Source organism: Melanerpes formicivorus, unplaced genomic scaffold (assembly GCF_026170545.1).
Source record: "Melanerpes formicivorus ecotype bairdi unplaced genomic scaffold, bMelFor1.0.p_v2 SCAF_17, whole genome shotgun sequence".
NCBI classification, from domain to species: Eukaryota; Metazoa; Chordata; class Aves; order Piciformes; family Picidae; genus Melanerpes; species Melanerpes formicivorus.
The window spans coordinates 6,096,303-6,201,323 of record NW_027142369.1 but is presented as its reverse complement, the minus strand read 5'-3'; the positions used below and the strand labels follow the sequence as shown (position 1 = coordinate 6,201,323).

The following is a 105,021-nucleotide window of genomic DNA, read 5'->3' as shown; positions in this document are numbered from 1 at the left end:
AGTGCCACATCCAGTCCTCTTCTGAACGCCTCCAGGGACAATGACTCCACCACCTCCCTGGGCAGCACATTCCAATGGCAAATAACTCTTTCTGTGAAGAACTTTCTCCTCACTTCGACCCTAAATTTCCCCTGGCACAGCTTGAGACTGTGTCCTCTTGTGCTGGTGCTGGTTGCCTGGGAGAAGAGGCCAACTGCCACTTGTCTACAACCTCCTTAAGACGATTGCCTTTGTAAGTATTTCATCTTACTGCATACCTCAAGTAAGCTTTGCAATGTTAAGCCTTGATGTCTTGCTGCCAGTTTTAATGACTTTATTGCCATGTTATCATAGGAAAGTTCAAGAATAATTTTCTCAGCTCATTTAGTCAAACATGCTTGTAAACTTGTCACATCCTCCAAAACACTCCATGTGGGAGCACTAGCTAGAATAAAATTAAATGTTTCTTTTGTCACCTATGTGAAGAAAAAATACAAACATCTGTTTACTATGGAGAGATATTACTGTACTGTGAAAATGGCTGGCAGAGATAACAGGTCCATGCATCCTTTGAACCAGAAGTCTGATTTATCTAGACAGTAAAACCAAAGTAGTCTTCATACACACACATATGACAGTTGTAAGCAATTAGGTTTGAGAAATCACAAACTTTGCATATACTTGTTTTGCTTTGGCTCTTTTCCCCCCCTTCCAGTCAACTTCATAGTTTGTTACCTTGAGTTGTTTGTAGAATCATAGTCTTCTCATTGGAGAAGTCCTTAAGGAGAGGGAGCCCAACCATGACGTGACATCTCCTTGTACACAGGTGGAAATCTTGTCAGTAATCTTCTTAGAGAAAATTCATAAGCATTACTAGCCTGCAGTGTTTGTTCTATTGTGTTGTGCCATTTATGCTGCTGATTTTATTTGCAGCTCCATAGAGCTTAAAGCCGGAAGCCAATCTTCAATAAAGAAATAAAGGAATAGGCAGCTGCTCACATTTTGTTTAAAGGAAAGGATAATTTGTACATGGCATGTTGTTTACAGCAGTAGCTACACTCAGTCTTGGACTATTGTGTTTGTCTCAAGCTTATAGAGGAAACAGCATTCTGAATTTCAGCATCTGAAAGCATCACCTTTCTAACCCAAATACATTTTGTAGCAAGTACTCATTAAAATGTGTTCTCAGCACAAGTGTGCACGAAACAGGCCTGTTGTTTGCTGCTTGTGTTAAATCTGTTGAAAGGCTAATTCAGACAAATGTATTACAAGTTGAGATTTTGGCTATACCAAAACATTTTGCCAAGCAAAAGAAAATTGTATCAACTTATTAAAGGCTTGTTTTTCTTGTAGGAAATTAGAATTGCAAGATAGCTGCTAATCTTTTCATACATAAAAAGGAGCATTTATCACAGTAAGTAATTATGGGATCATTCCATGCATCCTTAGTGAACTTGTAGTATTGCTGTTAAATCTAATAATCTAATTTGTTTTTAAATGTTCACAGATGCTGTACAATCCTCCTTGAGCGCTGACAGTTAACTAATCTTTCCCTAATCTTGTGTTAAGATAGCCACAGATCAGATTTCTAAATTCTTATTGCTTGCACTTGAGTTTCTGGCAGTCTGTGACAAACTGCCTTTGAAAAGGTTAACTTTTTTGGTCTGTGATGGTCAGCTAATAAATACTACTGTAAGTATCCATAGTAACACTAAAAACATCTCCCAAGCCTCTTAAGCAGACTGAAAACAGCCCATTTGCTCTGTGTAGCCACTTCAATTTGAGTTCTTTTACACCTTGGGTTTTGTGGGGCTCTTTTTATCTCATTGGGAACAACACACAAATGTTCCTGCTTTGGGGAAACATAATGCAGCTCCCTTGCTGGTCCTTGTTCTCGTTATGTGAAATGTTTCATCCAGAAAATAAGTGACTCTTCTTGAAGGATGGCAGCAGTTTGATGCTGGCAAAACCCATCTTGTTCTTCTGGACATGTTTCAGGAGGAAAGCATCCTTGGCCAGATTTTCTTTGGAGAGGTAGAACTCTACTTGGAACATAATCTTCAGTGTACTGTCCACTCAGTTTCATTTCTTCTAGCACTGCACATAATTGAGTTCACAGATAAAAAAATGGAGTGACATCTCTGATTATTAAAAGAGAGGTGCAGATTCACATCAAGTTGAAAGCCTAAGGTAAAAAAAAAGAGGGGATGGGATATCACAGATGACAATTGCGTTATTTCTGTTGGCATTTATTAGGTGGACTAGAACAATACAACAGTCAAGAAAAACATGAATGTAATAGGGTGGCCCCAGAAGGCTAGCTTTTGAGTGAAGTGAAAATAACATAATGAGGTAAAGGCACTTACATGTTGATCAGATTTTACACTCATTACCCTGACAAATTCAAAACTGTTCATTGTGTGCATAGGATGCAAGAATAATTTCTATTTTAAAGATACAGTGCCTGTTGCTAGGGATTGGAGTTTTGCCACTTAGTACCTCAAGCTTGAAGGAACTTCACTGAAATCTCCCTCAATCTAAAGGAAACCTAACTTGAGAGACCCATCTGGATATACTTGGAGTATCAGCCAGTATCATCAAGGTTAATACTGGATCCCAAACACTTTCAGCTGCAGGTACCTGGGAAACTACATATAGGAAAGGAAGGACTAGAGGTAATGAATCTGAGATAGAGGAGTGTAGATTTAGATGAGATGTTAGGAAGAAGTTCTTCATAAGGGTGTCGAGATGCTGAAACAGGTTGCCCAAAGAGGCAGTGGAAACCCCATCCCTGGATGTTTTTAAAGCCAGGCTGGATGTGGCTCTGCGCAACATGATCTAGTGGAAAGTGTCCCTGCCCATGGCAGGGAGTTTGGAAGTAGATGATCCTGGAGGTCCCTTCCAACCCTTCACAATTCTGTGATTCTGTGAAATAAAGGCATCAGCATTCAGGTAGTCACGGAGAAGTCAACTACATGAAATGTTGGTTGTAAAACTAACCTTTCTGTAAAAATGTTTTCTATCTTCTGCAACAATTTTCTCTATTGTAGGTATTAAAATCAGTACTTGAGTGACACTTTTGTTTGCAGTAAAAGGATATTTTCAGAAATACAAGCAAATCCCTGAGTTGATTCTGCTTGATCCGTATGTGTCAGTTTACATGCCATACCATGGATTCAATACTAAATTGTACCAGGACTGAAAGTTTAGTAGAGACAGTGATTTGAATGGTAGACTGGAGAATTGAAAAACAGTCATCAAAACTGAAACTTTTTCTGGAAATGGAAGTGGAAAATATTTAGACTGCACTTTTCTCTGTGTGCTTAAGTTGTGGGTGCCAATAAAAATGAAGGTGAACAGAAGACTGCCTTATTTTTGACAATAGGAGCAAGAACAGATGTGTTTAACAGTCTTCAGCTAACTTAAAGGAGGCTTATTATGAAACTAAAAAATTTGAGGAGTACAGGATTCTAAAGAAAACGAATGAGTCATAACTAAGCTTGCCAGATCTGTCTGGACCCAAACTCAGACTCTGAATAGTACACTGCCTGTGGGGTTCTCAGGATTAAGGACCTGCAAAGTGCCACCTGCAGGCAAAAATCTTGTTGGGGTTACCTGTGTCTTTACTGGACTCTTGGCAGAATGGTTGTGCTGTGCTGCCCAGAACCTGCCCATTTGTACTGGGGATTCAGGAAGCCTTCATCACTCGGCTGTGATAGTCTTCTGAACTCAATTGGTGGCTCCAGCTTCCTTGTACTGGTACTGCTTTGCAGGCAACCTGAAACCTGCAGTACCCTGGCCAAGTGTAACTAGTAAATCTAGTTATTTAAAAGAAACATCTTAATCAGAAACTAAAATGGAATAGGGAATCATCAGAAGTCATTGCAGTTGATCAGACCTGAAGGGCCAAACTCCCAGTTCTGGCAGCATAAACAAAAATCTGGTGAGAGGCCAAATTAAGACTGAGCTGAGCCTGTAACTCACAGTGAGGTTACATAATTCTGGCACAGTGGCATGGTCTTGACTTTGTGGTTGGTACTGAATAGCCACAGTTGCCCAGGGTACTGATGCCTCTATCACTGCTACCAAAAACAGTGTGGAGGAGGGGGACTTAGTGCTGAGATGTTCTACTTCAAAAAGCAGTTGGACTTGCCACCTTCTATCCTTTTCTTTTTCTCCTCTCCCTGGTTCTCGATTAGCATCTCAGCAGATCTCCTCATGAAATGTTCCAGTGCCAAGATACCTGGGAGTTAGCCACAGCCAACTCAGCTCCAGTGCCCATTCCATGGCCACTTGTTTGTTGCATGTGAATGTTGTAGACTCAGAAACAAGCAACAGCTATTATACACAAATTCCTACCTTTTTGCTGGAAAAATGTTACATTTGCTATCTATAGGTGCTAGTTGGGAGCTGGCTAGAGCTGTTTTCTGTTGCATGGAATAACAGAGTAAGTTCAAAACAGAAAAAGTTTTCTCAGGTAAGTTAAGGGTAATGTCCAAGAAAATCTACTCCTAAAAGATCAACACTGTGCTGTACTACTGATTTGCCTGACATAGTGGATTTACTGTTCTGTTTTTTATTAAGCATTATATGGAAACCTATTAAATACATTACCTTATTTGGTAGCTTCTAGCACTAAGGAAAAATTGTGAGAGGTTATGCTTATGATAAATAATTCAGCTGTTACATATCTTCACACTTAATTTGGTTACAACACTTGAATTCTAAATGTCAAGTGAGTTCTGATTAATTGTTATTCTTAATTTCTTTGATTTGTTCTACAACCTCTTCTGCTTGTACTTCACTTTCAGGTTCTTACTTCTTTCTTTTTCTGATTCCACTATGGGAACCTCTTGAAGTTTCTCTAGTAAATGCAGATGAAGAAGTATCACTTAACTTTCTACTGTGATTCTATCTTTTCTAAGGGCTATTTTTATACCTTGTTCATCTGTTGGCTTTGCAGACTCTTTGGCAGTTTTCCTGCTTTTGATGTGTCTGAAAAAAATAATTTATTATTAGATTTTATGGCTCTTACAAATTGTTTTTCAAAATTTTTTGGCCTGCTTTTCTGGTTTTTTACATTTAACCTGTCAGAGGTTTTGTTCTTGTCAATTTTCTTCATCTGGCACACCTTCAGCTTCCTGAGTTTTGCTCTGAACAGTGGACAAAATGGGGACTGATTGATTTATCAGGCTCCAGCTATGCACTCTGTTAGCAGTAAAAGTGCCTTGCTAGGGAGGAGTTGTACCAATTTTTCACATGCCTGCTTGAGATTCTGGTCTCCTCACAGCACCAAAACAGACTGGAGCCCCTGGGAACAGCCAACCTGCTTCTGCAGGGTGAACTTGTGGCACAGGTCCTTCTGCTGTGATAGTCAGCACAAGTCAAAGAAAAAGACAGCAGATTAAACAAACAACAACAACAACAAAAAAGGCACAAAGAAACAATCTGTTCTGTAAACAGCATCCTTTTGCATGACTCTGTGAGCACTGCAATGTGTGTATGGCAGAACTAACAAACAGGAGCAGCATCCCCCTCCCGCTCAGTGGAATTGTTGCCTATAGCATTCGGAATCACTTCCTTATAGCAGCCCTCATTGCTACAGAGCAGTGAATGGTGAGTCTGAAAACAAGTAGGAAACACAGCATTTTTATCACCCAGTTTCAGAGCCAATTTATTTCCAAACAGCATGGTTAACTTACAAAGTCCCAAAAGTAAACAGACAAATTGTGAAATGGTGTAATCCCTGCTATGGGAATAAGTAAATTAAGTGTAGCATTTTTTAAATTGAAGAAAAGTTTAAAAAATGTCTTCTGGGGTTAGGAAAGCAGTTGAGTAAGTACAAAACAGTCAAAATTATTCTTCTCCTCATATGGAAACTTTTTGCCACGCCTGTATTTGTCTAATGTATAACCCTGAAATTCATAAGATAGGGAAAAGATCCAATCTTTGCTGATTGTTTTATTGGAAAAAGAAACCAGAAGTCTTTGCTTCTATCACCTCTAAGAGTGAAACATGTTTTAAAAGGGAATGTTTTCCACCACTTGGAAAGAGAGGAACTCTGGAAAAGAGGGCTGTTGTCAAATATTTTTCTACTCTGGACTCATCAGCAGGGTTCTGGCAGGTGCCCTTACAAAAATAGTGCTCATACTGTTGAACTTTTAAACATCCCCATTGAGAGATGGCATTTCCACAGACTTGTTTGGGTTTACTCAGAACCTGAAGCATTTTAATGGAAAACGCAGAATATGTTTGATGCTACAGAGGGTAATCTTTTGCACTGGATAACAACAAAGTGAATTGCCTAAGCAGACTGAAAGAAATGCGTGTGTGTATGTGTGTATATACATACATATACCCACACTTATGTATAAAGGGGAGGTTGAGAAAGGATGCTCAACTAAATTAGGGAGGGGGGAAAAAAAGGGAAGAAGAAAGAAAAGCCACCCAAAATGTAAGTTCCATGTGATGTACTGGGGAGAAAAGGAATCACAGGTACAGGTACCCTATGATATAATATAGCAGGTGCTATACTAACACACATGCTCCAGCAGATAGGGAACACTGCTAAGTTAACTTTGAAGGGTGAACTAAGGTCTCCAGTCAGTCTAATGCTGTTGTGCCAGATGTGCCTAGTCTGTACAGAGTGGTGCACAGGTTTGTGAAGAACTTGAGAAAGCAAAAGATGCTTCAGTGACAGGAGAGAAGGAAGGGATGCTGTATTTGCTCTTTTCTTCCATGGATATCTCACACAGGTGGTAACTGTACTAAGGTGAGGCAACAGAGCCCCCAGAGACAGCAGCAGTGTGAGCTGCAGATCAGTGTGATGTAACATCCAAACAAATATATATTCCCAGTGTGTTTTAGTTAGTACTAGTGATGTTTTCACAATTACATGCTATGTTAATTTTCACTGATAATTCTTGCTTGTGTTATGTTTGGCTAGGAAAGGAAAATATGTGTGGCACTGCTTTTGTGCTTCTGGCCTGAGCCATCTGGAACAGGTTATTGCATCATTCATGTTGTGAGATGGCAGTTAGAATTCAGCCACTGAATGAAGCCGACCTCAGCTCCTAATGTAAGGTAGTCCATCCTTGAAAAAGGAAAGGGAACCCTCCCCAAACACCAAGAGTTTGCAATTGAGATTCTTTTCTTGGGATAGAATAAACAAGGCTTACTCTTTTTTTTAGGCAGAATTAGGGATTGAGACCAAGTTTCCCATGTGCTTAATGCAGTACAGTAAGATGTGTGTATTTCACATCATTGCCTGTCATGTGCTATACCAATGTGTGACAATATTGAAAGCTTGCTTCTTTAGCAGTCTCCAAGAACACTTAAATCAATCTCCAGGGTTAGGCAAAAGCCCAACTTCAGAATCTCTTGGAGCTTTGGAGCTTTCAAAATGCAGCTGTTCCTGCAAATGCCCAGCAGTTTTGCTCTAAGTGGTTTACCAGTTTTGCTGGTAGAAAATTATGTTCTATAATGTTTGGTAGAAGCAAAATGGATGGTTTAAGTATCTAAAATTTGGACGTGCAGGGCCTTAAGGTGTCAGTTATTGCCAAATTCCTTTAGTGAATTCAGGTCTGCATGGTTGTGGAAAAGATGTCTAAGACCTGTCACTTAGAATGACTGGGTTTGCAGACTACAGCTGTGCAGATCTGTGTGATTTGATTCTACTCCCAGTTTGATAATGTTCTTGAGAATATTCAGAGAGGCTGAACTTTAAGAAATGCTAAGAACATCTAAGGTGCTTGATAGATGTAGTTCTGGAGAAGTGTAAGTATAATATGTAAGAATTAAAAAGGGAACTGAAGTGCTGAAAAATGTTAGTAGATGTGGATTTGCTTTTTGTGAGGCAGATGTTTTATTCAGGAGTGCTAAGTGTAATTAACTCATTGAGTTACCTGACCGCTATACAGCTTTTGTCATAGCATTAAGAAACCATTAAGTTGTGTTCTCCAGTGCTGAGGATCCCTGTTAACTCAACATGGTGCATTATCTGCAGGAGCATGCAGCAATTTATATATTGGGTCATCTCATCCAAGAAGGATAGAGTAAAGGTTGTATGACGTAGTTTATGTGCCCCTTATGATTAAGTATTACACAATTTTCAAAATCCGGGTCTTAAACATAATTAGAGATATATTTTCAATCCTAGCTATGCACAAAGCCAACTTTTAAATGGGCTGCCCAGGGAGGTGGTGAAGTCACCATCACTGGTGGTATTTAGGAAGAGACTTGATGGGGTGCTTGGTGCCATGGTGTAGTTGATTAGATAGTGTTGGATGATAGGTTGGACTTGATCTCAAAGGTCTTTTCCAACCTGGTTTATTCCTATTCCTATTCCTTTCTCCTTAACATTTCATACTGGTGACTGTTCTGCACCTCCTCATGATGGCAAAGAAAATGTCAAGGTAATCTAAATAAAGTAGTGGATTTTATAATATGGGGGGTATAATTGAGACCATTGAAGTGAGAGTGCTGCTAGAGCTGAAGTTTAGCCACCACCTTAAGGACAAATGATGGTATTGGCACATGGTGTTGAAAGATACATTGAATTGGTTTTAGGGGGAGAAAAAAGGGGTACCACAAAAGTCTTCCTTTATGGATCTCTCCATTTCAAAGAGAGTTGCGAGAATGCTGTGGCTGCATCTCCTTATTTTGTTGCTGATAGTAGTTACAGAAAGGTAGTGCAGAAATTCCACTTTGCCATAGCATCAAATCCTTTTATTTAGGAAAATAACACACCACACTATAAACTAGCCCAAGCTGTGGTTTGATACACTTTTTATATTCTGGGTTTTATCCACTCCAGCTGTCAGATGGAGCCAGGAAAAATCAAAACATTTGTACAGTATTCCTTCATAAGAGAGCCTCTTAGGAGTTTAGGTCTTGATTCACCTCCTGTCTCCAGTGCTGGAGTGTCTGCCAGTTGGCTGATGAATCAGAATTCTTTAGTCCCAAAGACAATTCTTTGGGGAAAGACTGGTGGTGTAGTCATAAGGTGATTCTGGGGTGCAAACACTGATTTTTGCCATGAGATAGTGAAAAGAATTCAATGGATCAGCAAATGAGGTATCAGCAAGTATATGAAGCAAGTTCTCCATCCACATCAAGTAGATGCTCAGAACATCTGTTCTGCTGTAGAACTGTTTCTCTTAGTTTAAGCAGATCTGCAGACACCTAGCATACAGTGTTCACTGCCAGTTTTAGACTTGTTAGCTCTCCACATCATGGAGTGTATTGAGAAACACTGGATTATGGAGTAATAAGAATACTCACTGGTAACCTTTTGCTACAATGAAAATTTGCCTAGTCTTTATATATCTTTTGCCTGTTTTCTGACTCGTAACAAACTTTTCCTCTCAAAACATCCCCAGTGAACTTCTTCAGAAGTCCCTTGTGTGAGTTTTTATTAAGCTTTAGGGAAGTCTCAAATAAACTAATTGGTTCTTGTTTATCTGCAAATACCTGGACATTGTTTGAATAAATCTAGGACAGTATTTAATTTTTCATGCAACTGATGTAGGCAAGAAACAGAGAGACAAACTGTTGGAAATGGCACTGAGCATTTGGTGCTGTCATTTTTGAAAAGTAATTTGGATAATGACAGCCACTTAGTGGCAGAGGGGCAGAGATCTTGCAATTCCCATTGGCACTGATATGACTTGTAGGTGCTCAGGAGCCTTGATGAAGGTCCATCTTTGTATCTCAAGATGGGTATCCATTCTAAGAGGCCAGTTTTATGAATATCTGTTGTAACAACTCTGTTTACCTGTTTCTCAACCTGTTACAGAGAGATGTATGATAGAGTTTTATTTTGTTGGACATTTCACTTTCCTTGGGAGAGAAGTGTTTCCTGAGAAGAAGGACAACAGAAATTCAAAGTAGTCATTTAATGTCTATTCTGTATTTATTTTCAGGAATCTTTGCAACACCTGATTGTTTCCTCTCACCTCTCATAATTGTTCTGCTTGACCTGCTAAAGCTCTGCCTGTGGCAAAGTTGCAAAACACCTGAAAAAGTATTTTATTTCCTTTTCAATTGTAACTGGAGACCTGCAAGATATGTTTTTCCTGGGAAATATTTCATTTCACAAAGCGCTCCCTTAAGTGCAGGGCCAGTTTAAAAAGTGTTTGTAGACAAGCCATTTGTTTTCCTTTGAACATCTAATTTGTTTATTCCCGTTTTCAAACAGTCCCCAAGCAATATAGTTCCTGTAGCTACTATCATCATGTGTTGGAGTTATTCACCTCCCAGAGGCTCAGACCTTTCATCAATATGCCATTGGCACAAAGCAGCAACTGTTGCATATTCATTGTCCGTGACACCAGCTAGAGGGCCTCCAAAAAGCCTGACTCTTTTTTTTTTTTTTTTTCTTTTTCTTTTTCTTTTTTTTTTCCTCAGAGCAAGGAAAACAATCCCTTCCCTTCTCCAGTCCCTTGATAAGGGTTTCTGTCCAATAACGGTGCTTTCTGCTCTGAGGCATATTTAACTGTGAAGTCTGCAGCGGGAGAGGCTTTCCTTCAAGCTGTTAGTGTTTTATCCTGGCAGGCTCCTCGAGGTTGTTGTGAGGAGTCTAGCCAGTTGGTGAGCTTTGTAATCTAAACCAGCTGTCCCAGGCTGAGGCCCCCATTTGCATTGTTTAACATACTTAGAAAATGAAGTGTTCATTTTTAACATTCCTCCTCCAATTGGTTTAATGCTGAATTACAGAAGAGAACTAAGCAAAACCAGGTGCTTTCTCTGTATTCTCTCCAGTGTCTGAGGAGGTACAGACGGCTTCCGATCTTCTCCATTACTTGCTATTTCATTCTTTGGACTATAAATGACTAAGGAACCAAAGTGCTAGCAGAGGGTAATGTTTGGAAAAACTTTCTAGTTGTTCATCAGTACAGACTCTGGGTTTTTTCCACCTTTCACGAACAGTTTTGGACATGCAACGAGTAAAAAGGTAAGTGGTATGCATGAACTTCTTTACTTACCAAAGGGAAACCTACTGTGGAAAATGTCTGTGGCAGGGATTTGGTATGCCAATCCACTTGCTAAAGCTATTTGCAAAGAGACAGGATCTCAGTGGTCAGAGGTGGGGAAAGACAATCTGTCTGTTATTAAAGCTGTGATGACTCTGACGAGTTCCTTCTTGATCTATGCTTATACTCTGCACTTCAGGAACCCTGGTATCCCTGGGAGTGCTGAACTCTGACAGCAGATGATCCCACTGGCTACAGTGATTGATTCAAAGCTAATTAGTAACTATTGCAGAAGTTAATTACTAGTTTAAAATATTTTTCCCTGCTGGGCAAGCTACTGTGACCAGCTACATATAGTGCTGATAGGTTGTGCTTCATGTCTGTTAATAATTCTTGAGGGGATTTGAGATCTAAAGTAACTGACAAATTGAGAGGGTGGTTGCTGGCAGAACACATATGAGGCAGTAAGGTCACCTCCTCTCAAGAGGAAAGAATATATCATCTTGTAACAATGAAAACTAAAGACTGTCTAGGAATGTATGAGTTTTTTTCTCACCAGTTTTACAGGGCATTTTGTGAGCATGCACTGCTCTGCAATATTGTAGCCCAGTCACTAGCTACTTTAATGGTCAGCCACAGCCTGTTTTATTTCATTCCAGTGCTATTGTTGATACATACAAAGTGAGTATGCAGTCTTTACATCAGTGCATGATCTAAAATCTCTTCAAAGAGATTTGTAGAATCAGAAAATGAAGTGCAAGCCTAAACAAATAACACTGGATTATGAATGATCTGCATCACACTCTAAGGAAAAGCCTGTGCAGAATTTGCATTTCTCTGTCGTTCAAACCTGCCAGCAAGCACAATCTGTCTCTGCAGCAGTATAAGCAACCTTTTTACTGTTTAGGTTGACTTTTAAGAACTTGTGTCTGTCTCTTAATTTAAAACAAATTTTCTCTAATGTGTTGGTCACTATTTTCTTGTGGCTTTGTCTGACGCTTTTGTAGGTCTGGTTCAGCAGCTCAGTTTGCAGTAGAAATCAGCGACAGCTCTAAGAAAGTTGGCAGGTTGCTTGGGTAGCAAAATTAAGGCTACCTAAAATATCCCATGCTTCCTGTCCTAGTTTTGTGGGAATGTATTGTATGCTAGTTGCCATTTAGAACTAGAATCCAAGATAAGAAAGATGCAAGTCTAATTCTATTGAGAAGTAGTAACCTATAAGGCAGTAGCAAAACTACTGTCCTTCGCTGGTTTTTTTTTTGTCTGTTAGTAAAAACTTGGGGATGGGAGCTTAGCCAACCAGAATTTTTATACTGCAGGTAAGGAGTTCCAAAAATAGCCATAGTGCTCTGTTAGTGTGGAATCCTCTTCTGCAAGCTGCATTGAAGAGATCCAGTAGGTCTCACTAGATGCTAAGATGATATAACTGGGGAAGGCTCCATTGAAGGTAGCAAATTCTAGCAGCTGATGACCCGGCAGTGTGTGCTTGCTTGCAGAGCAACATATTACTCAAGATTGAGTAAAGGGACAGAATCTGGCCCTAAGAAAATGGATTAATCTCAGATAGAGTCTCTTGGGGATGAAATGCGGTTTAGCGGTTAGAGCAACTGGCTTGGATTCAGGACCTCCTGCATGACATGTCTGCAGCCCCTGCCAACGCATTTGCACTGGGAGCTTAGGCACGGCCTGTACTCTGGTTTACCCATCTGTAAAATGTGCACAAACCCCTTCTATATTCTCAAAAGAAAGGTGTCAGATTGGGGCAAAAATAGTCTAATGAATATTGTACACCTGTTCACTAAACAGTTGCTATATGGGGTGTGATGAAAAATAGAACCATTATTAGACGCGTGTGCGGTCTGGTTCTGATTCCAGCTGCATAAAACCATAGTAAAATTAGTGAGACTGAGATATGAATCTGGCCCACAGTTGTACTACTCCTTCTTCAGAGGCCAAATCATGTTAGCAAAACTGTGCCAGAGACTGAAGTGCCACTAGGAACTAATTTGTACATGTGTGTTTAATTCTGGATATCAGAAAGTTTTCAGCCTATTTTCTATGCACATTACAGGATACTGACTGCTTTCACACTGACCATCTGCCTTTCAAGCCCTGGAAAAGCACAGGTGAGAGGTGAACACAGAGATCTATATACTGTTTTGTACTGAAGCGCTATATGGCATGGGACTTAACTGGCTAACAGGTGGATAGGAAGCTCTGTGGTCTGGAGTTTACATGAAAAGGAAGCTGTGTGGTCCAAGGGTTTAGACGGGGAACTTGGAGCCAGCAGGATCCTGCAGTTGAACATGGACTGAACTTATTGACTCATCCTTGCCAGTTCAGTAAAATGTCTCTGTAGAAACCTGAAATTCACTGAAAGAAACGATTCTGCCTCTGAACTGAATACTTCTGAAAAAGGAAATAAGAAAAGCCATCCCAGGAGATCAGGGACAGCTCAGTTCTGGGTGGGGAACATCCACTCTTGGAAAAGTTAATAATATAAACAGGCCTTTTCTGTGTATAGCAGGATCTTGCCTTAAGACTGTTTAATTTTGAACTGTGACCCTGAATAACTGTACCCAAGTTTTCATTTTAATTTATGCCCAAACCCATTTTTGTTCAAGAGGCAGGAATTTTGAGGGTAGGTGGAACTAAAGTAGTCCAGTTTTGAAATAGCAGAAGCATTAGTTCTTTGTGTTCTTGGACTCCATGTGGACTTTAAATTAGGAAAAACAGTTCCCAAAGGCATGTTAGGTTTGGATTCCTAGTTGATAATCCAGATATATTCAGTGTCCAGAGCTGTTTCTGAATGCCAAAAGACTCTCAAATTTAGTTGTTTGGGGTTTTTTTTTAGCTTTTTTCTTTCTTTCTTTTTTCCCCCTATTACATTGAAAATTTCCTGCAGGTGATGTGCTTCTTAATATTTTTCTGAACATTGGATCTTTTTGGGAAATGCTTTTCACAGAATCACAAAAATCTTAAGAGCTGGAAGGGATCATCTAGTCCAATCCCCCTGCCAGAACAGGATCACATCTACCAGATCACACAGGAAATCGTCCAGACAGGTCTTGAATATCTCCAGAGAAGGAGACTTTTCATGCCCCTGGAGAATTTTTGAGATGTATTTCAGGGTTTATTTTTATTTTTTATAGTATAAAAAATATTGCTTCCATTGTGATATTTATGAAAACATATTGAACCACAAATTGATTTTTGAAGTCTAAGCAAAGAGAAACTTGGTATCAAAATGATAACGACAAATTCTTTCTGAAGATGTTGAAACTGGACATTTCAACAATATTGGATTTTTATCTAGAATAAAGCTCTACAAAGTTGTTGAAACCAGTTCTACCAGTAGTTTCAGTGCTTCTGAATCATCATCTGTTATCCAAAAGAAAATGTTGTTAAAAACTATCTTACTTCTCCTCCCAACTTAGGTGTAGTGTATAGACCACAACACAGAGAAGGTAACAAAAGGTAGACTGTGTACATTCTTTAAAATGTGAGGCTGATTATACGTGCTCCCACCAGAGCACATCTTGGCTTTCCAGGACACGATACCAAAATATCTTAGAATGGCAAAAAAATGAAGACAGAATCCCTTCATAGTTGTTTGGCAATTTTAGCAGAGTTATATGTATTCATCTGTGCAGGTGAGAGGTGCAGTCCAAACAGTGCCATGTGCCCCTTCCCTAATTCCTGCAATGGTCTCCTTCCACTGACCTATCCTTCTAACCATTTTTCTTCGATCCACAACTTCCTACTTCTCCAAATGTGAACCAAGTACTTTTCTATTCCACTGATTTACTATGATTTCTTCCACAAAGTCAAAAAATAAGTGTATTTATCAATTAGCAGCAACAATAAATGGAAGAATTTTGAGCGTACTCTGTCCTTTGCCTTTTGGTTACTTCAGTAGTTCCTGTTTTCTATATATCTTTTACTTACATTCTTTAGTACAGCCTCTTTACTATGAATATCCTGTGCTTGTGTCAATTGCTTGGCCCAGTCAAAAACTGGAGAGAGCAGGGAGGTGTTTTAATAGGCAATGACACAATCAGTACCAGGACTCTCATTGGTTTAGAAATGCTGAGATCAGCTGCTGAAGACTCAAGGTTGTAGCCCTGATAAAGATCAGCACCACTGGACAGGAAAGGACAAGGCTTCCAGTAATCTTGCATGCCTAGAAAAAGTATCTCCTACAGATTTATCCCCTATAAATCAAAATATTTAATGTAAACAAAAAGCCTTACTTGTATTAAGCTTCTTATGTTTTAACTGTGACTCCAGTCAGATGGCTAACTTGATGAGACTACTGAATGTACTGTATGGTTTATTTGTAGAGTTTTAGACCCTGTTAGAAAGTTTATCTAGTACCTTTTAACTGAACCCCTCTGTTCTGGCAAAAATAAGACCCCAAACCAGAAAAGCCTGACTTCTGTGTTAACAGCTGGTATGGCACCTAATTTTGTGTTGGTTACCCCCAGACAGAGGAATATCCTGACACTCATCATCTGAGCGAACTACCTTCTGAGTTAAGGGGCTGGTATGTGAGCTGAAGCCTCAGATACATGTCTTGCTGACTGTCCTTTGGGGAAATTATTTAATTTTGGTGTAATGTATAGTGTGAATTATGGCACTAAACATGATAATCCAGATGAACATTTGACTCTGCAACCCTCTCATTTCACAGTCACTGAGCATCCTTTGTTTTCTCATTATAGCAACAATGCACTAATGGGTTTGACCTGGACCGTGCCTCTGGGCAGTGCTTAGGTAGGACTTGATTCAAATCAATATATAATTGCAAGTTCAGAAATCCTGACTTTATTGAGTTAACATTTTACTGCTGTTAGTATGTTTTTTCTGGAAAAATCCTTGCTGTGTGACAAATATGCGCTTGTGTATATGTGCATACAAAAATATATGTGTGTATGTATATATAAATATGTGTGTGTTTACATAACAGAAGTCTGTACATTATAGAGATACTAACTGTCTGACAGTACTTCTCAAATGGCACTGATGCATTTTGATGGGAGTTCAGTGTAGCTGTCAAATGACAAGTGGTGTTTGCCCTCTATCACTTCCTCCTCCAAACTCAGTATTTGCTATCTCTATTGACAGCCTCCACCTGGAGGCTTGGATAAAGTCTACCACTGATCAGTGTTGCAACTCCAAGTAAATTATTGAGGCAATATAAGGAAGGATGTAGTTTGCCCTATAGCATCTTTTTATCACCATTATTAATTCTCCAGGGCAGCACCTTCTGCTTGCACTGAAGTTATTCAAACTGTAAGGGAAAAAGCAGCAACTGGTTGCTTGCCCTGTCATAACAGCACACTTTCTGTGCCTAGGGAACCACACAAATGCTCAGATTGGCTAAACCATTTGTATCTTTCCTAACTTAAGCAAGCTGTGATCTCAATCACAGCAAGAAAGAGGCCTGAACTGTATCCTCAAATTTGAACATCCCTATTTTTTTCTGTGGGAGGGATCTTAGGAGCTCCAAATCAAGATCCAAGTTTCACAGCTGGGCAAACCAAACGACCAATGTTTGAAATCCTGATCTGCATGTTGTGGTTTGGACAGACCCTCTAGCAGGAGCAAGCAGTAGCATGCTGTAGCCATGTGTAAATCAGTGCTCAAACTGAACATTTATGGAACAACAGAACAGGCTTCCCCTCTCTCTCTAACCTCTAATAGTGACGTAAAACAAGTAGAACACAGGACATGTTGAACATATGGGACGTTTCCTGGTTTGGTATAATGCGACTTCAAAGTCAGGCTCCACAAAGAAAGATTAGGTTTTCCATTCAAGGAGAATATAACATTTTTTAGCAAAGTCTTGAGGAAAATATTAACTTTTGGGGTTGTTTTTTTTAATAGGTCCCATTAAGAGCATTTATCTTTTGCAATTTCCCTTCAGATATTGATGAATGCCGGACTATTCCTGAGGCCTGCAGAGGAGATATGGTGTGTGTCAACCAGAACGGTGGCTATTTATGCGTACCCCGAACAAACCCAGTGTATCGATCACCATATCTGAATCCTTATTCAAATATTTATCCACCACCCCCAGCACCAGGCCCCGTTTCTAACTACCCTACTGTTACAAGACCTCTGATGTGTCGGTTTGGTTACCAGTTAGATGAAAACAATCAGTGTGCTGGTAAGTTGTAGAATTCTTTATTCTGTATTTTTATGTATATTAAAGCTTGTCTGACATTTCAGAGAGAAGTGGCCTGCAATTTTCCTCTAGAAATTGAATCACTTAAGCCCAGTATTTTGAAATTTAGCCACTTAAAAAAAAAAAAAAGCTGTACATTCCTATAGTCATCATTCAATGCAAGCCAACATAAGATTTAGTGCTATTGGTTAATCAGGAAACCAATTTCTGTGAAAGACCTGGTGTTTTCATGAGGTGTACAATCATCTGATCACAGGTAATTTGCCAGTGCATACAAAGCATGCCTTTGATGCCTATGATTCTGTCCTTGAGAGGGAAGAAGTCCCTCCATTTGAAGAGTTAAATGGGAACAGAGAAAACCTTTGTTCAGTTCTTGGCCATGTAGTGACCTTGTTCAGATTCCTGGATCTGGATCTTCCTCCTGTAAATGGGGTAAGAGAGAACTGTTTCCTCCCACACCCTGCATTTCACAGAGAATATAAGCCCTCTGCAGCATATAGCACACTCTTATCTAGAGGGTGGGATACAAGTGTTAGTGCTACCACTGCTGCAATGACTACAGACTTCAGCTGAGAATGGAACTCCCTTGTTTGAGGCACTGTACAAACACATGAGGAAAGAATTACTGCCCCAGCAGAGTGTTGACATTGCCTCAGCACTTTGATATTCCCCAATCTCCAATACAAAAACCAAATAACCCTATGAAAAACTTCTAGTGTTGGTAGCTTTTTCTACTTCAGTATCTTTTGCTAGATTCTGGTGCCACTTACTCAGTTTTGTACTGTTTAACCTACATATAAACTACTCCTGTGTTACTCAGATTTAAGGGAGATTTAGATTATAACCCTTTGGTTTGCTTGGTTTTGATAATGTCATGTTGTGAAAGAAAGGAGAAAAAATTATAAATTAATGGAATAAAATTCCAAAGGCCAAAATTTTGATGGCAAACATGGAATCAAGAGATCAGACTGATGATTGGTAAATGCTCAGGGTAAATGACGATGCAGATGTAGCCCACAAGTCTACCGCAAAGTTGATCTGTAAGCACTACTCATTTCTGTACCTCAGTTGTCCTAATGATAAGGTGAGTTCTTTAGCTGTTACTGCATGTAGCTAATTGCCAGAAGGGTTTTATTAAAAATTCTTTTCTGAAGTCTTTGACAAGAAAAAAGAAAACAGCCCTAACCTCAGAAGATGTTAGAATTTTGCCTGTCTTTAGACTGAGGAACTGGATTTAACTTAGAACATTTCTTTTTGGAATGCTGCTGCAGAACAACACAAGAGCTAAAACTGACTTTTGGGGGGGGGGCTGATTCTGCCCTATTGTCCTAAATTTCTGTCAGGACTTGATTTCAGATGTACTTTGCTTCTGTAGTGAAGAGACCATGATGCTTCATAGAAGCCATGAGTGTAGATTTAAATACAGCTACTCTGGGGCACATTTTCCTGTATCTGAATCATTGCCCTCTTCATGTTCCAAGGTGGGAAGAACATAGTTACCAACCAGAGCTAGTAGTAATACCTGCCTGAAAGTTTAAAAGTCTGGTTTTTAATGGCAAGTTTTGAAACACTGGGATAACTGATGGATTTGCTGTAAAAAAATAATGTATAGCATCCAGTCCTTTGAAATTTGCCACTAGTCATCTTAGCAAACTGATCAACCTTAGTTGTTTTATCCAGTGATTTGTAGATTTTTCCATGAGTGTTTTCATTTTGCTGACTGATGAACCAAGGAACAGGGCAGTTAGTGGAAAAAAAGTGGGGAAATCAAAGGGGAAATGAGACCTCTATATTTTACTGTGTCTGACCTCCTGCATGTGAACCATACTAATCAAAACAGCTGGATTTGGAAAACTTTTACAGTGGGCCTTCTAGCCTGCAAAAGATATATAAGTTTGTATCTGCTCTGGCAGAAATGTGGGGGCTAGTGCTTTCTTCAGTCAGGGCTGTTCACTTCAGTCACTTTATCTTTCCAATATGGGAATTTAATTGTGAGGGAAAGTTTGGTGAATAGAGATATTAACAAGAAGAGACGAGATAGGGCAGACTGCTCTTTGAGTACACTGCTGGGAGCAGTTTTTGAAAGTCTACATCAGCTTTAAATTTAGGCAGATAGTGGAACATGTTTGTGTTAAAGGAAGAGAAAAAAAAAAAAAACCAAACTTAAAGAAAAGACTTGTGGGAATGAAGGGCGCTCTGCTGGGGTTGGATTTAATTTTTCATTTAATGAAATCCTCTGGAGACACTCACTGTCTTGATGTAGTATTTAGTTTTGCATCTTTGTGACTTAGGATGGAACGTGTGGATTCCAAGTTATATGAATATATGTCCCACTACAGTGGTAGTAGAAAGGTCTGATACTCTATTTCCAGGACTTCTGGTGTGGTTTACAGGGTGATGCACAATTTCATGCTTGGAGGCTTTGAAGACAAGATACCAGAGAACCTTGAGAGGGTCCTCAGACATAACCAAAATTTTACTCAGGTCATTCAAGAAAGTCTGAATCACATGAATCATGTCTCCATCCTAATACAAGTTAATTATAAGCATTGTTGATGTTCATAGCATTTCAGTTGCTCTATGCTTCCCTGCTTGACAGCATTACCACGCCCTTAAGGATATGAAGGACTTCAAGGGTTAATTTTGTGGAATGGTTGAAAAGAGTAAACTGGAGTAAAGAGTAAACTGGAAGCTATTTTGCCCAGTAGCAGAGCCACTGTATAACTTACAGGTTCGTTAGCTGGTGTTCTGGCACCACTTTCCAGCACTTTTTTTCCAAATAAAATTATTCTAAAGTATATCCATCAGAGATGATGAGACTTTTTGCTATTGGCTTCAGGGGAACCAGAGCTGTTCTAATGCCTATGTTTCTGAGAAATGTCCAGTTTTTAACAGAGTACACATTTTTGTCTGGTCAGATATGGGTTATAGGTCTGGGTCACATTTTCTCTTGCTAAGCCAACAGAAATCTTTACTTTCTCTTTGAATTCCAGTCAAAACAGCTTATTAAACCCAGGAACCTTCCCTGGGAGATTTGCAGCCTCAACTTTGAAGCACTGAGCATATTCAAGGGAGTTCCAAAGTGAAACAGGATAAAAATTTGATCTGAAAGCTGTATGAGATTTAACAAGCTCATTGTGGTTTTGTTGGGGTTTTTTTTGCTTTGTTTGTTTTGTTTTGTTTTTAATCTGCCCAACCCCCTTTGCTAAATCTGACAGAAACAAAGGACGGCTGTGAGAGTGTCACTCTGTCCCAGCCTGGCACCTGGCTGGCCTGACTGCCAAGGCTCTATGTTCCCTGGCTCTTGGAGGAATGTGCACCCTGGGTGGTTCAAATAACATTCCCTGTCATGGGGCTGAAGAAAAAAAAAGAAAAAAGAAAAGGAAAGAAATATAAGCCATTCTCCCTTTCAAGCTTTTTTGGCCTCATCCTTTTTGGCCTGCATGGTAATAGACAGGGGTTAAGTGTCCTTCCCCACCCAGTTCACCACTGTCTTAGCAAAAAAGTCTTTCTCTCCACGTTTTGACTTTTGTGAAAGCAAAACCTTTTCTAACACAAACGTATCTTAAAGCCACCTGCTGGTGACCATTTTTTCCCACTTCAGTGTCCTGTGTGTGATGCAGAAATAGCCATAGCCAGTTTTGGCCACAGGCAGAGAAATATTTTAATGATAATTCCTTCTTAAATCTGTGGGTTTGATTCTGATATGTGGTATTTTTACCCCCAGAGTTACTGAATGTATAATATCTTTTATGTATAAATGTACTGTGTTTTCAACAGCATGAAGTCTGTGTAAACTCCTTCTAACATAGGTTGGGAATGATTTATAACCACAATTAACGCTAGAATAAAAGACCACATACTGGAAAAAAGCAAAGAACATATAGTGCAAGAGCTCTGCTTGAACTGTTTGTCTTCTAACACTACTTCTCCATAAATACAGAATGGTTAGTCATAATAATGATTTCTTCTTCAGGAACTTGGTCTAGTAACTGTTGGCAAGATGAAACTGGAGTGAATGCCCATGTTCTTGCATTATACATTCATAAGCTGAGAGCTCTTTCCAATTTCCCTTCACTCCACCTTGCTGTTTCCTGATTTACAATGATCTTTAAAACATGCCTCTAACACAGATCCTTCTGGGCATTGTGAAAAAAAAAGGGAATGGGTGGGTTCTTAGTTCTGCTTTCTCTCTCATTAACGCACATGCACAATGCAAGGAGATGATGGGAGTGGGAAGGCATCTAGGGGGGTTGAATAGAGAGATTGGAGGGAATCCACAAAACCAGAGAAATAGATGTTAGGAAAGGTATCTGCTTAAGGCAAGATGAATATAGCCTAGAGACAGAAAGAAGGGAAGAGGCCAGAGAAGTGAAAATAATTTTTTAAAGCATCATCTTTATTTTTTAAATAAAACTAAAAGGAAGAAGCACAAAATCAGGGAAATGGAAAGGTGTTCTTCCCAAGTGTGAAGGAGTACTGTTCTTCCAGGCCTCATCTGTGGAGCAGTATTGCTTCATCTTTCCTCATTTCTCAAAGGCGGCCAAAACAGACTGCCAGAATTGCCAGGATATTCCCTACAAGTCCCCAGTTCTACATTTGAGAAGTAAAATTCCTTCCTTCAAAACATTACCTTTGCACATATGGGGTTTAAATCATTATCATTTATATTGCAAGCATACTTGAAACCCATGTCCAAAGCCTGCAATCGTACTGACCTGCCCTGTGTGCAACCAGGCTATTCTGAGGTGGGTTTTCAATCAAAATAAAGGAGCTAGATATGCATGTCTGGGGAAAGGGGACAGAAATGAAGATACAGGGAACTGAAAGGAGGTGCCTAGGTCTTGTGATAGGCCCATGGCTGTGCTGGGGATGGAGCCCAGAATTCCATATTCAATGGTCTACCCACTAAGCCTCCTAATAGTAACTTTTCTAGTGAACTTTCCAGTCATGTACAAACAGGATGAAGAAAAGGAAAGGGAAGCAAGCTGCCTCTGAAGCATCTCAAGAAGAAGCTGTAGTTGGTGGCTATGGTTTTGGTTGAAGGATTTTGAATTCAGTTCCTAACTGTCTGTAGATAACCATGCTGAGTAATTTGGGGCTTCAGGTCATTCTGTATAATCTGAAATAAGAATACCTATTCAGTATTGTACCAAGCATAATTTCACAAGTAGATGATTGGTACTGAGAAAACTCCCTGACAAGTATCATGTAATGTAAACAGGAGAAAAAAGGCTCAGTTTAATAACCCTACAAAAGCAAAGATCAAAGTGAGACATGTGGAAGCTATTTAATTCTCTGGTGTACTAAACTTGTTGGAAAGTACTTGGCACTTTATCTATGTTCCTGCACAGATCAGAGAGGGGAAGTCCCAGAACTTTATCAGTATCTCCCATTTACTTCAGGAACACCTGTGCTATGGAAGCTTTCAGTAGCTACTATATCCTGGATTTTTTCAGTCACTATCTGTTTATGCTGTGCTTTTTACTGTTTTAGCACTATTCAAGGTGGTTGACCCTTGATTATCTAATGTAATGAGACTAGACAAGCCAGGTAAAATGAAGACACAGAAAATATAAACTGTGTATGTTAAGACAGAAGACTATAGCCAAGAGACTAATGTAAGAGATTATTAATGTCATAGAATACAGACCTAACTTAACATAGTCCTGTTGCATTGGAGAAACTCACATTGTACATTAATTCTTCTCGGCCCAGCCTCAGTGCTTCTGATCTAGTGGCCTGAGTGATTCACAACTTCAACAGTCATCATAAAGGTAAACGTGAGTTGAACATAAAATATTCACGGGTAGCAAGGTACATCTGAAAACACTCAGAGCTCTTTCCTCCCTCAGGAAACCATTGCACCGGCACAAATGATGGACCAGGGCTGAAGAAAGGTAAGATTCAGCAGGGTCCATCAGTCTGGTCATTCCTACAGAAATTTGACCATCAATAATTGTATCTTTCCAGAGCAGATTTTACCAATCCATGACAGTGGAAATGCTGCTATTCAGTGAATTGAATCCACTTGTAGTGGAGGAGTTGGCTTGACAGAATAAGTTGCTGTACATATCTGTCTGTAGCAGGGTAAACTGAGCCATCTGTGGCTTGGAATATTCCTTCCTTCATTCCTGGCTAAGTGCGGTGTGGGAGGAGTATGGTCTGGTGGTTAAAACACAGGCAAGTGCTTCATTTATTTGTGAAGCTTCTACAACTCACAAAGAAATTAATAAAGTTGAACCAAGAAATATAACATGCAAGCCAAGAAGGCTTACGTGTTATTAAGAAAACTGTAACCTCTGTGTACTGGAATGAAAACTAGCAGGCTCCTGAGTGCGGCAAAAGGTAACAATAAGTGCAAGTCTGTCATTCTACATGTCAGTGCCTTTCAAGCACCACTGACTGACTGTATTTACATGTGATGATGTGAGAAGAGAAAATAAACACAACTACAGTATAGCCACAACTGAACTTGCATGAACTGTAGTTGTATTGGGTAGGTAGAAGGATAGTCAGCTGGAGACCAAAGACTCTTAGACCTCTAATTATGGGCCACATTCATTGACTTTGGTGAAGATTTTCAGATCTTGGGGCAGAAGTCCTTCCAGTGAATTTATCAGGTTGAAGTTAAGCTGCCTTGCACTTAAGCCTCCAACCATAAAAGGCTTATGGTCAGGGAGTTTGGTTACATTTTGTTTCTGCTAGACTTACACTATAATTATTTCCTAGACATTGTGTGGGAATAATACACAACTGGTCAGAAGATCACCTTATGGTTAAAATCTGTGGTCACCAGGAGTGTTTGAATTTGCTTTCAACTTTAGCTTGAGCTAAACTGATACTGTCTGTGGAAGTGTCTTCTGTTTATCAGGGGCATACAGACAGTGGGGGGGAGTGGGCAGCTGAATGAGAGTGTATCATGTTACAAACATAACTGGCTATAACTGTCTTGTATGCAGAGAAAGGGCATAAGCACAGGAAGGTCAATGTCCGTGTCTTATCAGATGTGCAGGCCACAGTCCAGACACAGGAAGGTTAAAATCCCTTTAGACTGTGACCTTTCTGTTTCATGATGCATTTTATTTTTCTCATTTTCCTGGAATTGTATGATACTTTAGTATATGAGATTGCAAGAAACCAAGGATCCCACCACTTTTGCACTTTTTGATTGCAGAGGGCAAGGATATACAAGACAGATTTAACTGATTCTATGGGGCTTGGTGGGTCTCTGAATTGGGAATTAATGGTCAGCAGGCTCTGAGCCAGGTAATGATAAACTTCACTTATCACCAAGAACTAGTTGGCAGAAGGCTATAACAAACTAAATTCAGACAAACAGTAATCATACCTAGTCTGCCACATCCTCAGAAATGTGCTAGCCAGGGTAGGGCTCTCATCCTGCTCTGCTGAATGATTCCTTAGACTCACTGTTAACAGTAGTTTGATACAAGGGGCTTTGTGTCTGCCTTGCCTTGTGTCTTACTTCCAGGGATTTCAGCAGCTCCAAATCCGTTAAAGGCACTATGTGCCAATTAGTTCTCCCTGCTCTAGAACAGATTTCATGAGCTTTTATTTGTTTGAGATAGCTGTCACACAAGATAGTCCCACCAACTAGACAATTACAGGGCTTTAAAAAAAGAAAAAGAGTCACCTAATGGTGCTGGAAGATTGACAAACTTCATGAGTACTCTTCTCATGCACTGGCTCTGTGTCTTGTCCTTCTCTCACTTCCCTCTGGGTGGCCGTTTTAGTTACGGATGACGATCCACGCCTAGCTTTCTGCTGGGACCCTCCGGGACCTTGATTGCATGAGTGGCACCTTCTCTACCTCTCTGTGACATAATGTGCAGAGTTCAGTATGTGACAGAGTGTCTCTCCTTACCTGGAAGACTTGTTTATTTTCAGTGGCCTTCATAGCACCAGTGCTCTGTTCAGGCCTGTGTTTATTTCTGCATGTATTTGCAGCACCCACAGTACGTAGAGATGGAAGTATTCTCAATGACTTGAAAATCATTGGTTTTTATTGGCCTCTCCCTGAAATTTTTTGGGTCAGCTTTGTTTCTTTTTGCTTCATTCCAGACTGAAATTGGCCATGGTTATATGTCACAATCAAGATGTTAAGCCAAAATATATAGAAAGGATGAACTGGCTCCTTTGCCAGTATGAATCAGCCAGATGGGCTGTAAGTTTTGCCAGACTCTATAGGCAGAGTTAATGCCTGGCACTGGTGCTTAGCCTTGTCCCTAAGATAGCAGACCCATGGCGGAGCTGCCACACAGAAACGGAAGAGCCATGTGATGCAAGTTTAAAGTGCTCTGACCCCTTTGTCTGCCAACTCACTGGCTTCCCATTTCAGTACTTCAACGAGATGAGAGAATTTTTCAAAGAAAACAAAGCTGCCAGAAGATGAATGGGAATCATACATCAGCAGCCCAGTTCAGGCAAGTAGTTTCAGGGTTCTGCCTCTTGGATGGGACATGCCGCCACCTAAGGAAAACAAGAAGGGTTGAAGTCCATCTTCAGTTTTAACACCCACAAACCCTTCTCTGCTTTTAGTTCTTTTCAACCATAACTTGTGGTTGCATCTGTATTGTGGTATAAGGCTATGCTGCACTGTGAGAAGGATGGTCCAGATGATAGAACAGGAGTAGGAAAAATAGGACGGTTGAAATGGAAGCCTTTGTTCTTGCTGACCTTCACCCTCAGCAGACGTTTAGCACGTACATGCTCATTGTCTGGCCTGTGATCTTTGCCACAGAATGCTGGTATGACCTACAACTCTTTGGTCAATATTGTTTTTCAGAATTGACCAATTATCTGAGGAATCTTTGAGCAACTAGATGAAAAACTTTGAGGGATGTAGGTTTTCAGGCAGAGGCCTTCACCACTCTCTGAAAGTCAGGCTGTGTATGGTATCTTCATCTGGGCACCTGTAATTGTTTCTGTACAAACTCCTAATCCCTTCTGGAAAATTCCTAGTAGCAACTCTACATCAATGATATGTCACACACTATGAGAATGAATCTGTTCGTTTTTATGAAGCATTCAATACTGAAATTACAAGAAGTGCTTCAGATAAGTAGGGAGAGCCTAGGAGAAGGGGGAGAACAGTGCATCATAAACTCTCAAGGGCTGAATGACTTCATCTCTACAACTACCTGAAGGGAGGTTGTAGCCAGGAAGGGGTTGGTCTCTTCTCCCAGGCAACCAGCACCAGCACAAGAGGACACAGTCTCAAACTGCACCAGGGGAAGTTTAGGCTCAAGGTAAGGAGAAAGTTCTTCACAGAGAGAGTTGTTAGCCATTGGAATGGGCTGCCCAGGGAGGTGGTGGTGTCACCATCCCTGGAGGTGTTCAAAAAAGGATTGGATGTGGTATTTGGTGCCATGGCTTAATAGTCATGAGGTGTTGGGTGACAGCTTGGACTCAATGATCTTTGAGGTCTTTTCCAACCTTGTTGATTCTATGGTCTACTGCTTGGTCTGACACTAACAGTATTGTTTGTTTGGGGTCTTGCTTTTGTTTTCCACCCCCCAAAAAAATTGTAATGCCTGCTTTGTTCTAATGTTTTGAGCTTATTTCCTTTGGGTTTGGTTGGGTTTTTTTTCCCTTGTTTTCCATCCAACCCCCTGAGTAAATGAAGCATTAGCTGGTGAGCTGGTAAATTGCTGGTTGGATTAAAGGCATTAACTGGTTTTGTGGTATAACCTCAACACAGGTGACACTGAAAGGGAAGATTGTTCAAACAGTAATACACAGATATCTAGAAAACATACAGTTGTGGTCAGGAAATAAAGGGACTGGAAACCCATCAGTAGATGAAAATGTAACCTAACACATAGCCATCTGATGGAATAGGAACCATAGAAGGCAGTCATGTCAAAAGGAGTATAGCATGGGACAGTTTCTGGCAGTGTTATTAAGACTTCTGAATCCCAGAACAGAGATAGTCCTTCAATATGTTCTGCTGAGAATGGATCCAACTTACTGATACTAAGTGTAAGTAATTTACCACCAGATAAATGTAGATAAATTTATGGTAAACTCAGGAAAGAGCAACAGCATATTTGGGGCATTATTGAGTGTGACTTTAATTAATTTAACTAAACATATTGTAAAGCTTAGGCTAAAACGACAGCAATTTGAACTGTAAATGTCAGAGAAGTAGAAGTTGTATATGGTGGGTGGTACAAAAGAATATTATTCCTAAATAGGGTATAATTTGCTGAAATGAAGGAAAATTGCTTTCAGACCAAACATAGTAAAGCCCTTTATGACAGTAGAAGCATATCAGGTTACACAAGAATGCACTAGGTGTGTTGCAGTGGAGGAACAGTACAAAACGTATCAGCAGAAGCATTTAAAAATGCCCGGAACAATTGTTAGCAAGAGGTCATCTTGCAAAAGTTGGGGGTGGGGTAGGTGCTATCAGGTATCTTTAAGTTCTTTAAGTTCCTGTACTTTTGCATCCTTTGATGTATTTCCAGCTTCTAGGGTGCACAGAGGCACAGAAGAAAACAGTTTGCTTTATTTAATGCTGCAGATAAAAGTTCATAGCATGGGTAAGAGCTCCCACCCATTAAATAACAGTTTTTGTTCCTGTAGTGGAGCAAGGCAAAGCTGACATAGCTTCAACAGGTAGCCTGACATCCCCTTTCTGAAGGAAGAATCTTGGATCAGTGCAGTCAATTTGCCAGACTACCACTCCTTGCTGGAGCAGGAACCGGGCCAGGGAGAGGGGATGTGGTCTGAGAGCAATAGCAGGGGCTGCTAATTTCCTGGTATTGCAACCCCCGTGGGGAATCCCAATCCTGGCATAGGCTGGAGAAGCCTTGGATTATGTTCACGCATTTCAAAGACAGACTGCAGCAATACGTACACCACTTCTTGCCAGCAAATCACTAAGCACTGCATCTGGAGCTTTAATTCAGAAGCAGATTGAAATTATTTTAATTAAAAGCAGAGCTGATTTTGTGACAGAATAGCCCAGAACTGTGCACTGACAGCTATCTGTTGCTTTGATGCAGTCATTCGAAAAGCTTGCCAGCTTTAGGAAGGAGATGATCCTCTCCACTAAATCAGTGCTATTTGAAGAAATAGGCTTGTAAAACCTGTAGTATGTTATTCATTGCATTTTAAGACAAACTTCTCCATTAAATAAGTGATTTTTTGAATCATTTTTTTTCTTGACTCATTGGTATTTTCAAGAGGTTTAACTAGTCATAGATGAAAAATGGCATTAGAGAATAAGGCTTTTTTCTACAGCTTACACATAAGACTTCTGACAATGCTTATGAATTTAATTGAAAAAATGTGAACATTTTATCTGCATATTCATCAAGCAATTTCTCAAACCTAAATGTAGATTTGAACCCAGAGAGCTATGGCATAGGTGTGTCCTATATGGACCAGAGAATGCCTCTAAATGTAACTAGCAGCTAAAAATTTGTGGTATATCTATCAATGGCCCAGCAGGTCATGTGCTTTCTGAAGCTGACTAGGGGTGTATATCATCACAAAATACAAAATACCATCACACCCTGCTCCAACAAAATGTCAAGCTGACACCTAGAATCTTGGGACATTAAACCATTCCAGAAATACATGATCCATCCATAGGCCATTCGTTCTGACCTGAGGAGGGATGTGAAATGCTGAATTAAACAGTCTGAAGTCTTTGGAGACTCGTAAAGTACAAAGGAAAGTTACTAAAGGAAAAGGAAAAAACAAACTAGTAATTTAGATTTTCCCTAGAGTAGGCCCACATGATGGAAAATTCACTGGGACATGCCTTCTGGAGCATAAGGGCCAGAGTTTGCTCCAGGAATAACCACAGACATGAAATGTTCCTGCTGGTTGTGAACATTGCCGGTTTGTTTATTCATTTACTACTACTTTGGTTTTTTAGTCACCTAAACAGAACATGTTCTTTTCAGGCAAGATTGCTTGGAATTGAATGATTTGGCTTGGAAATGCTCAGTGTGAACGTGGTTTCTATAAGCAGAGATACAAAATATTGCTGCCGTGATGAACTGCACTAGTAACAAGGTTTACAACTAATCTGCAGTACAAACATTTTTTCCAGTGTGTAGCAGATTCCTGTTGTCTTCACAAGCAGTTCTCCCAGTCATATTGGTTCAGGAGCTGTCTTGGCTGTGGCCCTTCCCAGCCCCTTGTGAGGGAAAAAAAAAAGCAAATATCAAGCCCTTAACCCTATCCTAGCTAAACCCAGGACAACCACACAGACTTTTAAGTTTTACCACTAATTTTAAAGTGCTGTAAGATCTTTAGAGTAGTACAGAAGATCTGCCTTTATCTTAATTGATTTATTGATTGACAGGCAGGTGTCAGGACTCCTACAAGTGTTAGATAACTTTTATTAGAAATTTTGTTTGCTGCAGTTTCTGCCTCACATCTGGTGCTGCCTGAGAGTTTCACAACCATCCAGAACTTGTAATGGTCCTGCTCAAAACTGGCAGTTTTTAGGTTTAAACAAAACATAACCTTCTGCCTCTAAAGGCTCAGTGCATTTGCTTTGAGGGCTTATCATCTTGTTATTCCACAAATCTTGAAAGTTTCTTTCTTAGTTTATGCATTAAAGGTAACTGAATGAGGTTTAAAATGATGAAGGAGAAAGAAAAAGAAAAGGCTCTTTGAGAGGAAACACCTATTTTTCCAGGGAGCTATGAACTGAGAGTAAGGAGAGCAGGAGAACTGCCAGTAGACATCCACATCACACACTAATTGGAACAAAGTAAAACTCCCATAGCCACACAATTTTCATTTATCCAGGAAGGTTTGCAACCCAGCTGGCTGGTGGCAATTTTTGGAACATTGCAAGCAAATGTGGCTCAGTCATTATAAAACAGTGAATGCCAAATCTGAGTTAAAGCCAGTTTTTTGAGGAGGGATTATAGGCATTTTCCAATGATCACCACCACAGAAATAAAGAGATGGCTTGTGTTGTATACACTCAAAAAGGAATGTTGTCCAACGTGCATAGCTCTTTTCTATTAACAGTAATGAGGACACAGCTGTCTGAGCCTGGAAGCCAGTATCTGCAGAAGGTAATTCTCAAAGATTTTTCTTCTCCACTGGATTTTGTCCACTACCCATTCTCTGCTTACCAAAGAGACCAAAAGGTCCAAACATTTTTATCTTGGCTTTATGGTGTTTTTGAGATTGTTATAAGGCATTCTGTCAGATGGACAGATTTGAAACTCACACAAAATATGAAAAACATTTTTATCCTCTGATAAGCTCCCCGATACCCTTAGTGCAAGCAAAGTGCTCTCTTTGTGGTCAGTCATGACAGTTTCTAGAACAGCTGGCAATGGTTGCTGCCATGAGCAGAGAAGTGAAACTCTCCCTTCTCAAGAAGGACTTCTAACTCCCACTCCCTGCAGAGTTTGTGGCTTCACCCAGGCAGACTAGTGACATGGGTGTTGAGTCTAGAGGCTCTGCACAGCATGCCTGAGCAATGGTTAAAGCTTTTGTCATGTTCCACATCTGAAGTGGCTGCATTTTAATGGAAGAAGCAGCCCTTCCAATAATAGTTTCTGTTATATCCTGCAGGTGGATATTTGCATTCCTTTGTTTTCATTGAAGTTTTAATTTCTGGATCCATTTGGGTCAGTTTCTTTTGCTGTATTAAAAGCAGAGCTCTTCTCCTCTTCACTAGTTACCGTGGTCTATTCACCGTCTCAGACCTCTTTAGCCTGCCAAAAGAATTGGAAAATGAGTCCTTAATGACTCAGTTAAAATGTATGGTCAAGAAGTTCACTTATTAGAGGAAATGTAAACTGACCACCAGTTGGCTAAACCAGTTGGCTGGACTATTTGTGCTAGTGATTTCTCAAAGCTCTTCAGGGTGTGAAAGTGCAAATAGCAGTTCTCTTATTTTAGTTCTCTCATGCTCTGTACCCTTACAGAAAAGTCTTTAAAAGAATTTTTTTGGAGGAGAAGCCAATAAGATATCACAGATGTGTTTAAAAGCTTTATAAATAGTGCTTTAAACTTCTATATTTTAAATATATTCCTTCTCACAGAGTCTTTTTAAACTACCACATAGAATTGCAGGGAAAATATACAATTCAGCCATGGAAAACTCACTGTCTCTGTGTTAATGGTTCTGCTCCCCTTCTGTGAAATTTTATAAGCCCCTCTAGAGGTTCTTGCATGAGACTATTTCATATCACGCAGCAAAGGGAGGACTGCAAGGACTTTTTGCTAGAAATAGGCTTTAATTTCTTAGTGTGCATTTCCTGGCTCTGACTGCACATCTTTTTCATGTCCACTGCAATAAAAAGTGTCACTTGCATAACCTCCCAGCAGCTGGGAGTCTTCTCAGTTAAATTCTCACCACCCTTCCAGGAGATCTCAGTGTAGCATACAAAATAGGTACTTTTGCAAAAGTACAACAGTAACATCCCAGCTGAAAAATGTTTCCTGCTGATGATGCTGTGAACAGCAACTGTTTGGTGCCTCCTAAGTCATCAGGTTCAGTGTCATCAGTGGGATCCTAATACATCTCTATCCAGCTCCAGCAGGCTAGTTGGGTCATTCTTGTTTTTGCTGTACTACAGCTACTTGAAATTGTGGAGAGATAACTGAGATTCCCAAATCATAGATTTCATAAAGTGTGCAGAACCTGCAACAGGAAATCATGGATCCGGAGAGTACAATTACACTCCAGTCCATGAATTTCCATGTTTAAGCAAAGCCTTTAGATGAAATCAGTAATTTGCCTCATTTATGATCCCTGGATTAACGTGCAGATTGTGCAAAAGCTCTCAGGGGACACCAGGAATAGTCCACACAATCAGGTGTGATTTTGTACCAATAGGGAGCCCCAGGAATTGGTGGAAGTGAGGATCTGTGGTCATACAAGTGATGCCAAATGTATAAACCTTGCATAGGGCTATTCTGAGTAGAAGAGGATGAGACAGCTGCCCCTTTTGTCCCCTTTCTCTGCACATATCTGCATGGCCATTGTACAAACCTCAGTCACAAAATCAGGACTAGTACTGTGCTCAAAAAGCAACATCTTTCCACAGTTTAGCTGTTGTTTATCATCTCTGAGTAATGTTAGTGTGCTAGCTAAGAAAATACTCAGATAGCTGGCAGGAGATCTAGAACCTGTGACACATGTTGAGCAATTTTCATACCAGGCAGAAGCAGCAGCATTACAGATCCATGCCTCACACTTCCAGGCTGACCATCTATGTGAAAGAAAAAAGAATAAAAGAGAGAGAAAAAGAAATGAACAAACACTTTCATCCTTGTTTATCAATCAATCAATCAATCACATAATGCATATGGGATGCAGATAAAAAATTGATTCAACAATGAACAAACCATGCTCAGACACTGAAATATGCAATTAAACAGGTGTTTAGAGAGTTGATCTTGGATTATGTTCAAGCTCAGCAGGGTCAGTCATCCCTGGAAAAGAAACACTGACCCCACACAGCAGCAGTTTGAATTTGGCTCCAATCTGCACTTTAGGAATGTGGCATTGTTATTTCTTCCCTTGTCTTATCAAATGTCATTATCTTGAGAAAAAAAGTTTTGAGAAAACATGTGATTTCACTGAGTAAAAATCTACTACTGAGGAAATTATTTCTCAGTGTCCAAATAAGGAATGGGGAGAAGTTTAGGGAAAGTGCTCTGTTCCAAGTAATCTTGGAACTGATACTCATGTTACTGAGCTCGGATGTTTAGTCCTGGCCTGCAATTATTCCTATAAAAGACAGACATCTAATCTTGCTATTATTTTAAAATGGAGCCCCAAGGGTTATAAACGACTGAGTGAGCTTCAGTGTTTGAGCAGAGATCCTGGGATAAGCTTGCAGCCTTGAGCCTCTCTGCGAGAACTTTGTATTTTGAGAATGGATTGAGCTCCTGAGATTGTGGTGGTACAAAAGCTGGACTAAAATAGAGGCAGAGTAAAATAAATAAGTAGGACTCCAAAACTACCCACACCTCCTTGTAAAATGGGGAAGAAGACTTTCCATGGCAAACTTTTTTCAGCCTGCAGGAACTATGCTCTCACAGTTGTCAAATTAATCTTCAGCCTTACTGTGTTGAATCCCACAGTGGTAATGACTCTCACATAAAAAACATACCCACTTTTGTCAATGGTTGATCAAAAGAAGGAAACACAAACGTATCTACTACTGTGACCCACAGAAATATGTGGCATGATTATCAGAGTTCATTACTTAAGAAAGGAAGTAATGCATGCTAAATATGTTCCAAATAGAACAAAATGTAACAGTCCATCTGTGAAGCAGCACACATTGCCAACAGCATATTGTCTTGGAAATCTGCTGTCCACATTGGCTTCCCTCTGAGTACAGAGTCCAAGCAAAGTTTCTCTTCTAAAAGCCAAGGTCTTCTAGAATGTGGTTCTAGCTCAGATGGTAAGTCCATGTCCTTGCATGATACCTCTCTGCTAGGGGCATTGTCAAGCTGACAGCTAGCATGACAATGGAGGGAGTGGAACAATCACAACACCCTGACCATGGACCACACTTGTGGACTCATAGATCCAACCATTTTCAGCATCATTGGATGGATTTAAGGCAATAGTCTCCCTTGTTCCTGAAGTGACAGGTGCAAATCATCTCCTTGAGAAGGAATTTCTTAAGTAATCTCTCCACATGTACTTACTTTGTCATGTGATACGTAATCACAGCTCACAAAAAGCAAAGTAAACCTCATCAATGTATTCATTTAACTTTTATTTAAAGAAGTAGCTTCTTATCAAGAAGGACTCTGATATTGCTTCTGCACTGATGAGCTGATCTTAAGGACTGTACAGTTTCCTGATGTATTCTTTAAGGCATGAAGTCCTGTTTTTGCACAAAGACCTTTTGGGTTTTTTTCTGAGCAGAAGAAAGACAGTGTCTTTGCTTAGTTTTTGAACATCACCTTCCAGTGGTCAGATGCTTCCAGTTCTTAAGTACTTCTGCTCTGATGGCTTTATCTGATGAGTTTCCATCTCTTAAAGTCACTTAGCTTACCAACAACCTCCTTCTTCCTGCATGTCCACTTCCCCTAACATGCAGTTTAGTCCTATCTAGGCTCTTTGACTCAATAGATTGTCTTGAATGCTTCCTCTTTATCTTGCTTCATGCTTCATGAAGATGCAATCATTCTTTGTGTCTTGAAAGAAAGGTGGTTGGCATGCCTAACATCTTTAGGCTGAATCATCTTCTAGGATAAGAATGTTATCCACATTTTCTAAGTTTTCCATACTTTTATTGAAGTTACAACAAACATTATTTATTGATAAATCACACATGTACATTTAAATCTTTGCAAAGGAGAAATCACTTGGAGTAACTTCACACATTCCTAGCCCCATTTTCAGTAGTTTCACTGGCCAAGATAGACGTCCTAGTGGCCTAGGAAATGAAAACAAAAAAGATGTAAGGTAAGCAGAAAACCTCAAGTGTGATGGTTGTGGATATAGATAAATGTGACTAAATGTTGAATAATGTTAAATAATTCAATAAAGACTTTAAGACACCAGTTTGACCACATAATCTATAATTTTTGTGTGTGTGTAACAGAGGCCACAGAACTTTACTGAGCAATTAGTGTTTCAAGCACACATCTTTTTGCTATAGTGTACTTCAAAGAAGAAATACTGTTCAGGTATAAGGCCCTAAAGTAAGGGAGCATCTACCATGTATTTTATTATGTTTTTTCATGGTTAGTTGGTGGTAATACTGACATTTGTACCTTATTTTTATTTTAAACTTTTAAACACTGACTTTTTTCCCATTGTTTTTTGCTAGCTCTACTAACCATCTTCAGCTAGCAAAAGTTTGTCTCTGTGAAGATGTTTATAGATCATAGGCAAATATACCTTGAAACTTCTCTAAAATAGTCTATTAAATGGAGCATTATCTTGTTCCGAGACAAATTTATCGTGACTCGGAGTTGTTCTGTGGAGTTTTGCTGATCTCTTTGCAATAAAACTTTTTGAAGTGTTGACACTAGAAATGTATTTCAGTAATTATTTTACTTATGCAATATACAGTGGTAAGAGCAATTTCCTGTGTGTACTCTGCTCTCATGTTTATGCTTATCCTTTCAGCAATACTATGTCAGGAAAAGTTCATGTTCAAGTGGCTATCTTTATCATTCCAGACTCATTTTCATGACCAACATTTTTCATTCCTGACATATGACCTTGTGTTTGTCTGCCTTGAAATGCACTTCCAAATGAGCCCTCCATACCTAGCAAATTCCTTTAAAATAAGAGTTCTGTTCAATTTTTAGTTTTTAACTTCATCAGCTTGTGATCCTCTGCATTTTATTTCAAATGTGGGAAACAGCAGACCAAAACACAGTCCTCAGGGTCTTGTAGACACTCAGAGAATGACCCAACATAAACTATTCTCTTTTGAGAATTCTGATCTCCTAGTTTTAGCCTCTTCTGTTTGAGCAGTATTGAATATGTCTAGTCCTAATTTAATGGATTAGAGTGTTGGTTTTCTTCTTGTGCCGTGGTTTATTGATGCAAATGAGAGTGACCTTATTCCTGCGTTCTTTGTGGACATGAGACATCATAAAAGATCACTCTTCTAATAAGAATTAGCCTACCTGGTGAGATGCATTGTTGTGTTGCAGTTTGACATCTAAGTTTTTATGCTGACTATATTAATATGCTTGGTTTTGTTTTAATGCATAGCTTTTAAATTATCTAATTTCTTTTAAGTTTAAGGGCTATGAATTAACAATTTTGTTCATTGTTCTACCATGTGGCTAAATGCTAAAGAACCCATGGAGGTTTCTGCTAGCTTTTACAGATAATAAAACTCAAAGCCAGTAATTTGCATGCTAAACACAATTAGTTCATTTATTTATTTTGACATTGTAAATGATATTTATCCAGTCACCAGGCATCCTGCCATCCATTAAAAATACAAGCTGTACCAATAAAAACAAATCATCAGCACATCAGATCCCATAAAAGTCAACTAGAAATATAAACCCCCACTTTCTCCACCCTTCCAATCCCCAAATGAAACACCATTGCCTCAGCCACCTCACCTCTGTCCAAATGTCAAGTAAACAGAATATCACACACCAGGTTTCCTAGATCAAACCTTCATAGCTATATTTTTTAAGGCAGACACACTGAGCTCAGAGAGAGGGATGTGGTTAATTTTGTAGCATTTGTGCTCAGACTCTTGCAGCAAGGGCTTCCTGACATGTGTATGGAGATACCACCTACCTATTCTCTCATTTGCTCAGTAAACCAAGGATCTTTAATACATAAGGCTTCTAGTCACAAGGTTCTGTGTATGTTCTAGATGGTATTTCTTAGGAGGCAGAGAACAGTGGTCTGCATGGGCCATGCCATTGCTCTCTGATGGGAAGTAATAAAGCTAATTGTTTTTAATTCAGGTAAAATTTTAGTTTTGGTTTGGATTTCTAACTTCTGCCAGTGAGACATTGCAAGGCTTCATAGTACAGTTTGATTTGTATTGGAATTGGAAGACTTCAAATAAAAATGGACTAATTTCAAACTGGCTCTGTATACAAGAGGACAGGTCCAGCTAAACAGTGAGGGAGGCTGGACTATGACAGAGATTTTATCCCCATTTTTCAAGTAGGAAGCAGGGCAGTGGAAGATGAAGAGCAAAGAGGAGTCCCCACTGGTTCAATTCTCAGCACAGGAGTTACAGTGTGATCACTGAATCTGTGGCAGTTTCCATCCTGCATAGTAATTGACATGCACCTTTTTCTGCTTTCATTGACAACGGATCCAGTCTGTACTTGCTTCCTAGTTCACCTCATGGCAGTTCTTCATGTAGCCATAGCCTGAGTAATCTTGCCAAAATCAAGCAATCTAGCAGAGGCATTCAATAACATTAGCAATTAGTAAAACCTGTAATTGCTTTTGGGATTCAGGTAATCTTTTCTAAGGATCTTGGCACTGAAAGTTTCTAAAAGCAGGTTAAGCATGGTGAAAACTATCCTTGGATGTAAGTGATGGATGGCATCATCTGATATTTTTATGGTACTGAGGCTGAAATCATCAGATATCATGATCTGTTAACACCCTGAATGGTGGCAATGGTGTTTCTAGTGTTTCTTGCTAGCTTGCTTCACTTTAGTAACTCTTCAGTTCTGATTAGACTTTATTTTGGGGCTCAGACAACACATTGTGGTATTTCTTTCCATGGTGAAGACTACAACACAAGTTATTCTGAATATGAGGCACTCTTCTAGTCCCTAGAAAACTGCATCTCAGGGACCTCTTGATCACATGCGTTATCCTTCTATTGAGTAGTCCTGTTGGTTGCACAGAACTTCATTAATAATGTTAGTCAGGTATTATTTGGTGTAAAATGCAGGGAGACGGGGTGGTCTGCAGAGGTTTTCTAAGGACAGCAGAAACGCCACAGGTAGCCTTTGTAAAAATTTTGTGTTCAAATGGAAATATGTCTCAAATGCTACCACAAAAGTTGAAGACTGGGAATAAGCAAAAAATTCTGCTTGGTAGTTAGCAAAGAAAAGAGAATCAACATCTCACTTTTCTGGAGTACTGGTGCTCATGCAACTTCTACAAAGGTGATTCAGGAACAAAGCTGATCTTGTAGCCACCTTTGGTGTTGCTTTTGGTGAAGGACGCATGTTATACCCCTGCAAGAAAGATGCAGAAGATACAGAAGATTGGAGAGCATATAACCTTTAAACAGCATTTCTACCATACGTGGTGGTAAGACCCTGACCTGCACTATGTCTACACTGTCCTTCATCTATTAATATTCCTGGAAGCATGGAGCATGGAAAATTAAAATGTCCTTCTTTAAGCTCATGATAAGCTAGAAACAGCAGAACTGGCCAGATCCCAAGGTCTCACTCCTAAAGCAATACACAGACATGACAAATTGAAAGCTTTTTCATCTAGAAAATATTAATGCTATTCTTATTAAATTTATGGTTAGATAAAATCTGTGTTGAAATACTACTAATTATGTGTGATATGCTATATGAAGGGAGGATCCAGAATTTGTATCCTGCCTGCAGAAGCAATAGCTGAACTGAACAACGTGTTTATGTACTTACATAGTCTAGACTTGTTATCTTACCATTTTCCCACTTCCTTGACCGTTTTGCCAATAAATATGTGGGAACCAATTTCAGACAGACTTAATTACCTCTAATTGTGCTATTCTTGTTACCTTACCAGCTTTGGCTCACCATAAATTGTTCTGATATGGATGTTGGCAAGAACTCTAGACTCTCTCCATATATATATATAATATGTATTGAATTATTTATTTATATATATGAAAATGTTAAATACGCTGCTGTGGCAGACTAGATCAGTTATTTTGTGACTATTGGGATTTTACAGCTGCCTGGCTGTACAAGGTGCCTCATGGACAGATACTGACCCATAATTCCTGCCCTCTGCTGTCTGCTCCAGCCCAGTGCATTTGTGAGATACTTCACTCATGACCCAACATAGTCTGGGTTAATAAGAATCAGGAGGGGATCAAGGGAGTTGACATATTGCTTCAGCAAAGGCCAGTGCACAGCATGCTGGAATAAAAAATAATTTTGGTATCAATAAATAAAACAGAGATATCTGAGTTGGCTGAAAAAAATGACACAATTTATCTTTTGAGATTTCCATTTCTGACATCTAGAGGCAAACTCAATGCCAGAAACATCAGGGAAGAGATTGAGCAAGGAGGGATTCAAAATGAACTTCTGACTCTGAAAGGCATTTTTAATCAGTTAGGTTCCAGGGTCCTGGCTTACATAAATGTAGGAATGCTATTCACCTTCTTTGCAATAAATAAGAAATAAAATAAAAAAATTAAGCCCACAACAAGAACACCCTAAGGGGTTGTAATAAAAACCCAAATACACTGAAAACAATATGGATGGTTAAAAAAAAAAAAAAAGAAAAAGCTTTATTGTCAGGAAATTGATTCCAGGAAAGCATACATAGATATATTTTTTTTTTGTCAGGTAAAGGTGTGGGCTTATATTGCCCTTTCAGCAACCTTTCCTTGGGGCTGAACACTGCCCTGTAGCATGGAAATCCCAGTTAAGTGACAAAGCAAACCTGGAAATAATAAAATTCTTGAGGTAATGTGACCCCTTTCTTGAGGAGATCTGAGAAACACCAGATCATCTGCAAAAAGGAGCTATCTCATGAGCACTCTCAGTTCTCACTGTCCCCAGACATTTAGTGTTATGAATTTTGCTTCAGGTTCTACTCCACTAGGCTTTGGCTCCTCACACAGAGTTGGTGTACTCTTTGTGAATGGAAGTCCCTGAAGGTGGGAACAATCTTTTGTTGTTGCCATTTCTAATATTTTCTTTCTGTGATTCTGTTTTACAGATGTGGACGAATGCGCTTCAGATTCTCACCAGTGTAATCCCACCCAGATCTGCATAAATACTGAAGGGGGCTATACCTGTTCCTGCACTGAAGGCTACTGGCTGTTAGAAGGCCAGTGTTTAGGTAAAAACCTCATGTGATGGGGTATTTGGGCATCTGTGTATGTGTGTATGTGAATAGCTGAAATAATGTCACTGAGCATCTCTGTCAAGTACGTGGTTAAACCTTTGGCTACATGGAAACTGACTTTCATCTTTGTAAGTGTCAGTGGCAGGTCTGGCAGAGACATGCCTCAGAACAAAAATGTAGCTGTAAATGCTACATGACTCACAGCCATTTAACACATGGGATTTTTATATTCCCAGTCCAAAGGATTCCCTTTCATGTAAGAACAATCACAAGCAAATATACAAAAAGATCCATTCCCAAACAGACCTGTCTTTTGCACTCTGTGAGTGTGGATGCAAAGGAATCAGTACTTGATACCATGAAACAGGCCAGTAAATCCCTAGATCCAAATGACCCTTTTGCTTGGGGATGACAAAAACCAAAAAAATCTCTGAACTGGGTACCATTTCATCAACTTCCAAGCAGCCTCATTTCAATGTTATTGTTTTTCTTGCAGCATGCCCCTTTCTTCTTTTAGCTCAGCCCTGGTGAAAAAAAAACAACAAACAACCAACAAAAACTGACCAAACATCCCTCAATAAATAGCACAGGAAAACTCTCCAGCTCCCCTGTTCTCCAGCACATTCCCCTCACTTGATATGATGAAGCAGACATTAATTTTAGGTATGCAGATAGGACCTAGGAGATAGGATACACATTTTTTAGTATTCTTTTCCAGAGTTTGACGATTACTATTTTTGTCCCTTTGGTGAAGGCTGTTTGATGCCAGCTCTGCAGAGCTGGACCATCATTCATCCCTGAAGCCTCTCTAGTTATTTTCCAGCTTTCTTCTCCCCAGAACCAACTGCGGTGAAGTGCTGACCACAGCTGCTTTCCCAGCTACTGCAAACAGCTACTGTGAACGCACCTGGCAGGCACAGAGCTGAAGCTCGCACAAGCTGGGTCTACATATCCATAGTAATTTTGGGGAGTTACTGTCTTGTAGTTCCCCAAGGATATGAAGCCTCCAGTCTCTATGAGACTTCTTTAATCTCTGAGAATCCTCTTCTTTGGAAAAAAAAATCTTGTGCTGGGATTTGTAGAGGCATACGTGATAGGATGGAGATGAGGGAGGGCAGTGAGTAGAAATTTGCTCTGCATCATCTGTTTTATTACCCATCTACTTCTCCCAGTTATGGCCCCAGTGAAAGGGTTGCATGCAGCATTCAGAACTTGGATGTGAATCTAAAGTATTTTACTACTTGATGGATATACCAGAGAACTAAAGTTTCTGCATTCTGAATGGATTCAAGTATCTGCTTAGGCTCTTTAAAAGAGGCAATAACATCCCAGTGTTGCTCAATTAAGCGAGATTATTATTACAGGGGGAATCAAAGACAAAAAGCAAATTATGTTTAGAGTTGCTATATTTTTACCTAAGTGTCAAAAAAGTCTCTGTTCTCCATACTTTCCACCAGTCTTGGACAAATCATTTTCGCTGGCATAAAGCAGTGAAAGACTACTTGCTGTAATCAGAGGGCTGGCTGGGCTGGGTTTTAGAGACAGACTCTTTTGATGCACTGCTAGTAAACCACAATTAGAAAGCTACACTTCTATCTGTTGTAATTATCCCAGTAGAGTTTATACAGGAGGAGCCAGTACAGCAGTATCCACACAACCCACCCACAAGAAGCCCTGTAAAAGTCCTTATCCTCAAAGTGTAGCACTCCTGAGATAACAGTCCTGCAAAAAGCAAAGCATCTGTTTAGAGTAACATATTGTGTTAGTAAAATGAGGTATTCATTTACTTACAACCCATGCCACTTTTATTCAGGATCTGGCCCAGGCCTGCTGCTGATGTGCCTACCATAGCTGACTCTGGACATTAGGTTATCTTGATATTTAGAATACAGTGGGGAATAAAAGCTTACAAGGGTTAAAATGAGTGTCAGTTTCCTTGCTATTTTACAGAGGGAGGATTTCCAAGACTTTTGACATTTTCAGAATGGTTTCCTGAGACTTAATATGATAAAACTTCCCCAATGGGGCCAAGAATATCAATTTGAATTGCAGGATGTAGCCACTTCCACAGCAGATCCACAACATTATTGTTTTTATGGTATTACCACACCATGGAAACGTTCAAGCATTCAGTTTTTCAACACGTTCTTAATATTTAATACTAAACCAGGAAGCAGTCGATTTGGCTAACCAATACTGAACTGCTGAGATTCGTGCCAACATGTGAACCATAGGGAGAATGCTGTCATTTTGATTTTCACCTGTTTTGGAACCTATGGTGGGGGTCATTTCACAAAACCTGTGCCTTCCTGCCTTGCTCTTTGTGGCAAACTGACTGGAGATAATACTCTCGGTTTTCTACTGCACAAACTTAACTTTAAAGCTTTGAGCATAGACATTATAAAATGTCCCTAAGTCAAAAGCCAGTGAGTACCAGAGGAAATGTAAAGACTTGGAATGGATAACTGCTCCAGATCTTTCATTCCAGTTCTTAGTACAGAAGCAAAATTCTTCTAGACATCATACATGTCTTACAGCATTTTCTTGTGCTTACAACAGTCAGGTGCAAGTCAGCCCAAAATGCTATTTTAGCACTAATTTACTGTTTACCTTTTTTAATCTATCACTTGTCAGTTAAAAATTGATACAAAATCTGAATGTTAATATTTGGGGGGGGGGGGGAGGGAGGAATACTTTATAGTAAAAGTCTACAGAAGAAGAAGAAAGAAAAAAGTATTTAGTAACAAATGATGGTTTTCTAGTGAGTAGCTTTGGTATGTGTGGAGGTCAGAAAAGTTTCCATCTTGATTCTGACGAAACTTTGCTGCAGCATTGGCTGTGCTTGTGCTGATGGGCTGGGCAGCTATGAGGTATCCTTCAAGGTAGCTGCTTAAAGGAATTGACTTTGGGCTTCTTTGTGACATCACATTAAGATGAAGAATGAAGCAATGACAATCAGTTTGTAGGACATTGATAGATGTCAGCTATGGGCAAAATTGTTTTGTTCTACTGGGTAGAGAGATGTATTATAACCTATAACTTCAGATCTGAACACCTTAAAGTCTGGCTGTTAGATCCAAGCAGGCTGAATCATTTCCATGTTACTGGTACTGTTTGCTGCTTTGTACCTGCATTTGAAAATTCAGACCCCACTACTTTCCATCTTTCTCACCTATAGATATAGATGAATGTCGTTACGGCTACTGCCAGCAGCTGTGTGCCAACGTGCCCGGTTCCTATTCCTGCACATGCAACCCAGGCTTTACCCTTAATGATGATGGAAGATCATGCCAAGGTACTGATGTATGGTAAATCATGGTCTCAACACACTAACACCCTTAAAACTTGCTTATTTCATGGAATACAAGTGACTTTCCTAACACTGTTTTTGAAAATGCTCATATGTTTTTCTGCCTGAGGTGTTTCTGTGGTTTCATAGTACTTCAGAGGGATATGAATGCAACATGACCAGTGCATCATGCCCAAACCCCCTAAAATGTAGAGTTGCTCAATTCACTGATACTCCCAAAAGTTTAGGCTCTGAATTTACTGTTCAAGTCTGAAGGTGTGTGACCCGCCCGAGAAAGGAAAATTCTGTCAGATCAGCAAATAAGATCTGCAGCTCCCAAGTTCCAGACTAGGGTCCTAAGCATTAGACCACCTTTTGCTATAATGTTCTACCTCAGACAAAGCCAACCCAATCTCTTCATAAAGCTTCTCCCTAGCTAAGCGGGGAGCATCTTCCCACATGTTGCAGGAAATGGTCTTTGTTAATGATGTCTAGGAACTGCTAATAACCTAATGAATAAATAAATAAAGGTTTTAGCTTAGCTCTAGTTTTCCAGGAGGACTGCTCCTTATTGCATTGTCTTTCTCAGGAATATCCTGCGACATTTTTTCTCAGGTCTGTTATGATAGTATCAGTTCAATGGTTTTAAAATTGCAGGATAAAGACAGATGTATTTGTAATAATATTTCATTCCTATCTTCCATGTTATTTGTCTGATTAAAGACATTCCCAAAATGCTTCATTTCCATGCACGTTATGTTTCCAACATGCTATATCCAGGCATCTGCCTGAATCCCAATAAACAATACTGCCTCGGTTACATTTTCTCAGAACAAATCATTCAGACTGTACAGCTAATCTCTTTGAAATGCTTTAGAGTAATGAATTGCAAATAGAGTTTGGGAAGAACTCACTGATGCATTGGACATTGGTTTCCCATAGATGTGAATGAATGTACAAGTGAAAACCCTTGCACTCAGACCTGCGTCAATACCTACGGCTCTTTCCTCTGCCGCTGTGAACCTGGCTATGAACTGGAAGCTGATGGAGTTAATTGCAGTGGTAACTGTCTTTAGTTATTTCCTGATTTGGTTTCTTTCATTCTATTAAGTTTTCTTTTTTTCAATGTATTGTTTTGTACATGCTTTTTTTTTAAGGCTTTTTTTCTTTTTGGTCTTGGATCATAGCTAGCAGCAGGATAGCTGCAACTCATATGATCTTCTTTCCAATTAAAGCACACAGGAAATACTCAGAAAAGCACAATGGAGGAGGGCTGTAAATGGTTTTAAAGAAATAAGCTAAATATGAAAAAGATCAAAAATAACAGCAAAACATGAGAAAATCTTTGTAATGCTGAACAGGAAGCTTTATTAGTGCAAGTAAAGTAGGGATAGTCCTAGAACATTCTTTCATGATGAAAGTAGTATTTTATATAAAGCACTTTTCCATTTGTCTGTTGAATGCATATATTCCTCATGCTCTTACAACTGCACACTTCTGCCTGAAACTTTCCCTAGTTCTCCCTGTATGGCTCTTAGTACAACCATAACTAATGTGTTCAGCACACAGCAGAGGAAACAGTGCTTCTGTCACTGTAGTTTTTCCTCTCTTGTTTTTGTTTTTATTTTACTGCTTTACTTTAGTTGAAGGCAAAACTTCTGTGCTTAATGTTCCCACAGCCTGATAACATTAGAGAATCTGGCCAATATTTTTTGGAAGGAAAAATGCACTGGGAAATAGTTATTTTTTAATTTACAGTAAACAGGTGTAACATACTGTTTCTGAAAGAGAAGATAGGTGATATGCAGTATGAGTAGCACGGCACGGCACGGCACGGCACGGCACGGCACGGCATAGAATAGAATAGAATAGAATAGAATAGAATAGAATAGAATAGAATAGAATAGAATAGAATAGAATAGAATAGAATAGAATAGGTGTTGCCAAAACTGTTTCCCCTGTAAAGTTCTTTATTAGAAGGGAAAGAACCAAGACTTAAACCTCTAAAGGGTCTTACACATTTAAAATTTAGAGCTGCAACATCTAACATAAATTTTCTGCTTTCTAATAGAGTTTCTGCTTCCAGGTTAGACTCCTGCACCTTTTTATGTGCAGCTGGGGGCCTGAACCAGTTATGCAATGCCACATAAACATCAACAGTAGAAGACGGCAACAGAAGGGGTGGTGCTTTAGCTTCATTCATGTCTAAGAGTTAAGACAGCAAAAGAGAACTTCCACCACCCAGATGTAGATCAGAAAACCTTTTCTTGACAGTTCTGTGCAAGAAAATGCTTGTCAAGGTAGACAAAATTTCTCTGGATGAGTGTTCTTCTCTATATAAGCAATCACTAGACATTGCTGAGGCACACAGTGGGAATTCCCAGTTAGGAGGACTCTCCTATAAGTCAACCAGGATTCATATGTGCTTCTACAACTGGCGGATTATTTCACAGAATCCCTGCCCCAATTCAGGGAAAAAGACAGAGATTTCAACCTGGCTTCCCTGGCATCAGCATTGTTTTTAAATTTCAGAGGTCTTTCACATACACTAGACATGCTCTGAAATGCCTATCATCTTGTTCTCTGCAGATAGTCAGCAGAATGACAGAACTGTTCAGAAACAGTAAAGGTGTGTCTGTCCTGTGGGGGCTCAGCAGTAGAAATGTAGGATACTTGGGGGTTTAAGTCCCTTCAGCACTTGACAGCAGCTAAGCACAGGTTATATGAATCCAATGTGCTGGATTCCAGGCTAGGACATCTCAAGGGTGTGGGTAATATCTCAGTCCGTTTATGGAATCATCTTTCAGTCCTTGTTTTGTCAGGAGAGTGGGTTTTTTCAGTGAACTCGCTGGGACAAGTCACACAATAACAGGATGATGTAGATGAAGATTTAATTTCATCTCCCTTTTGATAATGTGGTTGTAGACAGAAAGCCACTTTAACTTATTTGGATTTCTAATACTTTCCAATCCATCTGCACAAAACACCAGAAGTGGATAAATGGACTGAGCCCAATTTAGAAGAAAGGGAAATTCAGTCTGAAGAGTAAAAGGGCTTTGCCTAGGAGAGTCAACATGTCAGAGCTGGGAATAAGAACTTGGGAGTTCCTTGCCAGGGCTCTGGCCTTTGTTTCTTTCTTCCCCCGAACAGGAAAATAAGGAAATGATTAAATGCAGCCTCACTGAGTCCAGTGCCTTTGCATGGCTCAGTCAGCCATGCCTCTGTGTACAGCTCTGAAGTTCATCTCTCTTGCTTGGGCATAGTTCTGCAGAATACAATAACTGATCAATTCATGAGTACAAGCAGAAAAGAGCACACTTTCTGCTTTCAATCACAGATCTGACAGTTTAGCTTCCTGGGTATCTTGGAGATGGCTGGGCCTTCCAGTAGGTCTGATCCAAGCTGAGATGAGCTCTGTAGTCTTGCTGGAATGCCTTGGAAGTAACTAGCTAGAGACTAAGAAACATAAAACAGCTGGAGCTGGCTGCTGGAGTTCTGTTGGGACCCATGTGGGCCTGGGAAAGGGAAGTTTTCTCTCCAGAAAAAAAAGGGGGAAAAAAATGAAAAGAAAAGCAAAGCACTGCCAAGTCTCCCCTTTCAAATTACAGTTGTTGCTTTGTTGTTGGAGTAGCTCTATCTCTGACGTAAAACAGAATTGCAAATATGGCCAGCTGGTGATAGGTATTTAAAAATAAATATAAATAAATAAAAGCCAAGCATTGTGTTCAGGAGGAGCTTTGATTTTCTTAGAAGAAAAATGTTTAACCAAGAACATTTTGCCAGGTTGCTTCAGAGCTCTAGGGAGCTGGAGGTTGTCAGCTTCCAGCTGGGGTGATGGGCACGTGGTCTGGATGGCCACCTGCCTCTAGGGCTGATCTTTTGACTACAAAGCCAAAGACACTAAAATTTATTTTACCATTGTAGACATGGATGAATGCAGCTTCTCAGAGTTCCTCTGCCAGCATGAATGTGTGAACGGGCCCGGCTCTTACTACTGTATCTGTCCTTCAGGCTATAACTTGCTTGATGATAACAGAAGCTGCCAAGGTAAGAACATTCCTGCACTGCTTAAAGCAAAAAGGGACCAAAAAATACATCCAGTGTTTAGAAAGAGGTTTACAAGAATTGAGGTGCTCGATCTTGGCATTGCACAGTGAAATATTCATAGGGGCTAATGATGTTATTCTGGCAAGAATGTCCTCACATGAACAGTTCCACTGAGATAAACTGCTGTGCTGGTGTAAGGCTATTACTGATAAAGAAACAGCTACAGAGGAAAGACCTCAGATGTTCTCTCTTATGCACATCTCTCTTTAAGTCTCCTATTCTCTATGGTTAGAAAGCTTGAGCAGCCACTTTCTTCTCTATTTTTGCAGCACTTAGCATATGGTGACACTTCAATAAGCAGAAATGAATGGAGGAAAAAAACCTTAAAAGAGGGGCCTGTTATCAAAAGGTCACAACTCACAGTGGAAGAGTGTTATGAATTTTGGGGCAATTCTTTAAAATGGAAAGCAGTTTGAAAGAGTGGTGTCTTGCACATATTTCCCTACTTTAGCCTGTCTTTTCTTTTTCTTGTGTTTAAGATATCAACGAATGTGAAACCAGAAACTTCACCTGCACCCCACAGCAAACGTGTTTCAATATCCCAGGAGAATACAAGTGTTTAGACCCAGTAAGATGTGAGGATCCTTATATACAGATTAATGAGAAGTGAGTAACATACCTACATCCACTAAACCAAATTCTGTCTGTGTGAAGTATATCTAGGGTGATCTAAATAAGCTGCGTTTTCACAACACAGCCATGAAGCGTGCATGCTGTTGCTGTATTTAGCACTGGTAAGCTTTATAAACATAATAAAAGGAAATCCCTTACCAGGTTACTTGATATGATATGACATATGGTATAGTATAATATGGTATAATACAATATGGTATAATATGATATATTATATTATATGATGTCATGTGATATATAATATGATACCACATGATATGATGATATTTGGGAAAGTAGACTGGGAAAACTTTTACAAGTGAGTAGAGAAACCAGCAAAGTTTGTAATATAATGAGAGAGACTTGCTTGTGTTACTCATTAACTTCATACACGCTCAAATGCAGCCTGTTCATTAGTTTGAGTATTTCCTTTAAAAACTATCTAGCTTATGTCTGGGGAGTACTTTAAAAGATTAGATGATAGTTATAGCAGTATGCGAGTAGTTTCCCACTGCTTAAAGCTTAAAAGGGCTGAAAAGTCCACAGACTGAATTGCCTTGTCCAGAAACTAGTTATGTTTGGATCAGGCCATTAGCATTGTTACTCTCTAAATTTGGAATTACTTGAGCAAGTACAAAAAATTAATGCCACATTTCTAGAAACCTGCCTGTCTCTTACATTTCTGTATGTATTTCCCTGGGACTCAAAACATTTCAGTTTCAGACAGCCCATAGTGTTCCATCCATAGTGTGTACATTAAACCCAATTACTTCAGATAGCTTGGTATCCTAATGTATTTTACAGAAAGGCAAGGGATGAAGAATCAGCTTCTTTTGATGCCTTTACAATGCATTCTGAACTAGGGCAGTTGAGGATTGGACACATTCTGTTCATTCAGTCATCGGTTTACCTAACTTCAGAGGTGGTATAGTCTTAAACTGGAATTTGAAGCCTCTGTATCTAAAGCCTCCAGAGCCCAATTATTGAGTCCTCGCAAATCAGCTTGCACCAGAACTCTTGATTTCTGATCTTTCTTTGGTGGATTTGGCTTGTGTCTAGATTTGACTGCATTTAATTTATGACATATGTCTAGAAGTGGTCAGTATAAATGCCAAGTGAATTCCTTGCATCTGTGCTCTCTGTGAAAGGAATTGGGTGTTTGTAATACCAGGAGCCTTTTTACGGGGGACATGTCAGATGAGCTGTCTGAAACTGGTATCAGTACTGGAGGTTATAGAAAAGACAGACAAAAAGACCCAACTCTTTTCCAGTAAATTCCTTAACATAGCTTTTATAAAGGGACATCCTGCCTCACAACTTCAGTGGCGCTGTCTGAAGAAAGCAACAGCATGTGGCTAAGGCACATGGGCTGATGCAGTCCAAAAGCTTCTGAAATGAACCTCACATAAGGGTTATTACAGAAATTAAGCAGTCATAAGTAAGAGAAAAGTCCCCGGCACAGAAGAGTAAGAAGCTGGCAGATGAAAAACAGAGTGTAGTGTTAAATTATCAACTTTCACAGTGAAGTTTTGCAGAAGCCTGAACTGGATCTGCCATATTCATAATCAATTTGGAAAAAAGGATAAACCATGAAATGGACATACTCTGTAATAGTATCTCAGGATAGTAGAGAAAATGATGGTTAGGAAAGAATTGTAGGACCCTCAATGACTGTGCAGTAAAAATGGCAGATGACATTCATTGTAGATGAAGAGTAAAAAGACAATTCACAAATTCACAAATTAAATAAAGAGCACTGATATGAACTGAAAAGGGGTAGACTTAGATTAGATATTAGGAAGAATTTACTGTGTGGGTGGTGAAACACTGGAATAGGTTGCCCTGAGAAGGTGTACATGTCCTCTCCCCGGAAGTGTCAAGGCTAGTTTAGACAGGGCTTCAAGAAACATGAAGGTGTCCTTGCCCATGGCAGAGGGGTTTGAGCTAGATGATCTTTAAGGTCCCTTCCAAATCAAAGTATTCTATGATCTCATTATTCTATTATCTGATCATAATCCATCCAAACTGAAATTTGAAGGTTGCTATAGATGGTTCCATGACCTGTACTACTCATTGGGGTCACAAAAGCAATCTGAATTTGAGGTATTAATAGGTAGAGAATAATATTAGAGCACATGCCATTGTGTACCCATGTCTTCAAGACTGTGCAGTTCCTTATCCTCCTCTCAAAAGACATATAATTGGACAAAAGTTTATCAAGAGCAATGAAGATGATCAAAAGAATGGAATAGCTTCCTTATGAGACATGATTAAGACTTAGTGGGTCAAATATGAAACAGTGAGTGAGCAGGATGAGCAGTGATTGGTCACTCTCCTTTCAATTGCAAAACCTTGTGCATCAGACACAGTCAGCAAGGGGGCTATGGAGCTCCTGACCACAGGGGGTTGTGTATATCAAATATTCATGTGACTAAGGAGAAGCTGGACAAGCCAAATGGTAAGAAATATATTAAGGGCTAATGAATACACAGAGGACATCTCTGTTTCAAAAATTTCCTGAATCACAAACAACTGGAGGCTGTTGGTAGAAGTGCCATATGCTTGGCTTGCTATCCTGCTCTTCCTTAGGGTTCTGCGTCTGATGCTAAAGCTTTGGTTTGATCCAGGATGTCTCACTGTGTGCTTTCATGTAGTGTATAAAAGATTGCTGAAAAAAGAATACAACATTTATGTGAAACAATTAACTGGTTAATTTTGGGGTCAGTTCAGTTTAAATTGCTACTACTGGTGTTCTACACCTGAAAAGCTACATTTAAGAAAGTACAGATCTTTGAGTGGGCTCAGGAGACAAAGGATGACAAAATATTTTGGCCTAAAAGACAAGAAAAAGAAGACAAAAATATAGGTAGGCCAGAATATCAACACAGAGAATATTAAAAGTAAGGGGGAAAAAAATCATAACAAGTTTGGTTCTTTCAAGCTGGTCAGCAATGTTATTTATTTATTTATTTGTGCAGCTGTATTTGCATGCAAAGAATCAAATATTACATCAGTTTGTAACCCCTGATGCCATTCCTGTCTCTGACAACTAGCCGCTGCATGTGCCCAGCCGAGAACGCCGGCTGCAGAGACCAGCCTTTCACCATCCTGTACCGAGTGATGGACATGGTGTCCGGCCGCTCCGTTCCCTCAGACATCTTTCAGATGCAAGCAACAACTCGCTACCCTGGAGCCTATTACATCTTCCAAATCAAATCAGGGAACGAGGGCAGGGAATTCTACATGAGGGTGAGTCTGGTGCTCGCTGACAGAAATCATGGAGTATCTTCTCCTTAGCTGAATATCCTTCTGAGAGCAGAACTCAGGTTTTAGTGACTATCCTTTAAATCTGCAGTATGAGACATTTTTACATGCAGGCATGCAAAGCACTGTGCTGATCTGGAGGAGCTGCTGGCTCTTTCAGGAAGGTAACCTACCCAAAACAAACACACTTGCTTTATGAGACATTAGCTTCAGGAAAGTCCAGGGCCATACCCACATCTAAGAATAGCTCAGGTCTTCCACGCTTAAGGGAAATGATTGTGCCAACCCGTTTTTTATTTGGTGGCTAACCAGTAACTGTCACTGGAAGAGTCAATATTTCTCACTGACTGTTTCATTATACTATTCATTGGCAACTGAAAAACCTGAAAACCAAAGAAAGTAACCAATCCCCCCCAGCTTTATTCCAAGAATTGGCTTTGTGGGACATTGTTAGAGACATTGTTAGAGAAAGCACAACTCCTCTTTTGTTCTTCTTTTTTAATTTGAATTTTCCTTAGAAGACTTCTCTATTCTCCAGCCATCTTTACTGCAGCCATCTTCACTTGCAGGAGTCACAGGGAGTGTCTGCACAGAATGAGGCACATCCACCAGGGATTGTGGCATTCAGAAGGGTGATTTTTAACCCTAGGCAAGAGCTGGCTTTGATATTAATTTTAAGTGATGTTTAGTGGCTATTTATGGCTCCCACACCTCACAGAAACCGGCAATGTGACAGATTCTGATGCACATATCTCACGAGATCCTCAGATTCTTACTGCAAAAAGAAAAAACGTTTCAAAACCCTGAAATGGCAAGTGTCCAGGAATGATCACTTACATCTCACACAAGCTTTCCTACTCCACCATAATTACTGATCCCAGCAACCTTTTCCCTTCATCTGGGCCAATCCACCAGATGTTAAGGCCCCAGTAACCAGTACTGCCGGTCAAGTCTGCTAGTTTTACTTATCTATCACAGATAGACTCATTTGTTCTCTAAAGCACTTCACTTGCCCTAGCTTCTGTTCCCTGCACTGGCAACAGCACCACCACCCTGGCAGGTTAGCAGCCAGACAGTGGTGCCTCTCCCTTGCCTTGGGGGAAGGGAAGGGAAGGGAAGGGAAGGGAAGGGAAGGGAAGGGAAGGGAAGGGAAGGGAAGGGAAGGGAAGGGAAGGGAAGGGAAGGGAAGGGAAGGGAAGGGAAGGGAAGGGAAGGGAAGGGAAGGGAAGGGAAGGGAAGGGAAGGGAAGGGAAGGGAAGGGAAGGGAAGGGAAGGGAAAGGAAGGGAAGGGAAGGGAAGGGAAGGGAAGGGAGAAAGGCAGGGCATGGGGGGTGTGAGGATACTTGGCCTCCCAAGCTCTCCTCCCAGATTTGTGCAACTTCTCTGTTCAAGAACAACACAACTGCTCCATTTGGTGGTAAAACATAAAACCATACAATCATTTGGGTTAGAAAAGACATGTCCCACTTTGTGTATGCAGGTTTCTGCTGGAAAACAAACTGCACTTGGTTTTAATGTCAAAAGCTCTGGTTTTTAAATGCTCATAATCCACTGTTCTGACCAGGTATTTCAAAGATCTGCTTCCACTTTACTAAAAGACAGATTTTCTGAAGTGCCTTCACATATTAAAAGCTCTCTTCAGAGAGCAAAGTTTTGTGAAGGTAACATATGCAATTATCCAACAAACTCTGATCCCATTCACATGGGAACATCTGTTCTCCCATCCCCATTAACATATCCCTTCTTGGTGTTCACTGCTTCAGAGTAAAACAACATTCTTTAGATCAAACAAAATAAACTCTCACCAAAAGAAAAAAAAATTCTCACTGCTTGTTAAGACCTTAAATCCATGTTTTCATCTTTTTCCATTTGGACAACAGCACATTTCTGTGTTCAATAGCTCCTCTTATGTCCAGGGCTCCTAAAGGCTTTACAAACTGTAAAAGGTGATAGTTAATACAAAAACACTGGATCCAAATGCCACAATGAAGCCATCTCCCCTGTAAACTGCAGTGGTTTCAAACAATGCAGTAGAAAACAGTTATTTTGGCAGCTCAAAGAGCTTAGTGAGACAATAGTTTCCAAGAGCTGGTTTTGAAAATCTCACCTGCTTTCTCTTGTTTTGCACACAGCAAACAGGACCAATCAGTGCTACCCTGGTGATGACCCGCCCCGTGAAGGGGCCCCGTACAATTCAGTTGGACTTGGAAATGATCACTGTAAACACTGTCATCAACTTCAGAGGAAGCTCTGTCATCCGGCTGACGATATACGTATCACAGTACTCCTTCTAAACCTTGAGTCTGTGCCCTGCAAACATTCAAAGAAAAGAGACAGTTCCTCCTCCGCAGAACTCTCTCCTCAGAAGCCAGTACATATAGCAGCTCCCAACCAAATCAGTGCTTCCACAGACCCGGTGACCTATGCTTTTCTGAGGAGAGAGGCTTCCTCATGTGCAATCCCTACCAGGATGCAGACATCTGAAGGTGTATTGTCAGCAGATCCCATATGATTCTCTGTGTGATCATATACTTTAGGGACGCTTCTTTCCATTGTAAACACTTCTAGGGCATAAGTCTGTGTTTGAAAGACTGTGAACCTTTGTAGCTCCAAGGCTGCCTAGCAAAAAGCACCAAAGAAACTGAGGAAAAAGCTGGCTTTTGCAATCTTGCCTTTTTTTTTTTTTTCCCCCACTATAAGTGGAAAGCAGAGAAATGAGCAGAAAGAGAAATAAAAAGCCACCTCTTGAAAGAAGGGATCTCAGAAGTGCTAACTTATGTTCCAAATTATCTCTGGAATTATCGGTTGGGCGCTTTGTCTCCATTCACCCTGCATTTGTCTTAGTTTCATCTGTTTTATTCTTTGTTGCTATTTTTTTAGTTAAAACTCATTGTAAATTCATTCCAAAATACATGTTGTACTATGTAATCTTCTACTTTCTAACCAAGTGTCACATGTTTGGGTTCCTTCCTGCATTAAATCTTTCTATATAACAGATTTCATAGAAATTATCACTGGATGGTATGGTTTGCAATATTTAGGATGTTTAGGAGGCTTATTTCCACCCAGGCTCTTTGGCACAGGCCCTCCACTGCCAGAATAACGTCCAGGGACTTCAGAGCAGATAGGAATCAGAACTTTACTGTTCCTTGTTTTACTGGGTGTGGTAGTTGCAAACAGTTCGGAATGGTTAGAAGGTAGCAATACTAACTGTAGTTAACTTTGCAACTAATCTTCCATTCAAAGATCACTCAGCTCAGACCCATGCAAATTCCTCCAGAAAAAAATAAATTCTGTTCATGTGCAGTCTCTTTCCTACATTTGTAATACTGGAAAAAATAAGTCAAAAAGGACTTGGACCAGTCTTATTTACATCTCCACTGCAAAGCAGACCCCATCATTCTAGCACTCAGAACTCAAAACAACAGGATCCCAGTTCCTATAAGCCAAGTCTTCTCAGGTATAACTGCTGCAACCAATAGGAAGCTTTTCCTAAAGTCTAATTTGAATCTCCACTGTTGTAATTTAAATCCATTGTTTTTTAGCCTACTTCCAGTAGAAATAGAGAACCGTCTATCTTCCCCTTTGCAGCAGTCTTTAACATGTCTGAAGCCTGTTGACACGTCTCCCCTCAGACTGTTCCTCTCTAGTCTAAACAAACCCAGTTCTTTTGGTCTTTCCTCATACATCACATTTTCTGGACCTTTGATCATTCTTGTTGCTCTCATTGGATTCTCTCCAGTTGGTTCACATCTTTCTTGAAGTGTAGTGCCCAAAACTGTGCAAAGTATTCCAGCTGAGGCCTTGCAGTGCTAAGCTAAATCTACATATATGTTTAGGGGTTTGAAAAAAGAAATAAAACTTGTAGAGTTTGGAGGTATAATGCTTACCTTGTTGAATCCACTGGCAGTTTGGTCTTTCTTTTATTTTAGAGGCTTCATATACCTTGTTCTTTTTCTCTCAAGCAAGGACCCCTCCCCTCACTTTTTGTTTCACTTCCTCTCCAGCATTGCTAGGGCAGGAAACATAACCTTTGTGTTGTCTTTTTGAGGACTAGAAGTGGGAAAGGAGTTTACAAAGATTATAATGTAAGCAGGCTGGAGCAGAGTAGAAACATTATGTGAGGTCTATGTTAAAGTGGAGTACTAAATGGGAGAATACAGACTCAAAACATTATCATAACACAAACTGCATGACACAATCAGAAAATTGACTCTCTTGTTCTTAATAAGCTTTGTGAGTTAGTGTGGAGTAGTCTTCCTCAGGCTTCAGTAGAGATCTGCTCTTTTTTGTTGTAATCAGCTTGAAGGAAGCCCTGATACAGTGGCTCATTAAATGCTGAGTTGAATGTGCTTCAGCAGCTTCCATTTCTCAATGGTTTGAAGTTTCCTCAATGCTGCTACAACATCCTGGTGTCCTGTGGCTCAGAGCTCCGTACACAGCCTGGCCTTCAGTGTAAAAACAAAAAGGCTGAAGTCTGACTCCAGGGTTTAGCGAACCAAGCTGAGAACAGGAAGCCAATGAGTTTTGTGAGTAGCCAGCTTGGAGGAGACAAATGTAAAGGAAATATGCAGAGAAGTCTCAGAAACAAGAATGTGTTTCCAGAGTGTATCATGGGTCTTTTGTATACTGAGTCTTGGAGGGCAAAATAGACATAACCAGGAAGGATGATGGAAATGAGGTGCGAGAAACAAGCAGGTTCTTGTGGCACAGAGAGCAGAGTAGGGGCAAGCAGGGTCTTTCATTAAAGATATTAAACTCTTAGTATGCTGAAAGTTTTCCTAGTGTTTAAAAGATCCTTTTCCCTGCTTTTGTTTCCCTGTGCTATGGCTTCTTCATACCCAGTTGAGGAGTTCTTTCTCTCTCACATCCTGGAGAGGAGGCTCACCCTGTCAGACATCAGACGGTTTCTCACTTCTGGGCTGTTCTCCAATGGCCCCCACATACCAACCTGATTTAACCCTAATTTAGAAACATCAAACCCCATAGGAATTCCATAACAGAACACTTTGTTAAAAGAGCAAAGCCTGAATGCTTGGTTTTAGCACAGTCCAGCAAATACTCATAAAACAATATTACACTTTCTATATAAACATTCTGCGCCTCAAAAAAAAAGTGAAAAGTCTGGAACAAAGGAATTCAGCCACTTCTCAACCGCCATAACATCTTTCATCACTCACCATCACTCCAGCCAACTTTGCCAAAATGTATGTGCCAATCTCAAAATAATAAATTACTAGCAGTTTATAACATCTAAATTCTCCATTTCCTGGTTAGGGGTCTGTTTCCAATAGACCATTGCAGGCTTGTATATCACAAATCCAAAAAAAAAAACCCGACTGTGCATGTCAGGTTTTTACAGCATGGAAGTGAAAAATGCAGACTCACAACTGCTGTACACATTCATGTTTGCCTTTGAGGCCCAGCCTCCTCAAAAGCAGGCAGAATTCTGGGTCTGCTCAGAAAATTATGTTTTTTTTCGAACTTGAGCACAAGCCCTATGAGGAGAGGCTGAGGGAGCTGGGATTGTTTAGCCTGGAGAAGAGGAGGCTCAGGGGAGACCTCATTGCTCTCTACAACTACCTGAAAGGTGGTTGTAGCCAGGAAGGGGTTGGTCTCTTCTCTCTAGCAACCAGCACCAGAACAAGGGGACACAGTCTCAAGCTGTGCCAGGGGAAGTTTAGGCTCGAGGTGAGGAGAAAGTTCTTCACCGAGTGAGTCATTCGTCATTGGAATGTGCTGCCCAGGGAGGTGGTGGAGTCACCATCCCTTGAGGTGTTCAAGAGGGGATTGGATATGGCACTTGGTGCCATGGTCTAGTCATGAGGTCTGTGGTGACAGGTTGGACTCGATGACCTTTGAGGTCTCTTCCAACCTTAGTGATACTGTGATACTGTGAACTTATTGCAGAGGATTTTCTAACACAAAGGGGTTCAGTGTATGGTTAATAGACAGTACTCTGGCCAGCACCAGGTGAGGGCACTGATCCAGGTCTGGGTATGTGCAAGCAGCTTCCCTTTGGCTGCCACTCAGTGCTCCTCACTCAGCATGGAAGAGCCTTTCCATGGCCTTGCTGGGGAGGGACAGCTTTGTGCCTCTCCCGTCTGTGAGCTGTCTCTTTAAATGAAGGTACTCAGGAGAAAGACTGCCTCACTATGTGTTTATGTAGCACCTATTGCCAGTGCAAGAAAAAGAATCAAAGCTAATAAAAGCAGAAATGGCAGTGATCCTTGATACAGACCATAGTGATTTGGCAGGAGAATCTATTCAAATAAATGAACCAATTCATGCTAGTCAAGAGTCAGAGGGAGAAGAATGTCAAGAGAGCAATGATCCAGTGCTGTAGAGCTGAATGGGTCCTATCACCTGGCTTATCTGACTTTGCAATATTTTTAGAGGGTTCATTTTTTTTAACAAAGTTATTTCACCTAAGACTTTGCAGAATTCCACAGAATTGTTTTTTTAACCTGTGCTCCTCTGATAACAATAACTGTTAATAACTAAGCACCATCACTGACTGTAGTGTCCAGAGCCATTCATGTAGAACTTTCTCCTTTGCAAGTACTCATATTCACCCTTTTTTTGGCTCAGCTTTTAGATGAGTCAACTTTCATTGTCTCACAAACATGGTATCAGCATCAGCAGAACTTATGTATTAATTTTTGTCTGTCTAGAGCAAGCAGACCAATGGAGCTTGGTTTGTTTAGCCTGGAGAAGAGGAGGCTCAGGGGAGACCTTATTGCTCTCTACAACTACCTGAAAGGAGGCTGTAGACAGGTGAGGTTTGGTCTCTTCACTCAGGCAACCAGCACCAGAACAAGAGGACACAGTCTCAAGCTGTGCCAGGGGAAGTTTAGGCTCAAGGTGAGGAGAAAGTTCTTCACAGAAAGAGTAATTGGCTATTGGAATGTGCTGCCCAGGGAGGTGGTGGAGTCGCCATCCCTGGAGGTGTTCAAAAAGGATTAGATGTGGCCCTTGAAGCCATGGTTTAGTTAGTCATGAGGTGTTGGGTGACAGGCTGGACTTGATGATATTTGACATCTTTTCCAACCTTATTGATTCTATGATTCTGTGACTTAATACAGTTTGCAGTCACTCAGTTCTCCAGTCTGCATTATTCATAGAAGATGCTACTGAACATCTTCCATAGCATGTAGATGTATAGCATGTAAAATTTCATAGCACAAACATGTCAAAAAACAAATGAAAGAATAAAAGTAAGACCTATTCAAGCCTGACAGGCACTACTGTTGAAATAAATCTCTAACTTGGACAGATTAACAAGAGAAATTAACACTCAGCTAGTGTTAATTTCCATGATTCTGCTGCTCTTTAACAGCAAGATAAAAAGTATCAGGATCTTCCCTCTGAGTGTGTAAAGTACTGCACATGAATCTGTATACAAGGTGAATTTACAGAAGCTAAAATTAGTTAAGGTAGTGTGGTTCTGCAGTAGTATCAGTGATAGTACTACATCTATAGGTCATAAATGCTAGTAACATATATACAGGAGAGAAAACTTCTAAGCATGCAATTAATTCTCAAGAGGTTAATTTTCTTTTGCAGTTTTGGTATTGTTAAGTTGCCCATACTTGCAGGTATGTGTGTGTGTTTTGCCTTCATTTCCTGCTGGGTTTATGCATGATAAGGCTCAGATTAACATTTTGTGTAATACTACTTTATCTGTACCAGGAGCCTGACGTATCTGAGGCATTTCTTTCCCCTCACCATGGATAGAGTGACGCATTTCACTCAGAAGAGAGAAGTATCAATATGTTTGTTTATATAAAACAGTGGTTTAACAAAGTTTGATAGCAAATGCAACTGTGACTTAACAAGACTCAACAGCAAGGCATGCTTTATTATTTATTGCATAGAGGACAGAGTCAGACAAAACTGGCAGGGAGACCCTCCCCTTGAGTCAGGAGGTTCTAAGCTCTCTCTGAGAGAGGAGTCTAGGTGTGGTTAGATCAAATTCTAGAACCAGACCTTGTCAACAGTTTATATCTACAGGACTATGTATGCACAATCAGTCTTTCCTATCACTTAGCTAAGATTTCAAAGTTTATTGTGCTATTAATCACTTACCAAGAATCTGTTGTGACTAGGAATCTCTCAGCCTTGAGGAGCAACCTTGAGAGGTGTTCCTACTTAAATAGGGGATCTTGGTATACAGCCCACTGCTGTGCAGGAGAGTTCAACAGGCCCTGGGGCTGTCCAGCAGGATAAGTGACTTTTAGTCATATTTGTATACAGACTACATATGTTGGTTTCTTCCAAATTTGGCTGGAATCAGACATTAACCTGCATTGTGGTGAGGTGGGCACCCTATCTGTTGTGCTTGTTACCTGTGTTCCCTTTATACGCTTTGACCAGAAGCATCCATTTATCACTGAAACACTGTTACAGGAAATAAATATCAGGGCAGTGGAGGAACACACTGCCACACTCCAGCAACTGAAGGTTGAAGCCAGTCGTTGAGTCTGACGGTGGGGAAGGTTCCCTTGCCCAGTACCCACAAGCAGCCACGCTTTCCCAAGCATGTGTTCAGAGGGTGTATGGGAGGGTTTACAGGCTGCATGCTGCAGTTTTAGAGACATTCCTGGAGGATGCCAGGAGATGAGCTCTCCTACCAGTCTGACTGATGACACCCTCCTCTCCCAGTTGCTGGGGCAGAATTTGGCTTAGCCCTGCAGAAAACACTTGTCTCCTTAACATATAGTGTTAATATAAGAAAATTCAGACTGAACTGGTTTCCTCATACCTAAATAATTAACTAGTAGCTATTTCTCACTCCCACCTGCACTACATAGCTTGTGACTTTAGTACAAGAAAGGCTTCTCCACCCACACCATACTCAATGGCCCATGCCTAATGGGGTTTGGCTGTTTGTTGGCTGGGATTGAGTTTTGCAGGTGGAATGTTCTTATTTCAGCAAACTGCAAGGGCAGCTAAGCCTGGCTCAGGTTTGCTTTGTGGGAACTGAATGAACTTACACCACGTCATTGCTCACTCTCTCACATTCTCATCATTCAAATAACTCACTGCAGAGGTGAGGTAGGTAATACGCCATTCACTGGGTTTGTGGTGATTTACAAGCTACTCAAAGTCGATTAAGATCTTTATAGCTGTTTGGAACCGAAAGGAATTGCCACTGCTCATTTCCAGTATCACGAGGACACGTCAGTTCCCTCCACCACACTGCAAATGCATTAATCCTGAATCACACTAAAACAGGCACACATGCAAAGCAAAAAAGGAGAGGCCAAATGCAGGAACGCCAGGCTGTGAAATTTCAGGAGAAGCAAACAACTCTCTAGAACTGCTCAAAGAAAATGAAAAAATAGGTTTGTGACCCATGATCAAAGATTTCTGGTTCTTCAGTCCCTACCAGTGTGCCTTGGTAGAAATGGCCTGACCAGTGAAGCCACTGAATGGTTGGGCTTTCCACTCATTTTGGTGGACTTTAGGAAACAAAGCCACTCAGCTTTTATCATATTGCTCAAGAAGCCTAATACAAGGTTTCCAGACCTAAGGTAATGCATCTTTCTTATTCTAGGCTGCTTACAGTCTGCTACAGTTGTTCTTTATAGCACATGCTGTCATGTTTGTCTTAGATGGGATTGCACATGGCACCCCCTCTCCTTTTACTGCTCTTTTGGTAATGTAAGACCAACCTGCTCTGACAGTATCCACCCAGCCAAGGATCTCTCCATTCAGCAAGAGCTCTGTGGATAAGGAAACAGTATCTCCAGAGTTCAGTCACAACTGTGGAAAGGAAAAGGAGGTTGTACTTTCTCTCTTGTCAATGCTGTCCATCCAGCTAGTAAAGGACACTTCTGCTGGAGAGACGGGGTATGGCTGAACTGTAAAACTGATATCCTGCAGGGATTTAACCTCCTGCTCCACTTCCTTAAGGGTGACCTATGAATCGTATTTCCTTGAGAAGTTCCATGGGCTGTATTCTGTGTACCAGACCTCCTGCCTTTTCCTCCTGTCTGTTTTCAGTGGCACTGATTACTCCTTGGGCCCACAGGTGCTGCTCAATGCTGTTAAACTATCTTCAGAGTCAGCCAGCACATAATCACATCAGTGATGGAAAAAATGAGCCCTGTGTGGTTTTTCCAGGAAGCCAGATGGCAGCTCTCTGTCTCATACAGCTGAAGATTTTCTCACACCAGTAACTCATTAGCACAGCATGTGTGAACTCAGTTCTTTCACACTGATGCAAGGGTTTGTAGTCTGTGCTGCTGTAGTCAGCGATCAGCCAGTCGCTGATCTTTAATGGCACTTCTGTATTTCCATTGTTTCTCTTTCTAGTATGTGTTTTTAGTCCTTTCCTGGACTCTTGCTCAGTTCAGTTACCATACTGTTACAGAATGATCACCTAATGTCCAGTACACAGCCTCTGTCTGCCTACTAAAGAAAATCCATGTCAATCATGGGATCATCACGTCAGTTTAAGCCAGGGAGCAGCCAAAGCATTGACTGAGAAATGCTCAGTTAGGTTTTCTAGGATCATGAAGAACTAGTTCAATAACTCCTTGCTTGTTTGAATGAGTGCACCTTCCACTTCTCACCACATTTTTCATTATGTCACTTGGATACAAATGCACGTGGTTTTAATGTGAAGTTAATCCCCAAGCTGCAGTGAAACGATTAACCCTTCACCCTTGAATTTTTTTGCTACTACATGATGTAGTTCTTATGGAGCTGTTACAGCTATAGTGACAGCTGAGAATACTTGAGGCAAGTCAATTATTTGCTCACCGTGGAAGGCCAGCCTTAGTCATACATACATAAACTTCTTTGGCTTGGGGAGCACAGGTAAGTAACATGGCAAAGCTACTGTGTCTTGCAAACAAATCTTTGCACCTACAGTTACTACTGCTGAGTCAAGATTCTTGAAAATAATCTGTTAAGAAAATACTGTCAAGAACAAATATCATGCAGCTTGCAGCTGTTACACTTCCAGTTAAAGCACAGGTTTGTGACATCTGTGCCACACAGCTTGGGTGTACAATCAAGTTGTACCCAAGGTGGTAACTCGCTGCAATTGTTCAGTGGAGCGGTCTCTGGAGGACTGTATATTCTCTCCTCTCTGGATGCTCATGTGTATAACTAAATTGGAGTTAAATTTGCATAACCCTCTGCTTTAGTGTGAGAGTGCATCCTTATGCTGCATTAAAATCTCTAGTGATATTAGCAAGGCTTGTGACCACACTGGTTATTTCCCAGTGCACTGCAGTTTGCTTCTGGGTGCACTGTTGAGGACCAGCCAATGCTGCTGGTGGGCCTGCAAATTGAAGCCATGGAGGATGGACAGAAGGTTTGTTTTGCTTTATTTCATGTACCTTAAGAGTGCTGAATATTTGTGTGTTTGCCTAAAAACAGAGGCAAACACCCTGAAGCTTGATTAAATTAAAATTGAGGTAGTGTGGACTAGTAACCTCTGTTTCAAGTTACATCATTTTTTAATGGCTTGAAGTACCAAGCCAGATTGGACTGTTTGTGCCTATTTGCCTTTCCCTGAGGGAAGTGCCCAAAGCTCCAGCTAGAAGGTCAGCATGTGCTCTCATTTTGAATTGAGCAATTTTAGTTGGAAGAACAGCATTCCAGCTTCTGTGGGTGACCAGGCACTGGCCTCCCTGCATATCCTTCCCATCTCCCTCATTTCCACAGCACCAGTAGGCTTTAAAGTGTTGCAATTTCTGGGATGGCTTTTTGCCCTCACCCCTTTTAGCAAGGTAAATCAAGTTTGTTTTCAACTGAAAATAGAAGAAGGGAATAAAATTACAACTGGAAACAATAAATTACTTTTGTGCTTCACAAGTTGAGCCTATTTCTTGACTCAGGAAGGCCCTTCTGCATGCTGTCCTTGCTCTGTGTGCTGGTGACACCTAGCTGGCCCCTGCATCCCCAGGGAGAGGAACATCTGCTTGTCCTCGGGCAGGCCTATGTCTTTGGGAGAGAGGCCAGTTCTGAGGTCCTGAGCTGATCTCAGAGGCACAATGGTGTGAAAATACAGGCAAAACAACAGAGGAAGAAAGGGGTAGGCAGGCATCTGGATATGTGCTTGGGCAGACAGGTACCCAGGCCCCAAGGAGACTGGGAGGACCTGGAGAGTTCATCACCTCTTCCACGCTGAAAGAGGCATTTTGGGCAGCATCACAGGCAAGTAGGACAGGAACAATGTTTGGGCAGACACCACACAGGCACCATCCCATGACAGAGCATCTCCTGGGGAAACTGGGCTTCACAGCAGCCCAAGGAGCAGCTCCTGGGTATTGGGAAAGGGTGGCTCCTATGAAGTTTTCACTAGATAGGGTAAGAGAGAAGAAAGAGTGATAAACTGTAGGAGTGATGGTCATCACCTCCCCACAACCCTGGTGTCCACCTGTCCCTAGTCCATCCCCAGCCCCATGGAGGTGTCTGATGCCTGGGGCTGGGGCTGCCCTGCTCCCTGTCTGGGAGATCCCTTGGCTTCCTCTGCTACCAAGGCTCAATGCCAGCTCTCCCTCCTCACTCCCTTCACAGAGCAGGGGCATAGTGAAAATAACAATATGCATTTAAGCAACTGCCTACATTTGGACCTTTCATTATAGCCCATTTCTAACTGCAATACTTAAACCCCACAGATTTTCATTGCTAGCTGGTCACAGCTATCATTCCTTGATGTGCCTTTGAGTAAGATGAACTAGAACAGTTCTGTTAGATCTGTTATGTCTCTGGCTTGTCAAATACAATAATTTCTTACTAGGTTACACTAATATTTTGTAATTCATTCTTAATATTATTCTTCAATAAAGCCCTGTGCAAACAATCTATCCCACAGGAGGAACTTCTGCCAGACCCCAGATGTCAAACATATTTGCTTCAAATACAGGAGTTCGTGACCTTTTATGTTTGTTAATGTGACGCCATGGAAATTATTTATAATAAAGAAGTGTGTTTCAGTCAGGTGCTCCATCAGGCCTTTCTCAGTGCTACAACAGCCTTTCCTGAAACAGGTCTTTCCTGTTTGGGTTGTGGGTTTGGGTTTTTGCTTGTTTGATTGCCTTTTTTTTCCTAACAATGAAGGTTTGGGAACAATTTGAAACCCTCCTACTGAACTGAGTCCAACTACTGTATTGAAAGGTACACAGGAACTCAAAGATATATCGGATGTCAAATCTTTCTTGAAATCAGCAACAGATGAGGTTCATTCTTTCTCTGTTCTCTTTTGCTCTGAAAATGAGGTTTTCAAACAGCAAACTGTATGGATCCAGACAAACACTAAATATATTGGTTTAAAGCACCAAATCAAACGGGAAACTACTGGAATTGTTTGGATCCAAATGACAGATTTGCTATGACAAGTGTTTTTTGAGTGTAGCACACCCATTTTAAAACAGAGGTAGCAACATCTACCCACAATCTTGTGGGTATAAAAGCTCCACAAAATATTGGAAATTGTCAATAAGGCGATCACATTTGGTGTTATTACCTTTTTTCAGCAGGTGACAATGTCCTCCCAAACTTGTGCCAGGATTAAGAGCTGGTGATTCCTAAGGAAGCTAGGTAAGAAAAGGATACAACTGGAAAACACTGGAGGGAGCATGCCTTGGCTGTACATGAAGGTTTATAATGCCGCCTGAGTGTATTGGATATGTGATCTTGGGTTCCGAAACAGTAGCAGCAGAAATTGAACCATGTGCTCTTGCATAAATATGGACCCACAGTCACTCCTCTTTGTCACTTCAGGCTGAAGCTGATGGTCTGAAAACTCCAGTCCAGGTCCAGTACAGCACCCCTGTACCACTGTGGTTGTCTGCCCAGGAACCTCACCTTGCTTTGGGCTAGTTTGGTAGCCATTTACGATGTTGAAGCCTGCTATGTAGCTCAAAAGTAATTCTTGTAGCTTGTAAAGATGTGAGTCTGGCTGTAGATAGACAGGACCAAAGTATTCTGGCACATGAAGGATGAGCCCTCCTTGGATTTTATTATCAGAATGTACTAATGATGTGTGCACGTACAAAGAAAATCTGCCTTATAGCATAATGCAAATTTCTTTTCAAGTTCACAGTACATCAAACCTAAATGAGATACAGAGGATCGAATCTGGATAATAAAGGATCTCCATGCAATTGCTTCTCTATGCATCCTAGCAATGGTGTCAAAAGATGCTGGACGTTGTGCAGTTAAGCTGTTCTTCTGCAGCACTATGGGAGGAGGCAACTGGCTGCAGTCTCAGCTGGTAGAATTACCATGGGTTAGCTCAGGAAAGCATGACAGTAAACGTGCATTGGGGGGGGCAAAAAAGGAGGAAAAAGGCGAAAACAAAAACTGAATTATAACAGCTTGCTATAATGAAGTGTGTGGACCCCACCCAGCATCTGTGGCAGAGGAGGGAAAACCCAGAGGTTATGATGGGAATGGAAAAAGCCAGGCTCCAGCTGAGAGTAGAACAGGGAGGATGAGGAAACGGTTTCATGTTTCTCCCAGCAAAACCTCAGGGGATAAAGATTACTGCTGCAAAAACTTTAGTGGTAGTAAAATCCTCTGGCTGCAGAAGTTGTTTATAAGAAGGTGTATTAACTGCTTAGAGACTTCAGCTGAAAAGGACTCCACTACTTTGCTGAAATCTAAGTTGCAAAACCATTCTTTCCCTCTCAAAAAGCATCTCCATCAGAAAATTTAGTGGCTACACATGGACCTAGTCTGTGAGACAGTGTATGCTGTGTGCTGGACTTGTCCTGATAAGGTCTTGCTTTTCAGTCCCAAATAGCTGAGCTTATCACTTGGCTATTGCAGCATAAATGGGATTTTAACTCTGATCTTGCTTGCAAGATTTCAGTGTACTCTGTGCAAACATGATTCAACCCCAGAACTGCTTGATTTTTAACATGCAAGTTGGCATGATTTAGTAGTGTGCACAAGTAGTGGGATCAGGTTTCTGATGCAAAGGATTGCAAGGGGGAGTTCAGGCTTGATTTATGCAAAGCTACAGCTTCCATCAGCATTCCTGCTTAAAACTAGATTATTTGCATGAAGTGAAGAAATGTCTGAAAGCTTTTGCTGCTATACAGACTTACACAAGAACATTTGTGTCAGTATTTACACATTGGATTTTTATTGTTTTGGGTCTCCTTTCTAAAGACAATAATATGCACTACTGCTCATAGCTACTTTTTACAGTCTTCTGGCTACTCCTCTTTCACTAAGAACACTGGGAAGTCCTAATCCAATAGCATAAACAGCCTCAGCATCAAGTGAAAAAGTGCACTGTGCAGATGTTCAAAACAGATGAGCTGGGCCTCACTGGAGGATATGAGAGGTGAAGCATAGCCCAGACTAATAAATTCTCCTCTGTTGGCTCAAGTGTCTCAGCCCTGTGTTTCTGGACCTGAGAGTGCTGTGGTTTGGCACAGCCAGACAAAAACAGCCCAGTTTATTAGCCTGGTCTTAGTACTGGGGGTACTCTGGGTGGAAGCAGCTCGAGGAGGAAAGAGCAGTTGCAGAGCACCAGGAAGTAGTCAGGATGACTGGTTGTAATGTCAGTCTGGGATGGACAGAGGAAAGAAGGGTTGAGAACAGGCATCAGTGAGACATGAGAAGCTCACTGAGTTTCTTAACCAAGGTTTAGTTACAGAAAGACTGGCAAGTGCTAGAGCAGGAGACTGGCAGGGAAGGGAGCATTTGCAGGTGACAGGTCTAGGCAACAAAGAACTGAGGATCACTGCTGATCCTCAGATTTGGTTTGTTTGAGACAAAACTGTTCTAAGGGGGTGTTCAAGGCTTGTTTCCCATACCAGCTACAAAAATCACAGCACAGTAATGTTCTCCCCCTCCACACAAAATCAAGTCAGCTTTACCATGCACAGATGAAGGCTGGCTGCTCCCCCACTGCTGATTCTAGCAGCTGGAGAGCCTCTCAGGCAGGAGGGGAAATCACTATAGAGCCTGAAAAACCCTTGAGTATGAAAGCACTGATGTAACCTGATAGCAGCAAGCTGCACACAGGGGCCTTATCAGTAGTAGTAGAAGTAGCACTACCATGAACAATGAAAATAAAGCTGTTTGATCGTGTAAATTAATTGAGATGCCTTGAAATGTATACTTTATGTGCACCTCAGGAGGACTCAAATAACTTTGGAAGCATACCAGGTTACTGGTCTTTCTTTAAAACAGTGACTGCGCATAATCTCATGAGCTCCATCAACAGGAATCAGAACCCTTCTGCAGTGTGATATTCCAGTCCTAGGCAACTGGTTCTGTGCACAGATGAACAGAGATGCTCTGGTAGTTCAAATATGAATCTGCTTGTGGCAAAGGGTCTACCCTTATGGTGGCTCTGGAGCTCAAAGTAGCTGTGTTGCACTGCATGACAACAGGCATGAAATTCTTAGTTAGCAGCAGGTCCATGGTGCTATTAAATTTAGGTGGTTTTTTTTTTTAAATCATATTATAACTACAATTTTGGTGGATAGGGAGTCTACTACCTATATCAAGAGTTATTTGGGCCACTGTGAGAAACTTCACTGACTGGGAATTTCATGCTGTGTAAAAACCATTTGCTTGAGGAAATAGTCCCTTTGTCCTACTAATACAGCCCCACTTCTCACTCATACTTGCCTCCTGAGGTATTATAGCACTTTTCATTCTTTACCAGAAACTAGAATTGAGGAGAGGGACAGAGGTAAGAGAGTATTGGAGAGAGAGAGGAGACCACTCGGAGTCTCACAAAACTTTCACTTCCTGCAAGGAAATTTCTGAACCAGAATTTCCTCCTGAAATTTCAGAGCCAATCCACTGTGTGCAATCTGTAAATGATCTGACAAGCTATGCATGCTGTGGCAGAGGTTTTCTCTCACAGTGTCTTTCTAAAGCCCAACTTGACAGGGAACCATATTCCAGTTGGACATGCCACTTACTAAGAGCATTGTTCCTCTCTAAAAGGTAGGCCTCGTTTTGCTTCTGGCAAAGCAAGGGGCAGCTTTGGCACTGACTTTGCTGGTGTAACGGTCCAGCGAGCAACAAGGAGAAGTTACTGGCAGCTATTAGGAGATAAATCTACTCCCGTGAGTGGCTCTGGTGAGGTGGGTGAGCTCCAAGTCAGGTCCTTCCCCGCGATAGGGACAGGTGAGTAAACGCAGTGGGAGCACACCTGAAGCGCGGTACGGGCGGCGAGCCCGGCAGTACCTGGCTGGGAAGGGCAGGCGGGGGCCGGCAGCCGCCGGGCGGGAGAAAAAGCAGGGCGCGGCCCCGGGGCAGGGCAGTCCCGCAGGAGCTGCGGTAGGAGGCGGCCGGCGGCGGCCGCGAGCGTGCGAAGGGGCGGCGTCGCAGCAGGTACCGGGCCGGGGGCGCTGGGCCGGGGCGAGCGGGAGCGGGGAGCGAAGCTGGATCCCTCGCTCTGGTGGTCAGCGGCGTCGCTGCCCGCTGCCGGGTCTCTGAGGAGAAGGGGCCGGCGGAACGCGGCGCAGGCAGCGGCGGGACGGCAGGTGCGGGCAGGGGCCGCCGAGGAGGCCGAGCCAGGGACTGTCCCGGCGGCCGCGGGAGGAGTGCGGAGCCGGGCGGACCGCCTGGAGATGTCCCGGGTGGCCCCTGCAAGCGGGCCCTCCTCGGAGCGCCGCGGCGCTGGTTTGCACTCCTTGCCTAGCCGCTCCTCAGAAGTGTCAAGTTAGGGTTTATCTTCACAGCGGAGCTATGCCATTGCCGATCTGCAGCACCCTCTCTTAACTCGTGGCACATCGCAGCAACATAGGCCATGCGTGAGAGCCAACGGGAACAAAACTAGCCGAGAAGGCTGGTGTTTTGTCGGGCTGGCTTGCTAAAGTGACTCTTCCATATCCATCACTGCTGTGGTTGAATGTAAGGTAACTGCCTTGTGTACCGGAACTTAGGAGAGTTTAAAGGTGACTATACGGTGGTACCTTTGCAACTTTCACAGTATTTCACAGTGCCTCCAGTATTTTCACGCTGTGCATGTAAGGCTCCCAAGAAATAACTATTTCACCTCACACTTACTGACAAGTAGTTTGAATGGGACAGCACGGTTTTATAGTTCTTTACTAAGGTCAGCGTGTTGATCTACGTGTCTTCTCTAAGTAGGCTAAAACTGGACAGACTGATTCAACTTGCAGAACACTGCAAAGGGCAGTGTTACTGAGCAGCTTGTGTTACAGGGGATGCTGCACATCTGTAGTGCCTTGTCACTACACTATAGTGTCAGTAGGGGGTTTGGAGTGAAGACTTCTGTGCCTGGGACTGGTTTGCCTGTGCCTGTATGAGTGTTAATTTGACAGTGTGCTGCCAAGGTTTCGCTTGGGACTGGACTGTATCAAGTGGCAGACCTCAAGAAATGGAGGCAGGTAGAAAAGTAGTAACTCTGTGGAGCTACTACAGAATTAAATCTCTGTATAAATTAGATTGGAGATGAAATTGTACTTAAACCAAACTGGTATTTCTATAAGAAAATGTTTTTATGAAATCTAAATACTCTGTGCGAATTTACATGTAAGCATTATCATAGGCATGAAAGCTAATTAGAGCACCTTCTTTGGGAACACTTCAGGTAATTAGAGATAACACAGAAGGAAGTTGTGAATATAGCTAAACAGAGCTTCCCTTCTGTACTGGATGAAAATAGCTTCAGCAAATACATTTTATTTACTGAGGTCATAGCCTGCTGTATCCAAGAGCACTGTTAAAGCAGCAATTGTGATTATAAGCAGTTTCAAACTGTCCTGTTCAAAAGCCACAGTGTACTTTTTAAATGCATACCATACAGCTGAATTCCTGGGTGGTTCACATCACTATGGTTATTAAACAGCAGACTGAACTGGTCTTGTAACTTTCCTGTGATGTGGAAAGGTGCTCAGTGTCTCATGTGATAAATTTCTCTAGGTTAGAGTGGAAAGGTTGATAATGTGGCTGTTCCTGCAATATACATTTCCAGTCAGTGCTGCTGTAATTTTACAGGAGGAGAGCTAGATCTCGAGGGACATATGCTGGGCCATAGCAGCCAAGTGCTTGGGCATCTAAACAATCCTGTCACTCCTCCACTTGTGTTGAGGTCCACTGCTTGATATGCCTTTAGCTTTGACAGCATTGGTTAGTTAGGTGCCCAAGCCATTCAAGGGATCAGATGCAAAGCGCTCTTCGGCAAGTTGCTGTTGGAGAGCCCAAGGTTTTTTTTCTGGATTACATACAGATGATTACAACCACTTCAGAAACGTACTTGGGAATATATTGCCATGCTTTTTATTTATTTTTTTCCCCTTATTATTCTTTCTAGGTTTTATCTAGAGCTGTAACCCAGATGTGAAGAGCCAAGCTCTGAATTTGCACCTTTCATTTCTCAAGACAGTGCTAGAGCTATAAACTGGTGTGTTTGGGGCTCGTGGTTTCTGACTCCTTGTGTCTGAAAGTGCTTTGCTTTCCTTTCCATACAGAAATATTCATTAGGTGAGCTGTGATCGTACACTCAGTGGTTAGGGCATGAGTCCAGGAGTGGGGAAGCTTGATTTCTAGTCCTTTTTCCAACTGCATGTTAAATATTAAAAATATATTTGCAGAATGCATGTGGTGACACAATATTGAATTTAAAGAAAAATATATTTGTTATCAAAATGTCCCTTGATTCTTCCAAATACTTATAAAAATCACACCTACTAAGAACTCCACACCCAAAGGGTATGTTGGACTCCACAGAAGTTCCATCAATTACTCTGCCCTTCCCTGCACTTAACTTAGATGATGGATCTTGAGATGATTAAGCTTTCTTTCTTATGCTATGGAAAGAGTAAACATGGAAGGGTTGTTCAGTTAGTCGTGTGTGCAGGCTATTAATTTACAATGTTGGAGAAAAAGCTCAGACTTTGGTCTCTCTTTGTCCTGATCATTAGGCTCAGTCATTTTTCATGTTTCTTCTGTCACTTGTGTTTCCTATCAGCTAGTTTGCTTTTCACTCGGCCTCTGTTCATTGTACTCATAGGTGTTTTCGTTTCAGATGTACATTAGTTTCTCTAAATGCTCTCCCCGGGGTTATGAGTTGGTTGTGAAAAGGGCAGTTCTGCTCTGGCCTCCTGTTTTTCCTATTGCACATTCTGACCCCACCTTGTGCAATCAACCACAGGGGGAGTTGGAAGATTACTTAAAAAAGAAGAAGAAAGAAATGTTTGTTTATTTTGGTGGCTTAGTTTTGCATCTGATCAGTGAGCTGGGCCAACTCGTGGCGCAGCTGCATGCTTACTAGCTCCAACAGGAATGGTCGTTGGCAAGGGAGAGCCAAACTGCCCCTCTGGTGGCAGCCAGCCCTTCAAGCAAGTTCAGGACAGGCCCTATGTGTGGTGAGCAGAGCCAGAGGGCCTGCCTGTTGGAAGGGCAGCCACCACTAGGAAACCAGGCTTCTGTTAGCTTAGGCCCACTGCTTTTCTGTGAATCCTACCCACTTTGGCTTATACCAGAAGCACCCTTTCATGGAAACATTTATTGAACTTGATTAAAATGCTATTTACTTCATTTGGTGAATTTTATATCCTGTTCTATTGCTCCCCTCTTTGGACTCTTCTTTAATTTTACAAAAGAATGAGTTTGTTTACTCTGAATTGCTATCTCCTGAGGTACCTTCAATCTTGTAAGTATTCTCGCTGTAATCTAAGTTGGACAACACCCAGTCTCTGTCAGCAGAGAACCTAAGATCTCATCTCTTTAAAGTAAAAGGCTAAGTGGGCTTTGACTTAGGTAGGACAGGCTGAGTTTGGGTTAAGCCACGTTGTCATTATGGTTAGTAATGTTGTGCAGGCCATGCTCTGTCAGAAATATTGCTTATGCAAAGAAAAATTATTTTGATAGCTTTTTGTGGCTGGAATGAACCTTCAGACCTAAACTGAGGAGCCTAATGTGGGAAGAGGTCCAAATCCTGGATGTGGTTTGAGCTCATCTGTGTTGCATCATGTCACTTACATCACTGTACAGAATTAGTGAGGACACTTCTCTTAAGCTTAGTACTAGTGTTTGTCAGCCTGTCAGCGCAGCTGAGGCTTACGTTAATTCTGTGCCAAATAAAAAACATAAGTGTCAGCTATCTGATGCTTATCTTTCCTGTAAACTGTACCCTGGTGATTTTGTTTAGAAGCTTTGTTTTTCAGTGATCTAATAGCCACACTTAAACTGGAGAGAACAGATAATGAGGCCCCAAATGAAGGCCCTTGGTGTTTGGAGGGTTTTGTGTGGCTGTTGAGATGAACTTTGGATCTGGCCTGATGAGCAGTTCTGGACATGCCACTTTGGCAATTAACCAGCAAAGCAATCTGGAAGAACCATGACCCAGTGGTCTCAAAACCTGTAAGATACTGAATTTGCCACCTATGCTTTGGAGCCTGGAACTGTATGTGGACTTGTTTGTTCAGTGTGCTCCAAACTGGGCAGGCAGGTACCGGGCTCCCTGCCATGAGCCCCTGGGACCAGGCAAGACAGAGGGCAGCATGCTGAGCCTCCTTGTCAGAGCATGCTTGTGATACATCAGTGCACGCTTGTGGCAGCCCAGCTTCATCTGAAGCATGGAGACCTAGCAGTCTACTTTGCTTTTCATAGAATCAATAAGGTTGGAAAATACTTCAGAGATCATCAAGTCCAACCTATGTAGTACAGCCTCATCAAAAGAGCTTTTGGAGGGTCCCTTCCACTTGCTCCCACAGAGCTTCTCATTCCTCCAGGCTGAGGGGCCTGAATGTGGCCCTGTCCACCCTTGTTAAAGCTGGGCCTGCAGGAACATCCTCAGGTGGTTCATGTGGCCAGAAGATGGCCCAGCCCTTTACCAGAGCTTGGCAGAGGCTGGAGAGGCAAGATGAAGGAAGACTAAAGGCAGGTTCTCTTTACTAAATTCAGACATCCAGTCTGCTTTGTGTTCCTCATCTTCTGATGAGGAAAGCACCTGCCATACAGAAGGGAGAGTTAGCCTGAACAAGGTTTAAAAGTGGCTTGAGCTAGCAGTGCTGCTGTGAACAGGTACAAAACCAAATTGTTTCCTGTTTCTGAGAGATTCACAAAATGTTGTCTAATGCTGATCTAGGTGGCAACAAAACATTCTCAGTAATGTCAGGAAAGGAAAATTAAAAACCTTTTAGTTCCATGTGGGTGGGTTGGTTGGTTTTGGGTTTTATTCAATTTACTTCTGAAAAATTAAATTATTTTCCTCTAGATTTGGAACTCTCATGGCAGTCTCCTGTGAAGTTTCTCTGTCTGCTCGGCAGTAACCGGGGTTACAAAAAAGCTTCCTCCATGAAACCTTGATTCAACACAGAACATCTCCCTGAATCATCCTGGCTTTTGGTGAGTTCAGTGGTGCATGAACTTCCAGATCTAGTTTCACAGGTGTGTGAAATCATGGGTCAAAAATCTTGTGAAGAGTGCTGGTTTAAACCCAACAAGATAAAAAAACCCCAAACTCCTACAGTCATGGTGTAGCTATTGTTCACTTTACTGTCAAGCAAATCTGCCCTGAGGGGAAGAAGCCAATGGTGAATTTATGCTGCCAATGTCTGCTCTCAGGACCTCTGTCTTCTCAGAAGGGAACGAAGCCCTGCCACTGTGCTCCATAGTTGTAACTGTATTTGGCCAATAATAATGGAGATGTTAGATGCTCTGATAAAATGGAGACAGTTCTGATCTCTGCTGGTTTCCTCCAACATCTATGCCAATTTTTTTGAAAACACTTCTGCTCTGCAGTGCTTGGTTACCAGTCATATGTCTGGACAGCTGCCAGCTACTCCAGCCAGTGTGGCTCTCTGAGAGGCACTGCTGGGGGGCTGTTAAAAGTGGTTGTGGGCCATGGTGTGAGTGGATTTGAAGCGAAAAATAATACATACAATAAAAATAATAAATTGTACCTTTATAAAGATGAGATCCTCCTGGACTGTTCTCTAAAAGTATGTTTAGACAGCTCGCTGCAAAAGCCCTGCAGAGTCATACTCACAATGTGTTTTGGATTTGAATTAATTAAGATCAGTTCCCATTTCCTGTTCTTGAGTCATTCATTGAATCTGTTTTCATATATGACATATACTACAGTCACCTGTTTCCTTTCTTAATCTCAGCCATAGTCTTTTAGTCTTTATTTATGCAACATGTATTTCCTTCCTGTTGCCATTATGCTGTAACTGGTTATAGAGTGACAGTGTGGAGCAGAAATGCTGAATCCTCATTCAATGGGAACTCCATAATTGAATGGTTTTCTGGTTTTGTCATGAAACAGGATGATAATTATGTGTAAAATAACTAATAAAAAACTGCCTGCTTCACCTATAACAAAGCAGTAGATGTGTGTGTGCATGTAAAGTAACAAAATATAAAGACATGTTCCATCCTGACTCTTGTAGGTCAACAGGGCTCTCTCAATGTAGTTTTAATAGTAACAAATCAGTATTTTTCCCATGCAAAACTGAATTTCCTTTTTTTTAACTTTCTTTTTCATATATTCAGGAGCTGCTGATTTTCATTAGCTGTCTGGATATTACATGTATATCCCTGAGTTTTTTGCATGGCTTTGTGGTCATGGCAGAAGCTGAGGAGTCCTGGATGCCATTCAGTGCTGTCTTTCAGTGTTGCATTGAATTGGTTTCCAAGGGCCATCTTTTCAAAGCTAGACACGTTTAGCCATGTTAGGGAACTCCACTGCAAGAGCAGATGCTCTTGCCTAAAATACCTTCTTCTTGGCTGTTCTCTTGAAAAATGTATCCAGATGTTTCCAGTTCTCTTTAGTATCAGGGCTATAGAGGGACTGCTGACAGTTCTATTTTTGTGGCTTCCTGGCATTACTGCAGAAGGATAAAAAATTGGACTAAAACCGGACACAGAATACATCAAGTCTTAAATTTTCAGTTAGATTATAAAGTAACCATTGGTGATTGTAAATTTATTCTTTCTAATCTGCTTAGAGCAAAGTACTTATCTTATGTTGAATTCCTTCCATGTTCTCATCAAAAGCCAAATTCTTTTAACTGAGATTTTAGTCTCTTTAGGTTTTCTTTTCTAGTGTCCTGACTTCAACTCTTGCTTTGCTGTTTTCCATCTGAGTCCAAAATGATCTGCAGTCCAACATAATGGATTTATTCTTTCGTGTTTACTGCCCCAATACATACCATATTGTGCATCCTTATCCAAGTCAGTGAATTTATCTACAGTTCACAGGAACAGTGTTGTCAGTTCAGTAACTGGATGAATTGGTTACTTGCCTAATGCAGCATTAGGAAGAAACACTATATCAACTTTTACAGCCCAGAGCATAGGGGATTCAGCATATTAAAATCCCAAGTTTAAAGCTTTATCATGGATAGATTTATGTTTCCTTCTTAATTCAAATATAAATCTCACATGAGAAAAATTGGCTCAGATTTATGAAAATTGTTCTTTTGGCCCTTGTAAATGATATTAATCTTCTGCATACTGGAGCAGGCTTGAATTAGGTCAGCTTTTAAGAGCTGCAGGTGTAAGGCTATAATGCTAAGCCAGAGTCAGGGAGGCTATTTCACAAGGATGACTTTGGATCGTGTACTCGTGCCATAGCTTGTTGCCCTTCTCCAAGGGGTGCCTAGAAAGCAAAGACAGTTGTTCCTATAGCTCAGTAGCTCAAGCACACATACCTCAGCTCTTTTAATTTCCCCCTTCCCTCCCCCGCCTTTTTTTTTCCTTCAGGGAAGTATATGAACAATTAGTTCCTCCTGATGTACTCTGTATGGTCTGCAGATGCACTGAAGACCATTTGGCCTCCCCCAGCCTAAAGCCCTGTGAGGAAGCAGCTGCTGAGCTGAAGACCACAGATAGATTGTACAAATGTTCTTTTTGTGAGGTTCAACTGAGGGCTTGTGCAGAGGGAGATATATTAGATCATCTTCATCTGGGCAAAGAAGCTGAAGAGGGAAGAGGAAGTTGCAATGAGACACAGCATGGTCTCACAACTGCATGTAGGAAGATGTGCCTGTTCCTGGCAAAGCTTCTGCTGTGGTTCAGTTAGAGCTAGACCTCCTTGGCAAGAGAACATATAAAGCATCTCATGGAATCACAGTGAGCTCTGCTTTTACTGCTCTGACAACAGCTCAGCTAAGAATTTACTTTCAAGGTGGTTTTCTTTGCCTCAGGAGAAGCCAACTAAAGCCAAATAAGTCATACTTTTGTGCAGTTGTCAGAGCCCAACTGAGAGCAGTGAAGTGTTCTGCCAATTACAAATATTATAAACTTTGTGCAACGATTATCTCTAGGACAGCCTGACACAGTATCTTACCTGAATGTTATTGCTGTCACCAGAGGGACTGTAGAGATGCTCTCTACATGCTTCCATCCTCCTCCTAATTTCCACTTGCTTAGAATATAGTCAGGAGGGTTCACAGGAAACAGTGGATCTGTAGCAGTTTGGGATCTCAGTACAGTGCTGTGGGGATGTGAGCAATCTTGCCCTTAACACCATTAATTAATGGTCCATTAATTAATTGTCCTGTGACATTGTTGAGTCTGAGGTGCATAGTTCAGTTGTGGTATCAGCCTGAATAAAACCAGCTAGAGAAGCAGGATAATGTTTTGAGAAGAACTGTACAAAACAGACTCAAATGATACAATATCTGCAGGTTTAAACTTGTCTGAATGGCTTGCTTTGGTCTGTTTAGCTTATTGAAAAGAAACAAGAGAAGGTTAGATCCTAGTCTTTTAAGATCTGAATGAAGAAAAGGTACTACTGATAATTAACACTCTTAGGATAGCAAAGACATAAAAACTAGGAAAATAACCTAACTGGAAGTAGCATTGAAATAAGAACAGTCAAGGTGGTTAGCTATTGGAATATTTTCTGAAATGAAACCCAAGTGTTTTCCTGCCTAAGTTGCTCAGTGTAGTGCAGGAGTAACTGCTTGAAATCCAGTGGTGTCAGTAACTGAGGAGGATGGCACAAAGGTACATAGTGGGCCTTCTGGCCTTCAAAAGTAAGGTACTGTTTTAGCAAACCGTAAATGAATGAGGAGGACTTTGCAGGATAGGACCGTGCTGGCTTGGACCAGTGGGCCGTCCAGTTTCCTGTTTCTGAGACCAATGGGAGGAACCATAAAGCTTCACTCTATGGGCTGTTGTGCCATCATTTACCAGGTGCTTCCTGTGCCTGGGCAGTTGGTGGGTTTTTGCATCACAGAGTATGACTCTTTTCCCAACATTTTACCATTTATTTCTGTTACCAGGTTTAATTACGTAACTGCTTAACATCAGTAGGCTCTCTGACCCAGGAAAACTCTGCAACAGTCCATCATAAAATCCCATCATCTAAACTAGGCTAATGATACATAGTTGTCTTTTTTTTTCTTTAGGTTTAAAACGTGTAATTACACTTTTCTGCATTTATATGCTGCACTTGGAGAGCTCTGCATCTCTTAATTGTGTTTCTTTTGAGCTGTTTGTAAGATGTCTTTCACAACAGTGCCTTCCTGGTTGTGCCCGTCAAAAGCCTTCTCATAACTTCTCTTATTTCATGGTATTATTTGAGCATCTCCTTTGTGATCCAGTGCTTTGTGCTACAGTAGCGAAGTACCTGGAGGCAAATGTCTCAAAAGCATTTAAGCTGTTTCACTGGTGTTGACTAATTTTGAGATGTGGAGGTCACAAGCCACTCCTCTTCAGATGAAGAGCTGTGCTCAGGTCATGCACAACTCTCAGATGCTCTTCCCCTGGAAACAAAACTACAGAACAGCTGGCTGTGGAAGGTAAACCTTTTGCAGCATCTGCACTGTTAAAGAGAATCCATCTGACTTGCATCAGAAGCAGCTTTTGCTGTGCTGTGTTTTTGTGAAACATCTGGAGACCTGTGGTGGTGGTGTTGCGCTCTTTGAAGGGTTTGTATAACTGGGATTGATAGCATCTCCTGGACCTGGAAGGCAGAAGGCACAGAGGTAGCATAAATGTGGTATTTGGCTGAGGTGTGAACTGGCGAGCTTGAGCTCACTTTCTCCGCAGGGCAGATTCTCAGATGTTGCAAACTGTTGTGGCTTCAGTGGGGCTGCTGGAGCTCTAGACACTTACATCATTTGAGGATCTGTCCCAAATGCTTAATAACAACCCATCATCCCTTTTTCCAAGGACTTTCTTTTACACCTCCTGTTTTGTGGGGACATGCTGCTACTAGAAAATTTACTGTGCTGCCTTTCTGGAACACAGATCTGAGAATCAATTTCAAACATTTATGGCTGGTAATAAATCCCATAACATTTGAAACTTCTGGTTTATCCAGCTTTCCCAGTCTGAGATCACCTAATTTACCTTCGTGTCTACTGCATAGCTTTAAGTGTGTTACCTGATCAACTCTCATAGAGCAGTCTTGTGACTAAATGCAGTAAAAATCCATTGGCAGCCTACAGACTTGTTGCAAAACACACCCTTTTGTCACAAGGCAGCAAAGATCTGATGGTTCTTTTCAGACTGGTTTCAGCTTTTAATATTTAATACTGTGGTTGTCCCTTTTCTATCACGTTCTTTTTAATGAGTTGTTGAAAATCCTTACTTTCTTCTCCAAACATCTGTCTTGCAATCGTTCTGGAGGCATCTGGAACTGAAGTCTTTGATACTCTCTTTATCTGATTTTTTACCTCATTCAAAATTTCTATCGGAGAAGTCTGGAAAGCATTAAGATAATTTATGTTCTCCATCTAAACTCCTAGTAGTGATTGTGATTCTCTAGGCTCTGTGTGTGTGTGTGGTTTTTAAGTTTTGTTCTTTCCAGGATGTTCTAATAACCTTGGCTCTCCTTCTGCCTTAGTGTGGCAGGATTGCTAAGTTACATTTGATTATCTTATTTTGGCTTGATACTGGGAAAAGAGAAATTAAAAAGCTTACTGAAGTCGGTGGAAAAAACTCAAGAAAGAAAGGGAATTTGAGCCCGAGTGAGAAGAGCTGGGTTCAGTTCCCTCTTCTGCTGCAATTTACTTGATTTTTCTGTCTCAGTGTTTTGTCTGAAAATCAAGGATCGTTTTCTCAATCTATTATCTCCAAAATGGAGGATGTTTTGGCTGTATGCATATTGCCTACCAAAACTTCCTCTAAAACTTAGAAGTAGGATCAAGGAGTCCTAGCTTCTTGTTTAGATGGATAGCATTGCTGGGACATCAGTACAGTTTTTGAATAGAACAGAATAGAATAAACCAGGTTGGAAGAGACCTTCAAGATCATCATGTCCAACCCATCAACCAGTCCAACCCACCTAAACAACTAAACCATGGTACCAAGCACCCCATCAAGTCTCCTCCTGAACACCTCCAGTGATGGTGACTCCACCACCTCCCCAGGCAGCCCATTCCAATGGGCAATCACTCTTTCTGTATAGAACTTCTTCCTAACATCCAGCCTAAATCTCCCCTGGCACAGCCTGAGACTGTGTTCTCCTGTTCTGGTGCTGGCTGCCTGGGAGAAGAGACCAGCATCCACCTGTCTACAACCTCCCTTCAGGTAGTTGTAGAGAGCAATAAAGTCATCCTTGAGTCTCCTCCTGTCCAGGCTAAGCAACCCCAGCTCCCTCAGCCTCTCCTCATAGGGCTTGTGTTCCAAACCCCTCACCAACTTCGTTGCCCTTCTCTGGACACATTTCAGCAAGTCAACATCCTTCCTAAACTGAGGGGCCCAGAACTGGACACAGTACTTGAGGTGTGGCCTAACCAGTGCGGTGCACTGAAAAAAATGTCTTTGCAGTTCAGGTTCATTTGGTAAATTTATTGTCAGACAAATACATGTTAGCACAACCTTTTAACAACTAGTAAGTGACATGCTGAGGATTTTTAGGTAGTTGACACTAGCAAATGTTTCTGGCATGTGAGAGAAGTTTAACCTTTGGTAAAAAGTCAGGTTCTGTCAAGATCATGAAATACTTCTTTAATCTTCTACAGGATTTTTGTTAATTTTGAGTTAATAGAATATATAACAGAATCTGCTAAATTTTTCTCTCTCCCATATGGTTAAGACTAAACTTGCATGCACTGAAAGTTGCATAACTAACCACAGGCAACTTGGGAAATACAGGTATGAGAATATAAATGAATGGGGAGCCAAGCCATCTAATTTATTGCCAGGGTTGGTCTTCTGAACAAACATGAAGATGTGTCTCCCTAGCTTAATGAAGTGAATCAAAACTCTTAAAAGTAACTGAGACCGTCCATGTTGTGATCTCATGAACTAAGCAACGTGCTGTAGGTAGAATGAGGGAGCACTGCATCTGATCTGTCCCTCAGCTGTCATTTTTTAGTAATGTGGTTTGGTATAAATCTAGGAGCACAAGCACAAATTTTGTCACTGAAGCTATTGCATTTTTAAGCTCACAAAAAAGTGTAAATGGTGTTCTAGTCTCTTATTCCTGGAACCTTTATTTCAAAATACTGTATTTAAGAAGAAATTGAATTGGAAAAATCTAAGCTGTATATCTGTCTACTTTGGCATTGGCTATTGATACTACTACCTTGCCCACGAAACTGTAAGTCATGTTCTCTCTGCTATGCAGTGATGAATTGCTTTATATTTGTCTTCAGATTAACACACACACAAAAAAAAAAAAGGGTATGAGTGCATACTGATAAATGGGGGGGGGAAGGTAATGGTCAAAGACAGATTACTTCATCTTACTGTGGAAAATATATTTCTTTTTAATTAATTGCTTTATTACTCTTAGATCCTCAGTACCCATATGTAGCCGTTTCTTCTGGGTAAGGCACTCAACTCCATGACAGAAAGGTAACTGCTTGTGACAGATGATTTACATTCGTTAATTTGCTCCCAATAATGGTTCCAGCTAAACAATTTTGAGGAAAGAAATTACTAACATGAGCTGAACTTTCTCTGATGCAGAAAACTGAATTTTTTCCACTTTATGTAGCTGGAAAGCAGGGCAGTTCCTAGCAGTTTGGTTACTTCACCAACAGTAGCGAATAAATTCAATCTGCTCATTTTGAGATAAAAGACTGTTCTGCCTGCGCAAACTACCACTGAGGCTTAGATATCATTGTTGCAAAGCTTAGAGCAAATGAAGCAGCTGTTTCAGCCCAGTTTAAACATGGTGAATAAGAGTAAAGCATATTAACTCCAGCTGTGTACTGATAACAGCTATGAAAGAAAATCACTGCAAGGGAACCTTAAAGTAAACTTTGAATTCTAGCAGGCATAGATATCATGAGTGAGTCTCTGAGGGACAAGCAGCTGTGAAAAGTTAATCCTTAGAAACATGGAGAATTTAATGAGAAATTGCTGTGCCTCTTGTGAGGTGGCCCTGCTCACTGCAGGACAGGTGGACAACATGACCTTTGAGGGCCATTTCCAGCCCTGTGCAATTTGTGAATCTGTGACTCTGTAAAGATGCAGAGCATTAGGGCAGGTTTTGGAGTCAGTGGTATCATCTCTGAAGACCTATGCTGTGGATTTCATACTTGGAGTCATGGGCTCATTTGATATCAGGGCAAGTACTGAGTGATAGATTCTGTGCAGAGTAATGGTGTCCCTCTTAAAGCAGGATGTTGCACTCATGCCCTGTCTGGTTAGAGACTATGCTGTAATCTTTTCAGCAGCATTCTGTTTTTCAGAATAACGTGTACCAGTATTCAGGCTACTTCTAAGTAGGTTTTTGTATTCAGGTCACTTGCATTTTGTTCATTTTGGTCAATTGAGCATAAAGAGCAGTGTAAAACTAATGGAAATAATTAATGGCACTTAGTGACAAAAATTATTCAGAGAAACTGCATTAAACAAAATACTCCCTTAGGTCTTTGTTGCAGTAGAATAACCATTTATTTAGGCTTAGGTCTAATAAAGTACTGATTAGAGCTCTGTCACAGCTCATGATTAAGAATAATTCTAGAAGAGTTATGTAGCTGTAATAATAAACCTTCATTCTATTTCACACTTTTATTTCAAAGGCAGCAAGTTAATTCAAGGCTTTGTCATGAAGCCACATGCTCTCAGAGACTTTGCAGAACCCATAAGTTAGAACATAAATGTCAGTGCAGAGGTACTGCAGAGTACAAATGAGCACGTCAGTAAGTACACACTGTCTTTGGTCAGTATTTGCAAATTGATACAGCTATTAATGTATCAGCTGCACCCTACCCTTGGAAATAAATAATGTTAAGACAAGAAAGCACATGTTCTCTAAGTTAGATTAACTGTCCATAGCTTAATGTCCACTTTGCATTTGTCAGAATTTTGGGGCACATTTAATGAAAGCTTTGGGAGATAGTAGTGTTATTTCCACAGTATGTGTGTATTTCCACAGTATTTGTGTTTCCCCAGCCATCTTTGAATGCACATGCAAAGAAAACTGCAGCACTGTTCAAGCTGTGCTTCATCAGTTTCTTGCAATTGAGCTAAGTGAGCAAACATGACCACTTTTGTGTAACTGTCATGTTCTCTTTGTGCTTCTGCCTTTCTCTTACTTGTCTTCTTCATCCTTTCTGCTTATGTTCATGTTCTGTTTGATGTCTGTGGAGTTTGATGCCTGTGGAGTTGGAATAATTTTTTGGGTATGTTCTGTGAAGAAACTTGTGTGCTATAGGTACATGTAAAAGAGCTAGACTTAACTAAAATTTTGGACAGAAGGCAACACAGCTGTCTGTGTCTCTCTGAAAAGAGCACATAAGGATATGAATAAAGACATTTAAATGAGGCCAGTTAGTATTGTCTTAAAGTTCTTCTAATGTTAACCAGCTGTTAAAGACTTGTTCTCATTCTTCAGTAGATTATATGCCTCTTATTTTGCTGGAACTCGGTGCTCTCTATTTCTGTATGCATTGTAGACAATTATATAATAAAGCAGGTCTTCAGTTTCATGTGTATACAATTATGAGAAAGCAGTATTTCCTCAAAGAAGGCTATTTTGACATCATTCATAAAGAGTGTTTTCAAATTTAAAGTATGGAATATGTTGAGTGAAAAATGTAAACTTGTATGGATGTATGTGAAAATAGTACAGGAGTGAAAGAAGATAGGAGAGGCATGAAGCAGGGAAATGGATGGAAATGTTGTAAATGACTTGACAAGGCCACTTCAAAACAGCTGCAAAGCTGAGTGAACTCCAATGCCTAGTGGCACGCAAATATGAGGAGAATTTTAGTGTTCCTGAAAGACAGGGACCTGTCTGAGTGGGTCTCTGAAAGTACTTGGAGGACATACATTAGAATTACTATCTCTTTCTGTATGCTTTTATAGAGAAATTAATTTGTATCAGTGAGAAATCCAATAGCTCTGATCCTTTTATGACTGATCCTTCTCACTGACCCTAGGACTGTGTCCAATAAGCAATCAAGTATTAACTAATGGATAATACTGCATTTTGATTTCAATTATTCCCATGTATTAGTTTGTTTTATTGTATTTTTCAGGTTTGATAGCTGCACTGGAACGTAGATTGTGGTCTCCTCTAAACTGCAACAGTGAAAACAATGGCAACAGAATGTATAAAAAACTGCTGTAAATTGTGTTTCTGCGTGGAAAAAGAGATAAATGATCGTGAGTTCTGACATTAACTAAGGATTCTACTGTTCTGTCTTCAGTAATTATGAGATTTTCTGTTAATAATGTAACTCTGTCACTTCTGATAAACTTGAATCTTTACAACATTGAAAAGTCTTTCCATACCTCTGCTTGAAGATTGAACACAGGCTTGTTGGTGTTATGAATTGGAACAGAAAAATAACACTTGTCTGAAATCTGCTCCTTGCAGCCTTGAATACAGTCCAAGAAAGCCAGCTTTCTTACCCAAGGTTGTGTAAAGGTCTTGGTTTTTCGGACATTCAGGAGTGAACAATTGAATTTTTTTGACTCCCTGTGGATTTACTGTTAGGATTTTCTTTGGTGTCTTAGTTGTTTGAAGATCTCTTTTACAATACAAGTATACCTCTTGTGAAAATTAACTGAAGAGCAAGGTAGCTATAAATACAGAGGCTTGGGCAACAGAGAGTTTGGATCAGTATGGGTGTCATGAGGATTTATATATTTTCCAGGTGCTAATCCTGACTGCTGGTAAGACTGAATACAAGCAGCTGCTAAGCACAGATCCTGTTAAAAAACAAAAAGGAGATCTGTTCATAGTATTGTTCAAAACTTAATGCACATGTGGACTGTCTGTTTTTCTTGCTCTTTATTTTTAGCATTTTCCATGGTACAGAACTCTGAAGCAGCAGCTGCAAGCAAGCCAGCTGTTGTAGAGAAGCCTCCGTTGTCTTCTGTGTCAGTGAAGTGTCAGGTTGGCTGTTCAGAGGATTATCTGCTTTCTAAACTGCCCCTGGATGGTCAGGAGGTACCATTTGTGGTCCCTCCATTCAAATTGTCTTACGTGCAGCCAAAGAACCTTCCTAGTATCTCACATGCTGGAGCAATTCAAGGTAAAATACAAACAGCATTGCTGAAATAGTTGGTTAACTTTACTTGAAAGTTGTCAAGTATTCCTACTGAAAACAAATGTTTACAAAACTTTTCTAGAAGCCTAGTCGTGTTTCTCTTCTTTCTGGATACCCAGAATGCTTTTGGGATGGATGCCATTTCACTGTCAGTGTCTGTGATATTACATGAATAAAACTGAAAGGGAGGTTTGCACACCAGTGCTCATACTCAGAGTAGTGGAAGACACTTAAAGGAAACAGAAGCTTTAGTAAAGAATTTGAGGCAAGGAAAAACCTAACACATCCCCAGGTCCAGATCATTCAAATAAAGGAGGAGGGTGGTCTGGCTTTCATGCTTAATGTGTTAGGTGTTTTAACATACTAACACATCTTCCTTTTTACCTTAACAGTTCTCAGTGGTAGAAAGCTATAACATATTCATAGTGCACTGTGATTCTTTGCTTCACAATAATCCTGTACTTCACACTCTGCCAATTGGTCTCAGGCTACCAAAACGATGTGCATGCAATTCAGGCCCTGTGGCATTTTAAAAGAATAGGAGCCTAGCCCAGTAACACGAGTTATAGAGCATATGCTATTGCTAGACTCTTGGTCCTGCCAGGAGATGCCTAGAATTAGGTAAGGGAAAATTTTGTCACAATTGTTCTCTAGAGTTGAATGGTTGTTTTCTCTTGAGCTGCTTTGCCTTAAGGGCATGATAAGCTGGTGATACGCTTTTAGTTCCATGTGACTATTTCTTTTCTGAGGGTGGAAACCTTAATTAATAAGTCAACCATGTGTGCAAAATAACTGCTGCAGTGCTACCTTACTTTTTTGCATTGTGTGATTTTACTCCCACTCTTCTCTCCTCTCCCTAGGTCCTTGCTGTTGCTTCTTTTCTGCTCCTGCATTGACTATTGCCAAACTGCCTTCTCAACCTCGCTTGCCCCTGCTTTGCACCAGAGCAAAGCTAATTAGCCAGGCAAAACTTTTTGGTAGATGGGCCATTCTGTGCCCAGTCTTTTTAGTGGGCTTTATTTGCAATGTCTGCCTCACCAGGCATGGACAGGCAACCTAATAGCTGGATGTAGAATATGTGAGGCACTCCTTCTCTGAGACTGATCTTTTTCAGCATCCCAGTTGCCTGCTGCTTCAGTAGCTATTCTTGTTCATACTTGGACACAGCATGGAAATGCGTGACATGCTCCTCATAACCCTTTCTTACTGGGTATGGACTCAGGCTCTGCCTTGCTTTGGCTTACCTCATCCTCAAGATACTGTATGGAGAAGTCCATCAAGGACTCTTGAGCCATTTGTGTTCTCCAGGGAAAAGATGTCTAACAACTTTAGCTGAATGTTTTCTTTGTTACCCATCAGTGTCTTATAAACCAGTGACTTGTCTTCATTGTGAATTCATCACCATTTTGGGAGAACCTGGTGAACAGTGACCCTTAGGCTATAAAGCTGGTAGATCTTCTGGCAAGATCACCTGACTCTACATAATTGTCTCTCTTGAGCAAATATTTTAAATTCTTGAACAAATGTTTGAAAAGTGGCTCTTATGCCCAGTAGACATCTTCCATTTCTTTCCCCAAATATAAGTACTTATTTTTTCAAGCACAGCTTTTTAAGCCTCATTGAGTTGTTTTAAAAAAATGCAAAGTTTACTGTTGTAGGGAGATTTACTAAATACAGAGAAGTGTGCTGTCAGTCCTTCTTCCCATTAGACAAAGCACCAGTATATTTTTAAAAAATTATTTAGAATATTTCCTTCTTGGACTGTTGGTAAATATCTGTAGAAGCCTAAGTTCTGCTCTCAATTCCACTTCATTTTCTGTGCACGTCTGACCATTTTCCTTTAGAGAATCAGGACATGCTCAATGTTAGCTCTTGGCATCCCTTCTGAAAGCAATTAAGTCCTGGCAGCCTGTTTCTTTTTCGGTGGTGACTGAAGAGTCTCTCATGCTCTCACAGAAGTAAACTAGCAGGAAGAAGTGTGTTCCAGTCCAGGAGCACTGGCTTTTCTGTCATCTTCTCTGTAGCATTCTTTATGGCCTCAGTTGTATCATTCATCCTCAACCCCGTTATACTTGAATTCTTGCATAATCATCTCTTACGTTCCTGCTCACTGATTTAGTTACTCTACCAACACCTTGAGGAAAGGATTTTATTTCAATAATGGTTTGCCTCTTATGGTGCAACACACTTGCAGAATTGAAAACACTTCGTAATGAGGTAAAGAACTTCATAACAGATAGGTTGAAGTCCAGGGAGGTGAAACAACCAAGTGTCAGAACTTGGCATAGTCCGTGTCACCCCATCCCCATTCTCTACTGCACTGTTCTATATGGCTTATTTTCACTCCAAACAGACAAAATGAAACACTACAGCAAGGATCTTTACTGTTCTGCTGACCAAGACATACGTGTGTTTTTTCCTGAAAATATTATAAATAAAACAGGGCAGCTGTGCTGTAATGGGCTGAGTAAAGGGCTGGGATTCAAGTATTCTCAGATCTGTCTACTGAGCCTCAGCCAACAATTCAAGTCGTTTTGGACCAGTGATTTTACCATTGACAGGCTTCTTATGGAAACTGGATGACAATGAGACCGCAGTCACAAGTTGCATTATCTTTCCATACAAGACCCTCCTCTAGGTCTTGGATCCATTAGCCAAGTGGGAATGTCTGGGGGTTAGGCAGCCAAATCGGTTAGAGATGTTCTGTACATATGGCCCTACTTTTCCTCTTCATTTCTGTCTTGCTGTCTGGAGCCTTCTGTATTTCAGCTGGTTAGGCATTTTTTGTGGAACTCCAAGACAGGGTATGCATAGCTTTGTATGGTCATTTGAATTTCAGTGTTTGCTAGCATGCTGGAGTCTGACATAATGTGTATGTGTCTCGTCTCTTCTTTTTCTTTTTTTTCCTCTTTTTTTCTTTTACTTTTCCCAAAGCAGATAATGTTGAAATATTTTGTCCTTTGCCCTGAAGGCACTCCAAATGCTTAGGAAGCCAGGCAGTACGTGTTATGTCTGGAACTCTTGCATTTGATGTTTCCTTGTGCTCCACAGAATCTGCCAGAGCCTCGTTTGGTGACCGGAAAGCAGAACTGCAGGGCGCGTACCAGTGGCCCCAGTATGACGTGTACAACCCCTTCTATCTGGAGCATCGCCTCTCGCCGGATCTGGTTAGGCGCTTCCAAGCAAAATCAGATAATAGGAAACTGTATGGATCAGGTGAGAAGCACTACACGCTGACTTCTGTGTCTTCCTTCCTTTCCCAAACTTTATAGGGACACTTCTTTGTTGGTGAATCAATCTGTGGAGCTTTCCATCTGTGATCCCTTTCCATCTGTGCTGTTACTTTCTGTGTTTTGAGGGCTTTAAGAAGGCTTGCATGCATCACATCAAGGTTGACAAGTTAGCAAAACTAGCTAATGTAGGTGCCCATGATTCACAGAACGTTAGCGGTTGGAAGGGACCTCTAGAGATCATTGAGTCCAACCCCCCTGCCAAAGCAGGATCACCTAGGGTAGCGCTCACAGGAATGCATCCAGACGGCTTTTGAAAGTCTCCAGAGAATGAGACTCCACAACCTGGGTAAGCCTGTTCCAGTGCTCTGTCACCCTCACTGTAACAAAGTTTCTTCTCATGTTGAGGTGAAACCTTCTACATTCAAGTCTGTACCCATTGTTCCTTGTCGCATTACTGCGCACCACCAAAAAGAGGTTGGCCATAGCCACTTGACACCCACCCCTCAGATATTTATAGACATTGGTCAGATCCCCCCTCAGTCTTGCCTTCTCAAGACTGAACAGCCCCAGGTCTTTCAGTCTCTCTTCATAGGGGAGATGTGCAAACCAGCATGCACTATTGGAGATTCCAGCTACCAGGGATAGGAGTGAGTGAAAAAGACAGGCGTGACAGAAATAGAATACCTGAGGAGTGTATACGGAGAAGGAAATAAGCACCAAAAACCATTTGGGGGAGATAATAACAGGTGCAAAATAGGAAGTGATGCTATATGCCAGCTTTTTTGCAGTTTGCTTTTGAAAGTGCCAGAATGTCCTCACACATTGCGTGTGTTGGAGAACAGGGGAAGGCTGTGAGATAGTAAAAGTTTAGATAGAAGGTGTTTGACTACCTAGATAAAAAAATTGGTATTTGTATCCTATAATGAATGCTGTTTAAAGGAGATGACTAAGGGTTCCTTGCTGTAAGGGATTGCTTAGACAAACACATTCACTCATATGCTCGAAGAAATGTACACACCTCTACTGAATCAGAAGCTGGCACCAGCATGCGTTTTTAAAGATATGTAGAATGAGGTACCCTGCTTATTTTGCAGCTGAGGGAAATGCCTCAGTCTGTGTCTGGTTTTAAAACTGATTCTGAATCATCATAGAGATTACACTAAAAGACTACTCCATTATTTCTTCTTAAGAGAGCAAAGCATTAAAATTTCAGCAGCTTTTAATGCATATTGTTTTGCTAAGCTTTGTAAGCACCTGTGGTGGGAGCCAAATGGGTTTTATAAAGCTGTCTTGAACATCTTCAGTTCATTCCCTCTCTTAACCATTTTTCATCAAGCTAAGTATAAAGGCTTTTTGAAAAAGGTACCATCTCCTCCCTGCCACCACCCTCATGGTATTGGAAAATTTCAACTAGGTTTACTAGGAACAAATGCCCTGCAGAAGTGGAGGTAGACAACATCCAATGCTCTCCTCTCATCTACCCAGCTGATGACACCATCATAAAAAGCTGTCAGATTGGTCAAGCATGATTTCTCCTTCATGAATCTATGCTTAATATTCCTGATAATCTTCCTTTCCTCTATGTGCTTAGAGATGGCTTCCTGAATTACATCCTTCCTTAGATGTTATTTAGATAGGTGTCAATTCTACCAAAGGCAATGATGCTTACATGATCTGCATTGTTCTCTTTGTCTTTTTAGTTAGTGATTTAAGACCTGGTGCTTTGCCTGGATCATTTGATGTAAGTCGTTCAATGTTCGATCTCAGAAGCCCACCTCATCGATTCATGAGGGTGAGTTCCCCATGTAACTTACGTTATACTGAAAACTATGCTTCCTTGGTGCATATGTTCCTGTTCATTGTGTTGTCAAAGTCAACAGTGAAGGCATTGTACTACTCACTGAAAGGACTAGGGGGAAAAGTTCAACATCTCAACCAATACCAAGAGGCTTTTCCTTGAAGGCTCCTCTGACTACTGCTTTTCTGGTAAATGGGGCTGTCGAGAAACCTGAATAGCCTGTTAGGCATTACAAGACAGACAAGAGGTTGTGGTTAGTCATCTTGTGATTTCTCCCAGTAGTTGAAACATGAAACACTAGAAGTTTCAACTGACACAAAAAACCTCGCTGCTTTTTTGGTTGTTTTTGGGGTTGTGGGTGTTGGTTTTTTTTGTTTGGGGTTTGGTTTTTTGTTTTTGTTGTTTTGGTGTGGGTTTTGTTTGTTTGTGGGGTTTTGGGTGTGGGGTTTTTTGGTTGCATATACGTATCAGCAAGACAAAAAAAGGCTCTGCTGGTCATACATGTCTTCTATTAGCTTTTTGCATCAAAGTAGTAATTCCATGCTGCTGGATTAAGAGGTTACTAGGGAATAAGACAATTACTTGAAAGTGACTGTTGTTTTGTTTGCATCATGTCTTGTCTAATGATAGAATCTCTCAGACTTCTTGCATCTGTTGCTCTGAATGAAGTAGCTTTTCTTTTTTTTTTTTGCTCCTAGAGATATGATTCATTGTCCAGTGTACCTAGCAGTATTTCTTCCAGGAAGGATTCACAAGGCAGTAACAGGAGTTTGGGTAATGTTTTGTTTGCTATGTAATTAGGTGTTTCCGTTTGCATTTGAAACATGAAGCTGTCTCTACTGTTGATTGTTTATAATTATATTTTTTTAAGGAGGAATCTGATTACCAAGTCAGTTTGAAGATTACTTTGAAATTAAGAGTTTGGGACTTTCACCTTCCTGTTGTCAGCAGATTGAGCAAAAAAGCTTTTGAGAGGTTCTCATGGTTTTGAAAATTCATCCCTGGATTTACTACCCCAATGAACAAAGTAATTAGAATAGAATAGACCAGGTTGGAAGAGACCTTCAAGATCGTGTCCAACCTATTATCCCACCCACCTAATCAACTAAACCATGCAACCAAGCACCCTATCAAGTCTCCTCCTGAAACCTCCAATGATGGTGACTCCACCACCTCCCCGGGCAGCCCATTCCAATGGGCAATCACTCTCTCTGTGTAGAACTTCTTCCTAACCTCCAGCCTAAACCTCCCCTAGCGCAGCTTGGGACTGTGTCCTCTTGTTCTGAATTACAGGTGTCCTGTTAGGATAGGATGCATCACACTGGTCATAGCTCTAGTCCTTTTTCATGTGTTAGTATTTTTTGGTGGGGAAATGCCTGGAATCCAATAGCCGTACTGCACTGAGAATTAGTGAACTATATCGCATGCAAACCTAGTATCCTTATTTATGAAAGAATTCTAAAGAAGTGGAGATACTGCAAAATAAACCCTCAAAAATCACCCTGCTGGAAGTCAGAATTTCATCCAGTCTCCTCAAAAAGAAGACTGAAGGACAATAACCTAGTTTTGGTCATGGCAGAGAAACACTAGATACTAAATGGCTCTTCTGACTTGGGGAAAAGTGTAAGAGTAAGATAAAAAGCAGGCTAATTTCTGAACTTAAAATTGCAAGTGATTGAGGGAACTGAGAGATTATAAATGTTTTCTGGGTGTCTCAGGCACATGCCTTTTTTTTTTCTTTTTTCCTGTTCTAAGAGCTGTTTGAGTACAACAGAAGTTACTAAATTCAGCAGAGATAACTGAGGCAAACATGAAGACTTTTTAACTCTGTGGAAGGTCAGGCTCTTTTGTCTTTGGGGTTTTTTTTTGCCCTTCTTTTTGTCTTTGGGGTTTTTTTGCCCTTCTTTTTGTCTTTGGGGGTTTTTTTGCCCTTCTTTTGTCCTTGGGGTTTTTTTTTGGCCCTTCTTTTGTCTTTGGGGATTTTTTTTGGCCCTTCTTTTGTCTTTGGGGTTTTTTTTTTTTGGCCCTTCTTTTGTCTTTGGGTTTGTTTTTTTTCGGCCCTCTTTTGTCTTTGGGGGTGTTTTTGCCCTTATTTTGTCCTTGGGGTTTTTTTTTTTTGCCCTTCTTTTGTCTTTAGGGATTTTTTTTGGCCCTTCTTTTGCCTTTGGGGTTTTGGGTTTTTTTTTGGCCCTTCTTTTGTCTTTGGGGATTTTTTTTGGCCCTTCTTTTGTCTTTGGGGTTTTTTTTGGCCCTTCTTTTGCCTTTGGGGTTTTTTTTGGCCCTTCTTTTGCCTTTGGGGTTTTTTTTTTTGGCCCTTCTTTTGCCTTTGGGGTTTTGGGTTTTTTTTTTGGCCCTTCTTTTGCCTTTGGGGTTTTTTTTTTTTGGCCCTTCTTTTGCCTTTGGGGTTGTTTTTTTTTGGCCCTTCTCTTGTCCTTGGGTTTGTTTTTTTTCGGCCCTCTTTTGTCTTTGGGGTCTTTTTTTTGCCCTTCTTTTGTCTTTGGGGTTTTTTTTTGGCCCTTCTTTTGCCTTTGGGGGTGTTTTTTTTTGCCCTTCTTTTGCCATTGGGGTTGGTTTTTTGCCCTTAAAATGTAAGTGTTAAGATATTTCAAACTTTGAGAGAAGTTTTCAAAGATAGGCAGTCCACTTACTAATGAGCTCAATTTTTCTTTGAGAGGAACTTCTAAGATACTGTATTACTTCTAAAAGCTCTAATTGGCTTTCTTCCACAGATACTATTACATTATCAGGTGATGAACGAGACTTTGGAAGACTGAATGTGAAGTTGTGTTATGTTTCTTCCGTAGAACAGATTTGGATTACAGTTTTACATGTAAGCAAATACAATAGTAATTTGATTATTGTTCACTCATGGCTTTTTTACTACACTTAGTGTTAATTCTCATTCCATTTGACTGTCATTTTAAAGAATACTTTTAGGAGAAACAGAAAATTATGTCTAAGTGTTAATATAAACAAAGTTCAGTCAAATGTAATACTGGGCTTTATTCAAAGTGTCGTCTTCAGTGTGGTTTTTTTTCCCCTGTGTCAACCTGTGTTCTGCTGCAGTCAGTAGTAAAAAGCAGTATATCACTTCTTATGTTAGTATATATGTATTCTGATTGTGGACTAAGTACCTATTCATAGAATCAGTAAGGTTGGAAGAGACCTCAAAGATCATCAAGTCCAACCTGTCACCCAAGACCTCATGACTACTAAACCATGGCACCAAGTGCCACGTCCAATCCCCTCTTGAACACCTTCAGGGATGGTTACTCCACCACCTCCCTGGGCAGCTGAGCTGGTCATGGGCTGGTGCTGCTGTGGAAATTTGAAGACAAAAAATTGGACCAGCTTTGGAGACAGTATTTAAATTACTTTAAATCTAACAATTCTTCCAGGGCAAAACCGTAATAGCACTTTGTGGACATGTAGATTCTTGTGGCTTTTCTGATAGCTAATGTGATACTGTTACACTAGCTATTTTATACACTTAAGGAACTGTGAATAATTTTTAGGTAACAAAACTTTGATTAGTCAGAAACCTCATAACTGCATCAAGTGATAAATACTGTGTTAAGGGATTTTGGTATTTATCTGTTGTCAAACTGCCACATAGCAAAATCATTAAAATCTACTAACATTCTCTGCTTGTAAAAGTTAATTCTTTAATTATCTGAGGTGACACAATCATAACACTGGCCCTGATTTATATTCAATATTACAAGAATTATTGACTGAAGGCCAGAGTCATACACTATCTAAACTGACTGTGTGTTCCATGTTGCAGTGCAAAGACCTCAGCTGGCCTTCTAGCTGTGGGGAAAATCCTCATATCTGTGTCAAGGGAATTCTCACACTGCCCAAACCAGTGCATTTCAAGTCTTCTGCCAAGGAAGGTTGCAGTGTAAGTAGAGGCAATGAAATCACCGAGAGATCTGTTTCACATTTCATGTTTCTTTTGGGGTGAAATAGACTATTTTTATTTTTTTTTAATGGACCAAACATGCTCCTGTGCCATGTTTGCTGTGGTAGTTGCCTAGGTTCAGATTACGTCTTCACACTCCCCTACCTCTCCCACCACACCTGTCCCACACCAAAGTCTTCTCAAAATCCTGTTCCACTTCCTTCCCCTTTCATTGTACTTCTCTCCCAAGTCTGCAGGACAGATATGCTCATAAGAGACTGAAACATGAGCTGCTGGCCTTGGCAGCTTAGTGGTGGGAGACTGGAGGAAGGGTGGGCATCATACCTATTGGTACACATTCACTGCAGGGAAGGTAGATGATGTACTTACTAGAGCAAGAGTCAAAGTTCATCCATCCTCTCTACAGAAAGTAAGAATTAGTCTCATGGGAGAAGACTCCTGATAATGGCAGTAAGGGAATACTGGGGGGGAGAAAGATAAAGCAAAATAAATAGTGCAGCAAAAGGCCACAGGAGAATTTGCTATGATGATGTGTGTATGCTGTTGTAAAGGTCAAGAAGAGATGGCCTCAACTTGTTATGGTAGTGAAAATCCATAGCTTTGTCCCTGCCAAGATGTGGCAGATAGTGATTCTGTGGGGGCTTACCTTTGTAAAAGCACACTTTGCCATGGCAGCCTCAAAGGGTAACTAAGACCAGTGGCTACAGCACCAGGAAGCCTTGGTTTCTAGGTTTCAGGCTTGGTGCAACTCTCTTGCAGTGGTGGTGTTACTCCTCTGTTCTTTTTCTTTCTAGGACATTGAATTTATGGAAACTTTTGTATTTGCTATTAAACTGCAAAGCCTGCAAGCTGTCAGATTGGTATTTAAAATCCAGACACAGACTCCCAGGAAAAAAACTATTGGAGAATGCTCCTTGGCACTGCGGGAGCTCAGCTCAGAAGAGTCAAGTCATTGGCTGGATTTATCTCCTCCTTCCAAAGCACCTGTAAGTGCCAATACTGAAAATGTTGTTATATTACCTAGAAATAGTTGCTGGAAATGGAAGTCAAGTCATTCAGTACTAATTCAGTGTTAACAATAAACAGAGGTATCTTTGTGGGTTTTTCTTTTCTTCTGCTGCTTTTTTTTCCGCTTTCTTGGGAACAGCAATTTGATGAGGAAAAATGCAGACTTTTCAATTCTGCACATAGCTGTTCTGGTCATAAACTGCAGCTGTTTCTGGGAAAAGAGCTAGAGCAAGTTCTTCCACACCATGGTCCACAGCTTTAGGGAGGGACATTCTGGGGAAATGTTTAGCAAAGGACACTGGGTAATTGCCCATTTCCAGCCAGAAAGATCCATCAGAAGATCCTTACGACTCACAGCAAGAGCTCAGACCAAATGGCATCTGCATATGTTATGAAAGAAAAGTGCTAAAATCTTCAGTGGCTTGAGACTGCAGAGATTGGTATATATTTAACGTTCAGACTGCGTGCTGTGAAGTAATAATTCAGACAATTCATTTCCATTAGTGTAATAAGAAGCAGGTGGTTTTCACAGTGGGATTTCCTTTCCCCCAGCCCTCACTTTGTTTGTTTTTTTTACAGATTGTGTCTAGACAGTTGTATTTTCAACAAATTAAACTTGAATTAGCAATTCAAAAGCAAATTTTATCTAAGTGTGTCTGAGAAATGAGTGATTTCAAACATAAGTTATACTTGACATGTTTTAGTTCTGAATTCTAAGTTTACTTCTGTTGCTTCAAAAGCAGTAAGATGAAATAAAAAGGGAAGCTGTTTTAGAAGCTGCTTCACCCCCGTATAAATTCTTGAATCATATCATAGTTTTTCTCCCTGTGTTGGCTTTCCTCACCATTTTACCTGTGAGCCCTCTAGATACTGCTGGAATTCATCCCTGTATTGTCCTGTGAGGCAGGAAACTACCCCATTTGCCAGCAGAGAGCCAAAGTTCAGATATGAGTGGCTTCCTCTCAGGGTTACATAGAAATTTTTTCATCTCAGCTGCAAAGAGAATTTGGGTCTCGGTGAACTGGAGCCTGGCTTCTCTTTATCTGACCTGTTACTCTCTTGCTTGGTGCATTTTGGTGCACTGAACTGCATTAAAATTTGAAGGGTACCAGGATTAGCAAGTCCTTTTGAGTGGAGGATGTCAGGAAGGCTGGATCTCCACTGGCCTTCTCCTGCTGCTCTTAGAGTGTTCAGAGTACATTAACATTTGACAGAAGAGTAATGAAGATGCTTCAAAGCAACTTTGCCACTAGCAAAAATTCAACTGGGGATCTCCGTAGCTTCAGAGTGTCTGTGGGAGGTGTATGTGGGTGATGCACATGCATGTAAACCACAAGTACTTGCATAACTTAGGCAACTCCACAATGTGTAGTCACCTTAAACATTCATGACATTAAGTGATGCGGCCTTGATGGGGCCTTGCCTTGGGTAGCATTGCTTATGTCTCCATACAGCAAAAGTCACAAGTGTGGGAGAAGAACTCGGAAGGTTTCTGTGTTAGTGAGGCATACCTGGTCTCTCACTTCCATACCCAGGTTTAGTAGAGCTACAGACTGCATGTCTGTTTTTCCTTCTATGTGTCTGTTATTGCCCTCGAGGAATCCTTCCCAGGTGAAAACTGGAGGATTTGTTTATTTGGCCACTATCTCTGGCTTCAGCCCATGAGTGTCATATGTGCTCTGCACATAAGCAGTCCATCAGTGGAGCACATGCACTGCAGCTATGACAAGTGCACGATGCACTTACTGTACATCTGCAGGTTGTGTATACAATGCATGCTTGTATTTCTGTCCAGGAAATCCCAGAGAGAAATGTGGGAGCCCAACATATGACAGAATTCCTGTGTTTCCTGAGTTTATAAGCAACTTAATCCAGATGTTATGGCAACATTCTTCTGTTTGTAGGTGCGCCGTGCAGAACTTCAAATAGGAACTTGTTTTCAAGCAGTAAACAGGAGGATTCAGTTACAGATTCTTGAAGCACAAAACCTTCCAGTTTCATCTACACCGCTCTCTTCGAGTAAGTTGCACTAGCTGTCTCATGCCTCCTGTCCAAAAGCGTTTGTAACAGGTAAATTACTGCTAAAATGGGTTGGCAATTCATAACATTCCTTACAAACCTCAGGCTAACATATTGTGCAGTAGATTAGCACTGCCAAGGCTTGTTCCCACAGATGTCTTGCTTGATTACTTTTTGTTTGGTTGAAGCTATGTGTTTATGTGTTTTGGAAGATTTTTTGTCCCAGTATTAATCCTGACATACAAGAGCATTAGCTTGCACTTGCTGCTTGGATACTGTGCTAATCAAATTAGTATTATTGAACACACTCTGTTTCTGTGACTAGTCAAGAAAGCTGTTGTACAGTTTTTTTTGGCCAGACTTTTGGGAAATTGTTCCAGTTTGAACCATACATGTGGATCTTCTCAGTTCCTTTTTGGGTATGTTTGTGAGTAACCCTTTGTGTGCTATGCCTTTTTCCCTCCCTTTTGTGCTAGATTTCTTTGTGAAAGTTGGAATGTTCAGTACAGAAGGGGTTATCTACAAGAAGAAGACTCGTCTTCTGAAGTCCACCAACGGCCAAGTGAAGTGGCAAGAAACCATGATTTTTCCAGTTAGCCAAGTTGAACAAGGAATTAGCTTTCTCATCAAGCTCTACAGCAGAAGCTCAGTTAGAAGAAAACATTTCCTAGGACAGGTTGGTTTCTGCTAACTAGCATGGTTTACTTAAAATCCGGTTCCACGAGATTCTTGGTATGAGTTTTCAAATACTTTATATAAGGTGCCGTACAGCAAAATAGTACATTTTAATAAACCCTTCGAGATGTAACCCTTAAACATGCTCTAACATCAGGATGGGAGCTGATTGTTCTCTTTCAAAAGAAATCCCTAAGTAATTTTTGTGTGTATTATTGTGTGGAAGATTCCTTCCCCCAGACAGACATACAATCTCTTCCTTGCTTGTAGGCTTTTGAAAGGAAAAGAAACAAAGCTCTCACAGGAGATGCAGAACTTGCAATGTAGTGTACAGAAAGGGAGTGCATTGGCTTACCATACCAATACAATTACAAACCTGTGTGTGAAAGGAAGTATCAACAGCTATGCTATCAGATTGCCTTCCTGGCTAAAATAATGCTGACATGAGCACAGTATTGTAAATATCCATGATCAAGTGATAACACAAGGGTTTTTTTTAATATTTTTAGTTAGTGCTCTTTCTCTTTTTCCTTTTTTTTTTTTTTTCCTTTTGTAAGCAGTTGCAGCTTTGGAGCTTCAGTAATATTCCTTTGAAAGCATTTCTGTGACCATATATTTTTGACCACCATAAAACTTGTCGTCTAGGCTCTGGGCAAGGAAGAGACAGTGGGGTGGCCCTGTGTGTCAGGGAGTATTTTGATTTGTATTGAGATTAATGATGGTAATGATAGGGTTGAGTAAGAATCAGGAGAAAGGCCAACAAAGCAGATATCCTGGTGGGAGTCTGTTACAGACCACACAACCAGGATGAAGAGACATGGAGAATATTCTTCAGGCATCTGGCAGAAGCCTCACAATGGCTAGCCCTTCTTCTTGTGGGGGACTTCAAATTCCCTGATGTCTTCAGTAAGTATTACACAGCAGAGAGGGAGCAGTTCCAAAGGTTCTTGGAGTGTGTGTAGGATAACTTCCTGACACAGCTGGTGAAGAAGCCAACTAGGGAAAGGCACCTGCTGAACTTGTGAGCTGACTAGAGGCATGCAAATGTGATGCCCATCTGTAAGAAGGGCCAAGAGGACCATGAGAACTACAGACCTGTAGGTCTGACCTTGGTAAGTGAGAAAATCACGGAGCAGATCATCTTGAGTGCCATTATCCAGCATGTGCAGGGCAGCCAGGTGATCAGGCCCAGTCAGCATGGGTTCATGAAGGGCAGGTTGTGCTTAACCAACCTGATCTATGACAAGGTGACCCACTAAGTGGATGAGGGAAGGGCTGTGAATGTTGTTTACCTGGACTTTAGTAAGGCATTTGACACAGTGTCCCATAGTATCCTCCTGGAGAAAATGGCTGCTCATGGCTTGGATGGGGGGATGCTTTGCTTGGTAAAAACTGGCTGACTGGCTGGGCCCAGAGTGGTGTTGGATAGAGTTAAATACAGTTGGTGGCTTGTCACAAGTGGTCTTCCCAAGGGATTAGTTTTGGGCCCAGTCTTGTTTAATATCTTTATCAATGATCTGGATGAGGGAGTTGAGTGCATCCTCAGTAAGTTTACAGGTGACACTAAATTGGGTGGGAATGTTGATCTGCTTGAGGGTAGGAAGGCTCTTCAAAGAGATCTGGACAGGCTGGATCAGTGGGCCAAGGCCAGTTGTATGAGGTTTAACAAGGCCAAGTGCTGGGTCCTGCACTTGGGACACAACAACCCACAATGACACAGGCTGGGAGGAGAGTGGCTGGATAGTTGCCCCAGGACCTGAGGATGCTGGCTGACAGATGGCTGAACATGAGCCAGCAGTGTGCCCAGGTGGCCAAGAAGGCTAACAGCATCCTTGCCTGGATCAGGAACAGTTTGGCCAGCAGGGGTAGGGAAGTAATGGTGCCCCTGTACTTGGTGCTGGTGAGGCCTCACCTTGAATATTGTATTCAGTATTGGGCCTAACTACAAGAAAGACATTGAAGTGCTGCAGAATGTCCAGAGAAGGGCAATGCAGCTGGTGAAGGGCTTAGAGAACAAGTCTTATGAGGACTGACTGAGGGAACTTGAATTGTTTAGTCTGAAGAAGAGGAACCTGAGGGAAGACCTTGTTGCTCTCTACAGCTACCTGAAGGGAGGTTGTAGTGAGGTTGGTGTTGGCCTCCTCTCTTCTAGTATCAAGTGCTAGAATGAGAGAGAATTTCCTCAAGTTTTGCCAGAGGAGGCTTAGATTGGATGTTAGGAAAAAATCATTTATAGAAAGAGTGGTCAGGCATTGGAATAGGCTGCCAGGGAGGTGGTGGAGTCACTATCTCTGGAGGTGTTCAAAAAATGCGTAGTCATGGCACTTGGGGACATGATTTCATGACCATGGTGGTGTTGGGTCTACAGTTGGACTCAATGATCCTAGCAGTCTTTTCCAGCCAAAATGATTCTATGATTGTTTTTATTCTCTGTTTTCTTTGTGGTTGTTCCCATTTACCATCTTCCTGCCCCTTCTTGCTGTCCTTTTCCTCTTGGTATAGCAAGCCAGAGCTGTTTGTAGAGCTCTGTATGTTTCCTGACCCAGCTAGATTTAGTAGCAGAATTTTACTATATGCATAAAGGAATTATGTAGACTTGATTTTGAGACCTTTACTATCTCCTTTGTCAGATGAAGGACTTTCCTATCCTTAGGTACAGAAAATGGTACTGTCCCATTCTGGTGATGTTTCTTGTACACACTGAAGATGTATAGTTGCAGGAGATGCTGATGTGCTGTAAGATATGATGTGCCAGTAGGAATTATGTGAAGTTCCTCCAATTTATGAAGCCTCATGTCACACATTCCATCTTTCTGTGATTCTTGGTGGTGGAACTGGATTTGGAGTAGGAAAAGGGGACAAAAAAACCAACCAAACCACCACGTGTTTTTTTCGGTTGTGCTAACTTGGGACAAAAATAACTGGGTATGATTGGCAGCGTGTGAGGTCATCTCGATCTGATGAGTTACATTTAATCATGGGCCTTATTTTTAGGGGGGTAGGAAATGAGCTACTTCTCCTTAGAGGAGAGGAGCTTATTTGGAGTAGGTTGTATTAGCTTATGCAGGCAGACACTGCCACATAACACATGAAGACATAAAATATAGCTCAGGGGAAAATATACTTTGAGCAATTGGCCGGGTAGCTGGAAAAAAGATGAGTATAGCTGGATCGATTATCTTTGCTCTTCAGAATGATGTTTAATTGGATGCTGTTCTAAGCAGACAATACTTAGATTAGGCTGCTTTTACAGACGTGTCTTTAATCATGAGCAAGATGTACATTGAATCTCTGTGGATGAAACATCAGCTCTAGTGTTCTGGAAGGCATTGCTCTCATTTCTTTGAGGACTCACGCCTCAGCATTGTAGGCTAAATGTACTTCATGGTGAAGGTTTCTGAGAAGTCTTAAAGGGACTCATTCTTGGAAGACTTGGGGAAATAGCCCTGTAAATAATGATACCTACTTACATAAGCAGAATTCTTTGGCAATGGAGACTGGTGATAATGTTCAGGGGGAAAACTTCCTACTTGTAACTTATTTCCTCATTTCATGACCACTATTCATTAATTGAATACTGAGAAGAAATGGACTCTTACTGCATGACTATGCGTGGTAGGGGCATGTTCAGAACCTCCATGGAATGCAGGCTTGGCCGTCTGTTGGAGTGTGCTCATGAAAATGCTGGACAGCTAGCTTGGGAGGCCAGATGGCTTGTAGCCAACTGGAGTTTGAATGCATAGAGCCATCACTGGCCCTGATGAGCCCATGACCCTAGCACGTGCATTTGAATGGAGCAAGGAATGCTTGGCTTAAAAAGTCTTATAAAGAAGGGAAACATTAGTATGTAGTGAGTTCTTTAAACTGTTTCAGAAGCTAAATTTAATCCCAGACTCCCTGTGTTCCCAGCTGAAAGCCAAAGTGTGTTAGTCCTAACAGAACTGTATTTGCTGCTGTCATGCTTTGGTTCAGTTTACACATTACCTCACGCTACACGTCTGTAGCATTTATTTGGAACTAATAAAGGCAGGCTCCTGTTTTATATCAGGTGAACTGACTTTTACTTTTATTTTTGTTTTCTACTGCAGATCTGGATAAGTTCTGATAGCAATAACAGCGAAGCAGTAGAGCAGTGGAAAGACACTATTGCCAACCCTGAAAAAGTTGTTGTGAAATGGTATAGCCTTGGTCTATCTTGAAGACTGGAGATGAAACTCAGGACTGACTTTTTTTTTCTACAAAGATATTCCTACACTGTTCAAAATGGTATAAATAAGAAGAAAAATACTGTCTACACAACTTCTCCAGAAGTTCTCCACTGCATCACACCTCCATGGTAACTGGGAAAATTCCATTTCACCAAGAGAAATTCTGGCTAAATATTTTTAGCAGGAAGACTTAAGAATTGGGGAAAGCACTCGTTTGAATTTTAAAAATCTGCTTTGAATTTTTTTTTTCCTTTTTCCCCTGTCAGGGTCTCTATAAGAGCACAGAAATCTTCAAGAGAAGCAGCTTGAATCAGCTTCTTCTCCACTAGTCACTGATGTCATCCTCATCTGCAATCTTGTCTTTGGCAGATGCCAAAGTCCCTGGGCATCAGCTCGGTCAGTGGGCTTAGTCCTAGGTACCTCTGAGCCTCTGGGGTGCACCTGTGTTTACATCATTTGATCAGAGCAACATGTGCCTGAGCAAGTGGGAAAAGCAAGTCAGCAGGAGAAGGCATAAAGGGACCTACACAATAAGGCAGTACTTAAAGGCTTTCCTAATCCCTTCTCTTTGACAAAGGGCTCCTCAGTACCCTGACGTGCCTGTAGCTTGGGCTTTCCTTCTTTCTTCTCTCTGAAGAGAGAGTCTGAGTCTGAGTTTCTCTGTCTAGCTGTGATCTTTGCAAGTGGGGCCCTCCAGACTTCCTCTGTTTGGAATAAATGGAATAATAAAAGGAGACAACAGCTCTGCCTAGGATCAAGGCCAATATTTTTAGATAAACTACTTTCTTATATAGACTTCTTATATGTAAACCACTTCCTGTCTAATAACAGTGTTCTAGAATTTGCTTACATTGCTAAAACCCAGACTAACATGTATGAAGGTGTAAGCAAATATTTACTGACAGAAGTGTTTTCTGATATTTATTCAAATGCAGACTTTGTTTAAAAGCTGGGCTACCACTACAGAAGTTACATGTCTAAGATGCTGAAAAATCACACGTGGGAGTATATTTTTGTTACTTGTTTCTATAGCAAGAAGAAGTTAGTCATATTTTTGTTGCAAATTCTATTTTCTCTACAAAATTCTAAGATGATTTTTTTCTATTAGTCCTCATATTTTCAAGGGCTTATTCACAAGCAGGAAAATGCCATGTATATAATTGATCTAGAAGTGCAGACCTCCTGTCACCGCTTTAACTACTGAATTTCATAGTTTCATTCAGGGTTAGAAGGGACCACAAGGATCATCTAGTTCCAACCCCCCTGCCATGGGCAGGGACACCCCACACTAGATCAGGCTGGACAGAGCCTCATCCAGCCTGCTCTTAAACACCCCCAGGGACAGGGCCTCGACCACCTCCCTGGACAACCCATTCCAGGGTCTCACCACTCTCATGGTGAAGAACCTCCTCCTCACATCTAGCCTAAATCTCCCCACCTCCAACTTCATTCCATTCCCCCTAGTTCTATCACTACCTGAGATCCTGAGAAGTCCTTCCCCAGCCTTCCTGTAGGCCCCCTTCAGATATATATATTCCTTTAAAGCCACTGCTTACACACTTCCTGTTGACTGTCTGGAGTGTAAAATGTATCTGCTTGTATAGATGCTGAATAATTGTGTCCTTTTTATAATTTGAACTAGAATGGCAGTGAGGGCACTCACTGCTGGAAGGTAAAGGAACAGTGAGAACTGTTAACAGGAAAGTACATTGTATTTAAACATAGAGCTCAGAGCATCTTTTTTTTACTCTGGGGCTTTGAGTAAGGCTCAAGAAAAAAATTTAATCTCTTAGATATTTTAATTTTTTTAATCAGCTGATAATTAAAGCTTTTAAAACTTCCACTATTCATATTTTTGTGTTGAAATTTAGTATTTTGAAAATGGGCAAACAGGATTCCCCCAGGCTCTTACACGTTCTACCTTTTGACTAGTTTTCATAAATGAACTGACGAAGTTTTGCATGTTATTCAGAAAACAAACATCAATCCTAGATCTTACTGGCACTCTTTGCAAAGCTCCCAGTAGGCTCAGAGGATCCTGACTGACAAGCATCACTTTCAGACGGTTTCACAACATTTGAGATGTGCCTGGCCTGTGGGTAAAATGGAACTGGACCGAGCTGATATTCTTGGAGTATCTTTACTTGAATATGTGGATCTTTTTCACTCATTGAGGCTGAACTAAACAAAAGTACAAACTGTTTCTTTATACAGAATGCTGTATAAAGAATGTCCCAGCATTTTGGAGGCTTCAATTACGTGGCAGTGGTTCTACAGAGACTGCCAACTCAGTGGATGCTGTGTTAAATGGACTTTTTCGACTGGTTTAGGACTTAACCTTTTAAAGGCCTAACTAATAATGTCTCTTTTTATTTCTGTGTTAATATTTAATCTTTATGTTTATAATAAATATTCTGAACAGAAAACATTCTATCTTTTTTCCCCATTGTTTATACCAGTGTTCATCAGCATATCCAACTGAAGTTCAAGATCTACCTTTTTCTCTGAGAAAATGCCAAGTATGGAACAATATTTCATGTAGAGTTGCATGTAGAGGAGTTGACAGTTAACACACTGAAGAGAGATGCAAGGCCTCTCTTTGCATGATATGCAGAGGGACTAGCGCATTCTGGAGAATGTACTCTGAGGTATTGCTTCATCCTGTGCTCATTCCCAGGCTTTGGGATTTTCTGCAGTTGTGTGTACCTTCATGTAAGAATTCTGTGAGTTCTTAAGAGTTGGCTAAAGACGCTGTTAGTACGTTGGTTGGGTTTTTTTCCCTACTAAACTGAGCATTTAAGTTCCTTGTTGCCCAGACTTTTTCCCTTAATTTGTGCAGAGCACTATAGTGATTTAGAAAGCACAAAGTCCTCAATGTGTCCCACTGCACAAAATTCAGTTCCACTTGTCAGTGATCTCAGCTGACTCAGTGCACACTCCATTACTGAGAGCATGGCAGTGGAGCATTGAGATGTCCACCTCTGTGTGCACTCCAGCCTTGCAGTGCATAGCAAGCTAGAGAGGGAAACAGGCAATACTCAGCTGCAGTAAGAAGATAAAGAAAACAAACTTACACTGCTTTGGTTGGGGCTTTTTTGTTGGGTTGGTTGTTGGGGTTTTTTTTTGAAACTACTGTGCCCTACTTGTGTCCTAATTATTGGCGCCTAAGATCCTGGGAGGAAGCCAGGAACTCCTTTTGCTTTCACTGCTGAGGAAAATCATCTAGGGATGGAGAGGGACCTGCCCAGCTCAAAACCCAAAAGTTCAGTGCATCAGCAAAGCTGTGCTTTGAACAGCCTATCATCACTTGAGATAATAATCCAGTCCTCAATAATTCTTGTTCTGGTGCTTCTGAGGATGCCTGCCAGGTAAACAGTTTGTCCAAAGGACTACTAAAAGTGCATCGGAAAAGGAAACTTTTGGAGGATGAGGACTGCCAATGATTAGTTAGTTGTGTGGTCATCTGTACAAGAGGTGCTGCAGAGGATGTGTAGGAATGGAAAGTGGTTGGAAGGAAAAGTCCATGTAGATTACTTTTATTTTCCAGGTGCTCGTTGAGAAAACACTGGGGTGCATACACACCGACTGACTCTTGAATTGTGGGGTAGTATAATCAATCAGCTGGACAAACTTACTGGCTGTCATATAAAGCATTTTTCATTGAGCATTCCTTGTGTCTAGAGCCGCTCAGTATGGCTGTCACGTTGGACAACAGTCCTGGAGAGAAAACGGTGCAAGCGCATGCATGCATGTTCTTAGCACCAGTCCCAGTGTACAGCTGGCTATACAGTGGGGTGTCCCAGCAGGTGTTATTTCAAATTGAATGTCTTAAAAGGCCAGGCAGA

At 41.0% G+C, this 105,021-nt stretch overlaps 2 protein-coding genes and 1 long non-coding RNA gene across 5 annotated transcripts; 2 read left to right on the top strand and 1 right to left on the bottom strand.

Annotated features, from left to right (window-relative positions):
- The first annotated feature begins 10,471 nt into the window (after nucleotides 1-10,471).
- On the top strand, nucleotides 10,472-53,873 carry FBLN5 (fibulin 5). Its single transcript, XM_068148795.1, has 11 exons — nucleotides 10,472-10,933; nucleotides 13,024-13,078; nucleotides 15,677-15,728; nucleotides 16,882-17,124; nucleotides 39,530-39,652; nucleotides 42,837-42,953; nucleotides 43,890-44,009; nucleotides 46,872-46,994; nucleotides 47,534-47,660; nucleotides 50,720-50,915; nucleotides 53,063-53,873. Exons 1-11 carry the CDS (start codon nucleotides 10,917-10,919, stop codon nucleotides 53,222-53,224), a joined length of 1,335 nt encoding a protein of 444 aa, XP_068004896.1. The 5' UTR covers nucleotides 10,472-10,916; the 3' UTR covers nucleotides 53,225-53,873.
- LOC137446327 (uncharacterized) lies at nucleotides 50,909-53,121 on the bottom strand. Of its 2 annotated transcripts, none has more exons than XR_010988616.1 (3): nucleotides 53,038-53,121; nucleotides 52,736-52,867; nucleotides 50,909-51,705 (listed from the first exon to the last, which is right to left on the bottom strand). It is a non-coding gene; the product is annotated as an uncharacterized lncRNA (long non-coding RNA). The 2 variants fall into 2 exon arrangements; XR_010988617.1 differs by having other exon boundaries at nucleotides 52,771-52,867.
- A 14,416-nt stretch (nucleotides 53,874-68,289) lies between the features above and the next one.
- TC2N (tandem C2 domains, nuclear) lies at nucleotides 68,290-103,550 on the top strand. 2 transcript variants are annotated; one of them, XM_068148789.1, is made up of 13 exons: nucleotides 68,290-68,410; nucleotides 73,114-73,244; nucleotides 83,294-83,420; nucleotides 84,062-84,295; nucleotides 87,362-87,526; nucleotides 89,244-89,335; nucleotides 90,040-90,115; nucleotides 92,071-92,171; nucleotides 93,129-93,245; nucleotides 94,061-94,252; nucleotides 96,179-96,293; nucleotides 96,770-96,969; nucleotides 101,057-103,550. In XM_068148789.1, exons 3-13 carry the CDS (start codon nucleotides 83,354-83,356, stop codon nucleotides 101,165-101,167), a joined length of 1,470 nt encoding a protein of 489 aa, XP_068004890.1. In that variant the 5' UTR covers nucleotides 68,290-68,410; nucleotides 73,114-73,244; nucleotides 83,294-83,353; the 3' UTR covers nucleotides 101,168-103,550. The 2 variants fall into 2 exon arrangements, with proteins under 2 accessions (XP_068004890.1, XP_068004889.1); XM_068148788.1 differs by lacking the exon at nucleotides 68,290-68,410 and adding an exon at nucleotides 68,612-68,785.
- Nucleotides 103,551-105,021: the final 1,471 nt, after the last annotated feature.

Excerpts from the sequence above, each read along its gene's own strand:
- FBLN5 (XM_068148795.1), top strand. Across the intron at positions 46,995-47,533 it reads TGATAACAGAAGCTGCCAAG|ATATCAACGAATGTGAAACC; the intron begins GTAAGAACATTC and ends CTTGTGTTTAAG. Across the intron at positions 47,661-50,719 it reads TATATACAGATTAATGAGAA|CCGCTGCATGTGCCCAGCCG; the intron begins GTGAGTAACATA and ends TCTGACAACTAG.
- TC2N (XM_068148789.1), top strand. The coding sequence starts at position 83,354 with ATGGCAACAGAATGTATAAAAAACTGCTGTAAATTGTGTTTCTGCGTG. Across the intron at positions 89,336-90,039 it reads CACCTCATCGATTCATGAGG|AGATATGATTCATTGTCCAG; the intron begins GTGAGTTCCCCA and ends TTTTGCTCCTAG. Across the intron at positions 93,246-94,060 it reads CTGCCAAGGAAGGTTGCAGT|GACATTGAATTTATGGAAAC; the intron begins GTAAGTAGAGGC and ends TTTTCTTTCTAG.